The 144,179-nt window shown below is 47.9% G+C and overlaps 2 protein-coding genes across 2 annotated transcripts in view; one reads left to right on the top strand and one right to left on the bottom strand.

Moving 5' to 3' along the window:
• Window positions 1–27,704, top strand: part of LOC119975128 (multidrug and toxin extrusion protein 1-like) — a 60,161-nt gene extending 32,457 nt beyond the window's left edge. Inside the window, exons 12-18 of the mRNA XM_038814689.1 lie at window positions 4,659–4,767; window positions 15,911–15,986; window positions 16,093–16,162; window positions 19,169–19,301; window positions 20,112–20,206; window positions 21,351–21,432; window positions 27,303–27,704. Coding sequence (XP_038670617.1) covers window positions 4,659–4,767; window positions 15,911–15,986; window positions 16,093–16,162; window positions 19,169–19,301; window positions 20,112–20,206; window positions 21,351–21,432; window positions 27,303–27,541 — 804 coding nt within the window. The 3' untranslated portion in view covers window positions 27,542–27,704. The remainder of the gene's footprint in view (window positions 1–4,658; window positions 4,768–15,910; window positions 15,987–16,092; window positions 16,163–19,168; window positions 19,302–20,111; window positions 20,207–21,350; window positions 21,433–27,302) is intronic.
• A 25,607-nt stretch (window positions 27,705–53,311) lies between these two features.
• LOC119975226 (multidrug and toxin extrusion protein 1-like) lies at window positions 53,312–128,552 on the bottom strand. Its single transcript, XM_038814857.1, has 18 exons — window positions 128,462–128,552; window positions 106,617–106,778; window positions 101,958–102,059; window positions 99,742–99,810; window positions 94,544–94,692; window positions 94,101–94,143; window positions 88,215–88,259; window positions 87,226–87,323; window positions 86,709–86,806; window positions 83,927–84,040; window positions 80,386–80,453; window positions 75,893–76,001; window positions 65,028–65,103; window positions 64,852–64,921; window positions 61,718–61,850; window positions 60,813–60,907; window positions 59,585–59,666; window positions 53,312–53,713 (listed from the first exon to the last, which is right to left on the bottom strand). Exons 2-18 carry the CDS (start codon window positions 106,761–106,763, stop codon window positions 53,475–53,477), a joined length of 1,737 nt encoding a protein of 578 aa, XP_038670785.1. The 5' UTR covers window positions 106,764–106,778; window positions 128,462–128,552; the 3' UTR covers window positions 53,312–53,474.
• Between the last annotated feature and the right edge of the window lie 15,627 nt (window positions 128,553–144,179).

The following is a 144,179-nucleotide window of genomic DNA, read 5'->3' as shown; positions in this document are numbered from 1 at the left end:
TCCTGAAAGATCACCACCAATACTTCCACAATCTCCTGAGCTATCTCCTTCAGACCCTAGGGTGTAGTCCATCCGGTCCAGGTGATTTATCCACCTTCAGGTCTTTCAGTTTCCCCAGAACTTTCTCCTTAGTAATGGTCACTGCACTCACCTCTGCCCCCTGGTTCTCCTGGAGCTCTGGCATCCCACTGGTGTCTTCCACCGTGAAGACTGATGCAAAGTAACTATTCAGTTTGTCTGCCATTTTTTTGTTTCCTATTATTACTTCTCCAGCTACATTTTCCACTGGTCCAATGTCTATTTTTGCCTCTCTCTTACCTTTTATATATTGAAAAAATCTCTTCCTATCTTCCTTTATATTACTAGCTAGCTTGCACTCATACTTCATCTTCTCCCCTCTTATTGCTTTTTTAGTTGTCCTCTGCTCGCTTTTAAAGGCTTCCCAATCCTCTGGCTTCTCACTAACCCTCGCCACTTTGTATGCTTTTTCTTTAGCTTTTATGTTGTCCTTGACTCTGCACCGAATTACCGAAAATGACTTTTACCATTTACCCCCGCAAACATTTTCATACTTTTAGAACCCATGCTCTGATTTTCCTTCAACCTTTTCTGTTCCAGGGCTAAAAGCCTCAATATTTCGGCTGTTAGTTTTTAAAAATATAAATTTTGAGTACCGAGTTATTTTTTTTCCCCAATTAAGGGGCAATTTAGCGTGGCCAACTCACCTACCAAGCACATCTTTGGGCTGTGGGGGCGAAACCCACGCAGACACGGGAGAATGTGCAAACTCCACACGGACAGTGATCCAGAGCTGGGATTGAACCTGGGACCTCGGCGCCGTGAGTCTTCTCACTAACCCATTGCGCCACCATGCCGCCTCTTGTCGCAGTGCCCTTTTTGTGGCTCGAATGCGACCTGACCAATGGTTTGCAAGAATTTAACACCAATTCCTTGCTTTTGTATAAAACCCATGAGGCCTATTTTATGGCCCTTTCTCCGTAAATTAATTTCAAAATCATCGGGTTTCTTTCTTTCTCCACAGTGTGAACAATCTGACCACATTGTGTGTACTTTCTTACACTGATGTTTTTTTCCCCCCTGTCAAAATGTTCCACTGGCAAATTTCACAGTTTTAAACTGCATTTGCCACCTGCCTTCCCAGTCTGCTTGCCTGCTTACATTCCCCTGGAATCTCCTGTGTCCTCCCTTGGTCTGCTGTGCCTCTTACCTTGGTATTATCACCAAGCTGCAGTGCTATTTTGTGAAGAGGTTTTCCCACTCTGGCTTCTCACGAGCAGGTAAATTTAGAGCAGAAATAGATCCAACTGGCCAATAGTAACGCATGCTCCTGGCACCCGTGTGGATTGCTTATGGCATGTGGAGGACTTTTCCATCAGGTCATCCAGGTCCTGATGTGCGTTGGGCTCTATTCCACGGTTTGTCAGTAGCTTTCTTTGACCTCATTTAAGGGGCCATTCTTTAAGAACAATAATCATAGACTCGATACAGTGCAGAAGGAGGCCATTCGGCCCATCGAGACTGCACCGACCCTTTGAAAGAGTACCCTATCTAGGCCCAATCCCCCGCCCTATCCCCATGTAATCTTTGGACACTTAGGGGCAATTGTAGCATGGCCAATCCACCTAACCTGCACATCTTTGGACTGTGTGGAGAAAACGGTGCACCCGGAGGAAACCTCCGCAGACACGAGGAGAAGGTGGAAACTTCACAAAGTCATCTGAGGTTGGAATCGAACCCGGGTCGCTCGTGCTGTGAGGCAGCAGTGCTAACCACAGCGCCAGGGACTCGGGTTCGATTCCCGGCTTGGGTCGCTGTCTGTGTGGAGTCTGCACGTTCTCACCGTGTCTGCGTGGGTTTCCTCCGGGTGCTCCGGTTTCCTCCCACAAGTCCCGAATGACGTGCTGTTAGGTGAATTGGACATTCTGAATTCTCCCTCTGTGTACCCGAACAGGCGCCGGTATGTGGCGATTAGGGGATTTTCACAGTAACTTCATTGCAGTGTGATGCACAATCAATGGACATGAAACGTAGTTGAAGTCCGAAACGAAAGGCTTTAATCAGCAAGAAGTGAGCCCGGCAGGAGACATACAGAAATGACCTGGCTGCTGGGGAACACGGGTTCTTATACCCTGCTTCGTAGGCGGAGCTACCTCCCTCTTAGCCAATAGGAATACGGAGAAACACGATACCTGGGCCAATGGGCAGCGAGCCCTCTGCACCAATGGCAGCTCACACTCCCAGGTACCGTAATACCCCTAGTCATACTACCACACAGTGTTAATGTAAGCCTCCTTGTGACACTAATAAAGATTATTATTAACCACTGTGCCACTGTGCTGCCCCCTAATAATGCATTTATATAGCACCTGTTTCATAGCTAACATACCAAGCAGCTTCACAAGAGCATGATCAAACAAACTTTGTGAAGGAGATGTTGGGAGAAGTGACCAAAAGCTTGTTCAAAGAAGATAAGTTGAAAGGAGGGTTATGAAAGAGAGAAAAGTGAAGAGGTGGAGGAGACATTTACATCAGTGAATTGCAGCGCTTCGAGCCTGTGCAGCTGATCAAAGGGCTACCGATGGTGGAGCAATGGAAGTCAAGGAGGAACAAGAGGCCAGACTTGGAGGATCACACAGCTCTTGGAGGATCTTCAGGTTCGAGGAGGTTGTAAAGATAGGAAGGGAGGAGGCCATGGAGGAATGATATTGTGCATGAGAAGGTCATTTGAAGGCAGGGGTGGGAAGCAAGAAAGGAGGGAATCACAGGCAATATTCACTCATCTTCTATGCTTTGGACATTTTGCAGTGCCATTAACCCATAGTAATTAATAACAGGGACCTCTGATTTTCTCCCTTCCAGATACCCGGAGGGTGGTGAAGGGGGTGGGGTTGGGGGTTAATGAGGTTAATTGTTAAACCAGCCACTTCCCAACTGAGGAGAGGTAAGGCAGCACAAAAGAGAGACTGACTCTCTGATCTTCCTGATCTGCTTGCTGATACATTCACCCCACAGGTACACCGCACCGGTACACGCCGCAGGTACACCCCATATGTACATCCCACAGGTGCATCCCAAAGGCACACCCCACAGGTAAGCCCGACAGGTACGCTCCACAGGTACACCCCATAGGTACACCCCACAACTACCCCAAAGGTACACCCCACAGGTACACCGCACAGGTACAGCCCACAGGTACAGCCCACAGGTACACACCACAGGTACAACCCAACAAGTGCACCCTACAGAAACACCCCACAGGTACACTGAACAGGTACACCCCACAGGTACACACCACAGGTACAACCCAACAAGTACACCCTACAGGAACACCCCACAGGTACACTGCACAGGTACAGCCCACAGGTACACTCCACAGGTACACCCCATAGGTACACTCCACAACTACCCCAAAGGTACACCCCACAGGTACACCGCACAGGTACAGCCCACAGGTACAGCCCACAGGTACACTCCACAGGTACACCCCATAGGTACACTCCACAACTACCCCAAAGGTACACCCCACAGGTACACCGCACAGGTACAGCCCACAGGTACAGCCCACAGGTACAACCCAACAGGTACAACCCAACAAGTACACCCTACAGAAACACCCCACAGGTACACTGCACAGGTACACTGCACAGGTACAGCCCACAGGTACAACCCAACAGGTACAAACCAACAAGTGCACCCTACAGAAACACCCCACAGGTACACTGCACAGGTACACCCCACAGGTACACTGCACAGGTACACCCCACAGGTACATCCCACAGGTACACCCCACAGGTACACCGCACAGGTACAGCCCACAGGTACATCCCACAGGTACACCGCACAGGTACACCCCACAGGTACACTGCACAGGTACACCCCACAGGTACACCGCACAGGTACAGCCCACAGGTACACTGCACAGGTACACCCCACAGGTACACCCCACAGGTACACTGCACAGGTACACCCCACAGGTACACCGCACAGGTACAGCCCACAGGTACAACCCAACAGGTACAAACCAACAAGTGCACCCTACAGAAACACCCCACAGGTACACCGCACAGGTACACCCCACAGGTACACATCACAGGTACAACCCAACAAGTACACCCTGGAGGAACACCCCACAGGTACACCGCACAGGTACACCCCACAGGTACACCCCACAGGTACACACCACAGGTACAACCCAACAAGTACACCCTGGAGGAACACCCCACAGGTACACCGCACAGGTACACCCCACAGGTACACCCCACAGGTACACATCACAGGTACAACCCAACAAGAACACCCTGGAGGAACACCCCACAGGTACACCGCACAGGTACACCCCACAGGTACACCCCACAGGTACACATCACAGGTACAACCCAACAAGTACACCCTGGAGGAACACCCCACAGGTACACTGCACAGGTACACCCCACAGGTACACCCCACAGGTACACCCCACAGGCACACACCATAGGTACACTGCACATGTACACACCACAGGTACACCGCACAGGTACACACCACAGGTGCAACCCAACAGGTACAGTGACAGAACAGTTGCTTTGAACAGCAGATTAAATGGGCGGACAAAATAGAGAGCAATCCTGACGTAAGTTTTTATGTTCTTTCTCCCGAAGATTGCGATGGGATACAGTGCGGCTGCAACTGTTCATGTGGGGAGCGCGCTCGGTGCCAGGAATCCAGAGCAGGCTGTAAACTCTGCTAAGGTTGCTCTGTGCTGCATGGGTGAGTCCAACTGTTTAAACTCAATGACTAAAAACTGTGGTTATTCAAACAATGAACCCTCACAACCTCTCCAATGGTCTCCCCTTTCAAACAGCCCTGAAGGGTATGTCTCCTCATTCAGACACAGCTCCCTGGTTGTCGACATCCTCCATAACCTTCCCAATTGACCACTCTTGGTGAATGAGCCGAGACTGTAACTATTGAATGAGTACCTGATTGCAACGTTGATGTCTTGTCAATGACATTGTTAAGGTTTGTAAACACTAGGTGAATTATATTGATATGGTTAACAGAAAAAGGTGACATGTATTAATTGTCTGTGAGCACATAAAATAGGAAGATAACCTATTTGTTTAATTTATTGTTTTTTGTTTGTTCAAAAGGAGTACGACTCAGGGAGAGTGCCTCTTTTAATGGGTTTCAAAAGAGCATGTATAATTGGGATAATTGGGACACTGAATGTGAAAAGTGTTGCCGAGAGTCATGGAGGTCGCCAACACAGAAAAGGCCCATCGGCCCATCGCGCTGGTCAAAAACAACCACCTAAGTATCCCAATCCCATAGCACTTGGTCTAAGCCTTGTAGGGCTTCCAATCGGAAGTGCATATCTAAATATTTCTTAAATGACAGTGAGTTCAAGACTCCCACCACCCTCTGGGGAAAATGTATTTCCTCACATCCCCTCTAAACCTCCTGCTCCTCACCCTAAATCTATGCCCCCTGGTCATTGACCCCCCCCCCCCCTCCACCATCTATGTCCAATCTATCTATGCCCCCCATAATTTTATACATCTCAATCATGTCCCCCCTCTGTTCCAAGGGGAACAACCCCACTCTACCAAATATCTCTGTGGGAGACGAAACAATAAGCAAAATCTCTCACTCAGGAAAAGGGAATGGATTCTCCGTCCAGCGACGTCGGAATAACGAATCGCGTTCAGGCGGAGAATTGGGCGTCAGCCAAAAATCAAGGTCGACGATTGGAGGCCAATGGAAGACCGGGGCCTCGGTGGTGGCGTAGACGTGTTCCATGCCCCGCGCCAGCATGGACATGCAAACATACAGTAGCATTAATTAACATATCATTAATGGGCCCGACTCGTAATCTCCGGCCACCTGCGATGCTCCGTCTCCGTTAGCCGGAAGTGCCGTGGTTCAGTTGTGCTATTTAAAAATGGGGACCGGGCGGCGTGGTTGCTGAGGGAGAGAGAGGTGGGAAGAAGAGTTTCCAAAGGTGCAATGGTGACTGGGGGGTGGTGGGGGGGGGGGGGGTCTGCAGGGCAAGGAGGAGTAGTGGGGGAGCCCCGTCAGGCATGAAACCTGGCTGGGCGATCCACTGACTGCCCAGTGGGAGCCATAAATGTGCAGAGTGCCACCGGCCATATGGGTGCCTCCTGCCCCACCCCGCCCACCCCCCAAGGAACCCTCAGACCGCAGCTGACCCATCAACGGGAAGGGGGTGGTCCAGCACAGCGAGTGGCCCACCAGGTGCGGGTACTCCTCCGGGCAGCCATCCGAGGCTCTGCCCCATTGCAGGGGGCACAGGGAAAGAGCAGAGCGCACCCCGAACAGCGGATGCATGCGCGGCGGCTATTGCCACCAACCCTGGCACACTGCCCCCCCCCCCCCCAAGGCAAATGCCCCACCAGTGGCACAATCAGCTAGCCCACCCCGCAGGACCACCGGCCGTCACAAAGCATCCTCTGCCCACTATGCCCCTGCTCCCATCCATCCTGCCCCCGGACAGGTAGGCATAACCCGTGCATCACCAGGAAGGCCCACGGTACACCGCAGGTACGGTCCCAACGGGTGCATCACCCAGCCCTATCGGGTGGCCCTGCCTGCCATATGCCACCAAGTATAACGCCGGTTGGTGACACACCGTGCATCCCCACCCCTACGCCACAACCAAGTGCGGGACTATCCATTGCGGTCATGGCTGATGATGCCTAAGCGGAGGCCCCAGACCCCGATTCAAACTTTAATTTTTCTCAGAGATGTGGATGAACAGTCACTGGACTGCAAATTAACCTTCAACAAAAGAATAAAATATTTGTCAAACCAGAAAGATTAACTATTATACACGACTTCACCCCACTTCTATCTGCACAGATTTTTCAGAATAACACAAGTTACAAAATATAACATTTACTCTAACGCTCTCATCATGTACCCAGACCACATAAAGCAACTGGTCAACTGTGGCCAGAAACGCCACACTCTGAAACCGAGTGACAGATGACACCCAGTAGAACTTCTGTGAATTTATCATCGAATCCCCCAGATGCTCATCACACTGTTATGGGAGAGGCGTTTTCAGAATCCCGCAATGTATCATGGAGTTCAACCAACCTCTCCCTTTAATGTATTGTTGCTTTTGAAGCACACGGCTTGTTCTCCAGGTGTGGTATTACAATTATGGACACGTGGGTTTTTAAACACAAAACAATATTTATTCCATGAACTCAACTTAACCTTTTAAATAAACATTGGATCACTTAATACCCCTCACTTCAACGATAACCCCAACAATAATACAACACTAAATAATCCTTCAGTTGTTCCTTTAAACATCCAAGAGACTTAACACCTTTAAACAGAAACACATCAGGTTAAAGACATCACTATTATGAGTTTAAATCGCCCAAATGATTCAGATATAGTCTTTCCTGGCAGAGATCACAGCAGATCCAGCTCACTGCAAACACAGACACATCCAAGCACTTTTCCTCAAAACTTAAACCAAAACACTGCAAAATGGCTGAGCTAAAAACCCAGCTCCACCCACACTCTGACATCACTTCAGTAATATGAGCTGCTCCATTTCTTAAAAGTACATTGCTTAAACATCCATTTCTTAAAGGTACTCCCACATGACACCTCCCCCCAAGGAAAAAAAATAAACCATCAACTTCAAGATGGTTTCATTTTTCACTTTTGCACCATCCACTAAGAAGTACACAGTAAATATACTTTCTCGTTTCACAAAAGAAAACAACACACGCAAAGAGGAATAATTATAAAGTCCATCTTTCCCGTTCTACTTCCTCCACCCGAAATCCTTCGCGATTGACAGTCTCTTTGAACAAGAAAGTCAATGCACGATCCATCCATTCCTCTACGCCGCGGCAATTCTCTTTAAAGTTAGATACTTCAGTTCAATCTGATCACAGAGTCCCTTGCAATTCTCCAATACAGGAGCATCGGTTATCACAGCTTTCAGGCAGTCACATGCCTGTTGAAAGGCCGCTGTCCATTAAAATTTTTGATGTTTCTTTAGCAAGTCCATCAGTGGAGTAATCACGCCACAAAACCTTTGCACAAAGGTTCCATCAAATCCACTCATGCTAAGAAATCGCATTATTTCCCATCGTCTTGAGGGTATCGAAAACTCCTCAAGGAAAGTGATTCGGGCTTCTCCAAATTCACTTTCGGCTAGGTTCATCACCAAACCCGCCTCCTGAAGTCGATTGAAGAACTCCATACGATGTTTTAAATGTTCTTTCCACGTCTGGAAGTTGAAAATAAAAGCAGATTGTTCCACTTTCTCAATGCAATCCTTCAAACGTAGGATAGGGTAAGAGTCCGTTCTTGTAACTGCATTCACCTTTCGATAGTCCACACACCACCATTGGGTACTGTCTGGTTTAGGTACCATCACTAAGGGTGAGCTCCATTGGCTGTAACCCACTTCAATTATGCCATTTTTCAGCAGGCTCTCAATCTCTCTGTTAACCTGTGCCAATTTTAAAGGATTAAGTCTATATGGATGTTGTTTGATAGGAACAGCATTTCCCACATTTACATCATGTATAGCCATTTTAGTACTTCCCAATTTATCTCTACAAACTTGCCCATGTGATATCAATAACTCTTTTAGATCAGTTTGTTTTTCCTTTTGAAGGTAACTTAACAATTCATCCCAATTTTTAAGAACATCTTCATTTTCCAATTTAATTTGAGGTATGTCAAATTCACAGTCATCTGGATTTGGTTTGTCACTTTGAGTTAGAATCATTAAAACTTCCTTTTTCTCTCCTTCCCTTTCAAAGTACCTTTTAAGCATATTCACATGACACACTCGGTGAGTCTTCCTTCTATCTGGTGTTTTTACCACATAATTCACCTCACTTAATTTCCTTTCAATCTGATACAGTCCACAAAACCTAGCTTTTAAAGGCTCACCTACCACTTGTAACAGCACTAAAACTTTATCCCCACAGGCAAAACTACGAACTTTGGATTTCTTGTCCGCTACCTGTTTCATCACATGTTGTGCAACTTTCAAATGTTGTCAAGCCAATTCACCTGCTCTATTTAATCATTCGCTAAAATTTGACACGTAATCCAATAGTGTAATTTCCGATTTCTCACCCACCAATTTTTCCTTAATCAATTTAAGTGGTCCTCTTACCTCATGACCAAAAATTAGTTGAAAAGGACTAAATTTGGTTGACTCATTAGGTGCATCCCTAATTTCAAACAATACGAATGGAATTCCTTTATCCCAATCCTCTGGATAATCTTGACAATAAGCCCTCAACATTGTCTTTAATGTCTGATGCCACCTTTCTAACGCTCCCTGTGAGTCTGGATGGTACGCAGTTGATTTAAATTGTTTTATTCCTAAGCTATCCATAACTTCTTTGAATAACTTTGACGTAAAATTCGATCCTTGATCCGATTGAATTTCTGTGGGCACTCCATATCCAGTGAAGATTTTAAGTAACTCCTCCACAATCCGTTTAGCTGTAATATTACGTACTGGAATGGCCTCTGGAAATTTAGTAGGCACATCCATTATAGTCAAAAGATAGTGATTCCCACTTTTTGTTTCAGGAAGCGGTCCTACACAATCGATTAGGATCCTTGTTAAAGGTTCCTCAAATGCTGGAATGGGTATTAAGGGCGCTGGTTTTATTACTGCTTGAGGTTTCCCTATCACTTGACATGTGTGACATGATTGACAAAATTTAACTATATCTTTTTGTAGTCCAGGCCAATAAAAATGTTTCTGGGTTTTAGCTTGAGTTTTCCTTATTCCCAAATGACCTCCCACTGGTACCTCGTGTGCAACTCGCAACACCTCCTTTCTATACCCTACTGGCAATACTACTTGATGAACGTCTGCCCACTTTTCATCCCCCTGCATATGTACAGGTCTCCATTTTCACATCAAGACATCACTTTTATGGTAATAACACTCTGGTATACTCTCAGATTCCTCTTCCGTATATGCTTTCTGATATATCCGTTTTATTTCTACATCTTTCTGTTGTAACTGCGCCAATTTTCCTGAACTAAAAAGATCCACCTCATCCTCCACCTGTTCTTGTTCTCTTTCAACCATCTGATCAAAAATCGTTTCCATAATTGCTCTTCAACTTCATCTTCACTCTTTGATTTCTCCTCTTGTCTTAACCTGTGACTTTGCGACCTTGTTACGACACAATCTGGAAAAATCCCAGGATATTAGTCCTTCAATCCTTCAGTTGCCTGATTTTCCACTGGCTTATCAACCACAGTAGGCATCACTCCCACCTGCGATCTAGCTATATCATTACCCAAGATAAACTGTATTCCTGGACAAGATAGTTTCTCTATTACTCCTACTACCACTTCACCGCTCTTCACTGGACTTTCCAACCTTACCTTATATAATGGAACACTACTTCTCTCACCCTGAATTCCACATATCACCACCTTTTCTGGCAACATTCTTCCCAAACTACATAATTCCTCATCTCTTTCCATTAAAGGTTGACTCGCCCCTGTATCTCTTAAAATTGTGACTTCTTTACCTGCTGCTCCTGATACACATGAGTAAACATTACCCACACAAGTAAATTCTTTAAAGACATCTGGCACCTTCTTAACAATTACTTCTTGAACAGGCTGTACAATCGTCTGCACCTCCTTCGTTTCCCTTGGGCTTTTCTTTACCACTTTAACAAATCCCACTGGCTTATCCTGTTTTACCACATCAGCCTTCCCAGTTCTTTTCTTCAACCACCAACACTGTGACTTTACATGCCCTAGTTTATTGCAGTGAAAACATTTGAAACTTTTCATCTCTTTTCCACCTTCCTGGATTTTTTTTTTAATCTGAGGTACACTCTCTTTATTGTCTTCCATCAGATCACCTTTACCTTTACCACTTGAGTATTTTTCATGTCCCCAGTTTCTATCCCTCGCCGGTTGAAACTGATGTCGGAAACCAATCTTTGATTTATGAACTAATTCATAATTGCTTCACAGCTCCAGGGTCCCAGGTTCGTTTCCAGCTTGGGTCACTGTCTGTGCGGAGTCTGCACACCCTCCCCGCGTGTGCGTGGGTTTCCTCCGGGTGCTCCGGTTTCCTCCCACAGTCCAAAGATGTGCAGGTTAGGTGGATTGGCCGTGCTAAATTGCCATTCGTATCCAAAATTGCCCTGAGTGTTGGGTGGGGTTACTGGGTTATGGGGATAGGGTGGAGGTGTTGACCTTGGGTAGAGTGCTCTTTCCAAGAGCTGGTGCAGACTCGATGGGCTGAATGGCCTCCTTCTGCACTGTAAATTCTATAATTCTATAACCATCTGCCATTTCTGCTGCTAATCGCGCAGTTTTAACCCTCTGTTCTTCCACATGAGTTCTCACTACATCAGGAATTGAATTTTTAAACTCCTCCAAAAGTATAATTTCTCTGAGAGCTTCATACGTTTGGTCTATTTTCAAAGCCCTTATCCACCTATCAAAATGACTCTGTTGATCCTTTCAAACACCATGTATGTTTGACCAAATTCTTTCCTTAAATTTCTAAAGCTTTGTCTGTCGGCTTCAGGCATGAGCTCATCTGCACTTAAGATGGATTTCTTCCCCTCCTCATACGTTCCAGATACCTCCTCCGGTAGTGATGCAAACACTTCACTAGCCCTACCTACCAGCTTTGTTTGAGTCAGTAACACCTACATGTCCTGTGGCCATTTCATTTGTTTAGCTACCTTTTCAAATGGAATGAAAAAGGCTTCCACTTCCTTCTCATCAAACCTTGGCAATGCTTGGACATTTGCAAATAGATTTCCACCAAGCCATCGACTATGATGCTCTTTCTCACTATCCTCATCACTATCATCCAACTCTACTTGTCCCTTTACGTCTGCCAATTTTAATTGACTGTCATGTTTCATCGTCATTTTCTGAAGTTCAAACTCCCTTTCTTTATCTTTTTCCCTGATCTGTATCTCCCTTTCATTTTCATTTTGTTCTGCTAAGGCTATTCTTTCTTTTCTCCTTTCTTCTCTCTCCTTTTCTTTTTCCTCTCTCTCTCTTTCTTTTTTCTCGCTCTCTCTTTCTTCTTCCTCTCTCTCTCTCTTTCGTATTCAAGCCACTTTAATTCTTTCTCATGTTCCATTTGTTTAATTTGCAACTGGATGTTTGCCATTTCCAATGAGTCAGACTCTATCTCAGGCAACTTTAAATGCTTAGCCACCGCCATAATTACCTCATCTTTTCGCATTTTGTCAGATAATGTTAACCGCAATGTTTTTGCCAAAACTAACAGTCTGCTTTTCGTCTCTGTCCGTAAGGTACTGCGTGTGACATTCTCCACCCCCAAAAACGTCTGAGCCTCTGAAAAAGCCATTGTCCACAACACACTTGAAATAAAATACCACACCGGAAAAGCAACAATCCTTCACAAAAGCCAATCCTCAAAACTGAAACCTAAACACTGCAAAATGGCTGAGCTAAAAAACCCAGCTCCACCCACACTCTGACATCACTTCAGTAATATCAGCTGCGACATTTCTTAAAGGTACATTGCTTAAACATTTATTTCTTAAAGGTACATTGCTTAAACATGCATTTCTTAAAGGTACTCTCACATGACGACACTGTGAGATAACTGGTCTCACTGGAACTCTTATTTGCAAACAAGTATTTCCAAATTCTACTCTTGAAGAATTACGGCTTGGAATCTTCTCCCAGACTATGCTTTCTCTCAGGCGCCATCGCCAAGGATCCACTTCCAGATTTTCACCTCTCCTTTTAGTATCCCTCTGCTGCATTCAAGCTGCCGGTCTCTCAGTTACCTAGCAATGTCAAGAGAACACCGCTACGTCACAACCTGTCTTAAGGTTTACACCTTAGTGAAAGTGATGCGAAAGAAAGGGGCAGAGAAAGGCTCCCAGTTAAAGACAGGGCTGAAAGGCAAAGTGGGCCAGTGAGAATTCAGACTGCTGAAATAATCCTAAGGTTGTCTTTAACAAGAATTCCGCCCCAGGTCAAAAAAATCAAAGCTGACACTCAAGTGTAGTACTGAGCGAGAGTGCAGAAAGCTGCAGCACAAAGGGATTTGGGGGGACCTTGTTCATGAAACCCAGAAGGCTAGCATACAAGTGCAGGAGGTAATAGGGAAGCCAAAAGGGATGTTGGCTTTTATTTCAAGGGGGCTGGAGTATAAAAGTGAAGAGATGTTGCTGCAATGGTACAATGTGCTCAGCGGGTCACATTTAGAATACTGGAAACAGTTTTGACCCCCTATTTAAGGAAAACTATATTATTCATGGAATTCATAGAATCCCTGCAGTACAGAAGAAGGCCATTTGGCCCATCGCATCTGCAATGACTCTCTCAAAGAGCACCCGAACCTAAGCCCACTCCCTCCACCCTATCCCTGTAAAATCACCTCACCTTCGGACACCAAAGGTCAATTTAGCACGGCTAATCCATCGAACCTACACGTCTTTGGACTGCGGGAGGCACCCGGAGGAAGCCCAGGCACACATGGGGAGAACGTGCAAACTCCACGCAGTCACCCGAGGCCAGAATTGAACCCTGCTCCCTGGCGCTGTGAGGCAGTCTGGAGCAGCTTCCCTCGGATGATCGGGTGTATGGAGGAACTGCCATGTGAGGAAAGGTCAAACAGATTGGCTCTGCGCTCATTGGAATTCTCTGAATGACTATTTTACGTGATCTATAGATCACTGCCAAAAGTGCGGTGACTAACCAAAGTTCCTGGCCTGCTAGTTTTTGATTGCTTCAATACAGAGGTTCTCTCTTACTGCCCTCAGAGAGTTGCCTGTTGGCTCGTCTGAGAAAGTTGACGGGCCTTCCTCAACGCCACATCTAATAGCAGATTCATCGGCACACACATACACAGTGCCATCACCTGCTCTTAGGATTTCTGCTTACTGTTTTGAACCCTCCGTAACCCAACTTAAAGTTGGGCCACCGAGGGTTGCCTGCTGCGAACCATTACCACAAAACCATCAGCTACCAAGCAGACTAAAGATGGGCAAAAAAGCTGAGTGACCACATCGTCAGTGGATTTGAGGGCAGCTAAGCAGCATGTTTGTTTTTTTAAAAGTTGTTCTCCCGGTGTGGGAGGTTCTGACGAGTTGGCGAATTCCCCAACCCGGCTTGCCCAAGGTGGCAGTGGGCCTCCTGCTTGAACGACTGCTGTCCTTGCAAAGATGGGGAATTTCAGGATATTGACCCAGTGACCATGAAGACACAATGATCTACATGTCTAAGTCTGGATGGTGTGTGACTCAAAGAGAACTTGCGGGCAATGGCGTTTGAACAAACAAGAGACTGGATTTTGTATTGTTTTGCTGTAGATTCTGTGGAGCTTCCAGTGGCGTTATTGTGAGTAATCGGAAAAAACCCTCGGAAAATTCAGCTCCAAATGGACCAAATTTCTTCAGCACAGAAACTGTGGATTCCATCAAATGAAAGACATAGGGCGGGATTATCCGGGCCCCCAGCCACGTGTTTCTGGGCGATGCGCCTTTCGCTGGCGACGGCATTCTCTGCTTGCGCCGCTCGTCAATGGGTTTTGCGTTGAAACCATCCCACATCACCGCAAAACGCGCGAGTCAGGATGCGCTGTCGGCGGGAACAGACATTCACAACAGTTGGAGAATTCGAGCCATATTATCATTGAAGGTTGTAGAGAGGAGATTTACTGGGATGACCCCGGGTATGGATGGGCCGCCATATGATGAAAGACTGGCTATGTTGGGCCTGTGCTCCTCAGAGTTCAGAAGAATGAGAGATGATGTGATTGAAGCACATGAGATTCTCAGTGGGTAAGACAGGGTAAATGGTGGGAGGATGCTTCCACTCGTGAGAGAGTGTAAGACCAGAGTCGCAGGATATGTGGGGAGGGGCTCATTGAAGATGGATTTGAGGAAGAATTTATTTTCCGTAAAGGGGCAAATCTTTGGATTTTTTCCCCAGGAAGCTGAGGGAGGCCGAGTCCTTGAACACCTTCAAGGCTGAGATCAATAGTTTTTTTATAATTAATTGGGATAGTTAAGGGTTACAGAGATAAGGCTGGAAAGTGGGTTTAGGGAGAGTTAGATCAGGCGTGATCTCATTAAATGGCAGAGCAGACTTGAAGGGCTGAATGGCCTACTCCTGTTCCTATTTCTGATAGTCTTATGTCGAAAGGCAATTGGACATGTTTTCAATCAGCGGGGCAATTAAGGATTACGGAGATAAAATGGGTTTAGTGAGTGTTAGATCAGTCATGATGTCATTAAATGGCGGACAAGCTCAAAGGGCTGAATGGGCTACTCCTGTTCCTATTTCTGATGGTCTTATGGAGTGCTGCATTTGTTAACCCCAGCCCCCATCTGCGAGCTTGGCTGGATGCAAAAGATCCCGCAGCAGTATTTGGAAAGAATGCTCGAGGGCAGTTACTCCCAGTGTGCGGGCCAATCTTTATCCCAGCGTCAATAAAACAGATTATTTGTTAGTTTTATATTGACATTTGTAAAAACTTGTGTATTCATTGGCCTCCGTTTTCTTGGACAGTACAACAGTAATTACACTTTGAGAAGTACTCTGTGACCTGTGAAGGCTTTGAGGCCAAAGTGTGCGGCCTCCTGCACTACAGTCAACAGGATGGCATTCACTCTTTTGGCTCAGCCAGGGTGAAGGCGTCTGGAGCAAGTTGCAGGAACAATGTGAGGAGAGGATTAGGTCCACGAAAGAGGGACTCGACAGTCAGTATAGTGGAAGAGAGGCGAGCATACGCAGTGTAGGAAAAAGGGAGGAGGAAAAGCAACAGGGGGTGGTAATTTTTGTTGCAAGGTTGTCTGGAATGTCAATGAGATTATTGAGGAGAATTCTTCATGCTTTCCTCTTGTTCCCACAGGGTGCATCGCCTTAGTAAATGCGGCGCTAATTGGTGCGGTAAGGAATGTGGTGAGCTATATCTTCACCAGTGACAAGTCAGTAATAACATTTTAACATTCCAAAATTCCCGTGAACTCACATTTACAAAATGAATTCAGAATCCTGTGAAAGCTTTCTAATGTCCCGTTTTTTATTTTCCAGAGAAATTCTACCATTGGTTGTAGAAGTAATTCCGTTGTGTGCTGGTTTTCATTTGTTTGATGCCATGGCGGTGAGTATTACAGTGTCTGTGACACGACTGCAGGTTTACAAAAGAAGTTTCCATTATTTGCGATTATTAAATGTTTACTCCTTCATTTAATTTGTCATACCGATAAAATCTAGCATGCAGTGGGAGCCGGTTAGATTGCGCCTGTCACACGCACGCTCCATGGTTCCATATTTCCATTTCACACTTTGTTCTGATAAAATCCAATCCGACACACAGAAACAGACCATTTGGCCCACCTGCACTCTGCTTGAGTTCATGCTGCATTTGACACTCCTCCCACCCTACTACATCTCACCCTGAGTATCCTCATCAAGGGTATATGGAAAAATATCCTTCTTTTAAAAATGAAACCAGTCGATGCACGCTGAACTGTCTCATCTGGAACCATAAATTTATAAGTAATTAGTCTTTAAAGAGTTTGATTGGCAAAGAAAAAAGAAAATTACAGCATAGGAACAGGCCCTTCGGCCCTGCAAGCCTGCACCGACCATGCTGCCCGTCTGAACTAAACTCCCTCACCATCCCGGGAACCATATCTCTCTATTCCCATCCTAATCATGTTTTTGTCAAGACGCCCCTTAAAAGCCACTATCATCCCTGCTTCCACTACCTTCCCCGGCAACGAGTACCAGCTACTACCCTCTGTGTAAAAAACTTGCCTCGTACATCTCCTCTAAACCTTGCCCTTCGCGCCTTAAACCTATGCCCCCCAGTAATTGACTCTTCCGCCCTGCGAAATAACTTCTGACTATCCACTCTGTCCATGCTCCTCATAATCTTGTAGACTTCTATCAGGCCGCATCTCAACCTCCATCGTTCCAGTGAGAACAAACCGAGTTTCTCCAACCTCTCCTCATAACTAATGCCCTCCATACCAGGATCATCCTGGTAAATATTTTTTGTACCCTCTTCAATTAAGAAACATTTCTATTTGCAGATCAGATCAGAATTCGGAGCTAGTCACTGATAAATCCCATTGAGAATTTGGGTGAAATTCCTTTACCCAGAGAGTACTCAGAATGTGGAACTGTCACAGGTTTAGGTGAAGTGGATTTCATAGACTTCTTTAAGGTATAAACTAGATGATGGAGAGCTGAATATAGGATACGCTGATTGTGTTCGACCGCGACGGGCATGTTTATGTGGAGCATAAACATCAATACATGGCAACGGGACCAAATGTTTGTAAGTATTAAGGGCGCAATTCTCCGCACTCACGACGGTGCGGAGAATAGCGTGGCTCGTAAAATTTTACGGTCACGCTGGCCCGACGCCCTCCCGCTATTCTCCCCCCCCCCCCCCCACGCCCGACTCCCGATACGAATCGCTGCCGCCGTTTTTTTACGGCCAGCAGCGATTCTCAGCTGTCCGAAGGGCCGAGTTCCCAGCCCTTTACGGCTGTTTTTACGAACGGCAAACACACCTGGTCTGGCCGTTCGTAAAAACGGCCGTAAAGCCTCGATTTTTAAAACCATGGCACCGATTGGCACGGCAGTACCACGGCCGTGCCAAGGGTGCCATGGGCCCGCGATCGGTGGGCACTGATCACGGGCAGCGGGTCCGATGCCCGCGCACTCTTTGTCCCTCCGCCGCCCCGCTGTATCACTTCGCGGGGCGGCTGAGGGGCATCCCGGCCCGCGCATGCGCGGGTTTCGCACAAATGCGCGATGACGTCATGCGCGGGTTGGAGTCTTCCAATCCGCGCATGCGCGGCTGACGTCATATGACGCGTCAGCCGGCGCTAACTCTGGCAAGCGGGCTTAACGAAATTCGTTAAGCCCGCGATGCTGGAGTTTACGGCGGTGGCATGCTAGCCCCGACCGGGGACCAGAATCGGTTCCCGGTCGGGGAGGGGGGGGGGGGGGCTGGCGTCAAACCCGCCCGGATTTGACGCCAGCCTTACGATTTCTCCCCCTCTGGGAGAATCGCGCCCTAAGTGTCATGTGAGAGTGCCTTTAAGAAAAGAGTGTTTAAGAAATGTACCTTTAAGAAATGGGTGCTTATCAGTGATGTCAGAGTGTGGGTGGAGCTGGGCTGTCTATCATCTTTTTACTTTTGTTTTAGGCTGTTTGCTGCAGGGTATGTTTTAGTTTGATTTTCAGAGCTGGATGGCTGCAGTCACAGCCAGAAGGTGTATGAGTCTCTCTCTCTGTAATTTAAAGAATGTAAATTGATCCTTTGGTGATTTAAAAACTAATAACTGCTCTCAGTAGTGACTTTAACCTGATGTGCTTCTGTTAAAGGTTATGTTTTTTAAGTCTTATGGATATAAAAAGGAAGGCTTAAAGGATTACTCAGTGTTGTCGTCTTTGGGGGTTGTATTTGAATTAATGGTTTCTAAGATGTTCACTGTATGTTTTAAAAAGGTTAACTTGAGTTCATAGAATAAACATGGTTTTGCTTTAAAAAATACTTTTCCATTTCTGCTGTACCACACCTGTAGAGTGGGCCGTGTGCTCCCCATACCACAATCTATTAAAAGTTGTGGGTCAGGTGAACTCCATGATACACTTTGGGGTTCTCTAAACTCTGGCACATAACATATGTAAACTAAATACTGCAGAAAATAATTTAAATCATTTTTGGTGTGTGGTAGGGGGGCAGTGGCATTGTGGTATTGTCGTGGAAAAAAGGTCACATTCCATTGCTGTTATCACAACGCACTGGAGATAGCAGCCACGGAGTCAACACTCACATAGCTTTGGATCACAGGAAGAGGCCATTCAGCCTACTCCAGTCTGCTCTGTCAATCTTTTAGATCTTGGGGGAACAATCCAATCTCTGTAGCTTTGATTTGACCATTTTTTTACCTTTAATATTAGCAATACAAGAAAGCGAATCGTCCACACACAATATATAACGTCAGTGACTGTGTTCAAGCTGTAATCCATTAGTTCTGAATTATTCGAGGACATGTTCAGACACTAGGTTTTGTTTCCTTCCTGTAGAAGCCACAGCAAGTTGTGGTGTAATCTCTGAAATATATTCTGTTTGTCTACTCTACAGGGTGTAAGCGGTGGAGTGTTAAGAGGAGCTGGGAAGCAGACACTGGGGGCCATCGGTAACCTGGTTGGATATTACCTCATTGGGTTTCCAGTTGGAATCTCACTGATGTTTGCTGCAAAGCTTAATGTATTTGGTAGGAATTAAAATGGTTTTGCCCTTTGTTCTTTACCAGAAATGATCACCCTCCATCCACTCTGAAAATTACTGAGGACATCAATCCATCTCGAGATGGAGCGTCATTAGATGCAGGTTCTGCTCCTGGAGTGGAATACAACTGAATAGTCTGTAAACTTTGTACCCTATGAAAATTGCAATAATATTTGTTCCCACCACTTTGCTAATGATTGAGGCAACGCCAACAGGGCTCTCATTGGTTGGTGTCAGATTTATCCTCTGCATTGAGGATTGGAGATACCTGGGGTTCCAAATTCTTGGTTGAGGCCAATTCCACAGCTGTAGTGAAATAATTGGATTGCAGAGCAGTTTGCTCTGTTGCACTGACCCTTGACTCTGTCAGAGCTCCTTTAGTCTTTGACTTGTCCAGTCGCAATATGCCCCTGTGTAATTTTGGAACTGGTCCCTATCAATCCTCACCCTGTGTCATGAGACAGGGTAACCTTTGTCCCATGGCCATTTTTCACCTGTAACCACGGACACTGGAATACTGGCCGGAGGAGAGCATTGCACTTGGGTCGAGTCAAGGGACTTGACCAACTTTCACGCATGTACACTTCCAACATGGAACTTTAGATATTAATCAGGAGCGGGGCCCTTGACTGAATTCCTCATGCACCCAACCCAGTGGTGCTGAGGCCAATTGTGGGAAAGTAGAACCATGCAGGCTGACACCAGCCATCTGATAAAGATGAATGGGTTTGCTAAAAGTGTAGACGTGATGGAAAACACAACTCTCCATACCTACATAACCATTATTATTTTGCAGGTCTCTGGGTCGGAATGTTTCTTTGTTCGTTTTCACAGACTGTCATCTTTCTGATAGTGATTTGCAAAATCAACTGGAACAAAGCTGCCAATCAGGTAAGAGCAGAGGTTTTTTTTAACACTATTTTTAAAAGTTACGTTTCCTTTATTCACATAAGGGCAGCACGGTAGCATTGTGGATAGCATAATTGCTTCACAGCTCCAAGGTCCCAGGTTCGATTCCAGCTTGGGTCACTCTCTGTGCGGAGTCTGCACGTTTTCCTCGTGTCTGCGTGGGTCTCCTCCGGGTGCTCCGGTTTCCTCCCGCAGTCAAAAGATGTGCAGGTTAGATGGATTGGCCATGGTAAATTGCCCTTAGTGTCCAAAATTGCCCTTAGTGTTGGGTGGGGTTATGGGGATAGGGTGGAGGTGTTGACCTTGGGTAGGGTGCTCATTCCAAGAGCCGGTGCAGACACGATGGGCCGACTGGCCTCCTTCTGCACTGTAAATTCTATGATAATCTATCCCCATGACTCCCAGTGTCGTACACTCTACCCAGTTGGCAGAGTGGACACATTGCACAGGTCCTCACTCGAGAGGCCCGGGATGTAATTCTCCGCCCGTCCGCTGGCGACGGGACCCTCTAGTCCCCCCCTGACCCCCCCGGAAACGCACTGCGGGATCCCCGGCGGCGCGGAGTGGCTTCAATGTGGGTTCCCATTGACAGCAATGGGATCAGAGAATCCCGCCAACAGCGAACCGCCGAGAAATACGTGTCGAAGAACCCCGTGTCATCACCCTGGATGGCAAATGAGGCATAATGCTCTTGTTAAAGAAAAAAACCCGACCTTCATAACTCCTGATGAAGTTAAAGGAAAATTCGGTTGTCTTATTCACCTCTGCGACTTGCTCATGAACACATCTCAGGTGAAACGAGAGGTTCCTCGCTCAACCAGCAGGAACGTTGGTCCTCAAGACTGTTCGGAATAGTCATTTCCCAACAGATTTCTCCCTCCCACCGTAACATGGAACTCCACACAATGTCACTGGCCGATCTCATGAAGGAAGTCCTGAGATGTCAGCTCTCCGAGAGGGCTAAATGTGTGATTAGTATGAAATTAAAGCTTAAAAAACTGACACACATTATTATATTTAAAGCAGATTTTAAACAATTTGGATGGGAGAGTGCTTTCTACAGGAAGTGCTATCTCTGTAGTGCTCCTCATTCACCTTTCATGATGATGTTGTCCTTTGTTCAAAGGCCCAGATCAATGCAGGAATGATGAGAGATATGGACACCCCAAACGGCACCTCAAGTGGCCAAATAAAATACATCTCAACAGGTAAGAAAATCTTTATTCGTGTCACAAGTAGGCTTTACATTAACACTGCAATGAAGTTACTGTGAAAAGCCCCGAGTCGCCACATTCCGGCGCCAGTTCGGGTACACTGAGGGAGAATTCAGAATGTCCAATTCAGCTAACAAGCACGTCTTTCGGGACTTGGGGAAGGAAACCCAGAACGCCCGTGGGAAACCCACGCAGGCACAGGGAGAACGTGCAGACTCCGCAAACAGCGAACTCAGCCAAGAATCGAACCTGGGTCCCTGGAGCTGTGAAGCAACAGTGCTAATAGAAAAAAGAACGCTAATAAGTAGAAGTTGAGTGAGAAAATTCTTTGCTGGATTTTCATTAAATTAATCGGTTAACTTATCAACATAAATTGAACAGCGCGGAAATCCCACTGACAAAATTAGTCAGAACCTCTACTATAAAGAAGCCACTCATCCTTATTAATCACCTCGTCCAAAGCCCAACCCCTGTTGGAGATCAGTGAAAACACTGATAACTTTAAAAGCTGGCGTCTGTGGCTATCGTGTGGCTATAAATGAATAAAGGTTATGTCGTGCACCGGAAATTGAAAGTTAGAAATACGTAAGAGAGGAGAGAGGTTGTTTGTGTTTTCCCTTCATTGTCCCAGAACTAACCTCTGGACATCTCTGATTTCTCACAGTTCCCACCACAGTACATTCTAGTAAATTGTCAACAGATCTCGGCACCTTTCCAGTACCAAGTTGCACGGTTATCTGGTTCTACAACCCAATCAGTGTCAGGGTTCAAAATCATTGCAGTGGCTATCTATTTTTAGATTTCCTCACCAATGTACAATCGATGTAAGGGATTCCCATTACAGATAACATCCAATGGGATTGCTTTTCCACAGAATTTTAGTTGTAGTTGACAGACATCTCCGATTCATTAACACTTTTTGATGGGTGTATCTGTTGGGTGGGTCATCTGTGAGCTTGTCCTTCCCTTTAATTCATAAATTTATGACTATTACAGAAGGGAATAAATGGATCCGAATCATACAGCGCAGCAGGAGGCCATTCAGACCATTGGGTCTGTGATGGCCCTTAAGAAAGAGATTTCCAACTTCGTACCACATCTCAACATTTTCCCCTTGAACCTGCACCTTAGTTCTCTTCAAATACATGCCCAATTGCCTTTAGACATAAGACTGTAAGACATAGGAACAGGAGTAGACAGGCCATTCCACCCTTCGAACCTGCTCCACCATTTAATGAGATCGCGGCTGATCTAACTCTCCCTGAACCCACTTTCCAGCCTTATCTCTGTAACCCTTAATTTCCCCCACTGATTAAAAACCCACTGATCTCAGCCTTGAAAATGTTCAAGGACTCGGTCTCCCACATCTTCCCTGGGAAAACATTCCAAAGATTTTCCACTCTTTGAGAGAAGAACATCTTCCTCAAACCCATCTTAAATGAGCGCCCCTTATTCATAGAATTTACAGTGCAGAAGGAGGCTATTCAGCCCATTGAGTCTGCACCGGCCCTTAGAAAGAGCACACTTTTCAAGCCCACCTATCTACCCAATCCCTGTAACCCAGTAACCCCCACTTAACACTTTTTTTGGACACTAAGGGCAATTTAGCATGGCCAACCCACCTAGCACCCACATCTTTGGACTATGGGAGGAAACCGGAGCACCCAGAGGAAACCCACACAGACAAGGGGAGAACGTGCAGACTCCACAAAGACAGTGACCCAGCCAGGAATCGCACCTGGGACGCTGGAGCCGTGAAGCAATTGGGCTAACCACTATGCTACCAGGCCGCCCACATTCTGTGACTCTGCCCTCTGGTCCTACACTCTCCCATGAGTGGAAACATCCTCCCAACATTTACCCTCTCTGACCCCCTAAGAATCTCATGTGTTTCAATCATATCACCTTATTCTTCTCAACTCCAAGGAGAACGGACCCAACATGTCCGATCTTTCCTCAAAATGCAGCCCCTCCATACCCGGGATCATCCCAGTAAATCTCCTCTGTACTTCTTCCAATGATCATATGGCTGGAATTCTACAACTGCTGGGATGGTCTGTTCCCACTGGCAGCGTGCCCCTGCCCGCAGTTTTCCCGGAGGCATGGGGAAGGTTCGATAGGAAATCCCATTGACAAGCAGTGCGAGTAGAGAATCGCGTTGCTAATGAATAGCGCGTCGCCCAGAAACACACGGCTGAGAGACTGCAGTATCCCACACTATGTCTTTCATTGGAATCTATCGCTTCTAAGCTGAAGACATTTGAGCCATTTGGACTTGGATTTTCAGAGAGATTCTTCCGATTGCTCATAAAATCTTCACTGAAAGCTCCACAGAACCTCCAGCGAAACAATGGCCAAACCACTGGGCTCCCCAGCGTCGCATTTAAGGGGCACTCCAATGATGCGCTGGGAATCCTTCTGGGAAGTTCCCACATTAGGCTCGCAATTGCCTAGAAGCTCTAACTTCCCTGGAGAATTGCGCTGCTCTGGAAACCATCTGGCAGAAGCAATTTAAATTGCTAAATTTGGAATGTTTTGCCAGTTTTATCCTGATAGTTGCTCTGAAAGAGTGTTACAATAGGTAGACGTGAAAAAGTTTGGATCCAGAAATGGGATCGAAGATGTAGTGGACAATTTAAGGATTAACAGACTGAGGGTAAAACAGCTAGCACTGAGTCAGAGATATATGCCCACACCTAGCCTGAATAACATTATCCCATTCAGACTTAATTTATTAATGGGAATAAACAGGATACCCCTGTTCAACCGGGGTGATTCACTCCAGATCCATTGTCCTTTGGACCCTCTGATCTGACCATCCATTAGCCCATTGCAGAGTCTGATGGCCTATTTTGTCTGTAAATTAGAAGCTAATTAAATATTCATAGCATGGCCCTGTTCTCTTGTGTAGACAGGAGTGGGCAATCAAAATCTAGATAACAAGGGTGAGCTCAAGTCTGGGCACCCCAGGACAGAACCATTGTTTGAGTGGCTGGGCGAAGCTTAGAGAGAGAATAGAATCCTGTTCCAACAGGTGGGGGGGGGGGGGGGGGAGAAGGCGGCCAAGAGAGGTCATGACAAGTTGCTAACCAAGAGAGTCTTTCGGAAAAGGGTCTGAAGGGGGTTTCACTATCAGCAGGAATATCTTCTGTGAATGCATGTATCAGGTTTGCCTGACTGTGTAAGTGGAGCATAGAACTGTATGTCATGTTGCGTGCTGTTTGATAGGAAATCTTGTGTTAGGGTACAAAGATACATGTAAGTTGTTCTTGCTGGGTTTGAAGTTTAAATGTTTAAATATAGTTTTTCTGTTGTTTTAATAAAGTTTTGTTTGTAAAAATAACCAAACTCTAATTCTTGTGCAAACACTCCCGGAGCAAATCGGTCTTTCCACACTGTCTTAAAAATAAAACATTTGGGTTCTGGTCCAGTACCTTAGCCACTTTTGGAATCTAACCAGATGTTCGTAACAAAGAGTTAGAAGGGAAAAAAAACCCACTTCTAACTTCAGAGTGACTATTTGGACAACCAAACCCAGCCTTGCGCAGGACACCCAGCACAAACATGATTGCCCATGGGACACCCCACACCCGAACCTCCCCAACCCCCCCGACCTTCCCTGAACCTGACCCACCCTCCTGGACTGACCCCTCCCTTCCTGCACTGACCTCTCTCCCAACTGACTGCCCCTACCCCATGGGAACCCCTCCCCCCCCCACAAACTGGGTCCGGTCCTCCCCCGCCACAGAGTATAATTGCGACCCCCCCTCCTGACTCCAATCCAATTCCCCCCCCCCCCCCCCCACTGGGTCCAACTCCGACCTCCCAACCTCACAACCACCAGGTCCAACCCAATCCCTAAATGTTATAATTTACCTGCTCCCTATAAATTGTCTCTTTGAGCCTCCCCTTTACTGCAACTGTTGCTATAGAAAGGGAGTGTGACCCACCTCCGCACCTACCGCAGTTACTCCACGATGATGCTGCTGGGGCATATTTTGCTGCTCCTGCCTCACCCAGCACCTATACCCATTGGAAAACGGCCTGATTTTGCGGCGCCTAAAATGTTAAGTAGCAGGTTTTATGATACCTTTTGCTCTAGATCCTGCATTAGTAATTTGGGTACTTTGCAACCTTGGGAAAAAGACTCCGCAGCTAATATTGACGAGGAGACATGGGGCAGTATATGGGATTATGCTAACAGAATTTCAGCATGTACAGAATGAAGGAGACTCAGTTTAAGATATTGCACCGCTTGAATATCACATCTAGGCTGAGGTGCAGGTTTGATTCTGCTACATCCTCAATGTGGCAAAAGTGCCTGGTGTTTGAGGCTGATTATTCACATTTCATATGGACCTGTGTTAAAATTCAATCGTATTAGTCTGTGCAGTGAGGGAGCTTGAGAGGATATGTGATAGAGCTTGAGAACTTAATCCTTTGTTCCTAATTCTGGGTCTTCCAGATGCGGATAATTACTGACATTAATGAAAACGTGCTGTACAATGTCCTGACCTTTGAAGCTGGTAAAAATATCCTCTGCTCCTGGATCAGAGACAAGTATCCTTCAATTCAAAACTGCCATAAATTAGTCGCGAAATGTATTCCTATGGAATTCCTGATGCTTGTGATCCGTTCTAAGTCTGGTGCATTCCGTAAAGTGTGGGACCCCTATCTCAAATTCATAGGCTCTTCCTTCACTGACCTAACTCGCGATAGCTTTCCCTTGAGCCATATTGTAAGTCTTAATCTCGCAGTGCATAAAAGTGAACGGCCTGCGATGTTATCCGATCTTATTTAAATGGCCTTATCCCCTTTCCCCCTAATTTGTCTCTTTGACTGACCGGGTATTAAAACTGCATTTATTAGTTCATAAAGTCTGTTGTTCTAAATTGATCTGTTTTGGCTTGTTCTCGTATTTGCAATAATGAGAATCATAGATGTTTACAGCACGGATACAGGCCCATTGGCCCAGTAGGTCCATGCTGCCCAGTTTCTATCACTAAGCTAGTCCCACTTGGCTGCATTTGGCCCATATCCCTCTATACCCACCCTGCCCATGTAACTGTCTAACTGCTTTTTAAAGGACAAAATTGTACCCGCCTCTACCACTGCCTCTGGCAGCCCGTTCCAGCTGCCCACCACCCTCTGTGTGAAGCAATTTCCCCTCAGGTCCCATTTGTATCTCTCCCCTCTCACCTTAAACCTATGCTCTCTAGTTCTAGACTCCTCTACCTTTGGGAAAAGATGTCGACTATCTACCTTATCAATGCTCCTCATTATTTTATAGACCTCTAATCCTCCTCCGTTTCAGGGAAAAATGGCCCAGCCTATCCAGCCTCTCCTTGTAACTCAGACCATCAAGTCCTGGTAGCGCCCTCGTAAATCTCTTCTGCAATCTTTCTCGTTTAACAATATCCTTCCTATAATAGGGTGACCGGAACTGAGCACAGTATTCAATGTGTGGTCTCACCAATGTCTTGTACAACTTCAACAAGACGTCCCAACTCCTGTGTTCAATATTCTGACCAATAAAACCTAGCATGCTGAATGCCTTCTTCACCACCCTGTTCACCTGCAACTCCACCTTCAAGGAGCGATGAACCTGTCTTATTAGATCTCTTTGTTCTGTAACTCTCCCCAACGCCCTACCATTCACTGAGTAGGCCCTGCCGCGATTTGATCTACCAAAATGCATCACTTCTTCTTCTTCTGTATTGTACCTGTTGTGCATTGAAAATGGTTTTGCTGTGTTACATTTAAAAAATCAAAACATCTCATAAAAGTATCAATAAAAAAAAAGAAAATGGATAAGCTGGTACCATCCCGCACTTACAGCATTTCAATGTGACTTTTTTTCTCAGAGGTGGACGCAGTAAACAATGAAATGGCTTTGATGCCCAATGTTTGTGACTTGGAACAAAGGTTAAACAATGACCAGGTGATAGAGGAGCCTCCCATTGTGGACGCTGGAGTCACCACGGTTGGAGAAATCTTGACCACAAAACAACTGATCATTCGTCGTGGCCTGGCCTTCCTTTCAGGCCCACTCATCCTGGCAATTGGACTGGCAGTACACTTTAGTCTTGAAAATGGCTCGTAGACACCAGTGAACACTGTAGAGACAAAGCAAGAGTACTTTTTTCCACAGCTTGAAGAGTAAGACTGTGACCCCAAAGGACAAGAGAGGGCAAAGTTCACACAAAACCATTTGCTACCGGTGAATTCTAATCAACTGTCAAATAAATATTAACAATGATCAATTATGAGCAGATTTCCAAATGCCTCTTGAATGACTGTCAACTTGGTTGGATAGTGTTAAGCTGCAGGGTTTGAAACAAGCATTTCCAATTGGTGACACTTTTGTGATCAGGCTCTGGATGTCCGAGACTCGGTAGAAACTGCTTGACATAGTCGCAACCATTAGTCAATGTCTCCGAATCCTCCATCACTCTCCCGGATATTGTTTTCTACCGCCAGCTGAGCGGAATGGTGGAGTTGCAACAGTTGAGAGCCAGTTCGGGGAGCTTTCTTTGGGAATGTTCAGCATTAACCTTGGGTCCTGTGCAGTAGTATAGCGCCAGGTTAAGCGTAAGCAGTGAAACCTCCTGCCCAGGCCTGTCCAACTCCTGGTCTGTGGACCGCTCTGCGGCCAGCCATGCTGGTCCTACTATGGGGGCAGTGCAGGTTCTGATCGAGCCCGCTCTGCTGGAAACCTAGGTTTTCAAAAGATCGGGGCCTCCCTATTAAAGGGGGAAGTGCCAGGGAGCAGTGTCTGGGTATAGCCCAGGCATGACCCTTCCCCCCTTCCAGGGAACCGTACTCACCTGTGCACCTCCAACCCATCCTGCTCCCCAGGGGCACAGCGTGGAGAATGGCAGGCCAGCAGGGATGGACGATTCATTGTGGGGGGGGAGGGGGGGGGGGGGGGGCCTAGCAAGTGTAAAAGCTTGATGACGATTTTTAAATCTATTGAAATGGGGACTTAAGACCGAGCAGTGGATATTCCAAGAGCATTTGGATGACCCAATGTGGTGCAACAGCCAGGTCATCCCCCCAAGCCAACATGCCAGGCACCAAGGTTCCACCTCACTCAAAGCCACCTCCCCTGAAGCATTGCTAACGTGTAAAACATCCCCCACAACCCATTGAGCCGGAGTAGATGCAAATCATCCTCGAAGCTGAGCGACTGCTGAAGGAAAGTGAAAGACCCAGCTGAGTGCTACCTCGCTTGGATTTTTTTTTTTAAAGGGATTTCTTTTACATTCAGTGACTTATTTTATTTTCCAAATTATTTCAACCAGAAGCTCACGGTGTTGTGCACGTGAGGTACGGCGTTTCAATTTGTACATTTTTTTTATTTCGGGGCCAGAAATGTTCAACAGAGCCTGACTCCAGCTTTATCATTGGGCAGAGGTTTCCAACGGGGCTCCCAGATCCCGCCTACGGCGTACCCCGCTGCAGGTTTCCTGGCGGCAAGGGGTGCATTCAACGGAAAGATACACCGGCAACGGCGGGACCAGAAACGGGCCACCTGTGCCGCCACGAAACACGGGGTGGGTTGTGCGTAAAATCCTGCCAGAGTTTCTTTTTTTTAAATAAATTTAGAGCACCCAATTATTTTTTCCAATTATGGGGCAATTTAGCGTGGCCAATCCACCAAAGTTGCACATCTTTTGGGTTGTGGGGGTGAGACCCACGCAGACACGGGGAGAACGTGCAAACTCCACACGGACAGTGACCCAGGGCCAGGATTCGAACCCGGGTCCTCAGCCCCGTGAGGCAGCAATGCTAACCACTGTGCCACCGTGTTGCCCCCGCCCAGCGATTCTGACAGGTAATGTCTTTTTTTTCACCAAATGTCAACTGAGGTGGGAAAGGTGGGCTTGTGGATGAGGAGTGACAGATGAGAAGAATTTCTTACCCTGGCCGCATGGAGGAGGCCATCCATATTTTTCTTGCACCGAACGCTCGCCCTCCCGCGCAGGACCACCGCTACCCCCTTCCCCCCTCCTCCCCCACCTCCCATGCCAGGTTTGTGACCTCACTGAATGGACTCTGACCCACCCGAGGGTACAGCACTCAACGCTTCTTCTCCACCACCTCCAGCAGCCTGTTCCGAGCCCCCTCCCAGAACCTCGGTACTGGCTTCCTCATGGCCAGACTATGACCAGGTGCAGGGGAGGGGTTTAAATGCAGTGCCCCATCTGATTGAAATGCTCGGCTGATTCCCGGATGGAGTCAGAGCCATCTCACCACGGGCACGGCGTGAATCTCGTGGAAACTTTGTTTTGAGTGCCTAAAAAATTGTGCCGAATTGTGTCACCCACAATGACACTCGACACTCAGTACTGAAGGTAAGAGATGTGAGGGTACATTCACCGAGTTTGAAACAATCTTGGGACAAAAGTCGTGGGAAAGTAAATTAATTTGGAGTAATCGATTAATGTCTAATTAACCAATCACCTCTGAAGTGACTGACACTTTCCTGAACGAACCAAGGGGGTCTCAGCTGAGAATTTGAACCAATAAAACTAAGTAAGGGGCTAAACCACACGGACAGTGACCCAGGGCCAGGATTCGAACCCGGGTCCTCAGCCCCGTGAGGCAGCAATGCTAACCACTGTGCCACCGTGTTGCCCCCGCCCAGCGATTCTGACAGGTAATGTCTTTTTTTTCACCAAATGTCAACTGAGGTGGGAAAGGTGGGCTTGTGGATGAGGAGTGACAGACGAGAAGAATTTCTTACCCTGGCTGCATGGAGGAGGCCATCCATCTTTTTCTTGCACCGAACGCTCGCCCTCCCGCGCAGGACCACCGCTACCCCCCTCCCCCACCTCCTATGCCAGGTTTGTGACCTCACTGAATGGACTCTGACCCACCCGAGGGTACAGCACTCAACGCCTCTCCTCCACCACCTCCAGCAGCCTGTTCCGAGCCCCCTCCCAGAGCCTCGGTACTGGCTTCCTCATGGCCAGACTATGACCAGGTGCAGGGGAGGGGTTTAAATGCGGTGCCCCATCTGATTGAAATGCTCGGCTGATTCCCGGACGGAGTCAGATCCATCTCACCACGGGCACGGCGTGAATCTCGTGGAAACTTTGTTTTAAGTGCCTAAAAAATTGTGCCGAATTGTGTCGCCCACAATGACACTCAGACACTCAGAACTGAAGGTAAGAGATGTGAGGGTACATTCACCGAGTTTGAAACAATCTTGTAACTGAGACCAGGCGTGATAGAACATAGAACATAGAACAGTACAGCACAGAACAGGCCCTTCGGCCCTCGATGTTGTGCCGAGCAATGATCACCCTACTCAAACTCACGTATCCACCCTATACCCGTATCCCAACAACCCCCCCCCCCCCAACCTTACTTTTTAGGACACTATGGGCAATTTAGTATGGCCAATCCACCTAACCCGCACATCTTTGGACTGTGGGAGGAAACCGGAGCACCCGGAGGAAACCCACGCACACAGGGGGAGGACGTGCAGACTCCGCACAGACAGTGACCCAGCTGGGAATGATGTAGGGAGTTTGAACGTGGGACAAAAGTCGTGGGAAAATAAATTAATTTGGAGTAATCGATTAATGTCTAATTAACCAATCACCTCTGAAGTGACTGACACTTTCCTGAACGAACCAAGGAGGTCTCAGCTGAGAATTAGAACCAATAAAACTAAGTAAGGGGCTAAACCCAGATAAGGATTCCCTTAAGAATTTGATCCATTTCAGTAATTAGCGAGAGGAATTTTAGCCGTCGGAGAATCCTTGAAGCATTCGTAAAAAATTACTTTTAAGGCCTTTTGTTGAAATGACTTTTAATTTTGTAAATCTGGAGTCACTTTTATCTTGAAGATTTTGCTTTCACTCGTTGGTGTCTCAAGGACATTTCAAGGCACGCAGGAAAAAGTCTTTTGATTTAATTTTGTGTGAATGTCCCAAAATGAGTTCTTAAAGAAATAAACATTGTTTTACATTCATTCCACCGGACTGAAACCATATGAATCTCGTGGAATTTTTTTTTAAAGTGCCTAAAAATTGTGCCGGCCGCTTTCTCGCCCACAACGACACTCAACCAAAATAATGGAAACTTTCACCAAATATGTCAAAATGGCCATTTCTAACTGTACTGCCTGATTTTAACACCTATATATCAGCAACCCGTGATCTCAGTCCCTCCACTGTGTCAACAATTTAACTATATATTTTCTTTCACTGATGTTTTATGCAAAACGTACTACGACCAGATTTCTTGGCATTAAACTGCATTTGCCTTCTAACTTCCCACATTGCTAACCTGCTTACATCCTCCTGAAATCCTCTGTCTCCTGCTTCAATTTGCATCTTAGCTTGGTATCATTTCATTCATTTACCGGATGTGGGGGTCGCTGGTTAGGCCAGCATTTATTGCCCATGCCTAGTTGCCCCTCAGGAGGTGGTGGTGAGCTGCCTTCTTGAACTGCAGCAGTCCTTGAGGTGTAGGTACACACACTGTGCTGTCAGGGAGGGAATTCCAGGATGTTGCCCCAGCGACAGTGAAGGAATGATGATATATTTCCAAGTCAGGGTAATGAGTGACTTGAAGGGGAACCTCCAGGTGGTCGGTCTTGGGGGTAGATAGGGGAAGGGGTCTGGAATGACCACTAGATCTGAGGGAAGTCCTGGAGAGCATTAACTCCATGCAGGCGGGGAAGGTGCTGGGGCTGGACGGATTCCCAGTGGGCTCGTATAAAACGTTTGGGCCATCACTGGCCCCCCGCCTGTGGGAGATATTTGCAGAATCACTAGCAAGGGGAACCCTGCCAACGATGCTAGCTCAAGCCTCAATATCGCTGATTCCCAGAAAAGACAAAGACCGAATGGAGTCTGGGTCCTACAGACCCATCTCACTCCTTCACACTGATGCTAAGATCCTGGTGAAGGCCCCAGTGAGGTGGCTGGAGTGCCAGTCATGGAAGATAAGACAGGCTTTTCCAAGGGCAAGCAGCTGATAGCGAACATCAGGCGCCTCATGATCATGATCATGACCCCATCTGGGGGGGGAGAACATCAAAAGTGATTGATCCAGAAAGGGCCATCAGCAGGATTGAATGGAAGTACCTCACCGAGGTACTGAAAGGGTTTGGGTTTGGGTCAGGGTGCACCTCCTGGGTGGAACTACTGTACAGCGCTCCCTTGGCAAGCGTGCGGCCAAACACCCCACCAGCTCTGGATTCTTCCGGCTGCACAGAGGCACGGGGCAGAGGTGCCCGCTGTCCTTGCTGCTGTTTGACCTGGCAATCGAGCCACTGGCTATAACCCTTCGAGCGGCGAAGGAGTGGAGAGGTATCCAAAGGGGAGACAGAGAGCATAGAGTCACTATTAGAAACACTGGTCGATGCGGGTGACCAGGGGGAGGGGAAACATGCGGACATGTGTGGACAACGGTTAGAAGAGATACGCTCACCCCTAGATGCGACAAGACAAAAGTAAGAGGAAGAGCTAGGCAGGGAGATAGGGGGAGGACTCTAGTTCGAAGCACTGCACAGGGCAAACTTCACCTCCATGTGCGCTGGGCTGAACGTAACGTAACTAAAGGTGATGCACAGGGCGCACCGAACCGGAACACGAATAAGAACATAAGAACATAAGAACTAGGAGCAGGAGTCGGCCATCTGGCCCCTCGAGCCTGCTCCACCATTCAATGAGATCATGGCTGATCTTTTGTGGACTCAGCTCCACTTTCCGGCCCGAACACCATAACCCTTAATCCCTTTATTCTTCAAAAAACTATCTATCTTTATCTTAAAAACATTTAATGAAGGAGCCTCAACTGCTTCACTGGGCAAGAATTCCATAGATTCACAACCCTTTGGGTGAAGAAGTTCCTCCTAAACTCAGTCCTAAATCTACTTCCCCTTATTTTAAGGCTATGCCCCCTATTTCTGCTTTCACCGGCCAGTGGAAACAACCTGCCTACATCTATTTTTCATTTCATTTCATTTCCTATCTATTCCCTTCATAATTTTATATGTTTCTATAAGATCCCCCCTCATCCTTCTAAATTCCAACGAGTACAGTCCCAGCCGACTCAACCTCTCCTCGTAATCCAACCCCCTCAGCTCTGGGATTAACCTAGTGAATCTCCTCTGCACATCCTCCAGCGCCAGTACGTCCTTTCTCAGGTAAGGTAATGAGCGGGTTCTTCACAGATTTGCAGGCCAAATGCAATACCAGGGAGTCCGGCCAACGACGCCCACATGTTCTGGGTGTGCCACAGACTTGTTGGGTACTGGACATCCTTCTTTGAGGCCATGTCCTGGGATGCGGGAGTGAGGGTGGAACCGTGTGCACTAGTGGTGGTATTCGGGATCCCAGAGCAACCAGAGCTCTTCATGGGGAGGGGAGATGACACCCGAGCCTTTGCCTCCCTGATTCCCCGCCGGAGACTCCTGCTCAGCTGGTGATCGGTAGCACCACCCAAGACTGCAGACTGGCTGTCCGACCTGGTGGGACGCGGGGGTATCTGGCCCCGGGAGGTGTCCCCACGGTGGCCTGGCCTGCGATCGGGGCCCACCGATCCGTGGGTGGGCCTGGGCCGTGGGGGCACTCTATTCCTCCGCGTCGGCCGCTGTGGTCCTCCGCCATGGCCGACGTGGAGAAGGTCCCCTTGCGAATGCGCTGGGATGACGCCAGCATACGCTGCCGCTCCCACACATGCGCCAACTCGCGCCGGCTGGCGGAGGTCCTTCGGCGCCGGTTGGCACAGCGCCAAACCCCTTCCCCGCTGGACGGCGCGGCGCAAACCACTCCGGGGCTGGCCGAGCCCCTGAGGTGCGGAGGATTCCGCCGGCCCGACGCCAGAGTGGTTTACGCCACTCCTCGGCGCCGGGGCCCCCGCCCCACCGGGTAGTGGAGAATCGCGCCCGGTAACATTCACCATCCGGGGGTTGGAAGGCAACTTTCACAGGACGTGGGAGCCTTTCACCAACTTGTTTCAAGACCTGTTCGTGGTCAGCAAGCAATAAAGGGGCAGGGAAGGGGGGACACAAAGCGAGTCGCAGAAGAAGGAAGAGAAAGAAGAGAAGGGAAGGGCACTGGGGGAGGACAAATACACTCAAGATAAACATTGGAGACCGGCAGAAGGGAGTAAGTTTACAAGAGACCGATTTGCTGGCAAATTAGTACCTGAACCACACAGTGTAAATATGTGTTGCGGCCAAGTATGGCAATGAAAAGTCTGCAGGAGAAGTATTTTCATTAAGGGGGTAATTATTACAGTTGTTGGTTGGAACTTTTTCTTTCGTTGATGTATGTATCAGTTAAGTTTGGCCCTGTGAATTTGTGATATGAAATGTTAAAAGCTCAATAAAAATATTTTCGAAAACCAAAGGTATGTTCAAGGCTGAGATTGCATGGCGGCGAATTCTGCTGGAGTGGCGGTCGTCATTGCCATCGGGAGTAGCAGCTTGGTTGCGTGACCTGTACGACTTCCTGAGGTTAGAGAAGATAAAGTATGAGCTAAGGGGCTCTTCAGGGGGGTTTGAGGAAAGGTGGGGGATGTTTGTGACCGTGTTTGAGGGGCTGTTCGTCGCGGGAGAGGGGGGGGGGGGTGAAAAAGGGGAAAATTCTGTACAGATGGTATAATTATGTTTCCCGGAGCATTTATTCACTGTAACCTGTTTTGATACATGTGTGTAATAAAATACATTTTTTTTTAAAAAAGATGGGAAAGTGGAGTTGCGGATTCTCACATTGGGCCAGTCATGATCTCATTGAATGGCGGAACGGGCTCGATGGGCCAAATGGCCTACTGCTGCTCCGACACTGTATGATCTCACTGAGGTTGAGCTTCCCCTCTGGCTAATGATCCAATTTCAACGACAGATCTAAAACCAATGAGAGAATTGCAAAGGATTTGGTTTTATTTGAATGGAAAGCGGTTTGGTTGGAACTTCCGAGCAAAGGTGTGTTTTTCCCGTCAAGGTATTCTGGTTTTTCCAGTGTGTGCAGCCTACGTTTTGGATGCTCACACCATCGTGAATGCAGTTTTTTAAAGAAATAAAACTGCTGCTCTTGGTTGGTTTATAATCGAGTGGGAACGGTGTTAGTTCACAGTAACCTGAATAATTTTGAATTTAATAAATTCACTGGTTGTAATTGATGTGTTGGGCAGGCTAGGTCTATGTGGACTGCGTTTGATGCAGTGGAGCGAGAGACAGACTTCCAACACTTCATAGAATTTTTTCATAGAATTTACAGTGCAGAAGGAGGCCACTCGGCCCATCGAGTCTGCACCGGCTCTTGGAAAGAGCACTCTACCCGAGGTCAACACCTCCACCCTATCCCCATAACCCCACCCAACACTAAGGGTAATTTTGAACACTAAGGGCAATTTAGCATGGCCAATCCACCTAACCTGCACATCTTTGGACTGCGGGAGGAAACCGGAGCACCCGGAGGAAACCCACGCACACACGGGGAGGATGTGCAGACTCCGCACAGACAGTGACCCAAGCAGGAATCGAACCTGGGACTTTGGAGCTGTGAAGCGATTGTGCTATCCACAATGCTACCGTGCTGCCCCTCATCAACACTTGATGAGATGCAACACGATTTTATTTAACATCTAACTATTTTACATGTTCAACTGTGGGCTGACACTGTGCTGACTTGACTGGAGACCTGATGCTAGCCTGACCAGCTACCACATGGTGTTTGCAATGGCTGCTGCTCCCGAGCTCTGACTGTCTCAGAGGCTGGATCCCGAGAGAGCGGGGAAACTGGTGCCCTCTGGCTTTATAGTGGTCGTGTCCTGTCTGATGATTGGCTGCTGTGTTCTGTGTGCTCACTGGTCATCCTGTGTGTCAATCACTGCCTGTCTGCACTCCATCATATACATGGATGTATATTATGACACTAATCTTACTTTGTTACATGGTTACCCCTTTCTCAATAGGACCCCGTTACTTAGCATTTGAACCTGTGATGTCTGGAAATCCTGAAGGTCCCTCGCGTCTATCAGAGTTGTTTATTTTTCTGTGCCTACTGACATAATTTGGGACAGGGCTAATGCTTAGACATGTTCCCAGACCCATTCCCACCATGCCGCTGGATTACCGTGATGACACGTCGGGCGACGTCTCCAGGCGTAGGTCCAGTCAGAGTTGGAACGCTGTGACTGCTTCCAAGGAGTGTTACCAAACAAAATTTGATGAGGGAATATGAGACTGGGCGACTGAAATCTTGGTCAGGGGAGAGAATGTGAGGAGCACCTTGGCAGGAGGGGAGAGAGGTCGGGCTTTAAAGGGAGGGGATTGCAGAGCTTCCACATCAGGCAGCTGAAGGCATGGCCTCCAGTGATCAGAGACTTCCATAGAATCCCCACAGTGCAGAAGGAGGCCATTCGGCCCATCGAGTGTGCACCGCCCCTTGGCAAGAGCACCCTACCAAAGCCCACACCTCCACCCTATCCCCCGTAACCCAGTAACCCCACTTAACCTTTTTGGACACTAGGGGCAATTTATCATGGCCAATCCACCTAACCTGCATGTCTTTGGACTGTGGGAGGAAACCGGAGCACCCGGAGGAAACCCACGCAGACACGGAGAGAATGTGTAGACTCCGCACAGACAGTGACCCAGCTGGGAATCGAACCTGGGACCCTAGAGCTGTGGAGCAACTGTGCTAACTGCTGTGCTACCGTGCCGCCATTTGGCCCATCGAGTATTCTTTGCCATTCGATCATGGCTGGTATGTTTCTCAGCCCTATTCTCCTGCCTTCTCCCCGTGACGTGGGTGGGGGGATTGTTGAAACTCCGCACAGACAGTCACCCAAGGCTGGAATTGGACCCGGGTCGCTGGTGCTGTGAGGCACCAGTGCTAACCACTGTGCCACCGTGCCGCGCCCCAAACATGACTGTAGAGGGGGGGGGGGGGAGTGGAGGGAGTGCTTGGGGGCTGCAGGGGGTCGCAGATCTCTGGGTCAGCGGGGTTGTAAGCTGGGTGGGGGGGGGGGGAGGGGGGGTGTAGGGCTGCAGCTGCTGCGATGCTGGTCTGGTCGTTGGAGAGCAGCAGAGTGGAGGTCCCGGCTTACGTGGTGTTTTCCAGGTCTCTGGGAGCCTGCAGAGTGAAGGCCCTGGCTTCTAGGGCGTTTTCCTGGTCTCTGGCAGCCGCTGTAGGGGAATCCCCAGGCCGGGGACTGCAGCTCCGGCAGCTGCTCACACGTGGTTGGCTGGTCCGGTTCGATTTCAGGTCGTCAGTTTCAGGTGTCTGCAGGGTCCTAAAGGTCGCTAAATCTGTAAGTAATTGAATTGGAACAGTGTTGGAGAGTTTAAAAGGGTTAGAATGAAGTTTTAGAAGCATAGAACGAGAGTAAAAGATAGAATTCAAGAGTATGCTGGGCACAGCTTGCAAGAAGCCGCCTCGCTCCGGCGCCATCTTAATTCTCTAAACGTCATAGGATTGATGGAGCAGAGGATGTAAAGGAGCAGCCAGAGCTGTAGGACGTCAGTGGGCTGGTCATGTGGAGGAGGCCACAATGGCAGGGGAAGAGGCCGGGATGAAATTAGATTGAGTATATTAAAGCAATTTGACGGGAGAAAGTGTAGGCGGGAAGGAGGAATCACAGCCAACACAGATCCGACACGCCTTGAGCATCCATGTTTTTGGACACTTTGTTGTGGCGTTGATTTTATTCCTTCCAGAAATCCGGAGGGTGGTGAAGCGGGTGGGGGTTAATGAGGTTAATTGTAAAACCAACCACTTCCAACTGAGATCCAGTAACTCAGCACAGGCAGTGGACCTCTGCCCTTCCTGACCTGTTTGCTGACACATCCTCCCCGCAGCTATATTGATGGAACAGTTACTTTCAGCAACAGATTAAATTGGGAGAAGACTTTGGAGAGTAACGTCCGAGTAACTATCACTGCCTTTTCTCCTGCAGGTTCCTCTGGGATACAGTGTGGCTGCAACTGTTCTTGTGGGTAACGCTCTGGGAGCCAGTGACCCAGAGCAGGCTGTCAACTCTGCTAAAGTTGCTGTGTGCTGCATTGGTGAGTCCAATGGTTCAAACTCACTGACTAAACCTGTGGTTATTCAAACAATGGAACCCTCACAATCTCTCCAATGTTCTCCCATGTTAAACCCTCCTGAAGGGTTTGACTCGTCATTCTGATACAGCTCCCTGGATGTCAACATCCTTCCCAATTGGACATTCTTTGTGAAGGAGCCTAAACAGTAATTGCTGCCAGGCTGTTTGACTGCAGGAGTTACCACGCCTGATTCTGCCCGAGCCTGATGTTTACGCACAAGGTACTTCCACTCGGGCTTGATAAATAAAGATCTTTTCCTTTGGGTTTGAGGCACTGTGACCAATTCTGTAATTTCTACCCACATTCTTACACCAACTGAATTGAATCGGGATCATTCCCTGTATGTACAGCACAATAACCTATGTCCTTTATCAGCTGGGCCATCATGAAAACTAAAAGCAGCCACTGTTAGACATGGAAAAGTGTGTAAACCATGCCCCCTTGTGTCAGAATGTGCCATCACATGACACGTTCTGTTGAGTGTTCGATCCCATGAATCTTAACAGGAACTCAAGGAACAACACCCCATCTTACAGTTAGACACTTTTCAGATATCCAGACTCAATACTGAGTTCAACGTTTTCAGATCGTGACCATTGCTGAGTGCAGCAGGTGCGAGCATTGGTTCTACTGTTGCCATTTAGAGATCCTCAAGCTGAATCTTCTGTCTCTTTTAACACCATTGATTTGTTATTAAATCACTCTCGCCTCCCACCCTCTCAAAGAACCTATCTTTTCGATATACTCATGTCTCTGCATCGCAAACCTGTCACATCTCTAATTTTTGATTGATCTGAAATATTCAGGCTGTTTCGCTCGGCACAGAAGCTTCCAGGTCTGCTGCGTTCTCCTACAATTTTCCATTTCTTGTTATGTTTGTTATGTTTTATAGTTGCGATGATCCCATTTTTGACGCCTCACCTGCACTGAGTTAGGTTAAGTAGCTGGGGTGTCAGTTCGGGTTTTGTGATTGACCTCAACACGGGTCAGGGAGAGGGGAAATGGGTCCCGGTGTTCTGCTCCCGATGGTTTTCTCAAGAGCGTGGAGATGGATTAATGGAAACGGACCCAGACCAAATGGCGATGTCTGCAGGTGGGGAGGTTGACATTCCCTAGCTAGGGTTAACCAGGAAGAAAGTTCCTGGGGAAAGTTACGGGAGTCAGCGGACAGGAGCTGGGGGGTCCATCAATCTCTACCCAGCCAGGGTACTGACACCCAGTAGAGCAGAGGGGAGGTGGGGAGGTCATGTGTCGGCAAAGGGAAGGTAAGCAGGAGTAGCCAACATGCAATGTTCTTCAAACAGTTCGTTGGCACATCAGACAGATTTTGTGATGGGAGTTCTTCGTTCTTTCCACTTATTCCCTCAGGGTGCGTCTCCTTAGCAATGGCACAAATAATTGGAGCAAGACGGAATGTGGTGGACTATATCTTCACCAGTGATAAGTTAGCAAGACAAAATGCTAAAAAGATTAACGCACAATTGTGAAATCCAAGATGGCGCCGGAGCGAGGCGACTTGCCAGCTGTGCCCAGCATACCCTCTAAGTCTATCTTTTACTCTCGTTCTATGCTTCTAAAACTTCATTCTAACTCTTTAAAACTCTTTAACAATGTTCTAATTCAATTACTTACAGACTTTTGAATGGACCTACCTCGTATGAAGTTGATCTTTCCTCTAAACCTCTAAACCTTGCTATAACTGTAACATTATATTCTGCAGTCTCTCCTTCCTTCCCTATATGTTTGTACAGCATGCAATACTTTTCACTGTATATTCATACATGTTGTGGTGGTATGGATATGAGCACTGCCATTGGTGCAGAGCACTGGCTTCCCATTAGCTCTGGCTGGTCATGTGCCTCTCGTCCGATTGGTGGGGACTAGTCATGTGACTGCTCTCCAATTGGTCGAGAGGCAAGTAGGCCCCGCCTCCGAGGCGGGGTATAAGTACCCAGAGTTCCCGGCGGTCGGCCATTCTCTGTAGTCGACCACCGGGCTAACAACTAGCTGATTAAAGCCACAGTTCGGATCCTAAATGTGTCTTGAGTCGAATTGATGGTACATCACATGTGACAATAATAAATCAAATCAAATCACACATTTACAAAATAGATTCAGAATCTTGGGAAATCTCTCTAGTGTCCCTCTTTTTATTTTCCGGAGAAAATATTCAAAGAACAAAGAACAATACAGCACAGGAACAGGCCCTTCGGCCCTCCAAGCCTGTGCCGACCATGGTTCCTGCCTAAACTAAAACCGTCTGCACTTACGGAGTCTGTTTCCTTCCATTCCTACCCTATTCATACATTTGTCTAGATGTCCCTTAAATGCCGCTATCGTACCTGCTCCCACCACCTCCCCAGGCAGCGGGCTCCATATATTTACCACCCTCTGTCTTCATTTCATCTCGAATTCTGCCGACTCTGCACGGGCCACTATCCGGGTGAAAAGTCAAATTGCACTCAGGCATAAAAGGGAAAGATTTTCCATTTGTTTGCTGAAGGGATTGTTTGTGCCAAACCTTCCAACACCGTCAGAAGGTATTCCGTAAGAGCCGGGATCAAAAATGGACTCCATGGATACGTTTCATCAGGATTATGAAACATGGAATTCATATGAAGATCTCAGTTGTTTTTAATAGTTAATCAGACGCTGGAGGACCTAACATTTCTCAGCTCAGTTGGATTGGATTGGATTGGATTTGTTTATTGTCACGTGTACTGAGGTACAGTGAAAAGTATTTTCACTGTGAAAAGTATTGTCCGTGAAACATTTATCCTGCTGTAGGATCTAGTGGAGCAGAGATCCACAAAATGGATACCTCAAGGAACAAGGCTGCAATGGTGCCACCATGTCACCGTGTTACACAGGTTAGACACTCGGCGCGGGAATGCTGGAGTGAATCGAATAGCTGCAAGAACTACGGCAGGAAGGGCCGCATTGCGAAGATGCGTTGGGCTCAGAACCTTTCCCCTGCACCAAGAACGTTCAGGAAGAAAAATAGCAGCCAAACAATTTAGTCATGTCTAAAAATTAGTGGAAGAAGCTCAAGATCACTCAAATGACAGCGAAACCGAGGAACAGCAAGTGATAAAGTTGGGTGTTGTCAATGCAGGGCCATCAACATCGTTTTGGGGCATTTCCAAAACTTGACGGTCATGAAATTAAAATCGAAGTGGATATAGGCGCCGCAGTATTGCTAATACCTGAGACAATTTATTTAACAACATGAATGTGATTGTGAGGATGTACACTGAAAAGGTAATACCATTCAAAGGATGTAGTATGAATAATGTAGAAGCAGATGGACAGATGACAAAGTTGCCCCTTCACGTTGTCCGTTCAAACGTTCCTTTTTTATCTGGCAGAACACGGTTGGCTAAGATCATGCTTTACTGGGAAACAGTCAACAACTTCTGAAGAAGTATGAGGAAGTCCCAGAGGGAGATGGGGCATTCACTGGCTGAAGGCGCAGTCCCAAACGGAGGTGGTCCACTCCCTGTTCTCCATGGCCACGAGACCATGAAGACCATGGTCGAGACGGGAGACGGGAGCCAGGACTGGCAGCCTGCCAGATGGGAGAGCCTCAGGGGTTAGCTCTGCTCGCACCCCCATCCCATGGGGTGACGTGGGGGGGTGGGGGGGCACCAGGCACTCCGAGGGAGGAAGAGGTGATGGGGCCTGTGCCGGTGCCTTCCACAGAGGAGTGCAGAACACCACAGCGCCAAGGACTGCCCCCCTCTTGTCCCTGACACATCACGTGGGCAGCGGGGTGGCACCATGTCATGGGACACCCGAGCAGCAGCCTGGCCCATTTAGACCTGTTGGTCCCAGAAGACGGCCGCCAAAGGGGACCAGGTCACAAGGTGGGAATCGCAGCAGTCCGTCTCCACTCCTGCTGTACCACCTTGGGATCTACCTTGATATGGCATTAGGGCACGTAAGGCCAGAAATGTAGACATCAGTGAAGTTGTCACCGGTGCAGGGCACAGTTTAGTTGTCGGGGCAAGGGCGCAAACCTGTATATATTTGTTCACATTAAACACCTGTGCACAACGTTACTGCCTCGGTGCTCGGACAGAAGGGTGTGAGGGATGGACTGTTCTGGGACGACCGCAGAAGGTGCTCAGAGTGTGGGGAGGGGGGGGGGGGCGCTGTGAGGCAGCAGTGCTAACCCAGGTTCCCTGGCGCTGTGAGGCAGCAGTGCTAACCCAGGTTCCCTGGTGCTGTGAGGCAGCAGTGCTAACCCAGGTCCCTGGTGCTGTGAGGCAGCAGTGCTAATCCAGGTCCCTGGTGCTGTGAGGCAGCAGTGCTAACCCAGGTTCCCTGGTGCTGTGAGGCAGCAGTGCTAACCCAGGTCCCTGGTGCTGTGAGGCAGCAGTGCTAATCCAGGTCCCTGGTGCTGTGAGGCAGCAGTGCTAACCCAGGTTCCCTGGTGCTGTGAGGCAGCAGTGCTAACCCAGGTTGCTTGGTGCTGTGAGGCTGCAGTGCTAAGCCAGGACATCTCTGACCGGCTTGAAAGGATATTGGAGAGGGAGGGGGAGGATCCAGTTGTTGTGGTCCATGTCGGTACCAACAACTTAGGCAAGTCTAGGAAAGAGGACCTGTTTAGAGATTATAAAGAGTTAGGATTCAAATTAAAAAACAGGTCCTCAAGGGTCATAATCTCCGGATTACTGCCCGAGCCACGTGCAAATTGGCATAGGGAGGCAAAAATAAGGGAAGTTAACACGTGGCTGAAAGAGTGGTGTGGGAAAGAGGGGTTCCTTTTCATGGGACACTGGCATCAGTTTTGGGACAGGGGGGACCTATACCGTTGGGATGGTCTCCACCTGAACCGAGCTGGGACCAGTGTTCTGGCGAAAAGAGTAAATAGGGTGGTCAATAGGACTTTAAACTAGAGATTGGGGGGGAAGGGAAAGTCAGGGAACCAAGAGGTGAAGGAATCAGTGGGAAGCGTAGCTGCTTAGGATTACAAAAAATCACGAAAAGACAGAGCTCAGGAGAGGTTACGATAGTCCCCATCTCACAAAATATGACACAGTGTATGGAAAGGCTCAGTAAACCAAGGTCCACCACACTAAGAAAACAAAAAGGGACAGTCAATAGGGAATTAAAGGTGCTATATTTAAATGCCCGCAGTGTACGGAACAAGGTAGATGAGCTTGTGGCCCAGATTGTGACTGGCAGGTATGATGTGGTAGGCATCACAGAGACGTGGTTGCAGGGGGTTCAGGACTGGCAGTTAAACATCCAGGGATTTACAACCTATCGAAAAGACAGAGAGGTGGGTAGAGGGGGCGGGGTTGCCTTGTTAATTAGAAATGAAATTAAATCAATAGCACTAAACGACATAGGTTCAGACGATGTGGAGTCTGTGTGGGTAGAGTTGAGGAACCACAAAGGCAAAAAAACCATAATGGGAGTTATGTACAGGCCTCCTGACAGTGGTCAGGACCAGGGGCACAAAATGCACCACGAAATAGAAAGGGCATGTCAGAAAGGCAAGGTCACAGTGATCATGGGGGACTTCAATATGCAGGTGGACTGGGTAAATAATGTTGCCAGTGGACCCAAAGAAAGGGAATTCATTGAATGTTTACAGGATGGCTTTTTGGAACAGCTTGTGATGAAGCCCACGAGGGAACAGGCTATTCTGGACTTAGTGTTATGTAATGAGCCAGAATTGATAAAAGACCTTAAAGTAAGGGAACACTTAGGAAGCAGTGATCATAATATGGTAGAATTCAGTCTGCAATTTGAAAGAAAGAAGGTAGAATCAGATGTAAAGGTTTTACAGTTAAATAAAGGTAATTACAGGCGCATGAGGGAGGAACTGATGAAAATCGACTGGAAGCAGAGCCTAGTGGGAAAGACAATAGAACAGCAATGGCAGGAGTTTCTGGGAGTAATTGAGGACACAGTGCAGAGGTTCATCCCAAAGAAAAGAAAGGTTATCAGAGGGAGGATTAGGCAGCTATGGCTGACAAAGGAAGTCAGGGAATGCATCAAGGCAAAAGAGAGAGCCTATAATGTGGCAAAGAGTAGTGGGAAGTCAGAAGATTGGGAAGGCTACAAAAACAAACAGAGGATAACAAAGAGAGAAATAAGGAAGGAGAGGATCAAATATGAAGGTAGGCTAGCCAGTAACATTAGGAATGATAGTAAAAGTTTCTTTAAATACATTAAAAACAAACGGGAGGCAAAAGTAGACATTGGGCCGCTCCAAAATGACGCTGGTAATCTAGTGATGGGAGACAAGGAAATAGCTGAGGAACTTAATAAGTACTTTGCGTCAGTCTTCACAGTAGAAGACATGAGTAATATCCCAACAATTCAGGAAAGTCAGGGGGCAGAGTTGAATATGGTTGCCATCACAAAGGAGAAGGTGCTAGAGAAATTAAAAGGTCTGAAAATTGATAAATCTCCGGGCCCAGATGGGCTACATCCTAGAGTTCTAAAGGAGATAGCTGAAGAAATAGTGGAGGCGTTAGTTATGATCTTTCAAAAGTCACTGGAATCAGGGAAAGTCCCAGAGGATTGGAAAATCGCTGTTGTAACCCCCCTGTTCAAGAAGGGAACAAGAAAAAAGATGGAAAATTATAGGCCAATTAGTCTAACCTCGGTTGTTGGCAAAATTCTAGAATCCATCGTTAAGGATGAGATTTCTAAATTCTTGGAAGTGCAGGGTCGGATTAGGACAAGTCAGCATGGATTTAGTAAGGGGAGGTCGTGCCTGACAAACCTGTTAGAGTTCTTTGAAGAGATAACAAATAGGTTAGACCAAGGAGAGCCAATGAATGTTATCTATCTTGACTTCCAAAAGGCCTTTGACAAGATGCCTCACGGGAGACTGCTGAGTAAAATAAGGGCCCATGGTATTCGAGGCAAGGTACTAACATGGATTGACGATTGGCTGTCAGACAGAAGGCAGAGAGTTGGGATAAAAGGTTCTTTTTCGGAATGGCAACCGGTGACAAGTGGTGTCCCGCAGGGTTCAGTGTTGGGGCCACAGCTGTTCTCTTTATATATTAACGATCTAGATGACGGGACTGGGGGCATTCTGGCCAAGTTTGCCGATGATACAAAGATAGGTGGAGGGGCAGGTAGTATTGAGGAGGTGGGGAGGCTGCAGAAAGATTTAGACAGTTTAGGAGAATGGTCCAAGAAGTGGCTGATGAAATTCAACGTGGGCAAGTGCGAGGTCTTGGACTTTGGAAAAAAGAATAGAGGCATGGACTATTTTCTAAACGGTGACAAAATTCATAATGCTAAAGTGCAAAGGGACTTGGGAGTCCTAGTCCAGGATTCTCTAAAGGTAAACTTGCAGGTTGAGTCCGTAATTAAGAAAGCAAATGTAATGTTGTCATTTATCTCAAGAGGCTTGGAATATAAAAGCAGGGATGTACTTCTGAGGCTTTATAAAGCACTAGTTAGGCCCCATTTAGAATACTGTGAGCAATTTTGGGCCCCATACCTCAGGAAGGACATACTGGCACTGGAGCGGGTCCCGCGGAGATTCACACGGATGATCCCAGGAATGGTAGGCCTAACATACGATGAACGTCTGAGGATCGTGGGATTATATTCATTGGAGTTTAGGAGGTTGAGGAGAGATCTAATAGAAACGTACAAGATAATTAATGGCTTGGATAGGATGGACGTAGGGAAGTTGTTTCCATTAGCAGGGGAGACTAGGACGCGGGGGCACAGCCTTAGAATAAAAGGGAGTCACTTTAGAACAGAGATGGGGAGAAATTTCTTCAGCCAGAGAGTGGTAGGTCTGTGGAATTCATTGCCACAGAGGGCGGTGGAGGCCGGGACATTGAGTGTCTTTAAGACAGAAATTGATAAATTCTTGATTTCTCGAGGAATTAAGGGCTGTGGGGAGAGAGCGGGTAAATGGAGTTGAAATCAACCATGATTGAATGGTGGAGTGGACTCGATGAGCCGAATGGCCTTACTTCCACTCCTATGTCTTATGGTCTTATGGTGTGTATGCACCTGTCTGTAGGTGTGACGTACGCACCCGTCTGTAGGTGTGACGTGCGTGTACGCGCCCGCCTGTCTGTAGATGTGACGTGTGTGTACGCACCGTCTGTAGGTGTGACATGCGTGTACGCACCCGTCTGTAGGTGTGACGTGCGTGTACGCACCCGTCTATAGGTTTGACGTGCGTGTACGCACCCGTCTGTAGGTGTGACGTACGTGTACGCACCATCTGTACGCACCTCAGTGAGATCATACAGTGTCGGAGCAGAAGTAGGCCATTTGGCCCATCGAGCCCGTTCCGCCATTGAATGAGATCATGACTGGCCCAATGTGAGAATCCGCAACTCCACTTTCCCACCTTTTTAAAAAAAAAATGTATTTTATTACACACATGTATCAAAACAAGTTACAGTGAATAAACGCCCCGGGGAACATAATTATACCATCTGTACAGAATTTTCCCCTTTTTCACCCCCCCCCCCCTCCCGCGACGAACAGCCCCTCAAACACGGTCACAAACATCCCCCACCTTTCCTCAAACCCCCCTGAAGAGCCCCTTAGCTCATACTTTATCTTCTCTAACCTCAGGAAGTCGTACAGATCACGCAACCAAGCTGCTACTCCCGATGGCAATGTCGACCGCCACTCCAGCAGAATTCGCCGCCATGCAATCTCAGCCTTGAACATACCTTTGGTTTTCGAAAATATTTTTATTGAGCTTTTAACATTTTATATCACAAATTCGCAGGGCCAAACAGGACTGATACATACATCAATGAAAGAAGAAGTTCCAACCAACAACTGTAACAATTACCCCCTTAATGAAAATCCTTCTCCTGCAGACTTTTCATTGCCATACTTGGCCGCAACACATATTTACACTGTATGGTTCAGGTACTAATTTGCCAGCAAATCGGTCTCTTGTAAATTTACTCCCTTCTGCCGGTCTCCAATGTTTATCTTGAGTGTATTTGTCCTCCCCCAGTGCCCTTCCCTTCTCTTCTTTCTCTTCCTTCTTCTGCGACTCGCTTTGTGTCCCCCCCTTCCCTGCCCCTTTATTGCTTGCTGACCACGAACAGGTCTTGAAACAAGTTGGTGAAAGGCTCCCACGTCCTGTGAAAGTTGCCTTCCAACCCCCGGATGGTGAATGTTACCGGGCGCGATTCTCCACTACCCGGTGGGGCGGGGGCCCCGGCGCCGAGGAGTGGCGTAAACCACTCCGGCGTCGGGCCGGCGGAATCCTCCGCACCTTCAGGGGCTCGGCCAGCCCCGGAGTGGTTTGCGCCGCGCCGTCCAGCGGGGAAGGGGTTTGGCGCTGTGCCAACCGGCGCCGAAGGACCTCCGCCAGCCTGCGCGAGTTGGCGCATGTGTGGGAGCGGCAGCGTATGCTGGCGTCATCCCAGCGCATTCGCAAGGGGATCTTCTCCACGTCGGCCATGGCGGAGGACCACAGCGGCCGACGCGGAGGAATAGAGTGCCCCCATGGCCCAGGCCCACCCACGGATCGGTGGGCCCCGATCGCAGGCCAGGCCACCGTGGGGACACCTCCCGGGGCCAGATAGCCCCGCGTCCCACCAGGTCGGACAGCCAGTCTGCAGTCTTGGGTGGTGCTACCGATCACCAGCTGAGCAGGCGTCTCCGGCGGGGAATCAGGGAGGCAAAGGCTCGGGTGTCATCTCCCCTCCCCATGAAGAGCTCTGGTTGCTCTGGGATCCCGAATACCACCACTAGTGCACACGGTTCCACCCTCACTCCCGCATCCCAGGACATGGCCTCAAAGAAGGATGTCCAGTACCCGACAAGTCTGTGGCACACCCAGAACATGTGGGCGTCGTTGGCCGGACTCCCTGGTATTGCATTTGGCCTGAAAATCTGTGAAGAACCCGCTCATTACCTTACCTGAGAAAGGACGTACTGGCGCTGGAGGGTGTGCAGAGGAGATTCACTAGGTTAATCCCAGAGCTGAGGGGGTTGGATTACGAGGAGAGGTTGAGTCGGCTGGGACTGGACTCGTTGGAATTTAGAAGGATGAGGGGGGATCTTATAGAAACATATAAAATTATGAAGGGAATAGATAGGAAATGAAATTAAATTAAATTAAAAATAGATGTAGGCAGGTTGTTTCCACTGGCGGGTGAAAGCAGAACTAGGGGGCATAGCCTTCAAATAAGGGGAAGTAGATTTAGGACTGAGTTTAGGAGGAACTTCTTCACCCAAAGGGTTGTGAATCTATGGAATTCTTGCCCAGTGAAGCAGTTGAGGCTCCTTCATTAAATGTTTTTAAGATAAAGATAGATAGTTTTTTGAAGAATAAAGGGATTAAGGGTTATGGTGTTCGGGCCGGAAAGTGGAGCTCAGTCCACAAAAGATCAGCCATGATCTCATTGAATGGTGGAGCAGGCTCGAGGGGCCAGATGGCCGACTCCTGCTCCTAGTTCTTATGTTCTTATGTTCTTATTCGTGTTCCGGTTCGGTGCGCCCTGTGCATCACCTTTAGTTACGTTACGTTCAGCCCAGCGCACATGGAGGTGAAGTTTGCCCTGTGCAGTGCTTCGAACCAGAGTCCTCCCCCTATCTCCCTGCCTAGCTCTTCCTCTTACTTTTGTCTTGTCGCATCTAGGGGTGAGAGTATCTCTTCTAACAGTTGTCCACACATGTCCGCATGTTTCCCCTCCCCCTGGTCACCCGCATCGACTAGTGTTTCTAATAGTGACTCTATGCTCTCTGTCTCCCCTTTGGATACCTCTCCACTCCTTCGCCGCTCGAAGGGTTATAGCCAGTGGCTCGATTGCCAGGTCAAACAGCAGCGAGGACAGCGGGCACCTCTGCCCCGTGCCTCTGTGCAGCCGGAAGAATCCAGAGCTGGTGGGGTGTTTGGCCGCACGCTTGCCAAGGGAGCGCTGTACAGTAGTTCCACCCAGGAGGTGAACCCTGAACCCTTTCAGTACCTCGGTGAGGTACTTCCATTCAATCCTGCTGATGGCCCTTTCTGGATCAATCACTTTTGATGTTCTCCCCCCCAGATGGGGTCATGATCATGCTCATGAGGCGCCTGATGTTCGCTATCAGCTGCCTGCCCTTGGAAAAGCCTGTCTGATCTTCCATGACTGGCACTCCAGCCACCTCACTGGGGCCTTCACCAGGATCTTAGCATCAGTGTGAAGGAGTGAGATGGGTCTGTAGGACCCAGACTCCATTCGGTCTTTGTCTTTTCTGGGAATCAGCGATATTGAGGCTTGAGCTAGCATCGTTGGCAGGGTTCCCCTTGCTAGTGATTCTGCAAATATCTCCCACAGGCGGGGGGCCAGTGATGGCCCAAACGTTTTATACGAGCCCACTGGGAATCCGTCCAGCCCCAGCACCTTCCCCGCCTGCATGGAGTTAATGCTCTCCAGGACTTCCCTCAGATCTAGTGGTCATTCCAGACCCCTTCCCCTATCTACCCCCAAGACCGACCACCTGGAGGTTCCCCTTCAAGTCACTCATTACCCTGACTTGGAAATATATCATCATTCCTTCACTGTCGCTGGGGCAACATCCTGGAATTCCCTCCCTGACAGCACAGTGTGTGTACCTACACCTCAAGGACTGCTGCGGTTCAAGAAGGCAGCTCACCACCACCTCCTGAGGGGCAACTAGGCATGGACAATAAATGCTGGCCTAACCAGCGACCCCCACATCCGGTAAATGAATAAAATGATACCAAGCTAAGATGCAAATTGAAGCAGGAGACAGAGGATTTCAGGAGGATGTAAGCAGGTTAGCAATGTGGGAAGTTAGAAGGCAAATGCAGTTTAATGCCAAGAAATCTGGTCGTAGTACGTTTTGCATAAAACATCAGTGAAAGAAAATATATAGTTAAATTGTTGACACAATGGAGGGACTGAGATCACGGGTTGCTGATATATAGGTGTTAAAATCAGGCAGTACAGTTAGAAATGGCCATTTTGACATATTTGGGACATTCACACAAAATTAAATCAAAAGACTTTTTCCTACGTGCCTTGAAATGTCCTTGAGACACCAACGAGTGAAAGCAAAATCTTCAAGATAAAAGTGACTCCAGATTTACAAAATTAAAAGTCATTTCGACAAAAGGCCTTAAAAGTAATTTTTTACGAATGCTTCAAGGATTCTCCGACGGCTAAAATTCCTCTCGCTAATTACTGAAATGGATCAAATTCTTAAGGGAATCCTTATCTGGGTTTAGCCCCTTACTTAGTTTTATTGGTTCTAATTCTCAGCTGAGACCTCCTTGGTTCGTTCAGGAAAGTGTCAGTCACTTCAGAGGTGATTGGTTAATTAGACATTAATCGATTACTCCAAATTAATTTATTTTCCCACGACTTTTGTCCCACGTTCAAACTCCCTACATCATTCCCAGCTGGGTCACTGTCTGTGCGGAGTCTGCACGTCCTCCCCCTGTGTGCGTGGGTTTCCTCCGGGTGCTCCGGTTTCCTCCCACAGTCCAAAGATGTGCGGGTTAGGTGGATTGGCCATGCTAAATTGCCCATAGTGTCCTAAAAAGTAAGGTTGGGGGGGGGTTGTTGGGATACGGGTATAGGGTGGATACGTGAGTTTGAGTAGGGTGATCATTGCTCGGCACAACATCGAGGGCCGAAGGGCCTGTTCTGTGCTGTACTGTTCTATGTTCTATGTTCTATCACGCCTGGTCTCAGTTACAAGTTTGTTTCAAACTCGGTGAATGTACCCTCACATCTCTTACCTTCAGTTCTGAGTGTCTGAGTGTCATTGTGGGCGACACAATTCGGCACAATTTTTTAGGCACTTAAAACAAAGTTTCCACGAGATTCACGCCGTGCCCGTGGTGAGATGTCTCTGACTCCGTCCGGGAATCAGCCGAGCATTTCAATCAGATGGGGCACCGCATTTAAACCCCTCCCCTGCACCTGGTCATAGTCTGGCCATGAGGAAGCCAGTATCGAGGCTCTGGGAGGGGGCTCGGAACAGGCTGCTGGAGGTGGTGGAGGAGAGGCGTTGAGTGCTGTACCCTCGGGTGGGTCAGAGTCCATTCAGTGAGGTCACAAACCTGGCATGGGAGGTGGGGGAGGGGGGGGAGGGGGGTAGCGGTGGTCCTGCGCGGGAGGGCGAGCGTTCGGTGCAAGAAAAAGATGGATGGCCTCCTCCATGCAGCCAGGGTAAGAAATTCTTCTCGTCTGTCACTCCTCATCCACAAGCCCACCTTTCCCACCTCAGTTGACATTTGGTGAAAAAAAAGACATTACCTGTCAGAATCGCTGGGCGGGGGCAACACGGTGGCACAGTGGTTAGCATTGCTGCCTCACGGGGCTGAGGACCCGGGTTCGAATCCTGGCCCTGGGTCACTGTCCGTGTGGAGTTTGCACGTTCTCCCCGTGTCTGCGTGGGTCTCACCCCCACAACCCAAAAGATGTGCAACTTTGGTGGATTGGCCATGCTAAATTGCCCCTTAATTGGAAAAAATAATTGGGTGCTCTAAATTTATTTTTAAAAAAGAATCTCTGGCAGGATTTTACGCACAACCCACCCCGTGTTTCGTGGCGGCACAGGTGGCCCGTTTCTGGTCCCGCCGTTGCCGGTGGGTCTTTCCGTTGAATGCACCCCTTGCCGCCAGGAAACCTGCAGCGGGGTACGCCGTAGGCGGGATCTGGGAGCCCCGTTGGCATGAACAGTCAGAAACCTCTGCCCAATGATAAAGCTGGAGTCAGGCTCTGTCGAACATTTCTGGCCCCGAAATAAAAAAAATATACAAGTTGAAACGCCGTACCTCACGTGCACAACACCGTGAGCTCCTGGTTGAAATAATTTGGAAAATAAAATAAGTCACTGAATGTAAAAGAAATCCCTTTTTTAAAAAAAATCCAAGCGAGGTAGCACTCAGCTGGGTCTTTGCATCTACTCCGGCTCAATGGGTTGTGAGGGATGTTTTACACGTTAGCAATGCTTCAGGGGAGGTGGCTTTGAGTGAGGTGGAACCTTGGTGCCTGGCATGTTGGCTTGGGGGGATGACCTGGCTGTTGCACCACATTGGGTCATCCAAATGCTCTTGGAATATCCACTGCTCGGTCTCCAGCCTTGGGATGTTTTAAGTCCCCATTTCAATAGATTTAAAAATCGTCATCAAGCTTTTACACTTGCTAGCCCCCCCCCCCCCCTCCCCCCCACAATGAATCGTCCATCCATGCTGGCCTGCCATTCTCCACGCTGTGCCCCTGGGGAGCAGGATGGGTTGGAGGTGCACAGGTGAGTACGGTTCCCTGGAAGGGGGGAAGGGTCATGCCTGGGCTATACCCAGACACTGCTCCCTGGCACTTCCCCCTTTAATAGGGAGGCCCCGATCTTTTGAAAACCTAGGTTTCCAGCAGAGCGGGCTCGATCAGAACCTGCACTGCCCCCATAGTAGGACCAGCATGGCTGGCCGCAGAGCGGTCCATAGACCAGGAGTTGGACAGGCCTGGGCAGGAGGTTTCACTGCTTATGCTTAACCTGGCGCTATACTACTGCACAGGACCCAAGGTTAATGCTGAACATTCCCAAAGAAAGCTCCCCGAACTGGCTCTCAACTGTTGCAACTCCACCATTCCGCTCAGCTGGCGGTAGAAAACAATATCCGGGAGAGTGATGGAGGATTCGGAGACATTGACTAATGGTTGCGACTATGTCAAGCAGTTTCTACCGAGTCTCGGACATCCAGAGCCTGATCACAAAAGTGTCACCAATTGGAAATGCTCGTTTCAAACCCTGCAGCTTAACACTATCCAACCAAGTTGACAGTCATTCAAGAGGCATTTGGAAATCTGCTCATAATTGATCATTGTTAATATTTATTTGACAGTTGATTAGAATTCACCGGTAGCAAATGGTTTTGTGTGAACTTTGCCCTCTCTTGTCCTTTGGGGTCACAGTCTTACTCTTCAAGCTGTGGAAAAAAATACTCTTGCTTTGTCTCTACAGTGTTCACTGGTGTCTACGAGCCATTTTCAAGACTAAAGTGTACTGCCAGTCCAATTGCCAGGATGAGTGGGCCTGAAAGGAAGGCCAGGCCACGACGAATGATCAGTTGTTTTGTGGTCAAGATTTCTCCAACCGTGGTGACTCCAGCGTCCACAATGGGAGGCTCCTCTATCACCTGGTCATTGTTTAACCTTTGTTCCAAGTCACAAACATTGGGCATCAAAGCCATTTCATTGTTTACTGCGTCCACCTCTGAGAAAAAAAGTCACATTGAAATGTTGTAAGTGCAGGATGGTACCAGCTTATCCATTTTCTTTTTTTTTATTGATACTTTTATGAGATGTTTTGATTTTTTAAATGTAACACAGCAAAACCATTTTCAATGCACAACAGGTACAATACAGAAGAAGAAGAAGTGATGCATTTTGGTAGATCAAATCGCGGCAGGGCCTACTCAGTTAATGGTAGGGCATTGGGGAGAGTTACAGAACAAAGAGATCTAATAAGACAGGTTCATCGCTCCTTGAAAGTGGAGGTGCAGGTGGACAGGGTGGTGAAGAAGGCATTCAGCATGCTAGGTTTTATTGGTCAGAATATTGAATACAGGAGTTGGGACGTCTGGTTGAAGTTGTACAAGACATTGGTGAGACCACACATGGAATACTGTGCTCAGTTCTGGTCACCCTATTATAGAAAGGATGTTGTGAAACTAGAAAGAGTGCAGAAGAGATTTACGAGGGCGCTACCAGGACTTGATGGTCTGAGTTACAAGGAGAGGCTGGATAGGCTGGGCCATTTTTCCCTGAAACGGAGGAGAATTAGAGGTCTAGAAAATAATGAGGAGCATTGATAAGGTAGATAGTCAACATCTTTTCCCAAAGGTAGAGGTGTCTAGAACTAGAGAGCATAGGTTCAAGGTGAGAGGGGAGAGATACAATGGGACCGGAGGGGAAATTGCTTCACACAGAGCGTGGTGGGCATCTGGATCGGGCTGCCAGAGACAGTAGTAGAGGCGGGTACAATTTTGTCCTTTAAAAAGCAGTTCGACAGGTACATGGGCAGGGTGGGTATAGAGGGATATGGGCCAAATGCGGCCAAGTGGGACTAGCTTAGTGATAGAAACTGGGCAGCATGGACCTACTGGGCCAATGGGCCTGTATCCGTGCTGTAAACATCTATGATTCTCATTATTGCAAATACGAGAACAAGCCAAAACAGATCAATTTAGAACAACAGACTTTATGAACTAATAAATGCAGTTTTAATACCCGGTCAGTCAAAGAGACAAATTAGGGGGAAAGGGGATAAGGCCATTTAAATAAGATTGGATAACGTCGCAGGCCGTACACCTTTATGCACTGCGAGATTAAGACTTACAATATGGCTCAAGGGAAAGCTATCGGGAGTTAGGTCAGTGAAGGAAGAGCCTATAAATTTGAGATAGGGGTCCCACACTTTACGGAATGCACCAGACTTAGAACGGATCACAAGCATCAGGAATTCCATAGGAATACATTTCGCGACTAATTTATGGCAGTTTTGAATTGAAGGAGACTTGTCTCTGATCCAGGAGCAGAGGATATTTTTACCAGCTTCAAAGGTCAGGACATTGTACAGCACGTTTTCATTAATGTCAGTAATTATCCGCATCTGGAAGACCCAGAATTAGGAACAAAGGATTAAGTTCTCAAGCTCTATCACATATCCTCTCAAGCTCCCTCACTGCACAGACTAATACGATTGAATTTTAACACAGGTCCATATGAAATGTGCATAATCAGCCTCAAACACCAGGCACTTTTGCCACATTGAGGATGTAGCAGAATCAAACCTGCACCTCAGCCTAGATGTGATATTCAAGCGGTGCAGTATCTTAAACTGAGTCTCCTTCATTCTGTACATACAGAAATTCTGTTAGCATAATCCCATATACTGCCCCATGTCTCCTCGTCAATATTAGCTGAGGAGTCTTTTTCCCAAGGCTGCAAAGTACCCAAATTACTAATGCAGGATCTAGAGAAAAAGGTATCATAAAACCTGCTACTTAACATTTTAGGCGCCGCAAAATCAGGCCGTTTTCCAATGGGTATAGATGCTGGGTGAGGCAGGAGCAGCACAATATGCCCCAGCAGCATCATCGTGGAGTAACTGCGGTAGGTGCGGAGGTGGGTCACACTCCCTTTCTATAGCAACAGTTGCAGTAAAGGGGAGGCTCAAAGAGACAATTTATAGGGAGCAGGTAAATTATAAAATTTAGGGATTGGGTTGGACCTGGTGGTTGTGAGGGTGGGAGGTCGGAGTTGGACCCAGTGGGGGGGGGTGGGGGGGGGAATTGGATTGGAGTCAGGAGGGGGGGGTCGCAATTATACTCTGTGGCGGGGGAGGACCGGACCCAGTTTGTGGGGGGGGGGTTCCCATGGGGTAGGGGCGGTCAGTTGGGAGGGAGGTCAGTGCAGGAAGGGAGGGGTCAATCCAGGAGGGTGGGTCAGGTTCAGGGAAGGTCGGGGGGTTGGGGAGGTTCGGGTGTGGGGTGTCCCATGGGCAATCATTTTGTGCTGGGTGTCCTGCTCAAGGCTGGGTTTGGTTGTCCAAATAGTCACTCTGAAGTTAGAAGTGGGTTTTTTTCCCCTTCTAACTCTTTGTTACGAACATCTGGTTAGATTCCAAAAGTGGCTAAGGTACTGGACCAGAACCCAAATGTTTTACTTTTAAGACAGTGTGGAAAGACCAATTTGCTCCAGGTGTGTTTGCATAAGAATTAGAGCTTGGTTATTTTTACAAACAAAACTTTATTAAAACAACAGAAAAACTATATTTAAACATTTAAACTTCAAACCCAGCAAGAACAACTTGTATCTTTGGACCCTAACACAAGATTTCCTATCAAACAGCACGCAACATGACATACAGTTCTATGCTCCACTTACACAGTCAGGCAAACCTGATACATGCATTCACAGAAGATATTCCTGCTGATAGTGAAACCCCCTTCAGACCCTTTTCCGAAAGGCTCTCTTGGTTAGCAACTTGTCATGACCTCTCTTGGCCGCCTTCTCCCCCCCCCCCCCCCCCCCCCCCCCCCCAACCTGTTGGAACAGGATTCTATTCTCTCTCTAAGCTCCGCCTAGCCACTCAAACAATGGTTCTGTCCTGGGGTGCCCAGACTTGAGCTCACCCTTGTTATTTAGATTTTGATTGCCCACTCCTGTCTACACAAGAGAACAGGGCCATGCTATGAATATTTAATTAGCTTCTAATTTACAGACAAAAGAGGCCATCAGACTCTGCAATGGGCTAATGGATGGTCAGATCAGAGGGTCCAAAGGACAATGGATCTTGAGTGAATCACCCCGGTTGAACAGGGGTATCCTGTTTATTCCCATTAACAAATTTAGTCCGAATGGGATAATGTTACTCAGGCCAGATGTGGGCATATATCTCTGACTCAGTGCTAGCTGTTTTACCCTCAGTCTGTTAATCCTTAAATTGTCCACTACATCTTCGATCCCATTTCTGGATCCAAACTTTTTCACGTCTACCTATTGTAACACTCTTTCAGAGCAACTATCAGGATAAAACTGGCAAAACATTCCAAATTTAGCAATTTAAATTGCTTCTGCCAGATGGTTTCCAGAGCAACGCAATTCTCCAGGGAAGTTAGCGCTTCTAGGCAATTGCGAGCCTAATGTGGGAACTTCCCAGAAGGATTCCCAGCGCATCATTGGAGTGCCCCTTAAATGCGACGCTGGGGAGCCCAGTGGTTTGGCCATTGTTTCGCTGGAGGTTCTGTGGAGCTTTCAGTGAAGATTTTAAGAGCAATCGGAAGAATCCCTCTGAAAATCCAAGTCCAAATGGCTCAAATGTCTTCAGCTTAGAAGCGATAGATTCCAATGAAAGACATAGTGTGGGATACTGCAGTCTCTCAGCCGTGTGTTTTTGGGCGACGCTCTATTCATTGGCAACGCAATTCTCTACTCGCACCGCTTGTCAATGGGATTTCCTATCGAACCTTCCCCATGCCTCCGGGAAAACTGCGGGCAGGGGCACGCTGCCAGCGGGAACAGACCATCCCAGCAGTTGTAGAATTCCAGCCATATGATCATTGGAGGAAGTACAGAGGAGATTTACTGGGATGATCCCGGGTATGGAGGGGCTGCATTTTGAGGAAAGATCGGACATGTTGGGTCCGTTCTCCTTGGAGTTGAGAAGAATAAGGTGATATGATTGAAACACATGAGATTCTTAGGGGGTCAGAGAGGGTAAATGTTGGGAGGATGTTTCCACTCATGGGAGAGTGTAGGACCAGAGGGCAGAGTCACAGAATGTGGGCGGCCTGGTAGCATAGTGGTTAGCACAATTGCTTCACGGCTCCAGCGTCCCAGGTGCGATTCCTGGCTGGGTCACTGTCTTTGTGGAATCTGCATGTTCTCCCCTTGTCTGCGTGGGTTTCCTCCGGGTTCTCCGGTTTCCTCCCATAGTCCAAAGATGTGGGTGCTAGGTGGGTTGGCCATGCTAAATTGCCCTTAGTGTCCAAAAAAAGTGTTAAGTGGGGGTTACTGGGTTACAGGGATTGGGTAGATAGGTGGACTTGAAAAGTGTGCTCTTTCTAAGGGCCGGTGCAGACTCAATGGGCTGAATAGCCTCCTTCTGCACTGTAAATTATGATACGGGGCGCTCATTTAAGATGGGTTTGAGGAAGATGTTCTTCTCTCAAAGAGTGGCAAATCTTTGGAATGTTTTCCCAGGGAAGATGTGGGAGACCGAGTCCTTGGACATTTTCAAGGCTGAGATCAGTGGGTTTTTAGTCAGTGGGGGAAATTAAGGGTTACAGAGATAAGGCTGGAAAGTGGGTTCAGGGAGGGTTAGATCAGCCGCGATCTCATTAAATGGTGGAGCAGGTTCGAAGGGTGGAATGGCCTGTCTACTCCTGTTCCTATGTCTTACAGTCTTATGTCTAAAGGCAACTGGGCATGTATTTGAAGAGAACTAAGCTGCAGGTTCAAGGGGAAAATGTTGAGATGTGGTACGAAGTTGGAAATCTCTTTCTAAAGGGCCATCACAGACCCAATGGTCTGAATGGCCTCCTGCTGCGCTGTATGATTCTGATCCATTTATTCCCTTCTGTAATAGTCATAAATTTATGAATTAAAGGGAAGGACAAGCTCACAGATGACCCACCCAACAGATACACCCATCAAAAAGTGTTAATGAATCGGAGATGTCTGTCAACTACAACTAAAATTCTGTGGAAAAGCAATCCCGTTGGATGTTATCTGTAATGGGAATCCCTTACATCGATTGTACATTGGTGAGGAAATCTAAAAATAGATAGCCACTGCAATGATTTTGAACCCTGACACTGATTGGGTTGTAGCACCAGATAACCGTGCAACTTGGTACTGGAAAGGTGCCGAGATCTGTTGACAATTTACTAGAATGTACTGTGGTGGGAACTGTGAGAAATCAGAGATGTCCAGAGGTTAGTTCTGGGACAATGAAGGGAAAACACAAACAACCTCTCTCCTCTCTTACGTATTTCTAACTTTCAATTTCCGGTGCACGACATAACCTTTATTCATTTATAGCCACACGATAGCCACAGATGCCAGCTTTTAAAGTTATCAGTGTTTTCACTGATCTCCAACAGGGGTTGGGCTTTGGACGAGGTGATTAATAAGGATGAGTGGCTTCTTTACAGTAGAGGTTCTGACTAATTTTGTCAGTGGGATTTCCGCGCTGTTCAATTTATGTTGAGAGGTTAACCGATTAATTTAATGAAAATCCAGCAAAGAATTTTCTCACTCAACTTCTACTTATTAACCTTCTTTTTTCTATTAGCACTGTTGCTTCACAGCTCCAGGGACCCAGGTTCGATTCTTGGCTTAGTTCGCTGTTTGCGGAGTCTGCACGTTCTCCCTGTGCCTGCGTGGGTTTCCCACGGGCGTTCCGGGTTTCCTTCCCCTTTTCCCGAAAGACGTGTTTGTTAGCTGAATTGGACTTTCTGAATTCTCTCTCAGTGTACCCGAACTGGCGCCGGAATGTGGCGACTCGGGGCTTTTCACGGTAACTTCATTGCAGTGTTAATGTAAAGCCTACTTGTGACACGAATAAAGATTTTCTTACCTGTTGAGATGTATTTTATTTGGCCACTTGAGGTGCCGTTTGGGGTGTCCATATCTCTCATCATTCCTGCATTGATCTGGGCCTTTGAACAAAGGACAACATCATCATGAAAGGTGAATGAGGAGCACTACAGAGATAGCACTTCCTGTAGAAAGCACTCTCCCATCCAAATTGTTTAAAATCTGCTTTAAATATAATAATGTGCGTCAGTTTTTTAAGATTTAATTTCAGACTAATCACACACTTAGCTCTCTCGGAGAGCTGACATCTCAGGACTTCCTTCATGAGATCGGCCAGTGACATTGTGTGGAGTTCCACGTTACGGTGGGAGGGAGAAATCTGTTGGGAAATGACTATTCAGAACAGTCTTGAGGACCAACGTTCCTGCTGGTTGAGCGAGGAACCTCTCGTTTCACCTGAGATGTGTTCATGAGCCAGTCGCAGAGGTGAATAAGACAACCGAATTTTCCTTTAACTTCATCAGGAGTTATGAAGGTCGGGTTTTTTTCTTTAACAAGAGCATTATGCCTCATTTGTCATCCAGGGTGATGACACGGGGTTCTTCGACACGTATTTCTCGGCCGTTCGCTGTTGGCGGGATTCTCTGATCCCGTTGCTGTCAATGGGAACCCACATTGAAGCCACTCAGCGCCGCCGGGGATCCCGCAGTGCGTTTCCGGGGGGGTCAGGGGGGGGGACCAGAGGGTCCCGTCGCCAGCGGACGGGGGGAGAATTACAGCCCGGGCCTCTCGAGTGAGGACCTGTGCAATGTGTCCACTCTGCCAACTGGGTAGAGTGTACGACACTGGGAGTCATGGGGATAGATTATCATAGAATTTACAGTGCAGAAGGAGGCCAGTCGGCCCATCGTGTCTGCACCGGCTCTTGGAAAGAGCACCCTACCCAAGGTCAACACCTCCACCCTATCCCCATAACCCCACCCAACACTAAGGACAATTTTGGACACTAAGGGCAATTTATCATGGCCAATCCATCTAACCTGCACATCTTTTGACTGTGGGAGGAAACCGGAGCACCCAGAGGAGACCCACGCAGACACGGGGAAAACATGCAGACTCCGCACAGACAGTGACCCAAGCTGGAATCGAACCTGGGACCTTGGAGCTGTGAAGCAATTATGCTATCCACAATGCTACCGTGCTGCCCTTATGTGAATAAAGGAAACGTAACTTTTAAAAATAGTGTTAAAAAAAACCTCTGCTCTTACCTGATTGGCAGCTTTGTTCCAGTTGATTTTGCAAATCACTATCAGAAAGATGACAGTCTGTGAAAACGAACAAAAAAACATTCCGACCCAGAGACCTGCAAAATAATAATGGTTATGTAGGTATGGAGAGTTGTGTTTTCCATCACGTCTACACTTTTAGCAAACCCATTCATCTTTATCAGATGGCTGGTGTCAGCCTGCATGGTTCTACTTTCCCACAATTGGCCTCAGCACCACTGGGTTGGGTGCATGAGGAATTCAGTCAAGGGCCCCGCTCCTGATTAATATCTAAAGTTTCATGTTGGAAGTGTACATGCGTGAAAGTTGGTCAAGTCCCTTGACTCGACCCAAGTGCAATGCTCTCCTCCGGCCAGTATTCCAGTGTCCGTGGTGACAGGTGAAAAATGGCCATGGGACAAAGGTTACCCTGTCTCATGACACAGGGTGAGGATTGATAGGGACCAGTTCCAAAATTACACAGGGTCATATTGCGACTGGACAAGTCAAAGACTAAAGGAGCTCTGACAGAGTCAAGGGTCAGTGCAACAGAGCAAACTGCTCTGCAATCCAATTATTTCACTACAGCTGTGGAATTGGCCTCAACCAAGAATTTGGAACCCCAGGTATCTCCAATCCTCAATGCAGAGGATAAATCTGACACCAACCAACGAGAGCCCTGTTGGCGTTGCCTCAATCATTAGCAAAGTGGTGGGAACAAATATTATTGCAATTTTCATAGGGTACAAAGTTTACAGAATATTCAGTTGTATTCCACTCCAGGAGCAGAACCTGCATCTAATGACGCTCCATCTCGAGATGGATTGATGTCCTCAGTAATTTTCACAGTGGATGGAGGGTGATCATTTCTGGTAAAGAACAAAGGGCAAAACCATTTTAATTCCTACCAAATACATTAAGCTTTGCAGCAAACATCAGTGAGATTCCAACTGGAAACCCAATGAGGTAATATCCAACCAGGTTACCGATGGCCCCCAGTGTCTGCTTCCCAGCTCCTCTTAACACTCCACCGCATACACCCTGTAGAGTAGACAAACAGAATATATTGCAGAGATTACACCACAACTTGCTGTGGCTTCTACAGGAAGGAAACAAAACCTAGTGTCTGAACATGTCCTCGAATAATTCAGAACTAATGGATTACAGCTTGAACACAGTCACTGACGTTATATATTATGTGTGGACGATTCGCTTTCTTGTATTGCTAATATTAAAGGTAACAAAATGGTCAAATCAAAGCTACAGAGATTGGATTGTTCCCCCAAGATCGAAAAGATTGACAGAGCAGACTGGAGTAGGCTGAATGGCCTCTTCCTGTGATCCAAAGCTATGTGAGTGTTGACTCCGTGGCTGCTATCTCCAGTGCGTTGTGATAACAGCAATGGAATGTGGCCTTTTTTCCACGACAATACCACAATGCCACTGCCCCTACAACAAACCAAAAATGATTGTAATTATTTTCTGCAGTATTTAGTTTACATATGTTATGTGCCAGAGTTTAGAGAACCCCAAAGTGTATCATGGAGTTCACCTGACCCACAACTTTTAATAGATTGTGGTATGGGGAGCACACGGCCCACTCTACAGGTGTGGTACAGCAGAAATGGAAAAGTATTTTTTAAATCAAAACAATGTTTATTCTATGAACTCAAGTTAACCTTTTTAAAACATACAGTGAACATCTTAGAAACCATTAATTCAAATACAACCCCCAAAGACGACAACACTAAGTAATCCTTTAAGCTTTCCTTTTTATATCCATAAGACTTAAAAAACATAACCTTTAACAGAAGCACATCAGGTTAAAGTCACTACTGAGAGCAGTTATTAGTTTTTAAATCACCAAAGGATCAATTTACATTCTTTAAATTACAGAGAGAGAGACTCATACACCTTCTGGCTGTGACTGCAGCCATCCAGCTCTGAAAATCAAACTAAAACATACCCTGCAGCAAACAGCCTAAAAAAGAAAAAAGATGATAGACAGCCCAGCTCCACCCACACTCTGACATCACTGATAAGCACCCATTTCTTAAAGGTACATTTCTTAAACACTCTTTTCTTAAAGGCACTCTCACATGACACTTAGGGCGCGATTCTCCCAGAGGGGGAGAAATCGTAAGGCTGGCGTCAAATCCGGGCGGGTTTGACGCCAGCCCCCCCCCCTCCCCGACCGGGAACCGATTCTGGTCCCCGGTCGGGGCTAGCGTGCCGCCGCCGTAAACTCCGGCATCGCGGGCTTAACGAATTTCGTTAAGCCTGCTTGCCAGAGTTAGCGCCGGCTGACGCGTCATATGACGTCAGCCGCGCATGCGCGGATTGGAAGACTCCAACCCGCGCATGCGCGGATGACGTCATCGCGCATTTGCGCGAAACCCGCGCATGCGCGGGCCGGGATGCCCCTCAGCCGCCCCGCGAAGTGATACAGCGGGGCGGCGGAGGGACAAAGAGTGCGCGGGCATCGGACCCGCTGCCCGTGATCGGTGCCCACCGATCGCGGGCCCATGGCACCCTTGGCACGGCCGTGGTACTGCCGTGCCAATCGGTGCCATGGTTTTAAAAATCGAGACTTTACGGCCGTTTTTACGAACGGCCAGACCAGGTGTGTTTGCCGTTCGTAAAAACAGCCGTAACGGGCTGGGAACTCGGCCCATCGGACAGCTGAGAATCGCTGCTGGCCGTAAAAAAACGGCGGCAGCGATTCGTATCGGGAGTCGGGCGTGGGGGGGGGAGAATAGCGGGAGGGTGTCGGGCCAGCGTGACCGTAAAATTTTACGAGCCACGCTATTCTCCGCACCGTCGTGAGTGCGGAGAATTGCGCCCTTAATACTTACAAACATTTGGTCCCGTTGCCATGTATTGATGTTTATGCCCCACATAAACATGCCCGTCACGGTCGAACACAATCAACGTATCCTATATTCAGCTCTCCATCATCTAGTTTATACCTTAAAGAAGTCTATGAAATCCACTTCACCTAAACCTGTGACAGTTCCACATTCTGAGCACTCTCTGGGTAAAGGAATTTCACCCAAATTCTCAATGGGATTTATCAGTGACTAGCTCCGAATTCTGATCTGATCTGCAATTAGAAATGTTTCTTAATTGAAGAGGGTACAGAAAATATTTACCAGGATGTTGCCTGGTATGGAGGGCATTAGTTATGAGGAGAGGTTGGAGAAACTCGGTTTGTTCTCACTGGAACGATGGTGGTTGAGATGCGGCCTGATAGAAGTCTACAAGATTATGAGGAGCATGGACAGAGTGGATAGTCAGAAGTTATTTCGCAGGGCGGAAGAGTCAATTACTAGGGGGCATAGGTTTAAGGTGTGAGGGGCAAGGTTTAGAGGAGATGTACGAGGCAAGTTTTTTACACAGAGGGTAGTGGCTGGTACTCGCTGCCGGGGGAAGGTAGTGGAAGCAGGGATGATAGTGGCTTTTAAGGGGCGTCTTGACAAAAACATGATTAGGATGGGAATAGAGAGATATGGTTCCCGGGATGGTGAGGGATTTTAGTTCAGACGGGCAGCATGGTCGGTGCAGGCTTGCAGGGCCGAAGGGCCTGTTCCTATGCTGTAATTTTCTTTTTTCTTTTCCAATCAAACTCTTTAAAGACTAATTACTTATAAATTTATGGTTCCAGATGAGACAGTTCAGCGTGCATCGACTGGTTTTATTTTTAAAAGAAGGATATTTTTCCATATACCCTTGATGAGGATACTCAGGGTGAGATGTAGTAGGGTGGGAGGAGTGTCAAATGCAGCATGAACTCAAGCAGAGTGCAGGTGGGCCAAATGGTCTGTTTCTGTGTGTCGGATTGGATTTTATCAGAACAAAGTGTGAAATGGAAATATGGAACCATGGAGCGTGCGTGTGACAGGCGCAATCTAACCGGCTCCCACTGCATGCTAGATTTTATCGGTATGACAAATTAAATGAAGGAGTAAACATTTAATAATCGCAAATAATGGAAACTTCTTTTGTGAACCTGCAGTTGTGTCACAGACACTGTAATACTCACCGCCATGGCATCAAACAAATGAAAACCAGCACACAACGGAATTACTTCTACAACCAATGGTAGAATTTCTCTGGAAAATAAAAAACGGGAGATTAGAAAGCTTTCACAGGATTCTGAATTCATTTTGTAAATGTGAGTTCACGGGAATTTTGGAATGTTAAAATGTTATTACTGACTTGTCACTGGTGAAGATATAGCTCACCACATTCCTTACCGCACCAATTAGCGCCGCATTTACTAAGGCGATGCACCCTGTGGGAACAAGAGGAAAGCATGAAGAATTCTCCTCAATAATCTAATTGACATTCTAGACAACATTGCAACAAAAATTACCACCCCCTGTTGCTTTTCCTCCTCCCTTTTTCCTACACTGCGTATGCTCGCCTTTCTTCCACTTTACTGACTGTCGAGTCCCTCTTTCGTGGACCTAATCCTCTCCTCACATTGTTCCTGCAACTTGCTCCAGACGCCTACACCCTGGCTGAGCCAAAAGAGTGAATGCCATCCTGTTGATTGTAGTGCAGGAGGCCGCACACTTTGGCCTCAAAGCCTTCACAGGTCACAGAGTACTTCTCAAAGTGTAATTACTGTTGTACTGTCCAAGAAAACGGAGGCCAATGAAGACACAAGTTTTTACAAATGTCAATATGGAAACTAACAAATAATCTGTTTTATTGACGCTGGGATAAAGATTGGCCCGCACACTGGGAGTAACTGCCCTCGAGCATTCTTTCCAAATACTGCTGCGGGATCTTTTGCATCCAGCCAAGCTCGCAGATGGGGGCTGGGGTTAACAAATGCAGCACTCCATAAGACCATCAGAAATAGGAACAGGAGTAGCCTATTCAGCCCTTTGAGCTTGTCCGCCATTTAATGAGATCATGGCTGATCTAACACTCACTAAACCCATTTTATCTCCGTAATCCTTAATTGCCCCGCTGATTGAAAACATGTCCAATTGCCTTTCGACATAAGACTATCAGAAATAGGAACAGGAGTAGGCCATTCAGCCCTTCAAGTCTGCTCTGCCATTTAATGAGATCACGCCTGATCTAACTCTCCCTAAACCCACTTTCCAGCCTTATCTCTGTAACCCTTAACTATCCCAATTAATTATAAAAAAAACTATTGATCTCAGCCTTGAAGGTGTTCAAGGACTCGGCCTCCCTCAGCTTCCTGGGGAAAAAATCCAAAGATTTTCCCCTTTACGGAAAATAAATTCTTCCTCAAATCCATCTTCAATGAGCCCCTCCCCACATTTCCTGCAACTCTGGTCTTACACTCTCTCACGAGTGGAAGCATCCTCCCAACATTTACCCTGTCTTACCCCCTGAGAATCTCATGTGCTTCAATCACATCATCTCTCATTCTTCTGAACTCTGAGGAGCACAGGCCCAACATAGCCAGTCTTTCATCATATGGCGGCCCATCCATACCCGGGGTCATCCCAGTAAATCTCCTCTCTACAACCTTCAATGATAATATGGCTCGAATTCTCCAACTGTTGTGAATGTCTGTTCCCGCCGACAGCGCATCCACACTCGCGCGTTTTGCGGTGATGTGGGATGGTTTCAACGCAAAACCCATTGACGAGCGGCGCAAGCAGAGAATGCCGTCGCCAGCGAAAGGCGCATCGCCCAGAAACACGTGGCTGGGGGCCCGGATAATCCCGCCCTATGTCTTTCATTTGATGGAATCCACGGTTTCTGTGCTGAAGAAATTTGGTCCATTTGGAGCTGAATTTTCCAAGGGTTTCTTCCGATTACTCACAATAACGCCACTGGAAGCTCCACAGAATCTACAGCGAAACAATACAAAATCCAGTCTCTTGTTTGTTCAAACGCCATTGCCCGCAAGTTCTCTCTGAGTCACACACCATCCAGACTTAGACATGTAGATCATTGTGTCTTCATGGCCACTGGGTCAATATCCTGAAATTCCCCATCTTTGCAAGGACAGCAGTCGTTCAAGCAGGAGGCCCACTGCCACCTTGGGCAAGCCGGGCTGGGGAATTCGCCAACTTGTCAGAACCTCCCACACCGGGAGAACAAATTAAAAAAAATATATATGCTGCTTAGCTGCCCTCAAATCCACTGAGGATGTGGTCACTCAGCTTTTTTGCCCATCTTTAGTGTGCTTGGTAGCTGATGGTTTTGTGGTAATGGTTCGCAGCAGGCAACCCTCGGTGGTCCAACTTTAAGTTGGGTTACGGAGGGTTCAAAACAGTAAGCAGAAATCCAAAGAGCAGGTGATGGCACTGTGGATGTGTGTGCCGATGAATCTGCTATTAGATGTGGCGTTGAGGAAGGCCCGTCAACTTTCTCAGACGAGCCAACAGGCAACTCTCTGAGGGCAGTGAGAGAGAACATCTGTATTGAAGCAATCAAAAACTAGCAGGCCAGGAACTTTGGTTAGTCACCGCACTTTTGGCAGTGATCTATAGATCACGTGAAATAGTCATTCAGAGAATTCCAATGAGCGCAGAGCCAATCTGTTTGACCTTTCCTCATATGGCAGTTCCTCCATACACCCGATCATCCGAGGGAAGCTGCTCCAGACTGCCTCACAGCGCCTGGGAGCAGGGTTCAATTCTGGCCTCGGGTGACTGCGTGGAGTTTGCACGTTCGCCCCGTGTCTGTCTGGGCTTCCTCTGGATGCTTCCCGCAGTCCAAAGACGTGTAGGTTCGATGGATTAGCCGTGCTAAATTGCCCCTTTGGTGTCCGAAGGTGAGGTGATTTTACAGGGATAGGGCGGAGGGAGTGGGCTTAGGTTCGGGTGCTCTTTGAGAGAGTCATTGCAGACGCGATGGGCCAAATGGCCTTCTTCTGTACTGCAGGGATTCTATGAATTCCATGAATAATATATTTTTCCTTAAATAGGGGGTCAAAACTGTTTCCAGTATTCTAAATGTGACCCGCTGAGCACATTGTACCATTGCAGCAACACCTCTTCACTTTTATACTCCAGCCCCCTTGAAATAAAAGCCAACATCCCTTTTGGCTTCCCTATTACCTCCTGCACTTGTATGCTAGCCTTCTGGGTTTCATGAACAAGGTCCCCCCAAATCCCTTTGTGCTGCAGCTTTCTGCACTCTCTCTCAGTACTACACTTGAGTGTCAGCTTTGATTTTTTTGACCTGGGGCGGAATTCTTGTTAAAGACAACCTTAGGATTATTTCAGCAGTCTGAATTCTCACTGGCCCACTTTGCCTTTCAGCCCTGCCTTTAACTGGGAGCCTTTCTCTGCCCCTTTCTTTCGCATCACTTTCACTAAGGTGTAAACCTTAAGACAGGTTGTGACGTAGCGGTGTTCTCTTGACATTGCTAGGTAACTGAGAGACTGGCAGCTTGAATGCAGCAGAGGAATACTAAAAGGAGAGGTGAAAATCTGGAAGTGGATCCTTGGCGATGGCGTCTGAGAGAAAGCATAGTCTGGGAGAAGATTCCAAGCCGTAATTCTTCAAGAGTAGAATTTGGAAATACTTGTATGCAAATAAGAGTTCCAGTGAGACCAGTTATCTCACAGTGTCGTCATGTGAGAGTACCTTTAAGAAATGCATGTTTAAGCAATGTACCTTTAAGAAATAAATGTTTAAGCAATGTACCTTTAAGAAATGACGCAGCTGATATTACTGAAGTGATGTCAGAGTGTGGGTGGAGCTGGGTTTTTTAGCTCAGCCATTTTGCAGTGTTTAGGTTTCAGTTTTGAGGATTGGCTTTTGTGAAGGATTGTTGCTTTTCCGGTGTGGTATTTTATTTCAAGTGTGTTGTGGACAATGGCTCTTTCAGAGGCTCAGACGTTTTTGGGGGTGGAGAATGTCACACGCAGTACCTTACGGACAGAGCCGAAAAGCAGACTGTTAGGTTTGGCAAAAACATTGCGGTTAACATTACCTGACAAAATGCGAAAAGTTGAGGTAATTATGGCGGTGGCTAATCATTTAAAGTTGCCTGAGATAGAGTCTGACTCATTGGAAATGGCAAACATCCAGTTGCAAATTAAACAAATGGAACATGAGAAAGAATTAAAGTGGCTTGAATACGAAAGAGAGAGAGAGAGGAAGAAGAAAGAGAGAGCGAGGAAAAAGAAAGAGAGAGAGAGGAAAAAGAAAAGGAGAGAGAAGAAAGGAGAAAAGAAAGAATAGCCCTAGCAGAACAAAAAGAAAACGAAAGGGAGATACAGATCAGGGAAAAAGATAAAGAAAGGGAGTTTGAACTTCAGAAAATGACCATGAAACATGACAGTCAATTAAAATTGGCAGACGTAAAGGGACAAGTACAGTTGGATGATAGTGATGAGGATAATGAGAAAGAGCGTCATAGTCGATGGCTTGGTGGAAATCTATTTGCAAATGTCCAAGCATTGCCAAGGTTTGATGAGAAGGAGGTGGAAGCCTTTTTCATTCCATTTGAAAAGGTAGCTAAACAAATGAAATGGCCACAGGACATGTGGGTATTACTAATTTAAAAAAAGCTGGTAGGTAGAGCTAGTGAAGTGTTTGCATCACTATCGGAGGAGGTATCTGGAACGTATGAGGTGGGGAAAAAAGCCATCTTAAGTGCAGATGAGCTCATGCCTGAAGCCGACAGACAAAGGTTTAGAAATTTAAGGAAAGAATTTGGTCAAACATACATGGTGTTTGAAAGGATCAACAGAGTCATTTTGATAGGTGGATAAGGGCTTTGAAAATAGACCAAACGTATGAAGCTCTCAGAGAAATTATACTTTTGGAGGAGTTTAAAAATTCAATTCCTGATGTAGTGAGAACTCATGTGGAAGAACAGAGGGTTAAAACTGCGCGATTAGCAGCAGAAATGGCAGATGGTTATAGAATTATAGAATTTACAGTGCAGAAGGAGGCCATTCGGCCCATCGAGTCTGCACCAGCTCTTGGAAAGAGCACCCTACCCAAGGTCAACACCTCCACCCTATCCCCATAACCCAGTAACCCCACCCAACACTCAGGGCAATTTTGGATACGAATGGCAATTTAGCACGGCCAATCCACCTAACCTGCACATCTTTGGACTGTGGGAGGAAACCGGAGCACCCGGAGGAAACCCACGCACACGCGGGGAGGGTGTGCAGACTCCGCACAGACAGTGACCCAAGCTGGAAACGAACCTGGGACCCTGGAGCTGTGAAGCAATTATGAATTAGTTCATAAATCAAAGATTGGTTTCCGACATCAGTTTCAGCCGGCGAGGGATAGAAACTGGGGACATGAAAAATACTCAAGTGGTAAAGGTAAAGGTGATCTGATGGAAGACAATAAAGAGAGTGTACCTCAGATTAAAAAAGAAATCCAGGAAGGTGGAAAAGAGATGAAAAGTTTCAAATGTTTTCACTGCAATAAACTAGGGCATGTAAAGTCACAGTGTTGGTGGTTGAAGAAAAGAACTGGGAAGGCTGATGTGGTAAAACAGGATAAGCCAGTGGGATTTGTTAAAGTGGTAAAGAAAAGCCCAAGGGAAACGAAGGAGGTGCAGACGATTGTACAGCCTGTTCAAGAAGTAATTGTTAAGAAGGTGCCAGATGTCTTTAAAGAATTTACTTGTGTGGGTAATGTTTACTCATGTGTATCAGGAGCAGCAGGTAAAGAAGTCACAATTTTAAGAGATACGGGGCGAGTCAACCTTTAATGGAAAGAGATGAGGAATTATGTAGTTTGGGAAGAATGTTGCCAGAAAAGGTGGTGATATGTGGAATTCAGGGTGAGAGAAGTAGTGTTCCATTATATAAGGTAAGGTTGGAAAGTCCAGTGAAGAGCGGTGAAGTGGTAGTAGGAGTAATAGAGAAACTATCTTGTCCAGGAATACAGTTTATCTTGGGTAATGATATAGCTAGATCGCAGGTGGGAGTGATGCCTACTGTGGTTGATAAGCCAGTGGAAAATCAGACAACTGAAGGATTGAAGGACTAATATCCTGGGATTTTTCCAGATTGTGTCGTAACAAGGTCGCAAAGTCACAGGTTAAGACAAGAGGAGAAATCAAAGAGTGAAGATGAAGTTGAAGAGCAATTATGGAAACGATTTTTGATCAGATGGTTGAAAGAGAACAAGAACAGGTGGAGGATGAGGTGGATCTTTTTAGTTCAGGAAAATTGGCGCAGTTACAACAGAAAGATGTAGAAATAAAACGGATATATCAGAAAGCATATACGGAAGAGGAATCTGAGAGTATACCAGAGTGTTATTACCATAAAAGTGATGTCTTGATGTGAAAATGGAGACCTGTACATATGCAGGGGGATGAAAAGTGGGCAGAAGTTCATCAAGTAGTATTGCCAGTAGGGTATAGAAAGGAGGTGTTGCGAGTTGCACACGAGGTACCAGTGGGAGGTCATTTGGGAATAAGGAAAACTCAAGCTAAAACCCAGAAACATTTTTATTGGCCTGGACTACAAAAAGATATAGTTAAATGTTGTCAATCATGTCACACATGTCAAGTGATAGGGAAACCTCAAGCAGTAATAAAACCAGCGCCCTTAATACCCATTCCAGCATTTGAGGAACCTTTAACAAGGATCCTAATCGATTGTGTAGGACCGCTTCCTAAAACAAAAAGTGGGAATCACTATCTTTTGACTATAATGGATGTGCCTACTAGATTTCCAGAGGCCATTCCAGTACGTAATATTACAGCTAAACGGATTGTGGAGGAGTTACTTAAAATCTTCACTGGATATGGAGTGCCCACAGAAATTCAATCGGATCAAGGATCGAATTTTACGTCAAAGTTATTCAAAGAAGTTATGGATAGCTTAGGAATAAAACAATTTAAATCAACTGCGTACCATCCAGACTCGCAGGGAGCGTTAGAAAGGTGGCATCAGACATTAAAGACAATGTTGAGGGCTTATTGTCAAGATTATCCAGAGGATTGGGATAAAGGAATTCCATTCGTATTGTTTGAAATTAGGGATGCACCGAATGAGTCAACCAAATTTAGTCCTTTTCAACTAATTTTTGGTCATGAGGTAAGAGGACTACTTAAATTGATTAAGGAAAAATTGGTGGGTGAGAAATCGGAAATTACACTATTGGATTACGTGTCAAATTTTAGCGAACGATTAAATAGAGCAGGTGAATTGGCTTGACAACATTTGAAAGTTGCACAACATGTGATGAAACAGGTAGCTTAAAAATTGGGATGAATTGTTAAGTTACCTTCAAAAGGAAAAACAAACTGATCTAAAAGAGTTATTGATATCACATGGGCAAGTTTGTAGAGATAAACTGGGAAGTACTAAAATGGCTATACATGATGTAGATGTGGGAAATGCTGTTCCTATCAAACAACATCCATATAGACTTAATCCTTTAAAATTGGCACAGGTTAACAGAGAGATTGAGAGCATGCTGAAAAATGGCATAATTGAAGTGGGTTACAGCCAATGGAGCTCACCCTTAGTGATGGTACCTAAACCAGACAGTACCCAATGGTGGTGTGTGGACTATCGAAAGGTGAATGCAGTTACAAGAACGGACTCTTACCCTATCCTACGTTTGAAGGATTGCATTGAGAAAGTGGGACAATCTGCTTTTATTTTCAACTTCCAGACGTGGAAAGAACATTTAAAACATCGTATGGAGTTCTTCAATCGACTTCAGGAGGCGGGTTTGGTGATGAACCTAGCCGAAAGTGAATTTGGAGAAGCCCGAATCACTTTCCTTGAGGAGTTTCCGATACCCTCAAGACGATGGGAAATAATGCGATTTCTTAGCATGAGTGGATTTGATGGAACCTTTGTGCAAAGGTTTTGTGGCGTGATTACTCCACTGATGGACTTGCTAAAGAAACATCAAAAATTTTAATGGACAGCGGCCTTTCAACAGACATGTGACTGCCTGAAAGCTGTGATAACCGATGCTCCTGTATTGGAGAATTGCAAGGGACTCTGTGATCAGATTGAACTGAAGTATCTAACTTTAAAGAGAATTGCCGAGGCGTAGAGGAATGGATGGATCGTGCATTGACTTTCTTGTTCAAAGAGACTGTCAATCGCGAAGGATTTCGGGTGGAGGAAGTAGAACGGGAAAGATGGACTTTATAATTATTCCTCTTTGCGTGTGTTGTTTTCTTTTGTGAAACGAGAAAGTATATTTACTGTGTACTTCTTAGTGGATGGTGCAAAAGTGAAAAATGAAACCATCTTGAAGTTGATGGTTTATTTTTTTCCTTGGGGGGAGATGTCATGTGGGAGTACCTTTAAGAAATGGATGTTTAAGCAATGTACTTTTAAGAAATGGAGCAGCTCATATTACTGAAGTGATGTCAGAGTGTGGGTGGAGCTGGGTTTTTAGCTCAGCCATTTTGCAGTGTTTTGGTTTAAGTTTTGAGGAAAAGTGCTTGGATGTGTCTGTGTTTGCAGTGAGCTGGATCTGCTGTGATCTCTGCCAGGAAAGACTATATCTGAATCATTTGGGCGATTTAAACTCATAATAGTGATGTCTTTAACCTGATGTGTTTCTGTTTAAAGGTGTTAAGTCTCTTGGATGTTTAAAGGAACTACTGAAGGATTATTTAGTGTTGTATTATTTTTGGGGTTATCTTTGAAGTGAGGGGTGTTAAGTGATCCAATGTTTATTTAAAAGATTAAGTTGAGTTCATGGAATAAATATTGTTTTGTGTTTAAAAACCCACGTGTCCATAATTGTAATACCACGCCTGGAGAACAAGCCGTGTGCTTCAAAAGCAACAATACATTAAAGGGAGAGGTTGGTTGAACTCCATGATACATTGCGGGATTCTGAAAACGCCTCTCCCACAACAGTGTGATGAGCATCTGGGGGATTCGATGATAAATTCACAGAAGTTCTACTGGGTGTCATCTGTCACTCGGTTTCAGAGTGTGGCGTTTCTGGCCACAGTTGACCAGTTGCTTTATGTGGTCTGGGTACATGATGAGAGCGTTAGAGTAAATGTTATCTTTTGTAACTTGTGTTATTCTGAAAAATCTGTGCAGATAGAAGTGGGGTGAAGTCGTGTATAATAGTTAATCTTTCTGGTTTGACAAATATTTTATTCTTTTGTTGAAGGTTAATTTGCAGTCCAGTGACTGTTCATCCACATCTCTGAGAAAAATAAAAGTTTGAATCGGGGTCTGGGGCCTCTGCTTAGGCATCATCAGCCATGACCGCAATGGATAGTCCCGCACTTGGTTGTGGCGTAGGGGTGAGGATGCACGGTGTGTCACCAACCGGCGTTATACTTGGTGGCATATGGCAGGCAGGGCCACCCGATAGGGCTGGGTGATGCACCCGTTGGGACCGTACCTGCGGTGTACCGTGGGCCTTCCTGGTGATGCACGGGTTATGCCTACCTGTCCGGGGGCAGGATGGATGGGAGCAGGGGCATAGTGGGCAGAGGATGCTTTGTGACGGCCGGTGGTCCTGCGGGGTGGGCTAGCTGATTGTGCCACTGGTGGGGCATTTGCCTTGGGGGGGGGGGGGCAGTGTGCCAGGGTTGGTGGCAATAGCCGCCGCGCATGCATCCACTGTTCGGGGTGCGCTCTGCTCTTTCCCTGTGTCCCCTGCAATGGGGCAGAGCCTCGGATGGCTGCCCGGAGGAGTACCCGCACCTGGTGGGCCACTCGCTGTGCTGGACCACCCCCTTCCCGTTGATGGGGTGGGCGGGGTGGGGCAGGAGGCACCCATATGGCCGGTGGCACTCTGCACATTTATGGCTCCCACTGGGCAGTCAGTGGATCGCCCAGCCAGGTTTCAGGCCTGACGGGGCTCCCCCACTACTCCTCCTTGCCCTGCAGACCCCCCCCCCCCCACCCCCCAGTCACCATTGCACCTTTGGAAACTCTTCTTCCCACCTCTCTCTCCCTCAGCAACCACGCCGCCCGGTCCCCATTTTTAAATAGCACAACTGAACCACGGCACTTCCGGCTAACGGAGACGGAGCATCACAGGTGGCCGGAGATTACGAGTCGGGCCCTTTAATAATATGTTAATTAAAGCGACTGTATGTTTTGCATGTCCATGCTGGCGCGGGGCATGGAACACGTCTATGCCACCATCGAGGCCCCGGTCTTCCATTGGCCTCCAATCGCCGACCTTGATTTTCGGTTGACGCCCAATTCTCCGCCTGAACGCGATTCGTTATTCCGGCGTCGCTGGACAGAGAATCCATTCCCTTTTCCTGAGTGAGAGATTTTGCTTATTGTTTCGTCTCCCACAGAGATATTTGGTAGAGTGGGGTTGTTCCCCTTGGAACAGAGGGGGGACATGATTGAGATGTATAAAATTATGGGGGGCATAGATAGATTGGACATAGATGGTGGAGGGGGGGGGGGGTCAATGACCAGGGGGCATAGATTTAGGGTGAGGAACAGGAGGTTTAGAGGGGATGTGAGGAAATACGTTTTCCCCAGAGGGTGATGGGAGTCTGGAACTTGCTATCATTTAAGAAATATTTCGATGTGCACTTCCGATTGGAAGCCCTACCAGGCTTAGACCAAGTGCTATGGGATTGGGATACTTAGGTGGTTGTTTTTGACCAGCGCGATGGGCCGAAGGGCCTTTTCTGTGTTGGCGACCTCCATGACTCTCGGCAACACTTTTCACATTCAGTGTCCCAATTATCCCAATTATACATGCTCTTTTGAAACCCATTAAAAGAGGCACTCTCCCCGAGTCGTACTCCTTTTGAACAAACAAAAAACAATAAATTAAACAAATAGGTTATCTTCCTATTTTATGTGCTCACAGACAATTAATACATGTCACCTTTTTCTGTTAACCATATCAATATAATTCACCTAGTGTTTACAAACCTTAACAATGTCATTGACAAGACATTAACGTTGCAATCAGGTACTCATTCAATAGTTACAGTCTCGGCTCATTCACCAAGAGTGGTCAATAGGGAAGGTTATGGAGGATGTCGACAACCAGGGAGCTGTGTCTGAATGAGGAGACATACCCTTCAGGGCTGTTTGAAAGGGGAGACCATTGGAGAGGTTGTGAGGGTTCATTGTTTGAATAACCACAGTTTTTAGTCATTGAGTTTAAACAGTTGGACTCACCCATGCAGCACAGAGCAACCTTAGCAGAGTTTACAGCCTGCTCTGGATTCCTGGCACCGAGCGCGCTCCCCACGTGAACAGTTGCAGCCGCACTGTATCCCATCGCAATCTTCGGGAGAAAGAACATAAACACTTACGTCAGGGTTGCTCTCTATTTTGTCCGCCCATTTAATCTGCTGTTCAAAGCAACTGTTCTGTCACTGTACCTGCTGGGTTGCACCTGTGGTGTGTACCTGTGCGGTGTACCTGTGGTGTGTACATGTGCAGTGTACCTATGGTGTGTTCCTGTGGGGTGTACCTGTGGGGTGTACCTGTGGGGTGTACCTGTGCAGTGTACCTGTGGTGTGTACCTGTGCAGTGTACCTGTGGGGTGTACCTATGCGGTGTACCTGTGGGGTGTACCTGTGCAGTGTACCTGTGGGGTGTTCCTGAAGGGTGTACTTGTTGGGTTGTACCTGTGGTGTGTACCTGTGGGGTGTACCTGTGGGGTGTACCTGTGCAGTGTACCTGTGGGGTGTACCTGTGCAGTGTACCTGTGGGGTGTTCCTGTGCAGTGTACCTGTGGGGTGTACCTGTGGGGTGTACCTGTGGGGTGTACCTGTGCAGTGTACCTGTGGGGTGTACCTGTGCAGTGTACCTGTGGGGTGTTCCTGTAGGGTGCACTTGTTGGTTTGTACCTGTTGGGTTGTACCTGTGGGCTGTACCTGTGGGCTGTACCTGTGGGCTGTACCTGTGCGGTGTACCTGTGGGGTGTACCTGTCAGGCTTACCTGTGGGGTGTGCCTTTGGGATGCACCTGTGGGGTGTACCTGTCTAGTGTACCTTTGGGGTTAACCTGTGGGATGTACATATGGGGTGTACCTGCGGCGTGTACCGGTGCGGTGTACCTGTGGCGTGTACCTGTGGGGTGAATGTATCAGCAAGCAGATCAGGAAGATCAAAGAGTCAGTCTCTCTTTTGTGCTGCCTTACCTCTCCTCAGTTGGGAAGTGGCTGGTTTAACAATTAACCTCATTAACCCCCAACCCCACCCCCTTCACCACCCTCCGGGTATCTGGAAGGGAGAAAATCAGAGGCCCCTGTTATTAATTACTATGGGTTAATGGCACTGCAAAATGTCCAAAGCATAGAAGATGAGTGAATATTGCCTGTGATTCCCTCCTTTCTTGCTTCCCACCCCTGCCTTCAAATGACCTTCTCATGCACAATATCATTCCTCCATGGCCTCCTCCCTTCCTATCTTTACAACCTCCTCGAACCTGAAGATGCTCCAAGAGCTGTGTGATCCTCCAAGTCTGGCCTCTTGTTCCTCCTTGACTTCCATTGCTCCACCATCGGTAGCCCTTTGATCAGCTGCACAGGCTCGAAGCGCTGCAATTCACTGATGTAAATGTCTCCTCCACCTCTTCACTTTTCTCTCTTTCACAACCCTCCTTTCAACTTATCTTCTTTGAACAAGCTTTTGGTCACTTCTCCCAACATCTCCTTCACAAAGTTTGTTTGATCATGCTCTTGTGAAGCTGCTTGGTATGTTAACTATGAAACAGGTGCTATATAAATGCATTATTAGGGGGCAGCACAGTGGCACAGTGGTTAATAATAATCTTTATTAGTGTCACAAGGAGGCTTACATTAACACTGTGTGGTAGTATGACTAGGGGTATTACGGTACCTGGGAGTGTGAGCTGCCATTGGTGCAGAGGGCTCGCTGCCCATTGGCCCAGGTATCGTGTTTCTCCGTATTCCTATTGGCTAAGAGGGAGGTAGCTCCGCCTACGAAGCAGGGTATAAGAACCCGTGTTCCCCAGCAGCCAGGTCATTTCTGTATGTCTCCTGCCGGACTCACTTCTTGCTGATTAAAGCCTTTCGTTTCGGACTTCAACTACGTTTCATGTCCATTGATTGTGCATCACACTGCAATGAAGTTACTGTGAAAATCCCTAATCGCCACACACCGGCGCCTGTTCGGGTACACAGAGGGAGAATTCAGAATGTCCAATTCACCTAACAGCACGTCATTCGGGACTTGTGGGAGGAAACCGGAGCGCCCGGAGGAAACCCACGCAGACACGGGGAGAACGTGCAGACTCCACACAGACAGTGACCCAAGCCGGGAATCGAACCCGGGTCCCTGGCGCTGTGGTTAGCACTGCTGCCTCACAGCACGAGCGACCCGGGTTCGATTCCAACCTCAGGTGACTGTGTAGTTTCCACCTTCTCCTCGTGTCTGCGGAGGTTTCCTCCGGGTGCACCGTTTTCTCCACACAGTCCAAAGATGTGCAGGTTAGGTGGATAGGCCATGCTACAATTGCCCCTAAGTGTCCAAAGATTACATGGGGATAAGGCGGGGGATTGGGCCTAGATAGGGTACTCTTTCAAAGGGTCGGTGCAGACTCGATGGGCCGAATGGCCTCCTTCTGCACTGTATCGAGTCTATGATTATTGTTCTTAAAGAATGGCCCCTTAAATGAGGTCAAAGAAAGCTACTGACAAACCGTGGAATAGAGCCCAACGCTCTATTGGATGACCTGATGGAAAAGTCCTCCACGTGCCATAAGCAATCCACACGGGTGCCAGGAGCATGCGTTACTATTGGCCAGTTGGATCTATTTCTGCTCTAAATTTACCTGCTTGTGAGAAGCCAGAGTGGGGAAACCTCTTCACAAAAGTGCACTGCAGCTTGGTGATAATACCAAGGTAAGAGGCACAGCAGACCAAGGGAGGACACAGGAGATTCCAGGGGAATGTAAGCAGGCGAGCAGACCGGGAAGGCAGGTGGCAAATGCAGTTTAAAACTGTGAAATTTGCCATTGGAACATTTTGACGGGGGGGAAAAAAACATCAGTGTAAGAAAGTACACACAATGTGGTCAGATTGTTCACACTGTGGAGAAAGAAAGAAACCCGATGATTTTGAAATTAACTTAAGGAGAAAGGGCCATAAAATAGGCCTCATGGGTTTTATACAAAAGCAAGGAATTGGTGTTAAATTCTTGCAAACCATTGGTCAGGTCGCATTCGAGCCACAAAAAGGGCACTGCGACAAGAGGCGGCATGGTGGCGCAATGGGTTAGTGAGAAGACTCACGGCGCCGAGGTCTCAGGTTCAATCCCAGCTCTGGATCACTGTCTGTGTGGAGTTTGCCCATTCTCCCGTGTCTGCGTGGGTTTCGCCCCCACAGCCCAAAGATGTGCTTGGTAGGCGAGTTGGCCACGCTAAATTGCCCCTTAATTAGGGAAAAAAAATAACTCGGTACTCAAAATTTATATTTTAAAAAACTAACAGCCAAAATATTGAGGCTTTTAGCCCTGGAACAGAAAAGGTTGAAGGAAAATCAGAGCATGGATTCCAAAAGTATGAAAATGTTTGCGGGGGTAAATGGTAAAAGTCATTTTTGGTAATTCGGTGCAGAGTCAAGGACAACATAAAAGCTAAAAAAAAAGCATACAAAGTGGCGAGGGTTAGTGGGAAGCCAGAGGATTGGGACGCCTTTAATAGCGAGCAGAGGACAACTAAAAAAGCAATAAGAGGGGAGAAGATGAAGTATGAGTGCAAGCTAGCTAGTAATATAAAGGAAGATAGGAAGAGATTTTTTCAATATATAAAAGGTAAGAGAGAGGCAAAAATAGACATTGGACCAGTGGAAAATGTAGCTGGAGAAGTAATAATAGGAAACAAAAAAATGGCAGACAAACTGAATAGTTACTTTGCATCAGTCTTCACGGTGGAAGACACCAGTGGGATGCCAGAGCTCCAGGAGAACCAGGGGGCAGAGGTGAGTGCAGTGACCATTACTAAGGAGAAAGTTCTGGGGAAACTGAAAGACCTGAAGGTGGATAAATCACCTGGACCGGATGGACTACACCCTAGGGTCTGAAGGAGATAGCTCAGGAGATTGTGGAAGAATTGGTGGTGATCTTTCAGGAATCACCAATGGCAGGAAGGGTCCCAGAGGATTGGAACGTTGCTAATGTAACACCCCTGTTTAAGAAGGGAGGGAGGCAGAAGATGGGAAATTATAGGCCGGTTAGCCTGACTTCGGTCATTGGCAAGATTTTAGGGTCCATTATTAAAGATGAGATCGAAATACACTTTGTAAAAAAGGACTGAGTCGGCACGGCTCCGTCAAAGTGAGGTCATGTCTGACAAACCTGTTAGTGTTCTTTAAGGAAGTGACAAGGAAGTTGGACAAAGGTTGAACCTCCTGCGTCACGTGAACAGCCGGCCTCTTTGATTACATTTTGCTTACTCTTCAAAAGTATGGATAGTTATCAATTTAACAAGTAGTTTAGTGGACGAGTTGCAATTTTGTTTCCAATTGAGTGCGAGTTATAGTGGATCAGCTGACGTAGAACGGAAACTCACTGATTGCAGGGGCTGTAAAAACTGGAAATTGTTTGACCTTCGTTTACTGCTCAGGGCAACGTCGTTCTCTTATTGATGAACCACGCTGAAGGCAGACAATTACTGCAGGTGTACAGAATCTTCAGCCTTACCATGTATAGTACTGATATAATCTGAAATATAATAGTCTGGGCTCCGAGTTGAACTTCACCAATTATCCCTGCAAACAGGAAAAGAACAGAGACAAAGTTAAAAGCGATGCCGAAACTCTGAAATAAAAACAGAAAATGTTGGGACGTTTTCAGTCCCTTTGGAAAGAGAAACATAAATAACGGCACCTGAGTGGGGGGGGGGGGGGGGGGGGGGGGGGGGGGGGGTCTCCCAGGACATCGGTGACCTCCCCCGCCGCCCCGAGTGGTTGGACTTGGCAGGGTGGCATCTTGACATTCACCCTGTCATCTGGACACCCTGGCAGTGCCACCCGAGCACCCTGGCTGAGGAACCAAGGAAGTGCCACCCTGACACTCCCAGGGTGCCGGCGCACAGTCAGGATGTCAGGATTGCCGTGCCAAGGTGCCCATTGGCACTGCCAGGGGTTAGGCCTGGGGTGGCCTTGCCAGGTAGAGAGTTGGGGGGGGGGGGTGGTCAAGAGGGATTCTTGGGGCCCTCCCCAAGGTTGGTGGCGTGAGAGGGGTGGTAATAAACGGGGGCAGGGGGGGCCGGGGAAGGGTGCTGGAAGGTGGAGGAACGCTCGGAAGAGCCAGACAAAATGGTACCCCAATCTGTGAGGTGTTTTTCCTGGTTCTGGCCTCACTGCAGCCATCGGGAAACACCCCGCTAATGTCCGTTTTTATTGTGGTGGGGCGGGTACCTATGTTGAATTAGCCTCTCTCATCGTCCCTCCTCTGCTGGGACCTGCATCTGAGAGAGTGGGGCACAGCTCCAGCTCTCTGCCAATGACACTCAGAAACCACAAACAGGATTCAATAAGAATGATTTGATAATGGACTTTCCGCTCCACCCCATTTCCTCCTCTCCGAAGCAGCAGAGTTGGATCTCCACTTGAGATCAGCAACTCAACACAGGGCAGAATTGACCCTCAGTCTCCAGCGCCACTTTCTAAACAAGATTATTTCAATTTAATTTGATTTAATATCGATGATGGGCCTAGCCCAGAGTGTGCTTCAGAGCAGAAGGGTATGAAGTGAAGTTGGGTGATTAAGATTGGCATCTGCCTTTGCCATTAACTAGTTACGCCTGACGTTAGATAGAATAGAACAGTACAGCACAGAACAGGCCCTTCGGCCCTCAATGTTGTGCCGAGCCATGATCACCCTACTCAAACCCACGTATCCACCCTATACCCGTAACCGAACAACCCCCCCCCCCCCCCTTTAACCTTACTTTTATTAGGACACTACGGGCAATTTAGCATGGCCAATCCACCTAACCCGCACATCTTTGGACTGTGGGAGGAAACCGGAGCACCCGGAGGAAACCCACGCACACAGGGGGAGGACGTGCAGACTCCACACAGACAGTGACCCAGCCAGGAATCGAACCTGGGACCCTGGAGCTGTGAAGCATTTATGCTAACCACCATGCTACCCTGCTGCCCTGATACGTTCTGTATCATTTCCTCATACACATAAGGCTTGAATATTTTCAATGTCGGAGAGGGTCACCAACTTATCTAAAATGGCACTGGAGGCCCGATGTGGGAAGCCCTACCCTGCCACCGGCACTCGCTATTTTCAATGGTTGCGGTGGGGGGGTCGGGGGTGGATTATACTTTGCACATCCTGGAGTTTCACTGTTACAGTGCAGCCGCCTTCAGTGAGATCTCATCCTCGCCTGTGGGATGTCCAGAACACAACTTGTACACATTTTCGACTCATAGCAGAAAGTCTAAAGTTAGAGGAATGCTCTGGAGTGGTGAAGCGCCCCTTTTTGGAAAAGTAGTGTGCCATTTTGAATAGGTCTAGAGACACCTTTGGGAGTGGTAAGTTGTCTTTGAGGTTGTTAAATGTAGACACAAATCCACGTAAAAAGTGGATAAACCCATTGGAATTGTTAAGTCAGTAAGGGAACTGTTAAGGGAACTGTCAAATGAACTGTAAAGTTGTGAAGGCATTTAAATCACCTGACCTTTAAATAAGAAAAGTCCGCAGGTTAAAAATAATCCAGTGCTTGCAATTTCACTCTGCCTGTTCACAACCTGTGGGTTATCATTATAGGATTTCTGCTGCATGACTGAATTCACAACCTACCATTCTTACAGTAGAATTTAGTTTGATTGATAACTCCAAGTGGTTATAAAGTCTTTGATTATGGGGTTGTGAGTACAAATGTTTGTTGTTATAAAGGAATATATTGTTTGATGCATTTAAATGGAGTGCGTGTTTTTTTTAAATCAAAGACAGCGTTGTTTTTTAAATGGTGAAATAATCAATAGAACCTAATAACTTTATTTTGTTTCCTCTTGGCATGGATCCTGAAGTCTGCCCTTGGTGGATATTGGGTGAGTTGGCATTGCACATGTTAGGAGAATGTTTGGTGAGTAAGGGTGTATGGCACAAAGTTGACACAAGGGTGGTGGGTGGATGGGGCCGAGGTGAGCAAGGAGGATACAAAGGGACATGAGATGTTGGTAGAGAATCATAGGTTGGCATATGGGGTATGAGGGGCCATGCAAGACAGTGTTATGAGGTGGCATGGGATGACATGGATGGGGTGGGGGGGGGGGGCAAGGCATGTGAGGGGGTAAGAGCTAGAGGGCAGTAATTTGCTTTATTGGGGTTTTTTAACAGCTGGGACAAAGTTTGGAGACTGAAGCCGGCCTTTCACTGAGCCCACCTCCGTATCTGGGAGCCCCTCTGCTGTCAGAACTATTTTTAGGGGCAACAGGCATGATTCCTGGAAAGGAAACCTTGATTGACCAAATAGACGCCTGTTGTTTGGGCTTTCCAGTGAGGTCAATGGGACAAAACTCCACTTTGATTTAATTGTGCCTTGAGTTATATCCTGTACATATCACTAGAACTCTTCCTTTGAGTGATTTCAGAGTTGCTGTTTAAGCTTCGGCTTGTTTGATTATTTGCCTTCGACTGATTTACCTGTCTTATGGTATTACTCGCGATGTTACCTTGCCCTGATCTATCACTCGGTGAGCGCGTGGGGAATTGTAGAACACGATTTGGCTGCAGGGAAGGCAGCAGGTGGGAACTCTGGCGTGTGCTGAGAGAAGAAGAATGAGAGCAAATTGCCACCTTTTACACGCCACGGACAGGACAATACTGTGGACTGAATCTCGACTGTTCCTCCAGGGGCTGGTTTAGCACAATGGACTAAACTGCTGGCTTGTAATCCAGAACAAGGCCAACAGCGCAGGTTCAATTCCCATACCAGCCGCGCCAGATTGTGGCGACTAGGGGCTTTTCACAGTATCTTCATTGAAGCCTACTTGTGACAATAAGTGATTGTTACATTAATATTACCCCCCAATGTCTTCATATTGTGACTGTTTGTGAACCGTTGGCAACCTCACTGCCATAAGGGAGAAAAGGGGCCTTGCTTGACTCATTCGAGTGTATCCATTGGCCTTGCATTTTGTTGACCGACTCCTCATAGCTTCTTAGTCACTTTGCGACGCCGGAAGGTGTGTTTTTCTTAGCAGTGAGGAAATTTATTTACCAACGAGGAAAGTTCCAATGTAAAACGTCCACCATTCAATACATAACATAAACAAACTGGGTATCGCCAGCCGTGTAAAGTGGCCCCACTCCTGCAGGCAGTCAGTCGACCATCCTACACAGAAATAAACAACAATGGAGTTACTAACACAGTATCGAATGTGTCAGTGAAACACACAAGGAGAAGGGAAGATAGGGTAGACAGAAAACATTCATATCATCCAGCTCACTGCAGCTGGCAAACTGTCCCTGGGGTTTTTACTGGGTGTTTCTGCCCTGTAATGTATCTACGTTCAGGGTGATTCTGCTATCTGCGGGAAACAGCACTCACAGGACATGCACTGTAAGAAAACTGTGGCAGTTCTGGGAAGCCCCAGTGATCTGAGACACATTTCTCTGTGATCCCTCTATAGTCAGTAGCCTGTTGAGACACATGCAGAGCGTGACCATTTGTGGAAGAGCCTGGGAATGTAACATAGCATGTGTGACAACTGGAAGGCTTTCGAAATATTGGATTCTAAATATTGGGCAATTTAAAAGTTAAAAGCTGCCTGGGATTAGAGTGTGCTTGTCTGCTGTGGTCCTTTTTTTTAAATGAAATGAAATGAAAATAAAAGCTGTTTTGCAGGGCCTGGGTGTTTTTAGCAGCCAGAAGATGAAATTGACAAAGGAATGCGTTTTTCAGTCTGGGCTAATGTGGTTTGACTGGAGAAGTCCCTGGGAAGTTAATGTTCTTTGCAGCCTGCAGAGATCATGGGCGGGATTCTCCGTTGGCTGATACCGAAATCGGGAAAGGCAATTGGATGGGAAATTGATCATGAGGCCAAAAACATGGGCAGTGCCAGGTGCCCACCAGAATGCCATGCTCTGGTGCCTCGACAGCAGCTACTCCGCACATACAGTAAACGCCGTCTGCGTATCATTAGCGGGCCTGACCCGGTATTCGCCGGGGCTTCCCATGCTCCACCTCCGCCGGGAGGAATTGTCGACGGCGCGTTTCACTTGTGGGTTCAAAAGTTGTGAAACAGGCGCAGTGGCTGCTCAGGAAGGGAGAGGGAGTACAAGGAGTGCCCAACATCGCTATAGTGTGCTGATAGTTGTGCCACTGACCGGAGGGCTTCTGTCAGGGCCGGAAGTAGTAGCAGGGGGTGATCAGGAGGTGGGCCGTGGGGACCGGCTGAATGGGCATGGAACACCATGCTGCAGCCTGCAGGCCCTTGGGCTGCGCATGCCGCTGACTGCCCACTGTGACCCTACTGCCGCGGGTCTTGTGGGTGTTCCCACTAGGTACCCTCTGGCCCCAGCCAACCTATCAATGGGATGGCACCAATGCCACCTTATTGGCTGGGCTGAGTGTGTGTTGGGAGCTGGGTGCTACTATGCGGCTGCAGCTTGTCACCTACTCAAGTGCCAATCCCAACACCGGTGAATCGGACACCGTTTTTCATTGGAATCGCTCGTGTTCCACGTGGCACTAGTGCGGGCCCATTAACGGTTCCAGAATTTCTCCGGGACCACCGCCAATTTTACTGTCGTAGTTGTCCACCACTTCTGTCCCGGCGTCAACACTTAGTCTCTGAGACGGAGAATCCCGCTCCATTTGTTTTCCAACTTGGGAAGATGAGGTCGTTGCTGGATGGAGCCAAGGAATGCAGGGAGACATTTTGAGAAGCTGCAGCGAAAGGCAGAGTTTTTGGAGAGACTTTGGAGCGAGCAGTTGAATTCTGATCTGCCTGTCACTGAGTCCACATTTCACCCACAGTCAGACGGATTGAAGGCTGTACCTTTCTTTACTTGTTGTTCAATGGGAAATTCAGCAGTAGCGTTTAAGGTGTAAATCAGAAGCTGTTCTTTTTGGCAGTGAAGTTAAAAAGTTAAATATTATATTCATAATAGAGTTTGTTTGGGCAGCACGTTGGCGCAGTGGTTAGCATTGCTGCCTACGGCGCTGAGGACCCAGGTTCAAATCCCGGCCCTGGGTCACTGTCTGTGTGCAGTTTGCACATTCTCCCTGTGTTTGCGTGGGTTTCACCCCCACAACCCAAAAGATGTGCAGGATAGGTGGATTGGCCACGCTAAATTGCCCCTTAATTGGAAAAAATTGGGCACTCTAAATTTTTTTTAAAAAAGAAAAAATAATAGTGTTTGTTATTAAAATAGCCAGAACTAGGCAGCACGGTGGCGTAGTAGTTAGCACTGCTACCTTACGGCACCGAGAAACCGGGTTTGACCCTGGTGCCAGGCCACTGTCCGTGTGGAGTTTGCACATTCTCCCCGTGTCTGCGTGGGTTTCGCCCCCACAACCCAAAGATGTGCAGGTTAGGTGAATTGACCACGCTAAATTCCCCCTTAATTGGAAAAGAAGACTATCTGGCACTCTAAATTTAGAGGAAAAAAATGTAAATAACCAAATCCCTATATATTCATGCAATCACCCCTGGAGCAAATCATTCTTCCCGCACAGTCTGACAAATAAAATAAGATATAGGGATTATGGTGTGGTACCCCAGCCATTGCTGGAGTCTGGCCTGCGATTGTGATACGTGGGGCAGGAGAAGAAGGGGGAACAGAGAAAAAAGTATCAAATAAATCAATAAATAAGGATCTCCAAAGCAAGTGAGTGTGATACACAGAGAGGGTCTGAATGAGACTCCCTATCCAATTGTTCTTTCTGTGGATTTCCCTGGAAATGAGAATTGATCAAGGTGTATACTGGGTGGCTATTGGATGTGGCTACTTTCACATCATTGCCCAAGATTTGAATAACCCGCTCTGAAACCTACCTGGCCAGGTGTTAACGTGCAGCTTTTTCCATCGAATGTATCCAAACAGGAGAATAGCCTGACAGTACTGAGAGATAACATTGGCAGCGGCCGAGCCTCTGAGAAAGAAGTGTGCATGTTAAAGGCAGCTTCAAATAAAGTCTGGGCCATTGTTCAGTGAAAGATTCATTTATCAGAAGCGGGAGTCAGGGGCGACAAGGTGGCGCAGTGGTTAGCACTGCTGTCTCACGGCGGTGAGGACCCGGGTTCGATCCCGGCCCAGGGTCACTGTCCTTGTGGAGTTTGCATGTTCTCCCCGTGTCTCCATGGGTCTCACCCCCACAACCCAAAGATGTGCGGGTTAGGTGGATTGGCCACGCTAAATTGCCCCTTAATCGGGGAAAAAATAATTGGATACGCGAAATTTTTTTTTTTTTAAATCAGAACCGAGATTCGAAAATATATGTTTGGCATTTGAATTGTTGGTTAGTATTTTTGAATTTTATTTTTGTAACTTTTAAACTTGTTTGTTACTTACGGCACTCCCAGGTTCAACACAAAGAGTAAGAGATAATTGATTCCAGCATTGATGATGTTGGCTATGAGACCAGTGAAAACCTGGGGCATGATGATCCCCTGGGAACAAAACGATAAAGTTATTGCTGGAATTACTCTTCAATAAACCAACATGATGTGTGACATGGTGCCAGGATAGCAGGAAGATGGAGTCGGGGCAGCACAGTGGCACAGTGGTTAGCACTGCTGCCTCACAGCTCCAGGGTCCCAGGTTCAATTCTGGCCTCGGGTGACTGTCTATGGGGAGTTTGCACTTTCACCCCGTGTCTGCGTGGGTTACCTTCGGATGCTCCGGTTTCCTCCCACATTCCAAAGATGTTGCAGGTTCGGTGGATTGGCCATGCTAAATTGCCCCTTAGTGTCCAAAAGGTTAGGTGGGGTGACTGGGATACAAGGATAGGGTGGAGGCGTGGGCTTAAGCAGGGTGCTCTTTCCAAGGGCTGATGCACACTCGATGGGCCGAATGGCCTCCTTCTGCACTGTAAATTCTATGAACTGCTCCCACCATATCCACGTTTGGAGTATAATTTTCCCCCAGTCTAAAAGGGTCACTTTCCCCTCAATTGCCCCTCAGTGTCCAGAGATGTGAAGGTTAGTTGGGGATACGGCGACAGGGGAATGAGCCTAAGTAGGATGCTCCTTTAGAAGTTTGATGGAGACCTGATGGGCCAAATGGCCTCCTTCTGCACTGGAGGGATTCTATAAAATGTTACTGGGGTTAAGTACTAAAAGTTGGGTGGTGGCTTGTGTTGGGCACAGTGTGGATCCATTGGGCAAGATGGCCCGTTTCTTTGTGATTCTGGCTACTTCTTCCAAACTGGCTCCTCCAATATTTTGAATGGACTACAGTTTACCACCTAAATAAGGACAATGAAATGGATGACTCCCAGATTATATTTGACTGCAATAATTAAAGTGATTTTATGTGCGCTCCAGCATCTGTTACTTTACCTGATTCTGAAGGTATCGGATCTCTAAGTCATAAACAAACACTGCCTAAGAAAGAATATTGAAAATAATTAGCAGCAGACAGGGCATCAATCACTATTAAAATTGAAACTCTGCTAAAGAGTGTCCTGCAGTCAGCATCACAGTGAAGCAGTCTGGGAATGGTGTCCTGCAGTCAGCGTCACAGTGAGGCAGTCTGGGAACGGTACCCTGCAGTCAGCGTCACAGTGAAGCAGTCTGGGAACAGGATGTGGGGGAAATGAGACAGTCACACACCTCCTTGTGGAATGTGCCTTTGCAAAGCAGGTCTGGAGTGAGATGCAGTGGTATCTGTCAAGGTTCATCCCGAGCAGCTCTATAACACAGGACTCTGTGCTCTACGGACTGTTTCCAGGGACACACACCAAAACAAATATCAACTGCTGCTGGAAGGTCATCAACTCGGTGAAAGACGCTCTTTGGTCTGCCCGAAACTTGCTGATCTTCCAATGCAAAGAATTGTCCTCGACCGAGTGTTGCAGACTGGCACATTCCAAGGTCCAGGACTACATGCTGAGGGACGCACTCAAGCTTGGGGCAGCTGCCGCCAAGGCGCAATGGGGAAAGACCACAGTGTAAGGTCTTACCAACAAATGTACACCGAGGGGTTGGTAACAGTGTAAAGCCCCTCGGTCCGTGTCTTCAATACCACAATGTATGAAAGAAACAAAGCAATGTAAATATTTAAGAAAGAACTGTAACTTATTGTAGGATACGTGTGTAACGTTATCCCAATTGAATTGAAGAAAGACAAATGAATGTAACTCAGATGGAAATGCACAGTCAAGACAATTTGAAATGTTCTGTAAAGTTTATGATAAATTTGATGAATAAAGTATATTTTTTGAAAAAGAAAAGTCTGAGAACGGTGTCCTCGCAGTCAGCATCACTTTGAAGAAGCCTGGGAACGGTGTCCTGCAGTCAGCGTCACAATGAGGCAGTCTAGGAACGGTACCCTGCAGTCAGCATCACGGGTGAAGCAGTCTGGGAACAGTATCCTGCAGTCAGCGTCACAGTGAAGCAGGCTGGGAATGGTGTCCTGCAGTCAGCGTCACAGTGAAGCAGTCTGGGAACGGTGTCCTGCAGTCAGTGTCACAGTGAAGCAGTCTGGGAACGGTGTCCTGCAGTCAGCGTCACAGTGAAGCAGTCTGGGAACAGTATCCTGCAGTCAGCATCACAGTGAAGCACTCTGGGAACGGTGTCCTGCAGTCAGTGTCACAGTGAAGCAGTCTGGGAACGGTGTCCTGCAGTCAGCGTCACAGTGAAGCAGTCTGGGAACAATGTCCTTCAGTCAGCATCACAGTGACGCAGCCTGGGAACGGTGTCCTGCAGTCAGCGTCACAGTGAAGCAGACTGGGAACGGTGTCCTGCAGTCAGTGTCACAGTGAAGCAGCCTGGGAACGGTGTCCTGCAGTCAGCGTCACAGTGAAGCAGTCTGGGAACGGTGTCCTGCAGTCAGCGTCACAGTGAAGCAGCCTGGGAACAGTGTCCTGCAGTCAGCGTCACAGTGAAGCAGTCTGGGAAGAGTGTCCTGCAGTCCGTGTTGCAGTGAAGCAGTCTGGGAACGGTGTCCTGCTGTCAGCGTCATGGTGAAGCAGGCAGGCAGCATCACAGTGAAGCAGTCTGGGAACAGTGTCCTGCAGTCTGGGAACGGTGTCCTGCAGTCAGCGTCACAGTGAAGCAGTCTGGGAACGGTGTCCTGCAGTCTAGGAACGGTGTCCTGCAGTCAGTGTCACAGTGAAGCAGGCAGTCAGCATCACAGTGAAGCAGTCTGGGAACAGTGTCCTGCAGTCTGGGAACGGTGTCCTGCAGTCAGTGTCACAGTGAAGCAGTCTGGGAACAGTGTCCTGCAGTCAGTGTCACAGTGAAGCAGCCTGGGAACGGTGTCCTGCAGTCAGTGTCACAGTGATGCAGTCTGGGAACGGTGTCCTGCAGTCAGCGTCACAGTGAAGCAGTCTGGGAACGGTGTCCTGCAGTCAGTGTCACAGTGAAGCAGTCTGGGAACAGTGTCCTGCAGTCAGTGTCACAGTGATGCAGTCTGGGAACGGTGTCCTCCAGTCAGCGTCACAGTGAAGCAGTCTGGGAACGGTGTCCTGCAGTCAGAGTGACAGTGAAGCAGTCTGGGAACAGTGTCCTGCAGTCAGTGTCACAGTGAAGCAGTCTGGGAACGGTGTCCTGCAGTCAGCGTCACAGTGAAGCAGTCTGGGAATGGTGTCCTGCAGTCAGCATCACAGTGAAGCAGTCTGGGAACGGTGTCCTGCAATCAGCGTCACAGTGAAGCAGTCTGGGAACGGTGTCCTGCATCTACATTTACTTTATCAATGGCTTTTAGTATTTTACATACCTTGATCAGATCCCCTCTCAGCCTTCTAAACTCCAGCGAGTACAAGCCCAAACTGTTTAATCTCCCCTCATACGTCAATCCCTTCATCCCCGGAATCAATCTGTGAACCTCTTCTGAACTGCCTCTATTGCCATCACATCCTTCCTCAGTTAAGGAGACCAAAACAGGACACAATACTCCCGTCTTGTCCTGAAAAAGCACCAGAAATCCGACCTGTCCAATTACCGCCCCAGCAGTCTGTTCCCGATCATCAGCAAAATGATGGAAGGTGCCATTGACAGTGCTGTCAAGTGGCACTTACTCAGCAAGATTCTATTCGTGGACGCTCAGTTTGGGTTCCGTCAGGGTCACTCATCCTCCCGTCCAAAACTGTACAAAAGAGCTAAATGCCAGAGCTGATGGTGACTACCTCTGCCTCCCAGGCAGCGTTTGGTAGAGGAGCCCCAGCAAAATTGAAATCAATGGGAATCAAGGTTGGAATCATAACTAACGCAAAAGACAGTGGTTGTGATTGTTGTTGCCAATCATGTCCACTCCAGAACATCACTGCAGGAGTTCCTCAGGGTAGTGTCTTTGACCCAACTATCTTCAGCTGCTTCATCAATGACCTCCCTTCCATCATAAGGTCAGAATGTTCGCTGATGATTGCACACGGATGATTGCACAATGTTCAGCACCATTTGAGCATCCTCAGACACTGAAGCAACCATTGTCCAAATGCAGCAAGACCTGGACAATATTCCGGCTTGGGATGATAGGTGACATTCATGCCACACAAGTGCCAGGCAATGACCTTCGCCAGCAAGAGAGGATCTAACCATCATCCCTTGACATTCACAGGCAATATCATCGCTGGTCCCACCATTACCAACGTCCTGGGGGTTGCATTAATCAGAATCGAAATGGACCTGCTATATGAATACTGTGGCTACAAAAGCCCAACCCATACATTAAAGATCAGGAAACGGCCGCGTTGGGAACGGGTGCGGAGACAGATGTTGCAGCCTTCGCCTCGTCGATCGCCCGAAGACGGATCCTGTTCGGGTGCAGATCAACCTCTCCACCCTGTGCCCTGGCGATGCAGGGGCAGGGGGGGGGGGGGGGGGGGGGGGGGGGGGGGGGGGGGGGGGGGGGGCCTGCTGGAATTCTTAATGCTTGAAAAGGTCAAATTTGAACTGAGGGGAAGGATGGAGGGGTTCTACAATTCATGGGCGTTATTCATTACGCACTTTCGAGAATTGGATCACGTCGAACATTAGGGGGGTTGGGGGCTGGGAGGGTTGGGGGGAGGGGGGGGCGGTGTGTGTTAATGGTGACCATGGGTGATTCCTGATTCCTTTTTGTCATTTGTTTATGCTAACATGCGGGCCAATGTCTGGGGTTTGGTGGGAGGATGGGATCGTTGTTATTGATATGGGGATCGACATTACATTCGTTATGGATTATTGTTTATTATTGGGTGTAAATTTGGGAGAAAATGTGAAAAAGGAGAATACAAAAATATATTTTTTTTAAATCATGAAACAGCAACCTCCTATCGGGTGCGCACATACCTTCACACCAGCATGTCCATGGAATCCTTCATTAGCCAATCAGAACATCCTGATGGAATGGCCAATCAGGGCACTGGAAGTTGAAGAAGGGGAAAAATCCACACTTGGCCATGGATGCCGGTGGGAGGCTGGAGTTTCCTGGTCCAGCTGCCAAGTGTCCGGCATTCGGCCCTGCAGGGTTCAGGAGAGACGGCCAGTATTTATTTTTGCCAACTGTAAATAGAATGGGAATCTGGGCAGAGAGAGTGAAGCTGTGTAGGTTAGGTGGATTAGCTATGCTAAATTGCCCCTCGGTGGGATTACAGGGAAAGGGTTTGGATTGGGTCGAGGTAGCGTGCTCCTTCAGAGGGTCAGTGCAGACTTGATGGGCCAAATGGCCTCCTTCTGCACTGTAGTGATTCTACGATTCCAATGAAGCATATTGAAGAGTAAAGAACACATTCCTGCAATCATGCAGGGCTCGGGTGAGGCTCCACCGGAAGTACTGTGTACGGTTTTTATCCCCTCATCTAAGAAAGGATATATTTGTCATGGCGGGAGTGCAACAAATGTCAACCACGTTGAGTCCTCGAATGAGGAGAGAGAGGGATTTGGGTGTGCTCGTATAAGGAATGCAAAACGTGTACGTAACAGGCGCAGCAAGCAATTATGAAGGCAAATTGCATGTTGACCTGTATTGCCAGAGGTTTGGAGTACAGCAATTAAGAAGTCCTGCTTCACTCAAAAGTTCGCGAATCTTTGGAATTCTCCATCCTAGAGGGTTGTGGATGCTCCATTGTTGAAGTCTGGGAGAGGCCGATGAATTAACGGATTTGGAGAGCAGGCAGGAAAATAGAGCCGTTGGCCACGATCAGCCATGATTGTATTGAATGGAAGAGCAGGTTCGACGGGCCGAGTGGTCTATACCTACTCTTATTTCCTGGGTCCTTGGGTTGAGCATTTAGGACTGAGGCGAGGAGACATCTCTTCATTCAAGGTTGCAAAGCTTTGCATTTCGCTACATCAGAGAGCTATGGATCTTCAGTGATTGTGTGTATTCAAGCCAGATCCTGCTAGAATTTTGGATGCTAACGGATACTAAGAGTAAGGGGATAGTGTAAGAAGCTGCAACTAAGGTAGAAATCTGCCATGATTTTCTAAAAAGCCAGAGCAGATTCGAAGGGCCAAATGGCCTGCTCCTGCTCCAATGTTAAGTTCACATATGGAGAACGGTGACTTGGATGGGGTACTTGTAGTGATCTGTATATCTGCTGGTATTTAAGGGGTTAACATCTGTATTATAGTGCGAGACAACCACTAGATAGAACTCAGAGGAGATTCCCACCTTTTCGTATCAGGAGTGACAAGTGAGCAGAATATTAGAGATATAGCTTAGTTGGCACTTGTAGTTGAACATTTATTCACTTAATCATCAGTTATAGTTGTAGAAGAGTGAACAAACTCATAGATATTTATATTCATTATTCAATAAATGTTATTTGCTTAATTTGAAGACTGACAGTTTTCCCGAACTGTAAGCACCAGCCCATTCTGGAAGTAAGCAAAAGAGTAACGACAAATTACTATCACGTAATATAACAGTACTGATGGTATCTGACTTTGGATTGTTCAAGACTTCTTTGTTTATTTAGCACTGAGACACTGAGTCCCTGTGGCTCCCAATGAGATCAAAGGAGCCCGTTGATCTGTCTACACGTTAGGTAATGAGTGACTTTAGTTGTCTAATGAGCTGCCTGCATGTGCTCACTCCTGAAGGGGTTGGTTTAGCACCGGGCTAAATCGCTGGCTTTGAAAGCAGACCAAGGCAGGCCAGCAGCACGGTTCGATTCCCATATCAGCCTCCCCGAACAGGCGCCGGAATGTGGTGACTGGTGGCTTTTCACAGTAACTTCATTGAAGCCAACTCGTGACAATAAGCGATTTTCATTTCATTTCATTTCATAATTAACTTACAGGAAGAGCAGGAATAAAGATCTTCACACAGAGTTGCGTTAACCTGCAAGAAAAATGAAAGATATTGGCATCAGCGGGGAGACCAGAGAAGAGCAACATCTGTAACAAAAGGTAAACTCAAACCATAGCAGCAAAGTCAGGCAGCACAGCGAAGCGTACTCCACCAATGGAGGCAGTTAGTTAAACTGGGCACATAGCAGAGTCACGGCCAGTCCTTGAGGGAAGGCAGTGTACAAGAAATAGAACAACATATCATAGAGATGGTGGGCTCCTGCTACTCTTAATGTTTCAACTAACATCTGGAATTAGGCAGCTTTGAATTCAATGTTCACTGCATTGTCTCACTTACATATTTAAGGGAATGAACAGCATTTTCATGTGGCTGCCTGGGGAAGCTGATAAATTGGAATTAATTTGCAATGAAAATTAGACAAGATACTCACTTGGCCACCGCAGGAGATTGTTTGAAAGCCAGTAAAATGTGCTTGATGTTGATGAAGATGGCCCAGCAGGGAAAGCAGGCTATGCTGAGAATGAGGATCCCTCTTTGGAGGATCACTCCGATTCGCTTCATGTTCTTACTGCCGTGTGTCTGCAAAATCAGAATAAAAGTTAAAGGGCTGAGGATTTCTGGCCATTCTCTGGCTGGCTGGATTCTGCGGCCCCAGCGCCGTGGGGCGGTTTCAATGGGAAGTCCCACCGACGGGCGACGGGAGTAGAGAATCCCGCCGCCAGTGAACGGCGTGACCAAATTCTCCGTCCTCGCTGGCAACGGTAGTGGGGCGGAACCTCGCAACGGAGAATCCAGCCCAACGTGAATTGGGCCAACACTGACCAGCATCTGCTGGACTTAACTTTTCTCCATAAGCTTAAAACTGCAAATAACATCAAAAGATTATGATGCGGAGATGCCGACGCTGGACTGGGCAGGGCACAGTAAAGAGTTCCACAACATCAGGTTAAAGTCCAGCAGGTTTATTTGAACTCACATGATTTCGGAGCGCTGCTCCTTCATCAGGTGAAGTGGAGGCACAGCATATATAGGAGAGACACAATTACAAGATAATTACAGATTGTAATGTGAAGAGTTATTAGAACATGAGTCTTTACTGAGACTTGGTTGAAAAAGGGACAGAGCTGGCAGCTAAACATTCCGGGATAGAGGTGTTTTAGGCGAGACGGGGGGGAAGGTAAAAGAGGTGGGGGTGTTCCAATACTGGGTAGAGAACATGGGCGGGATTCTCCCCTGCCCAGCGGGGCGGGGGGGTCCCGGCGCCGAGGAGTGGCGTGAACCACTCCGGCGTGGGCTGCCCCAAAGGTGCAGAATCCTTCGCACTTTCAGGGGCTAGGCTGGCACTGGAGTGGTTTGCACTGTGCTGGCCGGCGGGGAAGGGGCTTGCGCAGATGGCTTCGTCTCCGCACTGGCCATGGCAGACCGCTACAGCCGCTGGTGCGGAAGAATAGAGTGCCCCCATGGCACAGGCCTGCCCACGGATCGGTGGGCCCCGATCGCGGACCAGGCCAGCGTGGGGGCACCACCCGGGGCCAGATCCCCCTGTGCCCCCCCCCTCGCCCCCCCTCCCCCCAAGGAACCCGGACGCCACCCGCGCAGCCAGGTCCCGCTGGCAAATACCTGGTGCAACATACGCCGGCGGGACCTGGCTGCGGAAACGGGCGGCCACTCGGCCCATTGCGGGCCGGAGAATTGCCTGGGGGGGGTGCGATCCCTGCCCCCGGTACCTCCGGCGCCGGGGAATTTGGCAGCCGGCGGGGACGGGATTCACACCGCCCCCCCCGGCAATTCTCCAACCCGGCGGGGGGGTCGGAGAAGCCCGCCCCACATTCCAGTTATGCAGAGGGAGGACACCTTGCAAGAATCAAGTAACGAGGCACTGTGGGTAGAACTCAGAAACAGGAAGGGGGCAGTCACTATGATGGGGGTGTACTACAGGCCTCCCAACAGCCCACGGGAAGTTGAAGAACAGATATGTAAGCAGATTCGGGATAGATGTAGAAATAATAGGGTTGTTGTAGTGGGAGACTTTAAGTTTCCTCGTATTGACTGGAAATCCCTTCGGCCTAGGATGGATGGTGAGGAATCTGTTAAGTGTGTCCAGGAAGGTATTTTGGAACAATATGTGGATCGTACGACTAGAGAGGGGGCAATACTGGACCTAGTACTAGGGAACGAGTCCGCCCAGGTCATTAAATTCATAGTGGGGGAACATGTGGCGAACAGTGACCACAATTTCTGTAACTTTTGGATATCCATGGAAAAAGGACGAGTTGCCCGAGGGTTAAGGTTTCAAACTGGGGAAGGCTAACTTAGGCAGAATTTGGAGCTTTGACAAAGGATCAGCTGGACTCGAAATGTTAGCTGCCCGACCTGCTGAGATTTTCCACCATTTTCTCTTTGGTTTGGGAGGCTGTTGTTTGGGAGAGGCTGTTTGAGGGTAAATCCACATTTGGCATGTGGGAATCTTTTCAGGAGCAGTTGATGGGACTGCAGGACAGGCCTGTGCCGATGAAAAGGAAAGACAGGAGAGGCAGGATTCGGGAACCATGGATGACCAGGGAAATTGTGAGTCTAGTCAAAAAGAAAAAGGATGTATACATGAGGTCTAGGCAACGAGAAACAGATGAAGCACTTGAAGAATACAAGGAAAGTAGAAACGAGCTCAAGCGGGGAGTTAGGGGGGCAAAAAGGGGTCATGGAATGTCCTTGGCAGACAGGATTAAGCAGAATCCCAAGGCTTTTTATACATATATTAACAACAAGAGGGTGGCTAGAGAAAGAGTTGGTCCACTCAAGGACAAAGGAGGGAAATTATGTGGCGAACCAAAGGAAGTAGGTGAGGTCCTTAATGAGTATTTTGCATCGGTATTCACAAAGGAGAGGGGCACATTGATTGGTGGTGTCTCAGAGGGATGTATAAACACTTTAGAACAGGTTGTAATGAGGGAGGAAGTGTTAGGTGTGTTAAAAAGCATTGAGGTTGACAAATCCCCAGGCTCAGGTGGCACCTATCCCAGATTACTGAGGGAGGCAAGAGATGAAGTCACTGGGCCTCGAACAGAAATCTGTGTGTCCTCATTGGCCACAGGTGAGATCGCAGAGGATTGGAGGATAGCCACTGTTGTACCGTCATTTAAAAAGCGTAGCAAGGATAATCTGGATAATTATAGGCCAGTGAGCTTGACGTCAGTGTTAGTGAAATTGTTGGAAAAGATTCTCAGAAATAGGGATGTGGATTCTCTGATTCAGAGTCTAAGTGCTGACGCCGGCGTGGGAACACTGGCGTTGTACGACCGGTAAGAGGAAGCAAAATAGCCACCAATCCTCTGTCTGGTGGGGGGGGGGCTAGCAGGCACGCAGCGTGAAGCCCCTGTCTCTAGCTGCGGATGCGGCCGTAGAACTGCTGGGTCCGTGGCCACGCATGCGCACGGCGGCAGCCAGCGGTGGAACGCTCCAGGGATTGTTACTTTCCTGGTCTGTGTGGCTCTAACTCACTCGAGGGACCAAGGCCTGAAATTAAAAGATTTATTCTGCTCTATTATTTTTTTAAATATATTTTATTCCAACAAAAAAAAATCACGCAACGATCCAGAAAACCGTGGGTTTCCTCCGGGTGCTCCGGTTTTGCCCCGCAGTCCAAAGATGTGCAGTTTCGGTGGTTTGGCCATGCTAAATTGCCCCTTGATTCGGTCAGGTTACTGGGTTACGGGGATAGAGCAGAAGCCTAGGCTTAAGGAGGGTGCTCTTTTCAAGGGTCGGTGAAAACCAGATCGGCCGAATGTCCTCCTTCTGCTCTGTAAATTCTATGATTCAGAGTACAAGCTGTGTCATCTTTTTTTACCCCTTTTTGAACCATAAGTAACTTGACCCTCCCCCAAAACACAAAAATCCACCCCCTTCCCCTCCACACCCCCCCCCCCCCCCCCCACCCCCTCCACTCGCCTGCGACAGACAAATCTTTGAATGCCGATATGAACCGCTTCCATTTCACGGGGCAGCACGGTAGCCTTGTGGATAGCACAATTGCTTCACAGCTCCAGGGTCCCAGGTTCGATTCCGGCTTGGGTCACTGTCTGTGCGGAGTCTGCACATCCTCCCCGTGTGTGCGTGGGTTTCCTCCGGGTGCTCCGGTTTCCTCCCACAGTCCAAAGATGTGCAGGTTAGGTGGATTGGCCATGATAAATTGCCCTTAGTGTCCAAAATTGCCCTTAGTGTTGGGTGGGGTTACTGGGTTATGGGGATAGGGTGGAGGTGTTGACCTTGGGTAGGGTGCTCTTTCCAAGAGCCGGTGCAGACTCGATGGGCCGAATGGCCTCCTTCTGCACTGTAAATTCTATATATGGACTATATCTATATACGTGAAACCCGTCCTGTGACCCTCTAAAAGCAAACTTAGTTTTCTCCAATTGCAGGAATTCTACATATCCCCCAGCCATACCCACACCTTCGGCGGCACCGCCACCCTAGCAGAATTCACTGCCGGACAATCAGAGCGGCGAAGGCCACGACATCGGACAACACCCCCCTCCAGAAACTGCAGCAGCTCCAATATCCCAACAGGCATGGTTCCACGATCTCCAACCACATCTTAAAGATCGATGTCCAGAATGCTGGTAGTTTCGGGGAGGACTAAAACATATGTACGCGATTCACTGGCCCCCTTGCGCACTTCTTGATTCTGCGCTGTTATAACAAAATCTTTTTGCTATGTCGAAAGGACATCACTGCTGGGGTAATATAATCAGGGCCAAGTTTTAAGGCTGATCAATAATAATAATCACTTATTGTCACAAGTAGACGTCAATGAAAAGCCCCTAGTTGCCACATTCTGGCGCCTGTTTGGGGAGGCCGGTACGGGAATTGAACCCGCGCTGCTGCCTTGTTCTGCATTACAAGCCAGCTGTAAATTGGATATCTTAAATTAAAGAATTGGGCACTTTAAATTAAAACCACAGTCTGCAGAAGCCTGAAAAATCCTGATCTGCAGAACTCAGTCATGCATGTCTGAAGCAGCCCCTGATAACCCATCAAGTAATTATCTCTCCTACTTGAGATGCATTGGCCTATTGTCCACAGTTCCTGACAACCCGTCAGGCAATCAGCGGTCCTCCCAGGTGCCCTGTCAACAGGTCATCAACCAGACCATTGGGCACTGAGACCCTGCCTTCTGAGACTCCATTGGTCGAAGGCCAAGGGTAGGTGGAAAAGGAGGTGGGTGGCAGCAGAGGGATAAAAGAAATAGGCATTCGGGACATCTTGGGAGTGAAGACTCGAAGCAAAGACTCGGTGTGTGAGATGACCTTGACCAGACCAGAAGGAGCAACAGCCAGCAAGAATCACCTTTGCAAAGAGGAACCAGAGGAACTCAGGGATCAGATCTACAGCCTACCAAACCACTTTTGCAGGTAGTGTCGTCAAATCCTGGGTGTTTCCTGTGTGTAAAGTGGGTAATTTATGGGTTAACTATATTTAATAAAGTGTGTTGCATTATATCTGTGTCCATACTTTGTTCTACTTATAAATAAAGACACCTGGGTGAACTTTAATTAAGGAGCTGGTTGAAGTATCAGAAGTGGACTAGATACAACACTGCCCCTTATACAGTCAGGGTTTAGGGGCACCTACCTGAGATATGAGAGTGTCACACGCCGTGGACAGTCCCATGCCTATGGAGATACCGGCAATAGTTATTACCTGGCCAAAAGAATGAGAAAGAAAAGGAAGCATTTAGCAATATCATGCCAGGTGGAACCAACATACCGCAAATCAATACGCGATATACAAATGAGTAAAATACCATGGCGATTTTATTAATGGCTTCATGTCCTTCCCCTTTTTCTAATCCTTCCCGTCAAGTGTCAATTCTTGATCAGCTTTTGTCTGCTGCGGGCTCAGACCGTTCCTCTGGCGGGCACCCAATCCTCCACCCACTCTTCCACCCAGAACCTGGCAGCCTGCCTCCCAACTCAACCAAAAACTCCCTTCACCTGCGACCAAGTTCACTTGAGCTGCGTGATTGCACAGCAGCCTGCGGATTTCTGTTCAGGCTGAGCACCCACCATAGAGTCCTCGGCTCATTATGGGGTCGAATGGGGTAGAGTTTTTCAAAAACTCACTGGGGACAGTGCCCATGATTCCTCTGCTCACTGAGTGAAATTGGCTACTAGTTCATCAATGCCATGAACTAAGAATTTTTTTTGTTTGTTTATGAATTTAGATTTATTTTATTCCAATTGAGGGGCGATTTAGCGTGACCAACCCACCAACCCTGCACATCTTAGGGTCGTGGGGGCGAAACCCAACGCAGACACGGGGGATTGTGCAAACACCACACGGGCAGTGACCCGGAGCCAGGATCAAACCCAGGTGCTCGCCGCCGTGAGACAGCAGTGCTAACCACTGCGCCACCGTGCTGCCCCGAACTAAGGATTCTTATCCTTGTGTCCAAGTTCCCCCCCTGGCCTTGCCGCTCCTTGTGACCATTTCCATCCCCATAATGCTCTGAGAGCTCAATGCCGCTCCTGTTGTGGCCGTTTGTGCAACCTTGAAATCCCTTTACATCGCTGCTGGCAACCTCTTCTGTTGCTGGACATGAAGCGCTGGCATTTCCACTTAAAACCACCTCCCTTCCTGGCTTCTGGAGCAATTCTTAAAATCTGCCTCTTTGACCAAGATTTTGGTCCCCCACCGTAATACCTCATTTGGCTCAATTGTTTATTTATCTGAAAACACGCCGGTGAGGTGCTTTGGGACATTTGCTACAGTAAAGGCACAAGATAAATGAAACCTTATTGTTATTTATTACAGTTCCATGGCCTTCAACAGCCATTGAATAACCCGCACAAGCCACCAGTTTTCTGGGCCAAATGGCGAATTCCTGCCCCAAGTCAATGATCTTTTGTCGGCCCGTCAAACTGTCCGTCCCGCCCACCTTGGGGCGGGTGGGACTGGGAAGCTCCACCCTGAGCCACGTGCCTGCCAGAGGATTGAATATCTGCCCGTGAAGAGTATTGAGACTGAGCCCAGTCTCATTCCCACAGCGCAGGCCCTAGGGTTGCTGGCGCCCCGGGCAAGCAGAACTTCATCGCCCTTGGGGGGCGGGGCCGAGGGGGGCGGGGCCGGGGGGGGGGGCGAGGGGGGGGGGGGGGGGGCCGAGGGAGGGCGGGGGCGGGGCCGAGGTGGGGGGGCGGGGCCGAGGCGGGGGGGCGAGGCGGGGGGGTGGGGCAGAGGCGGGGGGGGCGGGTCCGAGGCGGGAGGGTCCGAGGTGGGGGGGGGTCCGAGGTGGGGGGGGTCCGAGGCGGGGGGTCCGAGGCGGGGAGGGGCCGAGGCGGGGGGGGTGGGGCTGAGGCGGGGGGGTGGGGCCGAGGCGGGGGGCGGGGCAGACGGAGTGGGGGGCGACCGGAGGGGAGGGGGGGCGGAGGGGGCCGCCCTGGGTGAGGGCGGCCACCGCGCATGCGCTGGTTGACACCGGCCCAACTGCGCATGCGCGGGACCCGAGTCTGGCGCCCCCTAGCACATGGCGCCCCGGGCGACTGCCCGAGTTGCCGGTACCTTGGGCCGGCCCTGTTCCCACCTAATGTCCGCACACATCGGCCTTCCAGGACGGCTCATTGACAATGGCGATGAGCAGACGTTTCTGTTCTTTAGCCGAGAGCCACTGAAGTATCTCTTGCTCTCTAGTTGCCCCTCCATTGAGGGCAGCAGGTAAAGGCCAGACTTCTTTACAATCAGCTGATAAAGGCCCACAGCTCAAAACTGATAGGGATCTCCGCAATTCCATCACTATTTTATACAGGATAAATAATGGTGAATAAATGTGCACATTCCGACGGAAAACTCACCGCTGTGGCAAGGCTAACTGCGCCCAATTCAACTTTTCCCAAATGTCCACAGAACGCGGAGCTGACAACACTTATTAGAAGGACCATCAGCTGTGACAAAAACTGGCAAAGGAGAACGAATGATAAATAACATAGACTGGCAACATCATTTTGATCAAACTCTTAGACTTTAAAAAAAAATGCTTGTAATCTAATGAAACAGATCACATTTCTTACCGAGAGTCCTCTTTCTTCCAAAATCTGAGGCAATGGGAAGCGGCAGGAACCAGGGACTCAATGCTGACCAGACGGAGACTGCCCGTCTGGAGTTTGCACGTTCTCCCCGTGTCTGCGTGGGTTTCAGCCCCCACAACCCAAAAGATGTGCAGGTGAGGTGGATTGGCCACGCTGATATGTCGTTGACAACGGCGGAACCAGAAAATCCCCCTGACGGGGCCGCCTCCACTGCCTGAAAAACTCGCGGTGGGTTGGTTGGTAAATCCCGCCCAGAGTCTCTTTTTTGGGCCCTGGGGAGTTTCTCAATGGGTTAGTCCGCACTTGGAATTATTTTCATCACTAGGGAACTCAACTCATTGGCCAGACCGGTTCCTCCGAGATCCTGTCACTATTTTGAAAGGGTGCCCTGATCTCTAAGTGGACTTGAGTGTCCTCCCCTCCCTACCCCCCCCCCTCCCCTCCGACAGACAAAGTCAACCCCCCCCCCCACACAGATCGGCACAACCACACAGCCCTCCCCCTCCTCCCCCTCCTCCCCCTCCCAAGTGATGACGCGACATTAGGGGATCGCGACAGGGCCCCCTTTTCAGGATTTCCATCACCCCCTTTCGGGCCTCCCCTTCCACCCAGGAGCCTCCAATGGCCTGGGAGACCCTGCAGGTGCCGTTCCGCCTGGTCCACATTTGTGTGGACTAGCACTGAGAGGCGCCCGGGTGGGGAGCCCAGTAGATCCCAGGCCAGCACCCCAAAGTGGGTTTTAAACCTACTTAGGCATGCGAGGCTTGGTCCCACCCATTGTGGATGGGACAAAAGAAAAAATGGGAAAATATGTCATTTGAAACATGGAAGTCTGGCAATACCTACATGAGAGAATGTAGGGAAAAATCTCACAAAGGGCTAACAGCAGCTGCAAAAGAAGGTTTTGAAATGCAGATAGCCTTTATCAAACAGGCATGAAGAAAACAGCTCGTGACTATTGTAGCCACCTGGGGTGGCCACGTCCCGATTTCAAAATGGACACTCATGAGGAGTGTAGGGAAAATTGGGCAGCTACAGGGAACACAAGCAGGTGCAAGGTTTCCTGTGTATTAAGATTTGCAGAACCCAGACAGAACTGAAACCAATAGCCATATTAACATATTAATGAGCGATCTCCAGAAACAATCAGAGACATTGAAACAATCGGGACCAAGACAGACTCCCCGGCGCCAGTGGGAGCTAGAACAAAGGCAGGCCAATGAACACCCAGCCCAACGATCAGGGAACAACTCCAGTATTGGAGAAAATCGATGAGAACAATTGAGACATGGTCCAATTAATTGGGACCAAGTCCGGGGCCCGCCCAAAAGGGCGCGAAACCCCTGGGGCCTATAAGATAGCATCCCCAAGTTCAGTTTGTTCTTCTTGGCATTGGCTCTCAGTGAGGAGAGACCTGCCTAACAGCTGCATCAACCAAGTAAGTCTAAGGTCAACGCACGCTACAAGATAGACACTCCTAGCTTCTATTCCGTACCAGCTCGAAGCCAACAGAATCAGAACCGGACAAAGGCATTGCTAGGCCTTTTCTCATTAGAACGGAGAAGGATGAGGGGCGACTTGAGGATGAGGATGAGGTTTATAAGATAATTAGGGGAATAGATAGAGTAGACAGTCAGAGACTTTTTCCCCGGGTGGAACACACCATTACAAGGGGACATAAATTTAAGATAAATGGTGGAAGATATAGAGGGGATGTCAGAGGTAGGTTCTTTACCCAGAGAGTAGTGGGGGCATGGAATGCACTGCCTGCGGTAGTAGTTGAGTCGGAAAAGTTAGGGACCTTCAAGCGGCTATTGGATAGGTACTTGGATTAGGGTAGAATAATGGAGTGTAGGCTAACTTCCTAAGGGCAGCATGGTAGCATTGTGGATAGCACAATTGCTTCACAGCTCCAGGGTCCCAAGTTCGATTTCGACTTGGGTCACTGTCTGTGTGGAGTCTGCACATCCTCCCCGTGACTGCGTGGGTTTCCTCCGGGTACTCCGGTTTCCTCCCACAGTCCAAAGATGTGCAGGTTGGGTGGATTGGCCATGAAAAATTGTCCAAAATTCTATGATTAACCGAGGACAAAAGTTTGGCGCAACATCATGGGCCGAAGGGCCTGTTCTGTGCTGTATTTCTCTATAAAACTGTTCCTCTGACCTGGTGGGCCATTCAAAGCTAAGTATAGGCTTTTAGTAGTAGTGATAGTTTAGCAAGTAGAGTTTATGCATGAGTAGTGATTGACTGTGTGTATAATAAATGTGTATTGATTTCAAACTTACTAACTGGTGTATTGAGTTATTGATCAGTACTTGGATTTGAACTTCGTGGTGGTATCAGAAAGATACCTGGCGACTCTAGAGCAAAGGTTATTAAAACAGAGCAATTAAGTAAAAGCATAACGAGCAACACTATTCACTATTCAAGCTGTAAAACTGATGCATGTCTTTTAATTCACAGCAGATTGAACTTTTAGTTACATGGAAAAAAGCAATATTCTGCACCTTCTTTGAAGTTAATTATTTTAGCAAGCAGCTAGAAAAGAATGGCTAGGAATTTCAGTTGAATTGGGTGACAAAATGTTTAGGTGTGAAATTCTGCTGACACCAGGTGAATATGGGAAGCTGGAGACAACGTGTCCACGGGAACACACATTAGCCCCAAATCGGAGTCAGAGTTCTGAGCTGGGTGCACCCTTTGGTAATAAAGCAACTTTAGAAGTGGCAGGAACCAGATGTAACACCCCTCTGGGATCAAAGCACTTTTGAACATCACAAAGGAAACAATGTAATCAGAGTTCGATGAGCTTAAGTCGTGCTCAATATGAGTACATAGTCATGTTAGAAATAATTCAGATTAAAGGAACCCTGTACAATCAAGAGTAAAATAAAGTTACTTTATGATAATGTCATAAAAACTTGGTAACTGCTGGAAGGGGAATATAAACCCTAAAAAAGGGGACAGCCAGCAGAGTCAGCTCTCATAGCTCGGTCATGGGAAGGATAGAGCACAGAGACTGAGTAGAACAGCGAATCCATCTGAGGAAGACCAAAAGCTAAAGAAGAGAGATTGTCAAGGTGGACCTGAAGGCCTTTTCAACCAACCAGGGGAATCCAGAAGCAAGATCTTTTTACTTTTCTGCAAAGACAGTGATCGCATCTTTTAAAAGAAAAAATATAATAACAAAATAACTTTAAAAATTTAACCTGAAGCAGTGGTTATTACAAAGTCTACTGTACTTACTTAGCAATGCGGGACCCAGGATCGATGCTATTAAATGGTAAGTAGATAAAATTCTTCTATGAAGATATGGGTTATACTGCGGATAACTAGAAAATATAGTTTGATCCGAATAGCACCCACCTAAATCTGCATAGGAGTCAGGGAGTGAGAATCCCTGTCTTATTTACCCTTTTTGGTATAGGAGGAATTCTAAGAATAGTGGTGAGTTTTTTTACTTCAGATCTTGATCTGGGTAGATCTTGTGAGGCGTACTAGCTGTCGAGAAGCCTGTTGGAGGCCTCACCTGGCACCTATCAGCCACGCCGCATTCCCGTTCGGGGGCAAAGTGGCTAGTAGACCGTGTCCATGGTCTTTGAAGTGAAGCAGGAAATTTTCATCTTTCAGGGCAGGGAATTGTGGAATAAGTTAGCCATGTTATTGTAAGGAACTTGCTAAATTATTATTTATTACGTTATTGTAAGGGATGTGGTAAATTAAATTTTATTGCCAACACAGTAATAAAATATCTTTAACATCACACAAGAAATTAGCTTGCTAATCAATACTGCGACACAATAACCCTTAACTGCTATCTTTACTCCCACTCAAACAACAAAACCATCTCGGGTCGCAATCCACTTTTAAATACAATCAGCGCTCAGGGAATGCTTGCTGCAAAGAGATGACTTGGATGCACAACTGTGAGAAAGAGAGATCTTTGGAGATTGCTTGAAAGAAAGCGACCTGACACTTTGCCAGAATAGTGCAGAATCTCTATCTGTAATCTTCAGAAACCTTTTCAGCGCCCCCTCCAGCCAAAAACCAACACTGAAAACCTCAACACCTGACTGATTCAGCCCCTGATCTTCCCATTAATTACACCACCTTTACTGAGCTGTCTCGGATTAACAGGGATCCCTCTTAATATAAATAAAAGTCAATTAGCCCAAACTTTTATGGCGCTATAATTGCACCTCTGGCTCCAAAAGGTCGAGCTGTCTTTCAAACCAGGATTTTTAAAACCATGACTGCAGCAGTCACACACACTAAACCAGATTTTTTTTTAACCCGTACAGCACCAAATATATATAGTACAATATACCTGAAATTGCTACATTTATCACAGTAGTCAATGAGTTATTTTCTGGAGAGGGCAGTGTGTGAAGGATATTATGGGATATTAGGTGGGTGTAAACTCACCACTGGCCCAGCCAGTTTGGAAATGCGTTTCGCTTCCTGACAGAAGTTGACGGGTTTCAATCTCCTTATTGTCCTCACAAACCAATTTCCAGAAGTTCCACGGGTCTGGACAACATTGTCGAAGCTTTGTTCCTTTGAATTCTCCATTTTACAAATCGTTCACTAAAAAATAAATCAGTTACTTTAGTTCTCTTGTTTGGACATCCCCCCTCCCCACAATCCCATCGCACCAAGCACCCCGAGCACGTTACGACATAGAATTCCTGCAGTGCAGAAGCGGGTCATTCAGCCCATCAAGTCCGCACCGGCCCACTGCAAGAATACCCTACCTAGGACCACCCCCCTGCCCTCTCGGCATAGCCTCACTTAACCTGCACATCGTTGGACACTGAGGGGCAATTTAGCCTGGCCCATCCATCTATCCTGTACGTTTTTGGACCGTGGGGGAAACCGGAGCACCCGGGCGAAACACACGCAGACACGGGGAGAACGTGCAGACTCCGCACAGACAGTCACCCGAGGCCGGATTCGAACATGGGTCCCTGGCGCTGTGAGGCAGCAATGGTAACCACTGTGCCGCCGTGCTGCCCAACGCTTCTCCATGTGGTTCCGCAGTCCACATCTGTTACATTATGTGGTAACAATGTTAAAACTGTTTGAAATTAAATGAAAATGAATATCGCTGATTGTCACGAGTAGGCTTCAATGAAGTTACTGTGAAAAGCCCCTAGTCGCCACATTCCGGCGCCTGTTCGGGGAGGCTGTTACGGGAATCGAACTGTGCTGCTGGCCTGCCTTGGTCTGCTTTCAAAGCCAGCGATTTAGCCCAGTGTGCTAATCAGCCCCTGTTTTCACCCCTAGACGTGTGGTCATGATTAAATCTGAATAGCAGTTCTTTCAGAGCTGAGTAGGAATTTCACCATCTATATTCAGGATTCAATGTTTTTCAGGATCGCTACGTATGAAAAATCGAACATTAATTATTTTTTAAAACTCCCATCACAAAAGCTCAATGAATAATTTTTTAATGGTGCTTCGTTAGCTGGTGGTGGGAATATGCAATTATTCATGGTGTAATTCTCCGTTCCCGAGATTAAGTGTTGACGCAGGGTAGGATTCGCGGAATTCTGCGACAGTAAAATTGGCACGGCACCTGGTACAATTCACCGACCGTTGAGGGGGCCAACCGACCGGCGCCATGTGGAACACGATCGATTCGAATGAGAAATGGTGCCGGATTTGCCGGGTTCGGGATTGACACTCTACAGCCGCATATACACGCGGTACTCCCTTCCCCCGCTCCCAGGTCCACAATCTAATCATGTGCCTTGCAGGACCTGCTGGTGAATCTGGTCCAGGACACCCCAGATCCCGAGTCCGATGATGACACTGATTTCCTTCCTCAGCTGCCTCCAACACCCTCCAGCATCCTCCACCACCCTCCACTCACCTGGGCTGGACGCTTTAGTGAAGAGGTTCCGCGGACACTATCTGATAGCAGGTGGCGGTAGGAACTCCCGAGAAGGCAGATGGCCGGAGGGCGGGCCGACCCCCAGAGACTAGCTGCCGTCCAGGTGAGTTGCAGGCTTGTGGATCGGGCAGTCCCATCGACCGTGGAGATGCAGTCTCAGAGCCAGGGACTGCATGAGGAGTTCTCAGCGAGCATCCAACACCTCAAGCGTGTGCTTGCAATGCACTTACCTCTCTTTGATGTGGTTGATGTTTGTAAACATTGGGTTTCAACACTTGGAGTCACTCATACACGAAGGGAGATGAATGAATCCAGGCTGCAACTGTTTTGTGGACGCTGTCAATCACAGCCCACTACTGGAAAGGAACGATTGGCTTGTAGCTAATGCAGCTACGAGTTGAAACACAGATCACAGCTATTATTCTTTGAGAAATGGACATGTGGAGCTTCCAGGTAAGTGTTGCAGCTGTAATTTATTTCACTGCCCCTGTCTGGACTGCCCTCCACCTCGATAGGGGGTCCCAATGGTGGGGGTCCCTTTAGCTAGGGGATCTCTTTTGGGGGTTCCTTTAGTTAAGGATCTCTGTGGGGGGAGTGTGCGGCTGCAGCTTGTCAATCATAGAATTATAGAATTTACAGTGCAGACGGAGGCCATTCAGCCCATCGAGTCGGCACTGGCCCTTGGAAAGAGCACCCTACCCAAGCCCACACCTCCACCCTGTCATCACGAGCCCACACAACCTTTTTTTTTATACTAAGGGGCAATTTAGCATAGTCAATCCATCTAACCTGCACATCTTTGGACTGTGGGAGGAAACCGGAGCACCCAGAGGAAACCCACGCAGACACGGGGAGAACGTGCAGACGCCGCAAAGACAGTGACCCGAGCCAGGAATCGAACTTGGGACCCTGGTGCTGTGAAGGAACTGTGCTAACCGCTGTGCTACCGTGCTGTGTAGCACCTTTTCTGTGTTTTAAATTCCATTTACCCCTTGTCTGCCCATTCTGCTGGCCGCTCAATGTCCTATTGCAGTCGTACGCTATCGTCCCCACTGGACCTCCAAGTTTGTTATCATCGGCAAGTTTTGAAAATTTATTTTCCCACACATTTTCACGTATCAAAGCCAACAAGAAGGCACTGGTTGTGTTGGGTCGGCTGGGGCCAGAGGGGCACCCAGGAAGGTTCCGCGGGGGGTGGAGGGGGTCACCTATCCGGCCCAGGGACCAGGTTTAAAGCGGGCTATCAGCGGCGTGCACCGCTGCACGGCTGCCTTGCCGACTGCGGTAATGGTGTTGCGTACCCGACCACCCCGACCCCACAGCCCACCTCCTGGCCACCCCTCCACTACTCCCCCCGACCCTGGCAGAAGCCCCCCCCCCCCCCCCCCCCCCCCCTCCCCCCCCAGTCAGTGGCATGACTGTCGGCGAATTACGCCCCCTCTCTCTCTCTCTCTCCGCAGCCAACCACGCCAGGTCCACGACTTTTGAGAGCGCACGTGGACTGCGCCGTCGGGAGCCCGGCCCGTCAGAGGCGGAGAATGGCGGGTCGGCCGAGTAATGAGATGCAAACGGTGATTAAAGTACCATTGACGCCGTTTTCGAGGTGATGGAGAATCGCGATTCAACATCAAAGTGGCGCCTGCTACGATTTTGGTGGCGGAAGCTCTTCTCCGCCCAATCACCCCCCCCCCCCCCCGAATTCAGCTGACGGAGAATCCCACCCCACATCACTGATGTAGCTCCCCACTCCTCCAGCAGCTCCACAAGGTGCCTCAAGAGTTCCAGAGGTTTTGGAGCAGAGTCCTTTTAACCATTGTGGGTTTCCCCACCCTCTCCCCAGCCACTGCTCTTTACCTTTTTCCTCGATGCTCGGTGCATCTAGGTTCCTCCACCTTGGATTGGTTTACGATCAGGAATCATTGACTGCTGGGATTCCCTGAAATCACTGTCACCAGAGAAGATCAGCTGGCATTTGTGCAGAAGGGGATTGAGTAGTGAAGGTGCACATTTCGGACCATTCTCGGGTCTAAACCTGATTGGCGTCAGACACTGTCGTGTTCGCAGAGAAGGCTTTCTCAGTAAAAGGGTGAGTGTCCTTAACTAAATGCCACGCATGCAGTTATGCTACCAGTTATTCATTAGATCTTTGGCTGCCGAGCTCACTTAGTGGATAACCTGACCTGCCCTTTAACTCTGTAATCGATGTTTAAGTTGATTGAGTCATTAAAAAAGTTTAAAAACAAAGTTTGGTTCAATAACCTACCTTCTGAACAGCAGGAAGCCTTACAACACCAGGTTAAAGTCCAACAGGCTTGTTTCAAAACACTAGCTTTCAGAGCACTGCTCCTTCCTCAGGTGAATAAAGAGATGAGTTCCAGAAACATATGGTGGAGTTGTAGACAGTGCGGAAGGATGTTGCAGGTTACAGAGGGACATAGATAAGCTACAGAGCTGGGCTGAGAGGTGGCAAATGGAGTTTAATGTGGAGAAGTGTGAGGTGATTCACTTTGGAAAGAATAACAGGAATGCGGAATATTTGGCTAATGGTAAAATTCTTGGTAGTGTGGATGAGCAGAGGGATCTCGGTGTCCATGTACATAGACCCCTGAAAGTTGCCACCCAGGTTGATAGGGTTGTGAAGAAGGCCTATGGTGTGTTGGCCTTTATTGGTAGAGGGATTGAGTTCCGGAGCCATGAGGTCATGTTGCAGTTGTACAAAACTCTAGTACGGCCGCATTTGGAGTATTGCGTACAGTTCTGGTCGCCTCATTATAGGAAGGACGTGGAAGCTTTGGAACGGGTGCAGAGGAGATTTACCAGGATGTTGCCTGGTATGGAGGGAAAATCTTATGAGGAAAAGCTGAGGGACTTGAGGCTGTTTTCGTTAGAGAGAAGAAGGTTAAGAGGTGACTTAATAGAGGCATACAAAATGATCAGAGGGTTAGATAGGGTGGACAGCGAGAGCCTTCTCCCGCGGATGGAGGTGGCTAGCACGAGGGGACATAGCCTTAAATTGAGGGGTAATAGATATAGGACAGAGGTCAGAGGTGGGTTTCTTACGCAAAGAGTGGTGAGGCCGTGGAATGCCCTACCTGCAACAGTAGTGAACTCACCAACATTGAGGGCATTTAAAAGTTTATTGGATAAGCATATGGATGATAAGGGCATAGTGTAGGTTAGATGGCCTTTAGTTTTTTTTCCATGTCGGTGCAACATCGAGGGCCGAAGGGCCTGTACTGCGCTGTATCGTTCTATATATATAGACAAATTCAAAGATGCAAGACGATACTTTGAATGCTAGCATTTGCAGGTAATTGAGTCTTTACAGATCCAGAGAGAGAGGTAATCCCAGGTTAAAGAGTTGTGAATTGTCTCAAACCAGGACAGTTGGTAGGATTTCGCAAGCCCAGGCCAGATGGTGGGGGGTGAATGTAATGCGACATGAATCCAGGTCCTGGTTAAGGCCACACTCGTGTGTGCGGAACTTGGCTATAAGTTTCTGCTCAGCGATTCTGCGTTGTCGCGTGTCCTGAAGGCTGCCATGGAGTACGCTTATGCGAAGATCAGAGGCTGAATGCCCTTGACTGCTGAAGTGTTCCCGACTGGAATGGAACATTCCTGCCTGCCGATTGTCACGCGATGTCCATTCGTCTGTTGCCGCAGTGTCTGCATGGTCTCGCCAATGTACCACGCTTCGGGACATCCTTTCCTGCAGCGTATGAGGTAGACAAGGTTGGCCGAGTCGCACGAGTATGTATCACGTACCTGGTGGGTGGTGTTCTCACATGTAATGGTGGTACCCATGTCGATGATCTGGCACGTCTTGCAGAGATTGCCATGGCAGGGTTGTGTGGTGTTGTGGTCGCTGTTCTGAAGGCTGGGTAGTTTGCTGCAAACAATGGTTTGTTTGAGGTTGCGCAGTTGTTTGAAGGCAAGTAGTGGGGGTCTGGGGATGACCTTGGCAAGATGTTCATCTTCATCGATGATGTGTTGAAGGCTGTGAAGAAGGTGTCGTAGTTTCTCCGCTCCGGGAAAGTACTGGACGACAAAGGGTGCTCTGTCGATTGTGTCCCGTGTTTGTCTTCTGAGGAGGTCGGTGCGGTTATTTGCTGTGGCGCGTTGGAACTGTCGATCGATGAGTCGAGCGCCATGTTCAGTTATTACGAGGGCATCTTTCAGCGTTTGTAGATGACTGTTACGCACCACCTCGTCTGAGCAGATCCTGTGTATATGGAGGGCTTGTCCATAGGGGATGGCTTCTTTAATGTGTTTTGGGTGAAAGCTGGAGAAGTGGAGCATCGTGAGGTTATCTGTGGGCTTGCGGTAAAGCGAAGTGCTGAGGTGACCGTCCTTGATGGAGATGAGTGTGTCCAAGAATGCAACTGAGTTTGGAGAGTGGTCCATGGTGAGTCTGGTGGTGGGATGGAACTTATTGATGTCATCGTGCAGTCATTTCAGTGATTCTTCACAGTGGGTCCAAAGGAAAATAATGTCATTGATGTATCTGGTGCATAACATCGGTTGAAGGTCCTGTGCGGTGAGGAGGTCTTGTTCAAACTTGTGCATAAAGATGTTGGCATATTGAGCTGCGAATGTGGTCCCCATGGCTGTTCCCATGGCTACTTTCTGAAGTTGAAATGTAGGAGACACGGAAGCCAATTGGCGACCAACAGGATAGCACCGCCTTAGGGATGTGTAATCTGTTTGTTCGAGGGGTAAAGATTGGCCCTTTCTCTTCTTTGAAATGCTGCAACATTTTCATCCAACTTAGAGAGGCAGAGGGTCTCAGCTGGCATCTCATGTGACCGACAAGGCTGCACTCCTTCAATACTGCACAGGCGTGTCCACAGGATTGTGCGCTCAAATGGTATGAATCGTGGCGGGGTGGGAAGGTGGTAATATTCATGGAATCGTAGAATTCACAGGCGAGAAGGAGACCATTTGGCCCATCGAGTCTGCATCGGGCCTTTGAAAGAGCACCCGACTTAAGCCCACGCCTCCACCCTATCCCAGCAACCCCACCTCACCTTTTCGACACTAAGGGGCAATTTATCGTGGCCAGTCCACCTAACCTGCGCATCTTTGGACTATGGGAGGAAACCGGAGCACCCGGAGAAAACCCACGCGGACACGGGGAGAACGTGCAGACTCCACATAGACAGACACCTGAGGGCGGAATTTGACACGGGTTCAATGGAACTGTGAGGCAGCAGTGCTAACCACAGTGCCACCATGCCACCCTCATGCCAGTGTGCTGCCCTCAATAACTAATTAATATGCGATAGCTGCCAAGAATTCCAAATGGGGCAAGGCTTGTCAAAATGTGGTATCTAGGCCATAGAACATAGAACATAGAACACTACAGCGCAGTACGGGCCCTTCGGCCCTCGATGTTGCGCCGACCTGTGAAACCATCTGAAGCCTATCTGACCTACACTATTCCATTTTCATCCATATGTCTATCCAGTGACCACTTAAATGCCCTTAAAGTTGGCGAGTCTCCTACTGTTGCAGGCAGGGCGTTCCACACCCCTACTACTCTCTGAGAAAAGAAACTGCCTCTGATATCTGTCCTATATCTATCACCCCTCAATTTAAAGCTATGTCCCCTCGTGTTCGTCATCACCATCCGAGGAAAAAGACTCTCACTGTCCACCCTATCTAACCCTCTGACTATCTTATATGTCTCTATTAAGTCACCTCTCAGCCTTCTCCTCTCTAACGAAAACAACCTCAATTCCCTGAGCCTTTCCTCGTAAGGCCTTCCCTCCATACCAGGCAACATCCTAGTAAATCTCCTCTGAACCCTTTCCAAAGCTTCCACATCCTTCCTATAATGTGGTGACCAGAACTGCACACAGTACTCCAGGTACGGCCGCACCAGAGTTATGTACAGCTGCAGCATGACCTTGTGGTTCTGAAACTCAATCCCCCTGCTTATAAAGGCTAGCACACCATATGCCTTCTTAACAGCCCTATTAACCTGGGTGGCAACTTTCAGGGATTTATGTACCTGGATGCCGAGATCTCTCTGTTCATCTACACTACCAAGAATCTTGCCATTAGCCCAGTACTCTGCATTCTTCTTACTCCTTCCAAAGTGAACCACCTCACACTTTTCCGCATTAAACTCCATCTGCAACCTCTCAGCCCAGCTCTGCAGCTTATCTATGTCCCTCTGTATCCTATAACATCCTTCAGCACTATCCACAACTCCACCGACCTTCGTGTCATCTGCAAATTTACTAACCCATCCTTCTACACCCTCTTCCAGGTCATTTATAAAAATGACAAACAGCAGTGGCCCCAAAACAGATCCTTGCGGTACACTACTGGTAACTGAACTCCAGGATGAACATTTGCCATCAACCACCACCTTCTGTCTTCTTTCAGCTAGCCAATTACTGATCCAAACCGCTAAATCACCTTCAATTCCATACTTCCTTATTTTCTGCAATAGCCTACCGTGGGGAACCTTATCAAACGCCTTACTGAAATCCATAAACACCACATCAATAGCTTTACCCTGATCCACCTGTTTGGTCACCTTCTCAAAAAACTCAATAAGGTTTGTGAGGCATGACCTACCCTTCACAAAATCGTGTTGACTATCGCTAATCAACTTGTTCTTTTCAAGATGATTATAAACCCTATCTCTTATAACCTTTTCCAACATTTTACCCACAACCGAAGTAAGGCTCACAGGTCTATAAATACCAGGGTTGTCTCTACTCCCCTTCTTGAACAAGGGGACAACATTTGCTATCCTCCAGTCTTCCGGCACTATTCCTGTCGACAAAGACGACATAAAGATCAAGGACAAAGGCTCTGCAATCTCCTCCCTGGCTTCCCAGAGAATCCTAGGATAAATCCCATCTGGCCCAGGGGACTTATCTATTTTGACATTTTCCAAAATTGCTAACACCTCCTCCTTTTGAACCTCAATTCCATCTAGCCTGGTCGACTGAACTGGAGTGTTCTCCTCGACAACATTGTCTTTCTCCAGTGTAAACACTAACGAAAAATATCCATTTAACGCTTCCCCTATCTCCTCTGATTCCACACACAACTTTCCACTACTATCCTTGATTGGCCCTAATCTTACTCTAGTAATTCTTTTGTTCCTGATATACCTATAGAAAGCCTTAGGGTTTTCCTTGATCCTATCCGCCAACGACTTTTCGTGTCCTCTCCTCGCTCTTTTTAACTCTCCCTTTAGGTCCTTCCTGGCTAACTTGTAACTCTCAAGTGCCCTAACTGAGCCTTCATGTCTCATCCTAACATAAGCCTTCTTCTTCCTCTTGACAAGTGCTTCAACTTCCTTAGTAAACCACGGTTCCCTTGCTCGACAACTTCCTCCCTGCCTGACAGGTACATACTTGTCAAGGACACGCAGTAGCTGTTCCTTGAAAAAGCTCCACATTTCGATTGTACCCATCCCCTGCAGTTTCCTTCCCCATCCTATACATCCTAAATCTTGCCAAATAGCATCATAATTGCCTTTCCCCCAGCTATAATTCTTGCCTTGCGGTATATACCTATCCCTGCCCATTGCTAAAGTAAACATAACCGAGTTGTGATCACTATCACCAAAGTGCTCACCTACATCTAAATCTAACACCTGGCCGGGTTCATTACCCAGTACCAAATCCAATGTGGCCTCGCCCCTTGTTGGCCTGTCTACATACTGTGTCAGAAAACCCTCCTGCACACACTGCACAAAAACTGACCCATCTATAGTACTCAAACTATAGTATTTCCAGTCGATATTTGGAAAGTTAAAGTCCCCCATAACAACTACCCTGTTACTCTCGCTCCTGTCGAGAATCATCTTTGCAATCCTTTCCTCTACATCTCTGGAACTATTCGGAGGTCTATAGACAACTCCCAACAGGGTGACCTCTCCTCTACTGTTCCTAAACTCGGCCCATACTACCTCAGTAGACGAGTCCTCAAGCGTCTTTTCTACCGCCGTAATACTTTCCTTGATTAACAATGCCACACCCCCCCCTCATTTACCATCTTCTCTGTTCTTACAGAAACATCTAAATCCTGGAACCTGCAACAACCATTCCTGTCCCTGCTCTACCCATGTCTCCGAAATCGCCACAACATCGAGATCCCAGGCACCAACCCATGCTGCAAGCTCACCCACCTTATTCCGGATGCTCCTGGCGTTGAAGTAGACACACTTCAAACCAGCGTCCTGCTTGCCGGTGCCCTCTTTCGAACTTTTAACCCTATCCCTAACCTCACTACTCTCAACATCCTGTACACTGGGACTACAATTTAGGTTCCCATCCCCCTGCTGAATTAGTTTAAACCCCCCCGAAGAGCACTAGCAAATCTCCCCCCCAGGATATTGGTACCCCTCTGGTTCAGGTGAAGACCATCCTGTTTGTAGAGGTCCCACCTACCCCAGAATGGGCCCCAATTATCCAGGAGGGGCCTCACGGTAGCATGGTGGATAGCATCAATGCTTCACAGCTCCAGGGTCCCAGGTTCGATTCCCGGCTGGGTCACTGGCTGCGTGGAGTCTGCACGTCCTCCCCGTGTGTGCGTGGGTTTCCTCCGGGTACTCCGGTTTCCTCCCACAGTCCAAAGGTGTGCGGGTTAGGTGGATTGGCCATGCTAAATTGCCCGTAGTGTAAGGTTAATGGGGGGATTGTTGGGTTACGGGTATACGGGTTACGTGGGTTTAAGTAGGGTGATCATTGCTCGGCACAACATCGAGGGCCAAAGGGCCTGTTCTGTGCTGTACTGTTCTATGTTCTATGAAACCAAAACCCTCCCTCCTGCACCATCCCTGCCAGCGTTGCTAAGAGCTATGACAAAGGGTCATCTGGACTCGAAACATTGGCTCTTTTCTCTCCCTACAGATGCTGCCAGACCTGCTGAGACTTGCCAGCATTTTCCCTTTGGTTTCAGATTCCAGCATCCGCAATAATTTGCTTTTATCCAGTTACTAAGAGCCTGCCTGTGCATTGTGGTCTCATGCAAATCTGTGAATTGCTGCATTCCTATGAGTGGGTTGTCGAGCATTTGTGCCGAGTTAGTTAGTCACGACTATTTCTACATCCAGTTTTCAATGGTGATTTTTTTTTTTCTTTCTTGTGGCTCCCACTTGAACAGGGTTCCGTGCTTTGGTGCCGTGTGCTTTATGGGAAACTGGTGAGTGTCGTGGTCGGTAATATCTTCACCACTGCGCAGTGAAGGCAAGAAACAATTCCACTGCTGTGGTAAATGATTGAAACCACTCAGGTCTGTAAGTTGCAGCAACTGAGACGTCTATTCACAAACCTGCCTGGGAGACACAACCTGCTCTGGGAGGGTGCCTGATACCAAGGCTGTGAAACACGTTGATATCTTTTGGTTAGAGGCCTCAGGTTATAAAACCCTAATATTATGGGCCAGGGATTAGAGAACCCCAAAGTGTATCATGGAGTTCACCTGACCCACAACTTTTAATAGATTGTGGTATGGGGAACACACGGCCCACTCTACAGGTGTAGTACAGCAGAAATGGAGAAGTAGTTTTTAAAGCAAAACGACGTTTATTCTATGAACTCAAGTTAAGCTTTTTAAAACATACAGTGAACATCTTAGCAACCATTAATTCAAATCCAACCCCCAAAGAATACAACACTTAGTAATCCTTAAGCTTGCCTTTTAACATTAATAAGACTTTTTAAAAAAACCTTTAAACAGAAGCACATCAGGTTAAGGCCACTACTTAGAGCAGTTATTAGTTTTAAATCACCATAGGATCGATTTACAGTTTTTTAGATTGCAGAGAGTATAATACCCCGTCTAGCTGTGACTGTAGATATTCAGCTCTGAAAATGAAATTAAAACACACCTTGCAGCAAACAGCCTAAAATGAAAGTAAAATGCTGACAGGCAGCCCAGCTCCACCCACACTCTTAAACCACTGATAAACACACATTTTTTAAAGGTACATTTCTTAAACACTCATTTCTGAACTCTCGCATGACACCTCCCCCCAAGAAAAATGGTTTAATTTTTCAACTTTTCACTATCCTTTAAGAAATGCGTACAGTAAATATACTTTTTCGTTTTAAAAAAACACACATGAAAGGTACAATAATATAGTCCATTTTTTATTCGTTCTTCTTCCTCCAACTGAAATCCTTCTTGATTGACAGTCTCTTTGAACAAGAAGGTCTCTGCACGATCCATCCATTTCTCTTCCCCTCTGCATTTCTCTTTAAAGTCAGATACTTTAGTTCAATCTGATCACAGAGTCTCTTGCAATTCTCCAACACAAGTGCATTGGTTATTACAGCTTTCAGGCAGTCAAATGCCTGTTGAAAGTCCGCTGTCCACTGAAATTTTTTACGCTTCTTCAGCATGCCCATCAGTAACTACACTACAAAATCTTTGCACAAATGTTTGATCAAATCCACTCATGCCAAGAAATCGCATTATTTTCCTTTGTACTGAGGTTTTTCGGAAACTCCCCAATAACTTTTGGTTTCACATCCCATAGGACCATTCGACCCTGTCCGATTGTATAGCCAAGGAAAGTGACATGGGCTTTCCCAAATTCACTTTTGGCTAGGTTTATCACCAAATCCGCCTCCTGACGTTGATCGAATAACCCCATCAGATGTTTTAAAAGTTCTTTCCATGTCTGGCTGAAAATTACCAGATCGCTGATGTATACCGCACAATTGGGTAACCTAAAACAACTCTGTTAGTTAACCGTTGAAATGTGGCTGGGGCATTTTTCATGCCAAATGGCATAACTTTGAAATGGTATATACCATCTGGAGTCACGAAAGCTGAAATCTCCTTCGCCCTTTCGGATAAAGGTACCTTTAAGTTAATCCAGTTTGGAAATAAAAGCTGATTGATCCACTTTTCCAATGCAATCCTCCAAACGTGGGATAGGATAAGAGTCCGTTCTTGTAACTGCATTAACCTTTCTATAGTCCACACACAACCATTGGTTACCGTCCAGTTTAGGTAACAATACTATGGGTGAGTTCCATTGGCTGCAACCCACTTCAATTATGCCATTTTTAAGCATACTCTCAATCCCTTTGTTAACCTGTGCCAATTATAAAGGGTTAAGTCTATATGGATGTTGTTTAATTGGTACAGCATTTCCCACATCTACATCATGTCTCGCCATTTTAGTACTTCACAATTTATCTCTACAAATTTGCCCACGTGATATCAATAACTCTTTCAGGTCAGTCCGCTTTTCCTCTGGAAGGTAACTCAACAATTAGAAGCATAGAAGCATAGAACAGTACAGCACAGAACAGGCCCTTCGGCCCTCAATGTTGTGCCGAGCCATGATCACCCTACTCAAACCCACGTATCCACCCTATACCCGTAACCCAACAACCCCCCCTTAACCTTACTTTTATTAGGACACTACGGGCAATTTAGCATGGCCAATCCACCTAACCCGCACATCTTTGGACTGTGGGAGGAAACCGGAGCACCCGGAGGAAACCCACGCACACAGGGGGAGGAAGTGCAGACTCCACACAGACAGTGACCCAGCCGGGAATCGAACCTGGGACCCTGGAGCTGTGAAGCATTTATGCTAACCACCATGCTACCCTGCTGCCCAATTCATCCCAATTTTTAAGAACATCCTCGTTTTCGAATTTAATTTGAGGTATGTCAAATTCACAGTCATCTGGATTTGGTTCGTTACTTTGAGTTGACTCTCTCCTTCCCTTTCAAAGTACCTTTTAAGCATATTCACATGACACACTCGGTGAGTCTTCCTTCTATCTGGTGTTTTTACCACATAATTCACCTCACTTAATTTCCTTTCAATCAGATACAGTCCACAAAACCTAGCTTTTAAAGGCTCACCTACCACTTGTAACAGCACTAAAACTTTATCCCCACAGACAAAACTACGAACTTTGGATTTCGTGTCCGCTACCTGTTTCATCACATGCTGTGCGTCTTTTAAATATTGTCAAGCCAATTCACCTGCTCTATTTAATCATTCCCTAAAATTTGGCACGTAATCCAATAATGTAATTCCCGATTTCTCACTCACCAATTTTTCCTTAATCAATTTAAGTGGGCCTCTTACCTCATGACCAAAAATTAGTTCAAAAACACTAAATTTGGTTGATTCATTTGGTGCATCCCTAATTGCAAACAGTACGAATGGAATTCCATTATCCCGATCCTCTGGATAATCTTGACAATAAGCCCTCAACAATGTCTTCAATGTCTGATGCCACCTTTCTAATGCTCCCTGCGATTCTGGATGGTACACAGTTGATTTAAATTGTTTTATTCCTAAGCTATCCATAACTTCTTTGAATAACCTTGAAGTAAAATTTGATCATTAATCCGATTATATTTCTGTGGGTAGTCCATATCTCATAAAGAATTTAAGTAACTCCTCCACAATCCGTTTAGCTGTAATATTACGTACTGGGATGGCCTCTGGAAACCGAGTAGACACATCCATTATCGTCAAAAGATATTGATTCCCACATTTTGTTTTAGGAAGCGGTCCTATGCAATCAACTAGGATTCTTGTAAAAGGTTCCTCAAATGCTGGAATTGGTATTACGCGTGCTGGTTTTATCACTGCTTGAGGTTTCCCTATCACTTGACATGTGTGACATGATTGACAAAATTTAACTCCATCTTATGTAGTCCAGGCCAAGAAAATTGTTTTTGTATTTTAGCTTGAGTTTTCCTTATTCCAAAATGACCTCCCACTGGTACCTCATGTGCAACTCACAACACTTCCTTTCTATACCCTACCGGCAATACTACTTGATAAACTTCAGCCCACTTTTCATCCGCGTGCATATATAAAGGTCTCCATTTTCTCATCAAGACATCACTTCTACGGTAATATCACTCTGGTATACACTCAGATTCTTCTTCCATATATCTCGTACCAGCCTCCCCGAACAGGCGTCGGAATGTGGTGACTAGGGGCTTTTCACAGTAACTTCATTTGAAGCCTACTTGTGACAATATGTGATTTTCATTTTCATTTCATTTCCATGCTTTCTGAGTTTTATTTCTACATCTTTCTGTTGTAACTCCGCCAATTTTCCTGAACTAAAAATATCCGCCTCATCCTCCACCTGTTCTTGTTCTTTTTCAACCATCTGATCAAAAATCGTTTCTGACAATTGCACTTCAACTTCATTTCACTCTTTGATTTCTCCTCTTGTCTTAACCTGTGACTTTGCGACCTTGTTACTACACAATCCGGAAAAATCCCAGGATATTCGTCCTTCAACACTTCAATTGTCTGATTTGCCACTGGCTTATCAACCACAGTAGGCAACACTCCCACCTACGATCCAGCTATATCATTACCCAAGATAAACTGTATTCCTGGACAAGATAGTTTCCCTATTACTCCTACTACCACTTCACCACTCTTCACTGGACTTTCCAACCTTACCTTATATAATGGAACACTACCCCTCTAACCCTGAATTCCACATATCACCACCTTTTCTGGCAATATTCTTCCCAAACTACATCATTCCTCATCTCTCACCATTAAAGATTGATTAGCTCCCGTATCTCTTAAAATTGTGACTTCTTTACCTGCTGCTCCTGATACACATGAGTAAACATTACCCATACAAGTAAATTATTTAAAGAGATCTGGCACCTTCTTATCAATCACCTCTTCAAAAGCTGTACAATCTTTTGCCCCTCCTTCGCTACACTTGGGCTTTCCTTTACCACTTTAACAAACCCCACTGTCTGATCCTATTTTACCACATCAGCCTTCCCAGTGCTTTTCTTCAACCACCAACACTGTGACTTTACATGGCCTAGTTGATTACAGTGAAAACATTTGATACTTTTCATGTCTCTTCCACCCTCCTGGATTTATTTTTTAATCTGAGGTACACTCTCCTTATTATCTCCCATCAGATCACATTTACCTTTACCACTTGAGTATTTCTCCTGTCCCCAGTTTCTATCCCTCACAGGCTGAAACTGAAGTCGGAAACCAAGCTTTGATTTATGAACTAATTCATAATCATCTGCCATTTCTGCTGCTAATCTCGCAGTTTTAACCCTCTCCTCTTCCAAATGAGTTCTCACTGCATCAGGAATTGAATTTTTAATCTCCTCCAAAAGTATAATTTCTCTGAGAGCTTCATACGTTTGGTCTATTTTTAAAGCCCTTATCCACCTATCAAAATTACTCTGAGCCTTTCAAACTCCATGTAATGTTTGCCCTAATTCTTTCCAAAATTTTCTGAACCTTTGTCTGTCGGCTTCAGGCAGGAGTTCATATAGTTTAGCTCACTGAGCTAAATCGCTGGCTTTGAAAGCAGACCAAGACAGACCAGCAGCACGGTTCGATTCCCGTACCAGCCTCCCCGGACAGGCACGGGATTGTGGCGACTAGGGGCTTTTCACAGTAACTTCATTGAAGCCTGCTCGTGACAATAAGCGATTTTCATTTCATTTCATTTCATATGCACCTAAGATCGATTTTTTCACCTCCTCATACGTCCCAGATACCTCCTCCGGTAGCGATGCTGCCCAGGTCCTGGCGATGGGGCCCACGGCGCTCATGGCCTCTGCCACCTGAGTCCAGGCCTGGTTGGCATCTGCGGGTGGCAGCCGCCTTCCCACCCCGGGGAGCAGGGTGTCCCGCTTTTTCTCCCACGGCATCCAGCAGGGTCTCGAGCTCTGCATCGTCGAACCTTGATGCCACTCTCCGGGGTGGCATGAATGAGAGTGTGTGGGGAGTGGAGTGCTTATACACTGCTGCAGCTTGCCAGGCTCACCAGCGCCATTCCCAAACGCCAGCAAATCACACGCCGGCATGCGTTGGAATCGTTCTAGTTCCACATGGCGCCGGTGTGGCCTTTAAGCATGTCCCAAATGGCATCAAGACCAGCACTGCCATCGAGACCATGGAACACCCGCGATTCTGTCCCGGCGTCAGCACGTAATGTCTGAAATGGAGGATCTCGCCCAAGATTACTAAATATATTACACTGCCAGTCACAGAATGTAGAAGTGCCTCTACTGCAGCTATCAACATTGACAAACTGACAGTTATCAACATGTATAAATCCCTCAGAATGCCCTAATCCAGTTTTCAACCGTTTACTTGGGAGATTTCCAGTTTGGCCAAGTGGAATGGGGATACGATTCAAACTATAACGATGGGGAAGACCTGACAGATTTGTTATTGGTACAGGATGTGTATGACGCTGAACATCACGTACGCTTCTGATCAGGAAGGTGGGGGATGGAATATAACGCTGACCTCGGCACTGTTTCGCCAAGTATCGAAGGTGCCCCTGCGTGTCTATGCTGACCTGTCATCCAGCCGACTCACACAGCCAACAGAGGCTGCTTATCAACCATGTGGGGGGGTTAAAATCCCTGTCATGTTATCAAAACAATGGCCCAAGATGCAAATTTCATACGGAAGGCTGGCTTGGATTCACTGCCGAGATGGAGGAAACCATCCCCCAATTCTGTTGCAGCCACCCTGTGGGCCAGCTTAAAGGGATCCGGCCGGCGATAGACAACGCACACAGGAGGTTCAGAAAAAGCTCAGATGAGCAACGTCAAGTTGTCCAGAGTCATCTGAATCGGCTACGCCGGGGTCATCTGAGCAGTTCAATCAAGGGGGCGCTGCATTTAAACGTTCCCCAGCACTTGCTCACCTTACAGCCAGGACGACGGCAGCAGGGAAGCCAGTCCCAAGCTTCACGGAGGGAGCCCTGATACGGATACTGCGGAGGAGGGGAGGGAAACCATTTACCTGCAGGTGGGCTGGAGACCCTGGAGTGTCCAGTCCGCCTGACTCACATGTCCAGATACCAAAGTGCGCACGGCCCAGCGGGCAGGGCAGGTTGACACCACAACACGCGCGCGTCCCGCGGTGCAGGCCGGAGCCCTCCAGGGGGGTGTTCGCTAGTGCTGTTGGGGAGGGTTTAAACGAATGTGGCAGGGGGGGTGGGATCCAATGTAGGAAGTCGGAGGGAAGTAAAACGGGGCCAGAAACAAAAAGCAGTCGGCGGGGGGAGGGTGTAAGGCAGAGAAGCCATAGTCAAAAATCAAAAAGTGCCACAGTACAGGGTACATCGACTGAGGAGACTGTGAAAAGGGAGGTGGACAATGCAGGACTGAGGGTGTTGCACCTAAATGCGCGCAGTATACGGAACAAGGTAAATGAGCTTGTTGCGCACATTGAAATTGGCCGGTACCATGTTGTGGGCATCACAGAGACGTGGCTGCAAGGGGATCAGGGCTGGGATCTAAATATCCAAGGATATGTCCTATCGAAAGGACAGGCAGATGGGCAAAGGAGGCGGGGTTGCATTGTTAGTAAGGACAAAAGTTAAATCGATAGCAAGGAGCGATATAGGATCAGAAGGCATAGAATCTCTGTGGGTGCAGTTGAGGAATTGCAAAGGTAAAAAGACCCTGATGGGAGTTATGTACAGGCCCCCTTCCAGTAGTCAGGATGTGGGGCAGAAAATAAATCAGGAGATAGAAATGGCATGTATAAAAGGCAATATTACAATAATCACGGGGACTTCAATATGCAGCTGGACTGGGAAAATCAGGTTGGTAATGGATCCCAAGAAATGGAATTTGTGGAATGTCTAAGAGATGGTTTTTTGGAGCAGCTTGTGACAGAACCTACTAGGGAACAAGAAATTCTGGATTTGGTGAAGCGTAATGAGGCAGACTTGGTTAGGGAACTTAATTTGAAGGAACCCTCAGGGAGCAGTGACCACAATATGATAGAATTTACCCTGCAGTTTGAGAGGGAGAAGCTGCAATCAGATGTAATGGTACAGGGTATTACAATGAAATAAGGGTAACTACAAAGACATGAGGGAGGAGCTGGCCAGAGTTGATTGGAGAAGGAGCCTAGCAGGGAAGACAGTGGCAGGAGTTTTTGGGGGTTATTAGGGAGGCACAACAGAAATTCAGCCCAAGGAGGAGGAAACATGCTAAGGGGAGGACAAGGCATCCATGGCTGACAAGGGATGTCAAGGACAGCATAAAGGTTAAGGAAAAAACATACAAAGTGGCGAGGATTAGTGGGAAACCAAAGGATTGGGAAGCCTTTAAAAGCGAGCAGAGGACAACTAAAAAAGCAATAAGGGGAGAGAAGATGAATTACGAGTGCAAGCTAGCTAGTAATATAAAGGAAGATAGGAAGAAATTTTTTCAATATATAAAAGGTAAGACAGAGGCAAAAATAGACATAACTACTAGAAAATGCGGCTGGAGAAGTAATAATAAGAAACAAAAAAATGGCAGACGAACTGAATAGTTACTTTGCATCAGTCTTCATGGTGGAAGACACCAAAGGGATGCCAGAGCTCCAGGAGAACCAGGGGGCAGAGGCGAGTGCAGTGACCATTACTAAGGAGAAGGTTCTGGGGAAACTGCAAGGTCTGAAGGTGGATAAGTCACCTGGGCGGATGGACTACAGCCCAGGGTTATAAAAAGTTAGCTGAGGAAATTGTGGAGGCATTAGTGATGATCTTTCAGGAATCACTGGAGGCAGGAAGGGTACCAGAGGACTGGAAAGTAGCTAATTTAACACCACTGTTTAAGAAGGGAGGGAGGCAGAGGACGGGAAATTATAGGCCGGTTAGCCTGACTTCGGTCATTGGTAAGATTTTAGAGTCTGTTATTAAAGATGAGATCGCGAAGCACTTGAAAGTGCATGGTGAAATAGGACTGAGTCAGCACGGCTTTGTCAAAGGGAGGTCATGTCTGACAAATCTGTTCGAGTTCTTTGAGGAGGTAACAAGCAAGTTAAACAAAGGAGAACCAGTGGACGTGATTTATTTAGATTTCCAGAAGGTCTTTGACAAGGTGCCGCATGGGAGACTGTTAAATAAGTTAAGAGCTTATGGTGTTCAGGGTAAGATCCTGGCATGGATAGAGGATTGGCTGATTGGCAGAAGGTAGAGAGTGGGGATAAAGGGGACTTTTTCAGGATGACCAGTCGGTGACTAGTGGTGTGCCTCAGGGGTCTGTGCTGGGACCACAACTATTTACATTATACATTAATGATCTGGAAGAAGGTACTGAAGGCACTGTTGCTAGGTTTGCAGATGATACAAAGATCTGTAGAGGGACAGGTAGTATTGAGGAAGCAAAGGGGCTGCAGAAGGACTTGGACAAGCTAGGAGAGTGGGCAATGAAGTGGCAAATAAGATACAATGTGGAAAAGTGTGAGATTATGCACTTTGGAAGGAGGAATCTAGGCATAGACTATTTTCTAAATGGGGGAAATGCTTCAGAAAGCAGAAGCACAAAGGGACTTGGGAGTCTTATTAAGGTTCTCTTAAGGTTAATGTGCAGGTTCAGTCATCAGTTAAGAAGGCAAATGTAATGTTAGCATTCATGTCAAGAGGGCTAGAATACAAGACCAGGGATGGACTTCTGAGGTAGTATAAGGCTCTGGTCAGACCCCATTTGGAGTATTGTGAGCAGTTTTGGGCCCCGTATCTAAGGAAGGATGTGCTGGCCTTGGAAAGGGTCCAGAGGAGGTTCACAAGAATGATCCCTGGAATGAAGAACTTGTCGTATGAGGAACGGTTGAGGACTATGGGTCTGTACTCGGAGTTTAGAAGGATGAGAGGGGATCTTATTGAAATGTACAAGATACTGCGAGGCCTGGACAGAGTGCACGTGGAGAGAATGTTTCCACTTGTAGGAAAAACTAGAACCAGAGGGCGCTATCTCAGATTAAAAGGACGATCCTTTAAAACAGAGATGAGGAGGAATTTCTTCAGCCAGATGGTGGTGAATCTGTGGAACTCTGCTGCAAAAGGCTGCAGAGGCCAATTTACTGAGTGTCTTTAAGACAGAGATAGATAGGTTCTTGATTAATAAGGAGATCAGGGGTTATGGGGAGAAGGCAGGAGAATGGGGATGAGAAAATATCAGCCATGATTGAATGGCTGGACAGACTCGATGGGCCAAGTGGCCTAATTCTGCGCCTATGTCATATGGTCTTATAGGTCCCAGCCCTCCAGAGGACACCCACCAAGGTGATCTCAGGCAGCAGGGCATGGCAGACAGCAACCTCAGGTTTGAATGCTAGGAGACACCTAGACTAAGCAGTGGGGTTAGGAAGATTAAGAAATTGCAATCAAACAATGTGGGAACGGACGATGTACGGCACTTCGGAATGTGGAACACTGATACTTGTATATTTCTGATTTCGCGATTTGTTAAAACTCACTTTTCTCGACCACTTTTAGACTGCCCGATCTTCACTGATTGACAGCAATGGAACACCTAACATTAGGGATGCATTCGGACTTACAACCTCCATCCCCTCTATGCAATTATGTCACCTCAGTGCATGTGTTTCCCTCGCATTGACAGGACTCAGTAATGTGCCAGGGAATCCTGTAACGGAACCCTGGATCAGAACCCCCAGGTCCCCCAAGTCAGCATCAAGGGAGAGGACTGACTCGGCGCATCATCGCTCTGAAATGACCCAAGACACAGAGAGGGAGTCTGCGAGCTGCCACCAGCCAGACAGGAGCCAAACATTCGCAATACCTCTGAGGAGCATCACAGCCCCTTCCTCACTGCAAGCCATCATCATCATCCTGCATTGAGTTGTTGGCCCAAGCACATAGGAGGGGCCATGTCCAGAAGGGTCACCCAAATGTCTTCCCAAACCCTGGACGTCCTGAACTGTCTCACGATGAGGGTGCCTCTAGCCCTCATGCCCTTGCGCATGGGACTGCTGAAGGCACTTTCAGGGGGGACTCTGGTTTCCTGATTGTACCTAGATGCTCATACTTGGACCGTGAGTTAACAACGTGAAATGGGGAGGAATCCAATGGGATGGCTAATTCAGGAGTTGGGGGTCCTGGGGCAAGGTGAACCCCCTGGCCCTTCGCTCCGAGGAATTAGGTCTGCCAGTCCTGTCGTTGAAAGCACCTCCCCACCCCACCCCCAACCCAACAGAGCTGTCCGTTGTCCTCTCCCCCATTGGAATCCCTGGTGGATAGTGGTGACAGACACTCTGGTCAGTTTTTCTGCGTGAACTTTATGAAGATTCTGCCGATTTTTAAAATTTAGAGTACCCAATTCTTTTTGTTTCCCCAATGAAGGGCCAATCCACCTAACCTGCACATCTTTGGGTTGTGGGGGTGAGACCCAGGCAGACACGAGGAGGAAGTGCAAACTCCACACGGACAGTGACCCGGGGCCGGAATCGAACCCAGACAGTGCTAACCACCACACCACCATGCCGCCCAAACCTTCTGCTGTTAATGCCTCCTGTTGCAGGGTAAGATTGAATTACATTTGTCACTGCAACCTCTTCCAAATGCTTCTAAATAACTGTTTGTTGGATTCTTACCTGAAACCTGAAGTTCTTTCTTTCACAATTATCACTGGAGTGGATTTGAGAAGGTGTGTTGTGATCTGAGACATCAAACGCACTGATCATGTCAAAGTGACAATGAGCAAATGAGCCTGACTTTAATTTTGCAATAAACCCTGAAGTTTTGCCCAGATGCAAATTGAAGTTGGAAAAGGCTTTACATAAAGCCTTTCCGGTTTTATACTGGTTTGTAGGTGTTTTGCGTTAAAAAAAAGAACAGGTATGTGTATCGTACCCTCTGACCAGTGCCTGGTCTTTCCGTCTGTGTTCCTAGCCATCTTTCTTCAGTGTATCTTTAAAAGGAGACGGTTTGGACACTGTGTCATGGTTCACACTCCTCATCCCAATGGAATGACTTTGATTGGCTATCTATGCTGGCCGATCCTACTCCTCCGCTCAATGGCGATCTGCCGGAGCCGAAACGCCTTTGTCATCCGACCACTCCGAGCGCTGCACCAGTTTCCTCTTCTTCTTCATTATGGTATTATCATGACTGTTAGCATAGCAAGGGTTAATGAAGTGTCGAGAGTAGCCAGGAGAGGGAGCTTCAGTTACAACTATATAAGGCAGTGATGCTAAGCCTTGTGGGCGAGTGTGTGCAGGAGTTAGCTAGTGAGAGTCAGAAGTGCAGATAGTGTAAGTGAGAGCAGATCATAGTTTAAACCAGTAGTGAGATTAGCTGTAGTTGAGTGTAATATAGATGTTATTAATCAACTGTGTATTCTTTCGGAGTACGTGTCGAATCCAAGTTAGTATTGTTATTAAATTTATAGCTTTGTTTACGCTGAAGCTATTTGTGGTCTTTGTGAACACTACGCCAACCAGCCTGAAATAAGCAACTCACAAAGAACACCAGATTTGTCAACGATTTTCATAACTTTGTCACCTTCTCTTCATCATTGTCTTTGGTCTTTGGGGGGGAGGAATGTAATAACCAGCATGGGACATACAGTGTGGGAGTGATTGTTTTTCCCGTGTTCCTGGAGGAGTACGGGCTCCCTCTGCTAGGAGGGGAGTAACTTAGCTTACCCAGACTTGTATAAAAGGTCGGCCAGTCTGGAATCGATCGACAGGAGAGAGAGAGAGTACCTGGTGAGGTTCGACCGGTACTCTTGTATATAAATGTTGTAAAATAAATGTTGTTTACTTTTTGATTACTTCGGACTCCCCGCGTCTTAATAAAACGTGGAGAATGCGGGGGAATGGAACGAGATGAGTTGCTCACTGAGAGAGCTGGTGCAGACACGTTGGGCCAAATAGCCTCCTTCTACGCTGCAACGATTTTGTGATTCTGCGATTCTTCCCCATTCTTCTGCTCTAAGGGGAGAATGTCTAACTCTGCTCAGGGCACGACTGAGGGTAAATGATGAAATGTTCAAATCCCAGAAGGGGAATTTGAATTGACTGACCACACGTTGGGATTTTGAAATTTGTCGAGGATGAGGAGAGGTTTTGAAATGCAGAACTGATGTCCCCAACTACTTGTGATGATTTTATAGTGAAGTGAATGTTTATTCTGAAATAGAAAAAGGACAATAAAATCAAATAGAATAACACTTAAATAAGGCAATGGCTTCACACAGCCCCAGTACTTTAAAAGAGTGCCAAACAATCTTAATTCAACTTCTTTCACAACTAACCTTCCCCATCTGTTCAGCAATACCTTATAGATTTTAAGATCTATAAAAGTCCAGTAATTGTTACCACACAGGGTCTTTAAGTCTCCTTTGTGGTGCCCTCTCAGGTTAGCAGCAGTTGTCATTTCAGATCTGTTCACAGTGCTTGTTGGGAGTCCACCAAGTGTTGCTGCTGAGATCGAAAGCAGTTCCTTCATACACTTCAGTATCTCCTTAAATATGTTCTTTCCCTTTGATCTCTCCATTTATCTCTCCCCGTCTCTTTAGAATGGCTCTCTCCCAGTGTTGATTAGCTTGATCTCTTTATTTTATTTTTTAGAATTTTAAAAGAAAAATAAATTCCCTTTATCTATTATTTACCTCTCACTTTCTTTCACGCTTTGTGTACCTTATAGAATAGAGCTTTAATGTCCATGTAAATGTGGACATTTGCCTTTGGCTTCACCTCCAATATAGCGGGGTGCATTCTCCACTGCCCCTCCGCCAGCAGCAAATTTCCAGATCTGGCAGAGAGTCGAGCGTTGGCCAAAAAAAGGGATCGGCGCCAGACATTCAATTACCAGGAACCCACCCCCACCCCCACCCCCGTGAAGCTCCAAGCCTCTCAGCCGGGATTCACGTGGGTGTGAATTGGTGCGGGTATTTCCAAGCATGGCCCTGACATGGTGGACCCCATGATGGGGCAGGGGGTCAGTGCATAATGGACGTGCCCCTCAAGTTCATCAGCAGGCCCCCATCCCCTCACAATGCAAATCCTGTTTCCCATCCGACCTCCCAACACCCCCCCCCCCCCCCCCCACCCCATCAGAGACCCCTGCCTGAAAGCTGAAGAACCGCTTTGTGGGCAGCTGTGTTCGATTCCCCACTGGGTCACTGTCTGTGCGGAGTCTGCACGTTATCCCCTTGTCTGTGTGGGATTCATCCAGGTGCTCCGGTTTCCTCCCACAGTCCAAAGGTGTGCAGGTTAGGTGGATTGGCCATGATAAATTGCCCTTTGTGACCAAAAAGGATAGGAGGGGTTATTGGGTTACGGGGATATGGGGGAAGTGAGGGCTCAAGTGGGTCAGTGCAGATTCGATGGGCTGAATAGCCTCCTTCTGCACTGTATGTTCTACATTCAACAGACCAGGCAGTAGGGTGAAAATAGCACTGCACTTTCACTTACCCTTTCCTAACATCTGCTGCCTCAGAGAAAACTGTGCAGAGCAGCAGCTGGTACAAGCTTTTTCGAAAGGCCAGTACACTGCAAAGGGCTTGAAATCCCTCGACAAGCTCGAAATCTTTCATTCAATTTCACACAGCATTCGCCAGTGATTTACCAGTTTTATTACTCCAGAGACAGCGGTCGGTGGATTGTTGCTCTATCTTTCTCTTCATGCTTGAATGTATCTCCATTACCATGCTTTAATGCAAACCACAATGTTTATAAACACTCTCACTATGATTCATAGTTCTTCACCACACCAAATGTACTTTGACTTCCGGGGCCGGCATCAAACCCAGATCATCGGTACCGTGAGGCAGCAGTGCTAACCACTGCGCCACCATGCCGCCCAACTTCCACTTTTTAACAACAAAAAGCACATAGCTGCCTTTGGTGTGGCGAGGAGCTGTCAGCAAGTTAAATTTACATTGGGGGAGATTTTGAGCCCGCACTAGCCACGCACGGGATTTCGCAAAGCAGGCGCAAAATCAGGAGAGAATTGGAAAACTCGAATGTCTCGAGCAAGATCACGATTTCCAACTCCTGCCCATATCAACAGAGTAACACAAAACATGCCACGGTACCCCAGGAATCTTATTTTAAACATTAGCATCTGATTCTCAAGCATCCACTTCCGGACCTCCCCGCTCGCTGGATTGAGGGACCCGGGAATCTGTTCCTATCAATCCCCTTCTGTTTGGGTTCCAGGGGTTCCTTTGCTCCTGAATGGGATAGAGGGGCAACTGGAGTGAGATTCAGAAACCCCAACATCCGATAGCACACATACTCAATGGATTTCGACCAGGGACTGCACCATGCAGTTGGAGCCTTGCACCAGGAGCTCATGCCCTCAGCTGTGGAAGTCATGAGCTGAACCATGGACTGTACATCCCCCCGCCACGGAGCGCGCCTCCTGCACCAAGGTCTCCATTGTGGACACCACCCTCATCGTGCTGCCCTCCCGCGTCGGAGTGACGGTGCCATCTGCTCAGACAGAAGGCAATGGGACTCCTCCAGTCCCATCCTGATGCTCGTGACTCAGCAGTTCCAGCAGTGCTGGGGCGACAGGCACCAGGGGTGCGTAATCAGCCAGGAGCTCAACAGCGTCCTGGGCTCCGGCGTCCCTCCGAGTGCCAGGGATTCTTGGGCAGTCACTCAGCGCCGAGGGTGGCTTGCGTCCGCTCTGGGAAGGTGGGTTCGATGGTGGCTGAGAAGTCCAATCCTGGATCCGCAGACTCTGCCACAGGTGGTGTTGGATGAGGTGGGTGGGGTGGGACGCTCTGGATTCCGCGCTCTCCTTCCACTGTTTATGCTTGGCCTCCACGTGCTCCACCCTGTGACGGCCGTGGTGGTTAGTTTGTGTGTTCTAAGGCAAGCGATTCCCACGTGTTGGTGGAGGTGTTGCATTTGTTTAGGGAGGTTTCCTGAGAGCCCTTGTAGTGTTTCCTCTGCCCTCCCAGCGATCGCTTGTCATTGCGGAGCTTGGAGTAGACATGTTTTGGGAGTTGTGTTGGGCATGCAGGCAATGTGGCCCACCCATCGCAGCTGATCGAGCGTGACCAGTGCCTCAATACTGGGGACATTGGCCTGGGAGAGGTATCGGTATGCCTATCCTGCCAGTGGATTTGCTGGATGTTGTGGAAATAGCATTGGTGATATTTCTCCAGGGATTTGAGGTATCTGCTGGACATTGTCCATGTTTCTGATGTACACAGGAGGGCGGGGACCACGGCTGCTCTGTAGACCCTGAGCTTGGTGTTGGGTTTAAGGTCTCTGTTCCTCAGTTGGCCGAAGACTACACTGGCGCATTGGAGTCTTTGCTGGATTTCGTCGTTAATGTCTGCTCGCACCAAGAGGACGTTCCCGAGGTACGGGAAATGATCCGTGTCCAGCAACTCACCATGGATTGTGATGGTCGGGGGGAAGTTTTATGTGGCAGGAACGGTTGGTATAGAGAACCTTTGTTTTCCAGATGTTTAGTCTGAGGCCCATTCTCCCGTATGCCTCAGTGAATGCATCAACGATGGTTTGTAGCTCGGCCTCTGAGTGTGCGCACACGCAGGCATCGTCCGTGTCCTGCAGCTCGGTGATAGAGGTTGGGCTGGCCTTGATTCTGGTCTGGAGGCGTCGCAGGTTGAGCGGTTTCCCACTTGTCCAGGAGGTTAGTTCCACTCCAGCGGAGAGGTTCAGGCTGATGGGGTGGAGTGCTGCTGTGAGGAAGATGGAGAAGAACGTTGGTGCAATGACGCAGCCCTGTTTGACCCCAGATTTCACACGTACTGTGTCTGTGGTGGTTCTGTTGGTGAGAATCACGGCCTGCATGTCATTGTGGAGCAGGCGGAGAATGGTGAAGAACTTCTGTGGGAAAACCGATTTTCAGGTGGATGTTCCATATTCCCTCACGGTTGACAGAGTCGAAGGCTTTTGCGATCTCGAAGAAGGCGGCGCGGTGATACAGTGGTTAGCACTGCTGCCTCACAGCTCCAGGGACAAGGGTTCAATTCCAGCTTCGGGTGACTGCCTGTGTGGAGTTTGCACTTTCTCCCCGTGTCTGTGTGGGTTTCCTCCGGGTGCTCCGGTTTCCTCCCATTGTCCAAAGATGTGCAGGTTAGGTGGATTGACCATGCAAAATTACCCTTAGCGTCCAAAAAAGGTTAGGTGGGGTTACTGGGTTATGGGGATAGTTTGGAGGCATGGGCTTAAGTAGGGTGCTCTTTCCAGGGGCCGGGGCAGACTCGATGGGCTGAATGGCCTCCTTCTATGAAGGCCATGTACAGAGGTTAATGCTGTTCCCTGCATTTGTCGTACGCTGAAGATTATGTCCACTGATCCTCTTGACGGCACTCTTTTGCCCTGTAACTGCTGCTCTCCACACACTCTTTCATCCTGTGTCTCCGCCGCTCTCCTTTAACCTGTGTCTCTGCCGCTCTCCTTGTGCTCGCAGAGCAGAGTAGATATCGGGGGAGAGTGTGGGTGGGAGGTGTGGGGGAGGGGGACCTCATTAAAGCTGTTGGCAACCCATGAGGTGGCTGGCTGAGAGATCACCTTGGTGGTGCGAGGGGCGCATGAGGGGGTGCAGTGAGAGGCCGGAGACTTACCCTGGCCACGCAATGTAGGTCGTTCACCTTTTTGCGGCATTGTTGACCCTTCTACCTCCCAGGCGGGGTGGGGGGGGGGGGGTGACCTTGCCAGATGGTCATCTGTGCGGCCGCGGATAGGGAACATCCCGCCTCTTCTGCACTCCATCCAGGAATCTGGTCAGGGCTGTCTGTGAATCATGGGGCTTGCTTCCCGGCAGCCACTCCCTCAAACGGATCTGGTACAAGTGCTGGGGGAGGGTTTACGTGAAGGTGTTTATCGATTGCAAAATGTTAGCTACCCCGGGACAAGATTATCAATGTTAGGCCGCCATAAGTGTGTCATGATTCACGTGGTTAAGAAAGAATTTGGGGCGGAAACTTTAGAAAATTGCCTTGTGGGTATGGCGCTGTATTGGGAGATATGCTCCGCAGCCGCCTGGTCTGCGGGATAATCGGCAATGCAACTCAGGAGGAACCTCTGGGTGAAAGCTCCCTCGTGTTTCAGCAGACGCTGCAAATCTCCCTTTCCCAAGAGAGCGCGACAAGGGCCATTCAGGAGTTACAGGGTATGGAGGTGAATGTTATCCAGCGCCACCTCCCCACGTGGTTCCTATGTGGCTCAGAAAGAGCGCCGCGATGATTCTGGCCTTTGGCCAAGGGGACAGTCATTGCGCCGCACACCATCCCCGGACTCCGCTGATAGTGACTCCACCCCATGCAGGACGTATTGTCGGCGGGCTAGACGTGATCAGCAGCAGCAAGAGAGCCCGGCGTTCTGGGTGCCCTGGTTGTGGTCGGCCCCAGCCCCGTGATAAGGTCCTAGACCTGGATGACCCGGAGGAGGCTGAGGATGAGGCTGAGATATATCTCAATTGCATGTCGCCCCGTATAGCCCCAATTCGTAATCCGGTGCAAGTCAATGGACATTTCTCTCGACGCCCAGCTCTTTGACACTTTGCACCTGGCGACGCGGTCTACATTCGTAACTCCGTCGGCAGCGCTCGCTGGCTCTTGGAATTATCGTCAGTCAATCGGGCCCTGTGTCTCACCAGGTTCATGTCCGGCAATACTCTATATCTGGTCCTGGGGGTCTGTCCTTCAAAAGATATCCCGGACAAGATCCACACCGGATGCTCCTGTTCCACTGCCGGTACGGCCTGATGCGGCTGCTCCATTTTCCCCCGACGCCGACATGCCAGACGTCCGTCCTCAGACTCCAACATGGAGACGCAGACATCTGGGACCTCCGTCGCTGACGTCGTGGTTCCATCACCTTCAGCTGATTGTCCGCCCAGGTGTACCTGCCGTAAACGTCGTTCGCCAGCAAGATGCACGCCGGCCGAAATTGCTCATCCACTCAACGGCGACCGGCCGGAGCGGGACCACCTTGGCCATCCGACAGCTGCGAGCGCTGGACCTGGTTCTTCTTCATCCTCGAGTTTTACATCTTCATTGTCTTCTCCTCATCATCGCCCTCTGAGAGGAGGGAGGAATGTAATAACCAACACGGGACATACAGTTTGGGGATGGTTGTTTTCCCTGTGCTCCTTGAAGAGTACGAGCTCCCCTGTTGGGGGTGGGGTAGCTTCCCCGTACTTGTATAAAGGATCGACCAGTCTGGAACCGACCAACAGAGAGAGAGACAGAGAGTACCCAGTGAGGTTTAACTGGGGGTCATGTATAAACTTGGAAGAGAATTGACAGATAATTAAAAGCTGTTTAAACACTGTTTTGTTTCCTGTGTGTACATGTTGTTCCAATAAATGTCTTTTAATTCTACTCGCTATAGACTCTCTGAGGCTCACTAACGATACCTCCTGCTCTCAAGTCACAGGAAAACAAGCCAAACACAGCTAATCACCCCAGTAGCTTCATCGCAATCTTTACTGCCAGTAACATTCTGCACAAGATTGGATTTCATCTGTAGTAAGCTCTGAAATAGAAATAGGACACTGTGGAATGTGCAACAGGCTGGATCTGAAGGAGGCGTGCTGTCGCTAAGACAGGATAAATATGACAGGATAATTTTGAAATAATTGTGTTAATATTGAAAAATGACAACGCAAATTTGTCTTAATATTACAGATGCCGAAGTACTAACACGTATTGGAAATACTTCTGAGACTCGCTGAATAACATCTTTGGGAAATGGAAAGAAGGCTAACAGAGAGCTTTCTACTAATTCTACTAATCAGTTTTGTAAATGTGTGTTGATGAGATTTTATGCCTGTACAATTACTAACTTTTTTTTAATGCATTTTATTCCAAACATATATAAAAAGTTACAAAATGTAAACAATTTGGGGAGCAAATTCCCAACACGCAACTATAGAGTTTGTGCAAATTTCTCTTTTCCACCACACTCCTCCCTCCTCCCTCACTATACCCCCCCACCCCACCCCATGACCAACAGCTCCTCGAACGTGTCCACGAACATCCCCCACCTTACCTCCAAGCCCTCCACTGAACCCCTTAGAACATAGAACAGTACAGCACAGAACAGGCCCTTCGGCCCTCGATGTTGGGCCGAGCAATGATCAACCTACTCAAACCCATGTATCCACCCTATAACCGTAACCCAACAACCCCCCCCTTAACCTTACTTTTTAGGACACTACGGGCAATTTAGCATGGCCAATCCACCTAACCCGCACATCTTTGGACTGTGGGAGGAAACCGGAGCACCCGGAGGAAACCCACGCACACACGGGGAGGACGTGCAGACTCCGCACAGACAGTGACCCAAGCCGGAATCGAACCTGGGACCCTGGAGCTGTGAAGCATTTATGCTAACCACCATGCTACCGTGCTGCCCGAAGCTACTTGACCTGTTCCAGCCGAAGGAAGTCATATAAGCCCCCAGCCAGGCCGCCCGGTGGCGTTGCTGACCGCCACTCCAACAGAATTCTTCGCCGGGCAATCAGAGAGGCGAAGGCCACAGCATCGGCCTTCCTCCCCTCCATGACCTCCGTCTCCTCCGATACCCCAAATATCGCCACCCAAGGGACCGGCTCAACATCCTCCCCACCTATCCTTGCGAGCGCCGCAATCACCCACTGGCCAGAATCACTCCAACTTTTCACAGTCTCAGAACATATCTGCCAACAACTCTGGATCGAGCCTCCACCCCGGCCTCTGCCCCGTCCCGATCTAAGCCGAATCTCCAGCCAACGGGGTGCATGGTCCAAGATGACTATCCCCGCGTACTCTGCCCCCTCCACCCCAACAAAAACACACCCTATAAACATGTAAGAAAGATGAATACTCCAGTCCCCCCGTGTTCTTGAAATGCCACGGCTCCACCCTACCCACCTCTTCCATGAACCCTCCCAGCTCCATTGCCATTCGTACCTTACCCATTGACCTGGGACTCGACCTATCTACCCTCGCCTCGAGGGCACAATTAAAGTCTCCTCCCACAATCAACTGGTGCATGGTCCAAGATTACTATCCCCACATACTCTGCCCCCTCCACCCCAACGGAAACACACCCTATAAACATGGCCAAGTCCAGGATCGCTGCCAGCAACTCCCTCATAAAACCAACATCATTCCAATTCGGTGCGTACACATTCACCATTACCACCGGCATCCCCTCCAAAAGCCCAATCACCATCATATATCTCCCACCCAGGTCCCTCACTTCCGTCGCGCCCACAAACCCCCTTTTCTTGCTCATCAAAATGGCCACCATACCCGACTTCGAATCAAACCCCGAGTAGAAAACCTGACCCACCCATCCCTTCCTCAGCCGAACCTGGTCCTTCACGCAGAGGGGCGCCTCAAGCAAAAAGACCACCTCCGCATTTAAACTCTTCAGGTGCGCAAAGACCCAAGATCTTTTCACCAGTCCATTGTACCCTCGCACGTTCCCGGTTATAAGCCTTACCGGGGGCTTACGCCTCCATTCCACTCTACCGTCCAACATCCTCCCCTTTTGGCTCTACCCTTGTTAATTTCCCCTTGGCCCATTCAAGATGGCTCCTTTCTCCGCCCCGACCATGTTTCTTCTTGAACTCGCCGCGTCGCATCTCCCGCCGCAATGGTGGAAAAGAAAAAAAAAACCTCCCTGCAACCCCCACTCCCCCCACTCCCCACTCTACCTGTATACATTATTCCAGAGTGCCAGCACCTCCATCTCCCAAAATTCTTCAGTTCTCCCCCAGTTTATGGTCCTTGGCCGCTTCTGGGGTCTCATAATGATATCCCTGCCCTTCATAAGTCCCCCATTCAGAGTTCCGCTTCTCCCTGGCCCAATGCAAGATCTTCCCTTGCTCCACCAACTTGTGGAGTCACACGATCAATGCCTGTGGCGGCTCCCGTGCTCTTGGCTTCTGCCTCAGAGACCTGTATGCTCTGTCCACCTCAGGGGCCTTTTCCAGCACCCCCTCCACCACCAAAACCACCAGCATCCTCGAAACGTACCTCGTGGCCCTCGCACCTTCCACTCCTTCAGGCAGGCCAACTATTCCCACATAGCGGCACGGTAGCCTAGTGGTTAGCGCAGTTGTTTCACAGCTCCAGGGTCCCAGGTTCGATTCCCGGCTTGGGTCGCTGTGTGCGTGGAGTCTGCACGTCCTCCCCGTGTCTGCGTGAGTTTCCTCCGGGTGCTCCGGTTTCCTCCCGCAGTCCAAAGATGTGCAGGTTAGGTGGATTGGCCATGCTAAATTGCCCTCAGTGTCCAAAAAGGTCAGGTGGGGTTGCGGGGATGGGGTAGATGGGTGGGCTTAAGTGGGGTGCTCTTTCCAACGGCCGGTGTAGGCCTAATGGGCCAAATGGCCTCCTTCTGCAGTGTAAATTCTAGGAAATTCTGCCTGCTCGATCTGTTTTCTTGCTTCTCAACGTCTTGCAAACGTCTCCTAACAGCCTCACCTCAGCCTCCAGTGCCACCACTCTATCACTGTTTTCAGAGATCGCCCTCTCAATCACTCAGATCTGCGACCCCTGAGCCTCCAGACATTCCTCCACCCTCTCCATTGAGTCCTTCAGGGATGCCGCAGCCCGTTCAATGGCCTTCGTTTGATCCTCCTGCATCACCTTCCTCTGCGGGCGGAACTCTTCCTTGATGAAGGCCACCAACTATTCCATCTGAGGCTTTGCTGCTTACACTGGTCCTTCCCCCCTCGGCCATCTTTCCACCTGCTGTTGGGCCACAGGTTTCCTCCAAATCCTTGGCCAGATCTTTCACCTTCTTCTGCCAGGTTTGGTAACCAGTTTGACATACCACTCCCGGGGGAACTTCTCCTCCAACCTTCAGTAACACTTTTCCGTTGAAGTTACACCCGATTTGGGGTAAAAAAGAGCTCTTTGCTTTGCCTTCAAACAGGAGCTGCCCTGTGTGCGACCACTCACAGCATGGCCGCCTCCGGAAGTCATTTGTTTACTAACGTTTCGCTGACCAACCAAATTCCTTAATGCTCCAAGTAACACTGCAATTACTGAGGCGATGCACCCTGCGAAATACACCTGCAAAACACAATGAATTATCATCAAATAATCGATTTGAAGTTTGAGATAACCTTTCCTTTTAAACTATAGTTCATTGCTTTTGTTTACTCTCTCTTTTTCTGACACATGTGAACTGTCCACCTCCCATCTTCTTTATTGACTGTCGACTCACTGTCTGGGTAAATTTGATGGACTTTACCATTCCCTGTTGCTCCAGGAACCTTCTTCCCAGCCAATCCTAGCCAGCGAGTGTCAACCTATTTGATTGGGAGCTGGAGGAGTCATGGGGCGGGATTCTCCGGTCGCCGAAGCCAAAATCGCGTTCGCCGATCGGCTGGAGAATACCCGTTTACGACCAAATCGAGGTACTGCTTAGGTGTGTCACACACTGTAGACAAACTGACAGCGAAAGAGGAACCAGATACATTGATCTGAGCCACACGGAATATGTCGAATCCCTCCTGTGCAGAGGGAGACCATTCGGCCAATTGAGTCGGCACCAGCCCTCCGTAAGTGCCCTCTACCTAGGCCCACTCCCCTGCCTTATCCCCGTAACCCCACCTAACCTGCACATCTTTGAACACTCAGGGACAATTTTAGCGTGGCCAATCCACCACCTGAGCTGCACATCTTTGGACTGTGGGAGGAAACTGGGAGCACCCGGAGGAAACCCACGCAGACACGGGGAGAATGTGCAAACTTCACACAGTCACCCAAGGCCAGAATTGAGCCCAGGTCCCTGGCGCTGTGAGGCAGCAGTTCTAACCATTACGGAAAAGTTATGGAAAAGTTAACAGGCAAGGTTATTGAAAGGGATTTTCTAAACAGGTTCAGTAAAATTACTTGTGTAAATGGAATCAGCGAAAGGAATTTTATAATTAGGCTCAGTGAAGGCGATTGAATAAATGGATGAATCGAAGGGATTATGTAAATGGTGTGGCGATGAGAATTGAGTCAACTGGTTGATTGAAGGAGGTGGTGGTAAATGCCGTGAATAGACAATTAGATACATTTCTGAAGAGATTGAAGTATGAGAGACATGATAGAATATGAGGTGGGTGTAGACTCACCATTGGCACAGACAGTCTGGAAATATACTTCACTTCTGCCAGACTTTACTGGGTTTCAATCTCCTTATTTTCCTCAGGAACAGGTCACTGCAGATTCCACAGGTTTGGGCAACATTTTCGGAGATTAAGTGAAGTCTCAATTTGTCCCATCCTTCACTGCATAGGAAAAATAAACCAGTTATTTTACTTCTCTCTTTTGGTAGCCCCTCCCCCGCATCCCGACCCACTAACCAATCCCAAATATGTTAAATTTAGATTAAGGTTTACTGTCATGTGTAGCGAGGTCAGAGTAAAGATTATACTCAGTGTCCACTTTAGCCTGTAAACCACACTGAGAAATTGTTATCTTTTGATAAATTTAGAGCACCCAATTATTTTTGTCCCCAATCAAGGGGCAATTTAGCATGGCCAATCCACCTACCCTGCACGTCTTTGGGTTGTGGGGGTGAAACCCACGCAGACACGGACTTAGAATGTGCAAAGTCCACACGGACAGTGACCCGGGGCCGGGATTGAAATGAAAATCGCTTATTGTCACGAGTAGGCTTCAATGAAGTTACTGTGAAAAGCCCCTAGTCGCCACATTCCGGCGCCTGTCCGGAACTGTTCACTATGCAGTGAATCCAGGTCCTCGGCGTATTGAGGTATTAGTGCGCCCCTGTGTGGGCCTGAGAAATTGTAGTTTTGTATTATGTCTGTTGGAGTGGCTCGCACTACAGTGGTAGTACCTGGAGTAAAGTTACTGAGATTGTATCCACTCGGGATATGGGCATGACTGGCAAGGCTGGCATTTATTAATAATCCCTTTGAAATGCTGGTGGTGAGCCTTATTCGCAAACCATTGTGGTCCATGTGATAACACAATGCTGCCTTGCTGGAGGTAATAATCTTACATTGAGCAGGTTTACAAACACTACTTGCTTCAAACACTTATCGATGCAGGGGAAAGGGCGGCACGTGGCACAGTGGTTAGCATTTCTGCCTACGGTGCTGCTGAGGACCCGGGTTCGAATCCCAGCCGTGGGTCGCTATCCATGTGGAGTTTGCACATTCTCCCTGTGTCTGAATGGGTTTCACCCCCACAACCCAAAGATGTGCAGGTTAGGTGGATTGGCCACGCTAAATTGACCCTTAATTGGAAATAAAATAAAATTATTGGATACTCTAAATTTATTTTTAAAAATAGATACAGGAGAAGGGAGTACAATAGCAATTAAGGAAAGTGTTTGTTTGGATCCTTAGCTTCCCTGCCCTACTAAAACTGGTTGACGAAATAAATATTTCTAGGTGAAAGGAAACAGACTGGAGTTAAATGCAACCCGCACACGTCTTTCTAAAGTGTGGTGATCAGAACTGGGCGCAATGCTTTGAAGCTGCAGCAAAGCTATATAAAGGTGAAGCATAACTTCCTTGCTTTTGTACTTAAATCCTCTAATTTAAGGTCCCGACCACAGTGCTTTTTGTGGGTGCTTGCTGTGCACCAATCGGCTGCCATATGTCCTATAATTACAGGAGTGACTGCTCTTCAAGTTGGCTGTAAGCGCCGGGATGATTGGTGGCCATGGAGGCGGCTGCAGAAATGCAAGTTGAGACAGACCAAAAGAAAATAGACCCAATAATGATAGAAAATTAGAGGAGAGGCAGAACAAGCTGCGAATAAAAGAGGCAGGAGGTTGCCGAAGGAGTTTGGTTCAAGATTAGTCAAGAAATGGCCAGCAACCATTGAATGGAGAGAAATGCATTGTTCAATCTCCCACTTTCAACACCCTGGGGGTCACCATTGACCGGAACCTGAACTGGACCAGCTAGATAAATACTGTGGCTACAAGAGCTGGTCAGAGGCTGGGGATTATGCAGCAAGTAACTCATCTCCTGACTCCCCAAAGCTTGTCCACCATCTACAAGGCACAAGTCAGGAGTGTGATGGACTACACCCCACCTGCCTGGATGAGCGCAGCTCCAAGAACGCCCTCTTGGCTCAACACCATCCAGGGCAAAGCAGCCCCGCTTGATTGGCACTCCGTCCAATACATTAAACTTTAACTCCCTCCACAATCACCGCACAGTGGCAGCCTCGTGGACCATCCACAGGTTGTGCTCCAGCTAAACTCACCAAGGCTCCTTCAACATCACCTTTCAGACCGAAATTTCATTCAATTTTACTCTTTTGATTAAACAAAAAAGAAAAGGGGGCAAATAAATAAAAGATCAAAGTAACACATTAAAGGGGAAGCCCTTTAGAGGAAATTTAGTCAATTTTCGCTGAGATGAGGGTTTTAGTTGCTTTAATTAGATCTTTCCAGGGCTAATTAAGAATTTGATTGCGTGGTTCTCCCCACACCACGGGTGAAATGATGGAGAAAGGGTTAATTCGGCAAACCAAAAAAACAAGAATAATACTGGACAATGGGCATTAAATGATCAAATCAAGGAGGCTTCATCCATCGGTTGTGTGGGATGTATGTACATTTGTTTTTATGGTATGATACAGATAGAACATTTAGATAAACATTTCAAATGCTCTGGATATTTCAAAGCACTGAACAGCCACAGCGACATTTAACGTGTAGTCCACTGGGGTATTTTTCGACGTGCCATCTAGGTTTAACACTGGTGTTACAGATTAACTTTCAACTAGAGAAAGTTCCCGGATTTAACTTGCAATCATCTCCAATTCACAAATCCAGCTTTAAGCCCACGTAACTGTTCTATTTCTTGTCTTGTTCTCCAAGAGTCAAATTGGCAAAGAACATAAAACTATGGGTGTGATTCTCCGCTCACCACGTGGTGTGGGAGAATTGCGGGAGGGCCTCCCGACATTTTTTACGTCCCCCCCCCGGCGCCCCCGCGATTCTCCCCCCCCCCCCCCCTCTTGGAAAAATCCGTCGCCGGTTACCGGCGAACAGCGATTCTCCGAGCCCGATGGGCCGAGTGGCCGGCCCTTCACGCCCGTTTCGCCACGGCAGCAAACACACCTGGTCGCTGCATTCGTGAAACTGCCGGCAGATGCCCGTTTGGGGCATCTAGGGGCCCGATTGGCACGGGAGCACCACGACTGTGCTCGGGAGGGGACAGGCCCGCGATCGGTGCCCACCGATCGTCGGGCCAGCGTCCAAAACGGACGCACTCTTTCCCCTCCGCCGCCCGGCAAGATCAAGCCGCCACGTCTTGCCGGCCGGCGGTGGAGAAAGACAGCACCGCGCATGCGCGGGTTCGTGCCGGATGACATCATGAAAAGCGCGTTCGCGCGTCATT

Source organism: Scyliorhinus canicula, chromosome 12 (genome assembly GCF_902713615.1).
Source record: "Scyliorhinus canicula chromosome 12, sScyCan1.1, whole genome shotgun sequence".
NCBI classification, from domain to species: domain Eukaryota; kingdom Metazoa; phylum Chordata; class Chondrichthyes; order Carcharhiniformes; family Scyliorhinidae; genus Scyliorhinus; species Scyliorhinus canicula.
The sequence above is the reverse complement of the archived record's forward strand: the minus strand, read 5'-3'. Positions and strand labels throughout refer to the sequence as shown.

Excerpts from the sequence above, each read along its gene's own strand:
- LOC119975226 (XM_038814857.1), bottom strand. The coding sequence starts at position 106,763 with ATGGAGAATTCAAAGGAACAAAGCTTCGACAATGTTGTCCAGACCCGT. Across the intron at positions 102,060-106,616 it reads CCAAACTGGCTGGGCCAGTG|TTTTTGTCACAGCTGATGGT; the intron begins GTGAGTTTACAC and ends CTCCTTTGCCAG. Across the intron at positions 61,851-64,851 it reads ATTTGTTTGATGCCATGGCG|GGTGTATGCGGTGGAGTGTT; the intron begins GTGAGTATTACA and ends TCTACTCTACAG.